Source organism: Stegostoma tigrinum, chromosome 7 (assembly GCF_030684315.1).
Source record: "Stegostoma tigrinum isolate sSteTig4 chromosome 7, sSteTig4.hap1, whole genome shotgun sequence".
NCBI classification, from domain to species: Eukaryota; Metazoa; Chordata; class Chondrichthyes; order Orectolobiformes; family Stegostomatidae; genus Stegostoma; species Stegostoma tigrinum.
In genome coordinates, this window is record NC_081360.1 from 97211620 (window position 1) to 97355798 (window position 144179).

The 144179-nt window shown below is 42.9% G+C and overlaps 2 protein-coding genes across 8 annotated transcripts in view; both read left to right on the forward strand.

Annotated features, from left to right (window-relative positions):
* Nucleotides 1-517: 517 nt before the first annotated feature.
* On the forward strand, nucleotides 518-78214 carry sec22a (SEC22 homolog A, vesicle trafficking protein). Of its 6 annotated transcripts, none has more exons than XM_059647533.1 (9): nucleotides 518-737; nucleotides 1936-2072; nucleotides 7685-7862; nucleotides 13945-14148; nucleotides 24579-24742; nucleotides 30968-31147; nucleotides 54832-54950; nucleotides 74845-74910; nucleotides 76719-78214. In XM_059647533.1, exons 4-9 carry the CDS (start codon nucleotides 13967-13969, stop codon nucleotides 76917-76919), a joined length of 912 nt encoding a protein of 303 aa, XP_059503516.1. In that variant the 5' UTR covers nucleotides 518-737; nucleotides 1936-2072; nucleotides 7685-7862; nucleotides 13945-13966; the 3' UTR covers nucleotides 76920-78214. The 6 variants fall into 6 exon arrangements, with proteins under 6 accessions (XP_059503516.1, XP_059503518.1, XP_059503517.1 ...); XM_059647535.1 differs by having other exon boundaries at nucleotides 7685-7858; XM_059647534.1 differs by having other exon boundaries at nucleotides 1939-2072.
* Nucleotides 78215-130736: 52522 nt separating this feature from the next.
* LOC125454053 (galectin-8-like) overlaps nucleotides 130737-144179 on the forward strand; it is a 46248-nt gene continuing 32805 nt past the window's right edge. For both annotated transcript variants that reach the window (XM_048534326.2, XM_048534325.2), the window contains exons 1-2: nucleotides 130737-131046; nucleotides 139436-139524. In XM_048534326.2, coding sequence (XP_048390283.1) covers nucleotides 131020-131046; nucleotides 139436-139524 — 116 coding nt within the window. In that variant the 5' untranslated portion in view covers nucleotides 130737-131019. The remainder of the gene's footprint in view (nucleotides 131047-139435; nucleotides 139525-144179) is intronic.

A 144179-nucleotide genomic window follows, 5' to 3' on the forward strand; every position in this document is an offset into this window, starting at 1 on the left:
ATCCCTCTAGCCACATGTTCAACTCCTCTCTCTCCCTATTCCTCGCCTCACTAGTACGTGGCACAGGCAACAAACCAGAGACAACAACTCTGTTCATCCAAGCTCTCAGCTTCCATCCTAGCTGCCTGAATTTTTGCCTTAAATCCCCATCTCTCTTCCTACCTATGTCGTTGGTGCCAAAGTGGACCACGACTTGGGGCTGCTCCCCCTCCCCCTTAAGGATCCCAAAAACACGATCAGAGACATTACGCACCCTGGCAGGCACTAAGTGTGTTTTCTCAGACTCTATAAGCTGCTCAGGCGCTAAATGCTCCATTGCCACGTAAACACGAGAGATGAGGATTTTGATTGACAGCTAGGTCCCCCACCCGATAGAGCGCATGTGTAAGCCTTGATCCGACGTCTAGAAGGACGGATGCGCATGCGATCCGACGGACAGGAGACGGGGGTCTTGCGCACGCGCAATGAAGGGGTCCGGCAGGAGCCGGGCAGACGCATGCGCCGTCTGAAACGTTCGCGCGGGGCGTGTCGGGTGCGCCTGCGTGCTGCTACCGCCTCTTGGTGTCTACTAGACGGGTCGACGACCTGGTCGGGTGAGACCGGCCACCACCCACGACAAACCGTGCAGCCGTCACCCTGGAGAGCGGACTTTGACCGGTCAGCACCGGCTCTGGTCCATAGCACGAGCGGCTGGAGGAAAGGCCTGTGGCCTGTCTTCTTGGCGACCGGTTACTGAGGTAACGTATGAGGCTCGCTGCTGGGGGGGAGACCGTGAGGCTGCAGGTAACCGAGGGCCCGGCAGTTCGTATGGGACATTGGGCAGCAGCATCATCCCCCGAGAGACACCTGGGTTCAGATGTCAGGCCAGAGAACCGAACACATGTACACAAAACAGCAAAGAAGGTTCGCCAGACCTGGATGAACACAGCCGGCTAAGCAGCATCAGAGGAGCAGGAAAGCTGATGCTGCTTGGCCTGCTGTGTTCATCCAGCTTCACACCTTATTATCTCAAATTCTCCAGCATCTGCAGTTCCCACTATCAAAGAAGGTTCACCACGTTCTCATGATGCGGAGGTGCTGGTCTTGGACTGGAGTGGACAAGGTCAGAAATCACACCACACCAGCTTATAGTCCAACAGGTTTATATTTGCAATCACAAACTTTTGGAGTGTAGCCCCTTTGTCAGGTGAAGTGTCAAATAAACCTGTTGGACTATAACCTGGTGTGGTGGATTTCTGACCTTGTCGCAGAGTCAGTGCTGCAGGAGCACGGCACTGTTGGAGTGTCAGTACGAGTGAGCACCACACTGTCAGAGGGTCAGCGCTGAGGGAGCGTGGCGCTGTTAAGGTTTTCAGGGTCAAGGGAGCTCCTTGTTCTCTGTACTCTCGGGGGCTGGGCAGACTGGAGGCTTGTCCTTGAGGGTTTGAGTGCTGACAGGGCTGCACATTCAGCGAATCAGCCAATTAGACACTGTTATATGTCTGCGCATCAGTACTGAGGGACTCCTAGGGATGTGGGGCTTGGGTCGTCATTGTTGAGGCCCTGGTGCTAGAATGTGACCCACCTTTACACCTTGAAATGTTGGCCCTGTTTCTCTGCCTGCAGGTGTAGTCAGTGTTATGAGATGGTTGTGTGACAATACTCCCATTGTCTGTTCAGGTGGCTGTAACATTTCACTAAGAAAGAGCCATGAATTCATCCCACTGCCCTGGCCGGTATTTATGCTTCAGTAAGCTTAATTTAAAGCAGATCACCTGCTTGTTATCACACGGCTCTCCTCGTGGTCATATTGTGTGCCGTTTGGGTACTTTATATCTTACATGACATTTGTGATTAGACTGCAATGTTACTTTAATATTTTTAATCATTTGTGGGGCATGGCCCACACTGGCTGGATCAGCACTTTTTAATTGCCTGTCTCTAATTGCCCTTCAGAAGGTGGTGGTGAGCTGCTTTCTTGAACTGCTGCAGTCCACATGCTGAGGGTTGACCCACAATGCCATTAGGAGGAAATTGCAGAATTTTGACCCAGTGACAGTGAAGGAGCAGCAGTATGTTTCCAGGTTAGGATGGTGAGTGGCTTGGAGGGTTACTTGCAGGTGGTGGTGTTCCCATGTATCTGCTGCACTTGTCCTTCTAGATGAAAGTGATTGTGTGTTTGGAAGGCGATGTGTAAGGATCTTTGCTGAATTTTTGCAGTGCATCTTGTAGATAGTACACACTGCTGCCACTGACTGTCGGTGGTGGAGGGAGTGGATGCTTGTGGATGTGGTGCCAATCAAGTAGGCTGCTTTGTCCTGAATGGTATCAAGCTTTTCGAGTGTTGTTGGCGCTGTACCCATCTAGGCAAGTGAGAACTGTTTCATCACGCTTCTAACTTAAGTCTTGTGGATGATGGACAGACTTTGGGGAGTTAGGAGGCGAGTTACTCACTACAGTGTTCTTAGCCTCCGACCTGCTCTTGTAGCTACTGTGTTTATGTGGCAAGTCCTGCTGAGTTTCTGATTAATGGCGGCCCCCAGGATATTGATACTGGAAGCACCATTGAATGTCTAGGAGCTGTGGTTCGATATTCTCTAATAAGAGACAATCATTGCCTGGCATTTGTGTGGCATGAATGTTATTTGCCATTTGTCAGCTGAATCCTGGATGTTGTCCAGATCTTGTTGCATTAGAACATCGATTGCTTCAGTATCTGAGGGGTTGCAATTAGTGATGAACATTATGCAATCGTCGTCGAACATCCCCATTTCTTAGGGTCGAGAGAAGGTCTTATAGTACTTTTAAATATTGGGAGATCAAGAAGGACACTACCAATGGAAGTTTTTCTTCATTTCTACACAGTCATGTTTATTGACAACTACCTGGTTGATTGTGGTTCCACCCTGACACTGGCTAGCCTTTGAACCCCTCATTTGAAACTAGGGGCAGGAATAGGCTTTTCAGTCTCTTGAGTGTCCATCACCATTTGATAAGATCACAGTTGATCTGATTGTAACCTCAGATCTACAATCCCTTGTCCCCCTCATTATCTTTTACCCCTTTGATCAACAAGAATTTAAAAATATTCGAGTATTCTGCTTCCACTGTCTTTCTGCGAAGAGTTCCAAAGAATTACCTCAACATTGAAATGAGCAACTCTTGATTTTTAAGCAGTGGTCCAGATTCTCCCACTGGTGAAATATTCTGTCAACATCTACCATGTAAAGTCATCATAGAATCTTGTATGTTTCAATCAATCCACCTCTTGCTTTTTTAAACTGCAGCAGATAAAATTTGAGCTTATATAAGCTCTCCTCATAAGAAAACCCATGCATTCCATGTATTGGTCTGGTAAACTGTCTCTAAACTGCTTCGAGTGCATTTACATCCATCCTTAAATAGGATGACCAATGCTGTGTACACAGTACTACAGATGTGGTCTCACCATGCCCTGTATAACTGAAGCATACCTTCCTACTTTTGTATTTGATTCCCCTCTTAATAAATTATAACATTATGCTGGTTTTCTAATTACTTGCTGTAAATGCCTACCAAACTTTTGTGATTTGGACCCAGATCCCTCTGTGTCTCAGAGATAAGATGCTATTTTTAAAAATTCCCCCTGTTATACCTTATTAATGACTGAGTTTCTAATCTGGCACCACCATCCCACAAATCCTCCCCCCACCCCCTGAAAACAAAGAAAGCAGCTTTTATCTCTTACTTAAGACCTTGTCAACGTATTCCTGGAAGTTCCATCACATGATTACCCCCCCAGTCAGAGAGCCTTTTTTAAACATTTCCGCTGTTTCTATAAGTAATACGTGAGGAAAATGGGACTGAAATAATCTTTATGAATATCCCTTTTGAAATGCCAAAGGAAAACATGTGGCACATCTGGCATATGTAGGAGGGTTAGTAGACCTGGTCACTCCACTCTGATTTTGCCCAAATTGCTTCTGTTCAACTTTTGCCAACATTTCCGGTCTTTGCAAAGTGATTCACTTTGAGTTATGGACTTCAGAAAAATATTTGCTGCAAGATTTCCTTCAAAGAGTCGAATAGTTGCCATTGCAGGATTTGTGTTCCCTGAATAATGAATGGCCTGGACAGAGTGGATGTTGGGAAGATGCTTCCATTGATAGGAGAGACTATGACCCAAGGTCACAGTCTTAGAGTAAAGGGAAGACCTTTTAGAACGGGGATAAAGAGAAACTTCTTCAGCCAGAGAGTGGTGAACCTATGGAATTCATTGCCACAGAAGGCTGCGGAGGCCAGGTCATTGAGTACATTTAAGACTGAGGTAGATAGGTTCTTGATGATCAAGGGTTACGGGGAGAAAGCGAGAGAATGGGGTTGAGGAACTTATTAGCCATAATTGAATGGTGGAGCAGGCCTGATGGGCTGAGTGGCCTAATTTCTGCTCCTATGTCTTATGGTCTTCAACTGGACATATATTTTACTGTTGTGTAATGAAATAGTGGTTATTTTAGTCAGATCCTTGAATGGGATTCTAGCACCTTCAATGTTTAAAAACATTGTCTAATGTTTAATGCAGCCCCACTGACTAGGAAGATTCGGGATTAATTGCAGAACTAAGTTTGCTGATCTCAGTTATGAGGTGTTCTATTAACGCTACATCTGAGATCAGACAGCTCGACTTTTATCAGCAATCAAACCAACTCTGCTGGGCTTGGTTTCAAAGTAGAGAATGAATCTCAGCCAGAGATTCAATTGCTTAAAGATTAGCACTGACCTGATTAAGATCTATGAAGTACTGAAAAGACTTGATAGCATATTGATAGGTTATTCATGTTTGACAGATTGGGGAGAATCATAATATACAAGTTTAAACTCTGAGAATTTTGAAAGTTAGGCATTCCTTCCAGAGGGTAGTGAGCTGCTGCAATACTTTGCAGTTAGGCGTGCTTACTTCTGACTCTCTGCAATGCCTTCAGGACGGAACTGCGCAGAGAGCATATCATAAAGAAGGTAACTTTATAGATTACACAGAATCCTTTTGCTCTCCTGTACTAGCTTTGACTATCCGTGGCAGAGGATTTTCTAGCTATCCTGATGTGGGCCAGGCTTAATTGGCTAGTTGTTTGTTTGTTGTCTTGTTTCATTTGTGTCGTGTCATAATACTGGCTTCATTGCTGCTGTGTCATGGCAGAGAACATACTGTTTCCATCTTTAAAATTTGTTTAGTGAATATTGCTGAAAAATATAAATGTTGAACAAGATGTGTACTCACTGACTGAGATATTTCCTTGTAGTGAGATTCTGCCAACATTTCACGCGAGGATCAAGCATGAATAAGGGCCACTTCTGCAAAAGTACTGAAGGTGCCAGTAAAACTGTACCTAAGTGTAGTTAGTGTTGGATAAAACTCAGAAATAAAACAAGCTGTCAAATTAAACATAGGGCACGATGATGAACAAATTCATTTTGAGAAAGTAATTAAATTTTTTCAAAGGTTATGCAGTCATCAGTTTTTAGTATTATAAAATTATGAATTCTTAATAGGTTAGATACAGTGAAGCTAGATACTCTGTTCCAGATTCGCCTAATGAGTCGGCACAATCTTAAAGTTAGGCTCAAAAATAGAAGTTGCTGGAAAAGCTCAGCAGATCTGGCAGCAACAACAAAGAAAAAATCAGTTAACGTTTCGGGTCCAGTGACCCTTCCTCTGAACCTCTGCAACTTCTATTTTTGTTCCTGATTTACAGCATCCACAGTTCTTTCGGCTTTCTTAGTTAAGCTCTTCTGAAATAAAATCAGGGAACATATTTTCACGTTGCTGAAAGAAGCTCGAGGTCAGAGGTTTTCACTTTGCACTTATCATGAACGAAACATAAGCAAACCAACTTTAGAAAGGAAAGAACAATGCGTACAGCAAATCATAGACCAGTCGTTCTCTGTCTGGGCATGAAAAAACGCTGGAGGATGAAATAAGGGAAAATCCAAAGCTATTTTATAAGTATATTAGGGGCAAGTGGATAATCAGGAAAAGTGTAGGGCCCATTAGAAATAAAAGTGGCATTCTGTCTGTCAAGTCAGAAGACACATGCGAGGTTTTGAATGGGTACTTTGCATCCTCATTCACTATAGTGAAGCACAGCGTGAATCTAGAAATCGGGGAGGAGATCTGTGATAAACTTGAAAACAAAGCACAGAGAGTGAAGAAGTACCAGTGTTTTTAGCAGACTTAAAGTTGGATAAATCCCAAGACTATGAAAAGATGTATTTTGGTCTGTAGGCAGAGGCAAGGAAGGAGATCCTGGAGGCCATAACATTAGTTTTTAAAATCTCTAATGGCAATGGGAGAATTATCAGGACGATTCAAGAAGGAAGGGGATAAAACAGGAAACCATAGACCAGTGCGACTAACATCAGTGATAAGGAAGTTTCTCGGGATGATAAATGAGAGAGATGTATTAATCAAGGGTAGTCAGCATGGTTTGGTTAAGGAGGAGTTAAATTCAATCACGTTTGTTAGACATTTTCGAGGAATTGACTAGGTGTGAAGATAAGGGCGATGCAGTCTATGCAGACTTCAGTAAAACTTCTAACAAGGTGTCATGTGGAAGACTGATCAAGAAGGTAAGGGCTCATGGGATCCAGGACAATTTGACAAATTGGATATAAATTTGGCATGGTGACAGGACGCAGAGGGTACAAGTGAAAGGTTGTTTTGTGACAGTGTTTATCATGTTTATCAGATAAAGTTTAAAATCCTGAGAAGTGTGAATTGATGCATTTCAGGACTAACAAAACAAAGAAGTACATGATGAATGAATGTATCTGGGAAATAGTGTGGATCAGCAGCACTTTAGCGTGCATGTCCGAGTATAGTGTGCAGTCACCGAGCAGAGTTTCATAGCCAAGTTCAGCACCCGAAGAAAGCCTCAACTGGGAGCTTGGATTCATGTTGCTCTACAGGTGACCCCACCCCACAATTCACTCTCACGCACTCTAATGCGTGTACATCAACACACACTTACACACACATTTTCTCTTTCACACTCTCTCTTCCCTTCACGTAAATACACACATGCTGTCTCTGCGAGCACACACAATGTCTCTCTCTCTCTCTCCCCCTTGCTCGCCCAGGTGCGGACTCTGTCTCTCTCCCCCTACCTTGCCTGGATGTGAACTCTCTCTTTCTCTCGCTGCCACCCACGTTTGTGTTTTCAAATAAACCTGTTGGACTGTAACCTGGTGTTGTGTAATTTGTGACATGTGTCCTTGATGTTGCCTGGTTTGGAATGTTTAAGCTTTGTAGAGAGGTTAGGCAGGCTGGAGTTGTTCTCTTTAGAGCTGAGAAGGCTGAAGGGGCCACTTAATTGAGGTCTACAAAATTGAGGGACATCATTAGCTTAGGTGGGAGACTTTTCCCCTTAGTGGAAAGGTCAATAACTAGAATGCATAGAGGTTTAGAGGGGATTAAAGAAAAATCCTTTCACCTAGAAGGTGGTGGGTATCTGGAGCTCAATACTTGGAAGGGTGGTAGAGGCAGAAGCCATCACATGACTAAACACAGTAGCATACAAGGCTACAGGTCAAGTATTAGGAAATGGACTGAGAGAAGAAAGCTGCTTGATGACTGACATGGGAACAGTAGACCAACAGGCCTCATTCTGTGCTGTAATATTTGGCTCTAACGTGTTCCCTTTCTGAAGTTGGTTTTCTTGTGTTTCAGCCCTAATGAGTGCAAGATGACATGCTGTTTATCAACCTTTAAGTTGTACTACCATCAAATGTTTGGGAACACTTTTTCTGCTGTGGATATCTCATTTCATTGGATGGTGGATGAACTGAAATTTTCAAGACTGAAATGGATTTGTTTTAATTAAGAAAGAGATGTGAATCAAAGGCAAGTAAGTAGAATTGAGGTACAGATCAGCTTTTAATAGTGGAACAGGCTCATGTGGCTAAATGACCTACTCCTACTTCAGTGTTTGCTACTGTTCAACTGTATGTACTTGGAGTTAATGATTTCTGAAGATTTCAAGTAAAGGGTTCAAACTGTTTTTTTAGCGATCTTCCAGCCTCTTGGTCTTAATGAGACCGGGCATTTCAACATCTTGGCTTGCAGCTGACTGCACAAGAGCATTAGTACTTGTAATGCAATATAAATGCCTTTAATTGCTTACGTGACGTTCCATGAGTGACAAAAACAAAATCATTGCCAACTGCTTGACTCAAAAGTGAATTATCGAATAAATTGAATTGAGCAGTTAAACCAAGTGGGAATTTAATGCTAAGAAAAGATTGCTCAAATGGTTTCAATGAAGACACTAGGGATGCAAATCATTGCAACTTGGAGCGTAGGTGTCCCTATGGCCCGTCAAACTGATACTGCTGTTTGAAAATGCTGCTGGTGCTTAGTCCCATGTTCTTTGTGTCAGTGACCATGATCTTACCTGATCCTCACTTGTCCTTGTTATGTTCTTTATTGTTGGTGGTGGAAGTCAATTCTGTAAATAAATTTAAAGATGCGTGAGATTGACCAGTGAGGATCAGGCACATACGTAATTATGCACAAAGAATAGGGACTTAGGTCCAAGGGCCAATGCCATTAACAGCCCGTAGGCATGATGGTCTACATGGATGACTCCTGTGCTGCGGGCTGCAATGAGATACATCCAGTGTCTTAACTCTACTACTTGATCTTTTTTTCTTAGCATTAAATTTCAACTCTCTTACTGCTTAATTCAAATGATTGGGTAATTCACTTTTGGTTCTCTGTCACTGGCCTTGACAATGATTTTGGTTCTTTTGTTTTAGAGAAGGAAATCTGCTGTTCTTATCCAGTGTAGCCTACAAGTGACTCCATACCCATAGCAAAGTTGTTGACTCTTAACTGCCCTCTGAAATGGCCTAGGGCGTCGATCAGCAGATGGGCAATAAGTGTAGCTTTGCCAGTAACACTCAAGTCCCCTGTGAGAATATTTTTTAAGACGTCGTTGATCTAGTAATCCTTTGGTCCAGGCTAAAAACATGGGTTCAGATTCCACCATGATAGCTGATGAAATTTAAATTCAATTGAAAAGTCTGGAATTGAAAGCTGACTTTAATATCAGTGATTGTAGAGCAGTCATCACTTGTCATTGTGAGCCCACCGTGTTCACTAATCCTTTTTGGAAAGAAACTCTGCCAACCTTACCTGGTTGCTAACTTGCTAACCCATAACTACCCTCTGAAATGCATGAGTAATCCACTCAGTCCAAGATCAGTTGGGGATGGGCAACACATGCTGGGTTTTCTTTACTCATATCCCATGAAAGAATTTTTATAAAATCAAAATCCAATCTTTCTTCACTAATGTTTCTACTACAAACCAATCTTTATACATGTATTGCCTCTCAATTTTTAAATAGCTAGTTTTGATTTATTTTTTACAAAGGGGTCCACATTAGCTGTTGACACTAAATTAGGCAGCATTGTAGACTATGTAAATGATAGTCTATTGATATCTCTTTGTAATTTTATGTTAACTGAATGAGCAAATAGAGTTCAGAGTGAGCAAGTGTGAATTTGCCCATTTTGGACGAAAAATGATATATCATGGTACTTTCTAGAAGGTATGAAGTTAAATAGATCAGGTGCAGGTGCGTAGATCTTTAAAATGCCATGAAGAAGTCCAGAAAACAATCAAGAAAGCTAATGTAATTCTGGCCTTCAGATATTAAAAGACTGGACTACAAGGATACAGAAGTTATGCTATAATTATGCAAAACACCGAGCACTGAGCAGATCTGGGCACTGCACCTTAGGAAGGACTTATATTGTTCTTCCTCCAAGGCCAATAAGCTTACAAGAATGATACTACACTTAAGGGGTTAAGTTATGTGCAGATATTACACAAATTCAATCTGTTTTCTCTAGAACTTAAAAGGTAAAGGGGTGACCATATCAAGTTCTTTTGAGGTATTAACAGGAAAAGGCAGGTTAGCTAAAGACAAACTATTTCCACTGTTTGGATATTCTAGATCTAGGGAGCATAGTTTGAGAATTCGAGCCAGGTTATTCAAGAGAAATGTTAGGAAGCAATTATACACATAAAGGGTTGAAGGTATTTGAAAGTCTCTTTCACAAACAAAGTAAATGCTGAATCAGTTGTTAATTTTAAGTCTGAGTTGGATCATTTTTTGTGAAGCAGAGGTATAAAGAGATATAGCCAAAGGTAGCTACATGGAGTTAGACCACACATCAGCCATGAGCTCAACAAATGGTGGAACAGGCTCAAGGGGCTAAATGGCCTTCTGTTCCTGTGTGTGTGCACGCCTTTTCTTTTAATAGATCAATGTAAGTTATTTTAAGAACAGTTATTGACTCATTTTTAGAGTTTGAACAATGATTTCACAAGCAGTTTAGTGCTAGTCGTCTTTTACCAGCCAGATTGGTGAAGATAAGTCTTTCCTCAGGCTCGCCGATGACTCTTGGTGTGGGGCCAGCATAATTAATAAAATGGTCCATCAGATCGGGAGTCTTGGTTTTAATTATTTTCTCCAAGTGCTTGAATGCATGGTTCAATGAGAAGTGTGAAGGTTTACTTTACACCTAAATGTATGCTTTGAGGAAATAGTAAATAAGCTTTCATTTTAAATCTTTGCCTTTCATGACATTGTGACTTTGTAAAACTTTAACAATCGAAGATGTTTGAAAATGTTTTCACTATTGCAGCATGTAACAATTTGGCCCATCAGCTATGAGAAACTGATGTGATACTTTTGTCACATCTATACTGTTCTATTCCAACATGTGTCTGGCCAGCTTCCCGTCTTGGGCACAGTCCTGTGAACCATGTTAGGTGTTTTTATTACATTAAAGGTATTGTACAATGGCAGTTATTGTTATTGCACCATACGTACTTGATGAAATACTTGCTGAGATAGCATTGATTAATTCAGTTGCCTGGCGAAATCGTATTTGCGGCAACATGGAACTTGAAAGTACCATCACAACTTGAATGTAAGTGTTTAAATGATGTAATCTTGATCTCATTGACATTCATGAGCAACATTGATAACATACTGTAGAAAGCAAGAATTTATTGGCAAAATTGCTTGTTGCTTTAGATAACCACTGCAGCTTCCCAGACTACATTTATACTGATAGAGCACCTGGCTAACCAAGCAAACTGCATGATGCAAATGACTGGATTTTACCTGGCCTGTTTCATATAATATTTGTTCTTGCAGAATGTTAAAAGTCTCTGCATTAATAAGTCCTGTATTTTACAAGTTAATGTTGAAACCGGTTAAAACCTGACATATAGGTTTGCTTCTTGTAACAGTGTTTCAGGTACTGTAGGTACTGGGCTTGAAAATGCGTGTGTATGAACTATGGTTCAGTGACATTTGCCCATTGGAGTCGGATATTGTGGGTCACACCTCACCTTAGAACCTAGAACACAGAAATCTGGGCTGTCGTGTACTGTTGGAGGATCTTGCTGACCAACCTCTTATGTGAATAGAAAAGATCCCATGGTGCTATTCCTAAGGAAGAGCAGGGGATTATCCCTAGTGGTAATATTTATTCCTTAATCAAAATCACTTAAAAGAATATAGTTGCTCGTTATTGCATTGGCATTCGTGGAAACAAATTGTATCCATAATTAACTGTTGCATTTCCTACACCACAACAGTGACCGCATTTCAAATTATATTTCACAGACCCTGAAGTGTTTTGGGGTGTCCCAAGGTTGTGAAGGCACTATATATACGCAGCTTTTATTGGATTCTTCTCGTCTCCTTGTTCTCAGCATGCAAAGTTCAGTGTGATAACTAATGGGCTAGATAGCCAAGTCGTGCACTTGCCCCGTGTTTTACAAAAATTGTATGAGATCAAAAGAGGCGCTTAGATTTCCACATGCCAAACATTGAAATGCAAATTCAAACTAGAGTTTATTGTAACTTTTTGATCTGATTTTAATGAACAATTTAAACACAATACCAAAGTCTACAATAAAAGATATTGCAATTAAATTTCTAATTGTTTTATAGATGAAGCACTTGTTTTACATTTTTCTGCAGTGCTGTTAGGATAGTGAGAAGGACTTTTTTTGCCCTAATTTTATTTCTGTCACCCTTTACTTTATTTGTTCATGTGATGTGGACATTACCGGTTAGGCCACCATTTATTGCCCATCCCTAATTGCCCAGCAGGCAGTTGAGAGTCAAACACATTGCTGAGAGCTTGGAGTCACACATAGGCCAGATGAGGCAAGGATCGCAGATTTCCTTACCTGATGGAGTTTAGCAGAGGCACATCAAGTCTGCACTGACTTATCTAAGCTAACCCATTTTCCTGCATGAGACCCACGGTCTTGAATGTTACGATATTTCAAGTAGCCTTCCATGTACTTTTTAAAGGTAGTGAAGTTTCCTGCCTCTACTACCTGCCTAGGCGGTGCATACCACTCACTGGGTGAGAGGTTTTCCTCAAAATCCTTCTAAACTCTTGCCCTTTTACTTTAAAATTATGCTCCCTCATTATTGACCTTTCAGCTAAGAGGAACAGCTGCTTCCTGTTCACCTTATCCATGCCTCTCACAGTCTGTGTACCTCAGATAACAAAGCGTGGGGCTGAATAAACTCAGCAGGCCAAGCCGCATCCTAGGAGCACAAAAGCTGACGTTTTGGGCCTAGACTCTTCTTCAGAAAAGGGGGATGGGGAGAAGATTCTGAAATAAATAGGGAGAGAGAGAGAGGCGGACCAAAGATGGAAAGAGGAGAAGATAGGTGGAGAGTGGTTTTATGTACCTCAATCAGGTCTCCTCTCAGCCCTCTCTGTGCTGAAGGAAACAACCCAAGCTGATCCAGCATCTCATCATAGCTGAAGTGTTCTAACCCATGCAACGTTCTGGTGAATATACTCTGCACCCCCTCCAGTGCAATCACATTCCTTCTGTAAAGTTGACAACCCGAATTGCATGCATTGCTCCAGCTATGGCCTAATCAATGTTTCATATATACCATGACCAATAAGAAATCCAGTACTCATCCTTGTGGCATGCAGTGGACAACAGCCTCCAGTCACAGACAACCTTCTATCTCAATCCTCTGTTTCTGATTACTAAACCAGTATTGGATCTATTTTGCCAAGTCACCATGGATCCCATGTGCTTTTATCTTCTTATCAGAGACATTAGTGAACCAGATGGGTTTTTACAACGATTGACAATGGTCACCACTAGACTGAAATAAATAGGCAGTCTTTTATTAATTGCATTCAAATCTCACCAACTGTTATGGTAGGATTCTAACCCCTGTCCTCAGAACATTAACCTGGGGTTCTAAATGACCAGTCTACCACTAGGCCACCACCTCCCGAAGTGTTTTCATGTGTTGAGAGCAGCAAGATATGATGCACTGAAGTAATAAACAAATATATTTTCCTTAACTAGCTATGCTATGTCAAAGCCATAGTGGGCAATGTCTGATAGTTATAATGGATCCTATATTTGAATTGCCTAGGTTTGAGCTTCCATTTGCTCACTATGTCTGCCAAAAAGCTTCTGGTCACTGGATTGTGATTAGGTGCTGAAACTCCTATTTTTTTTTCTCTTCTGAACAATGGGATGCTAATGCCAAAGTAGAGTGAGGCAGAATAAAGGCAAATGAAAACATTTAACAATTTAAGCTTTCATCTTTCAATAAGCAGCATATTCAAATGCCTGCATGTTAAGTGTTGATGGAAACTTTTCAAGGCATAGCTTTGTGCAATTGCAGATTATTTCCCATATTCAACAATGATTGAATAGTATTTCTCCTAAGTGTGCATCTAAATACAGTGCTTCACCTAGATCGTTGATGACTAGTGTGTTATCTTCTATTACAGTGCATGTGCTAACTGTGCTTTTAAATATTAATTCTTTGCAAGTAGCTTTTACAACAGTGAAAAATATTTAACATACATCAACTGGTTCAAACATTTTCCTGAAATGTTTTCCAGCCCTTCTGGGAAGTTGTCGGAAATGTCCATGGTTCTATTTGCTTCTGTCGTGCGTATCAGAGATGGCCTCCCACTTTCTGCTTCCACAGACTTTGAACACAACAAAGGAGTACAGGAAGTCAAGAAACATCTTAAAGTGCTTTCAAAAAAGCTAAGCCATCTGCCTGACCGATGCACCCTAAAAGGTGTACAGTACAATATACAGTAAGTCTTTTGTAACTCTTTCCCATTTGCCTTTGAAGGAAAGAAAGCAGTTATTTTTATCATGTGATTTGTGTTCTTAAGCACCTTTACAATTAAGGCACTGTCTCTGCAATAAAGTTAGAGTTGGTAAGCAGTCTTATGTTAATCTGACATAAAAATATGTCTGCATCTGCAGAGAAAGAAAACGTTAAATGTTATGATGAAAGATGTCTGATTTTTTTATATGTATAAATACAGTTTTGAAGTTGGATTTCAAATTATCAGCATATGAGGTTACTAACATTTGAGGGGTTTTAAAAAAAATTGGGCAGGTGATTTTCATTTTCCCAGAACGTTGCTAATGTGTCATTATCTAAGAAAGGCTGTAAGGAAAAGCCAGGGAATTCAAGATCGGTAAGCGTTATGTCAGTGGTAGTTAAGTAGTTGGAGGGAATGCTGAGGGACAGGATTTGGAATGGCAAGGACTGATTAGGGCTGGTCAACATGGATTTAGGCATGGAAAACTACCTCACTAACTTAGTTGAGGTATTTGAAGAAGTGGCAAACAAGTTTGGTGAAGGCACAGCAGTAGATATTGTCTGTATGGACTTCAGCAAAGCGTTCAACAAGGCTCTGCATGGTAATCTTTTTAGTAAGGTTAGATCACGGGATCCAGAGGGAGTTAGCCAGTTGGGATATGAATTTAGCTTGAGGGAGGGAGACAGGGGGTGGTGTCAGAGGGTTGCATTTCAGACTGGAGGCTTGTGACCAGCAGTATGCCACCAGGATAGGTACACGGTCCACCACTTTTTGTCATTTATACAAATGATTTGAATATGAATATAGGACGTATGGTTAATAAGTTTGCAGATGATGCCAAAGTATGTGGTGTAGTGAGTGGTGATGAAGATTGTCTCAGACTATGAGGGACCTTGATCAGATGAGCCATAATAAAGATTTATAAAATCATGAGCATTGGTAGGGTGAATTGCCAAAGTCTTTTTCCTCGGGTGGGAGAGCCCAAATTTGAGGGCATAGGTTTAAGGTGAGAAGGGAAAGATTTTAAAAAGGAACCGGAGGGTTAACTTTTTTTTGCAGAGTGTGGTGCATGTATGGTACGAGTTACCAGAGGAATTGGTGGGGGCTTGTACAATTACACTATTAAAAAGGCATCTGGAGGGTATGTGCACATGAAAGGTTTACAAGGACGTGGCCCAAATGCTGGCAAATGGTACCATGTCAGATTGGAATGTCTGGTCAGTGCAGACATGTTGGACCTAAGGCTGTGTTTCCATGGTGTATGGCCATATAATACAGCAGGTTTCTGAGCAGGAAACCCCTGGAGTGTTATGGAAAGTTATTTTTACTGTGGCTTATGATAGAGGTGGGGTAAACATTGAAGACCATTAACTTGGTTTTGGTTCTGGATAATCTGGATAATTGATTTCAGATTCAAAAGCCTGGTGATTGAAAACTTGTAAGGCAACTCAGAGGCGACCTAAATGGAGTCAGGAGAAAATATAGTTGAACTTCTAGAGAGGAGTGTAGGACAATTCACCTCCAGAAAAAAGTTTAATTTGTGAAGTTTACAAATAAGGAGTGCTTAGTTAGAAATTTGTGGGTCATTAATAACTGAGAAAGACTAAGCTGTTGGTTTTGCTGGTATTTATGTAACAACGTTTTCCCTGGAAAGGATCTGAGAAGAATCAGTTAAATTGCATTTAAGTTTTCTTTAATTCATCCATGGAATGTGGAATCATGAGCTGGGCCAGCACTTATTGCCTGTTCCTAGGTATCTAGAGGGCAGTTAGAGCCAATCACTTGTGGGTCTGGAGTTACATGGATGCCATACCAGAGCAGGACGATAGGTTTCGTTCCCTAAAGGACATGAGTGAACCAGGTGGGATTTTTTTCTCAAAAACTGATAGTGGTTTTATTCCAGATTTTTATTGGATTCAAATTTCACCATCTGCCCTGGTAAGGTATGAGCCCAAGAACATCACTTTGGGATTCTGAATTACTAGTCCAGTGACATTAACAATATAACAGTACTGCCTTCAATTAAGGGATAATTTCTCTAGATTTGAATCTCTTGGATGGTGTTGAGAAACAGGATGTGACTTTGCTATGTGTTCAAACTGTATTCTGTATTTAGATGATTGGGTTTCTTTTTTCTTTTTGTGTAATAAACCTGTATCGTGAAATAAAATCTGCAGCCTTATGTGACTGTGTTTCAATAACTGACCAACACATTAACTAAAATTTGAAAACAAAACAGCTTCATGTCAGATTTCATTCTGGGACCTGACATGTCTAGTTGTGTCAACATCCGGGGCCATAGCATTTCAAGCTCAATATTACTCCTTTTCGAAGCTCAAAATTCGAAATCTGATTTTGGCAGTATTAGCTGAGTGAAGAATGTTGACCAGGATGCTGGCAAAACTTTGTGACATGTTACTCACAATGTCCCATGGATCCTTTACATTTAGCTCAGTGACAAGACTGGTTTAATATTTTGTCCTAAAGCAGCACCTGTGAACCTTGCACCCGTGTAGCTGCACTGAGCTTATCTGCACGTTTCCTGCTGTGGACAATTTTCTGATGTGATACAACCTAATGGTTTAGAGTGATATTGTTGTCAGAGGGAGTTTGAGTGCATTTACTGAAAATGGAAAACAAGTGATTCAGTCTGATAGACATGAAACGTTTGAAGAATATAATTGAGTTTACGTTTGAGTGACGCAAGCTTGGAAATGGTATTCATTATAAAAGTTGAAGTCGAGACCCTAAATGAGATCGCAAGCTGAAATTTTAGGCTCACGAGCACTGAGTAAGCAATGATCAAGCCTTTCTTGCTCCCTGTTCTCAGAAATCTTCTGTTTCTCATTCCTCCCTCTAGCTTACTGTGAGCACGTGACAGTTTTCAAGCCTCAAAATAGGATCATAATGAGAAAATGCTTGGGAAGCACAATATTATGCGTTCCATCAATCAAATGATTCTTATTTCTTTCCTCCTTACTGTTGGTTGCATTGTTCACAATGTTTGGCTCTATGCAAATAAAGTAATTGAGTTTTGCAGAGTGAGGCAAGTATATAAAAAATAAAGCTGTGGAAACCCAAATGCAGATAAATGTCTTCCTCAAAGCACTTTTGTTCAAACCTGTAAACAGGTCAATATCAGAGTAAAGGTCAACTGTGTTTTTGTAACACACAGATTAGTCACTGGTGTACATTGAATGAATTAGAGTAGTTGGTGAAGGATTGGCTTTATGCATGTGATTGACTTGGGACTTGTGCAAGATGAAGATGTCAACCTGCTTTTGTTTATTGTACTAGTTGAAACTTTTCTTAAAATGAAGGAAGTGCAACAAAGCCAGCTTTACCTGATATTCAAGCGACCTTTGACTCCTAGACCATGTTTTCCTGTTTCATTAATTATCTTAAATGTCACCATATTTCTGCAGTTCCCAACACGATCGGAGGCAGTTGTGGTTGGTTGGCTTGCCGAGCTGGTTCGTTGTTCCACAGACGTTTCGTTACTTTGCTGGGTAACATCATCAGCGCAGCCTCCAATGAAGTGCTGTTGTGTTTTCCCACCTGTTATTTAAACTCTGGTGTCCATTGAGCTGGATTACCTCCCTTCCGGTTTTCCCTTGCAATGGGGTGTGTGTGGGACCGAACTCTGTTTATGGATGGCTTTCTTAGTGGAGAGCCAAGCTTCTAGGAATTCCTGTGCTTGCCTCTGCTTTATCTGTCCCAGCATTCTGGTGTTGTCCCAATCAAATTGGTGGTTTTCCTCATCCATGTGGATGGAGATGAGTGAGTATTGGTCATGTCTTTTTGTTGCCAATTGATGTTCATGTACTCTTGTGGTTAATTTCCTTCCTATTTGTCCATTGTAATGTTTGTCACAGTCTCTGCGGGGAATCTTGTATATGCCATCGGTGCTGTCCATAGTGGGTAGTGGATCTTTGGTTCAGTTGAGCGGTTGGGGTAGGGTTGATGTTGGTTTGCGTGCTTTTCTGATGCCCAGTGGTCGTGGGAATCTTGTTGTCAGTTCAGATGTGTTCCTGATGTGATGAGTGTGTCTGGGCAGGCGATATCTTCCTAGTGTTGTTCATGTAAAAGGCATCTTCTGACCCAGTTTTTCAGGTATCCATTGTCTTTGAATACTCTTTTTGGTGTAGTTCTGTGCTGCTGCCGTGTGTTGTTGCCCATTTTAAATAATGTTCTCATGCAAATTCGTTTGTGTGTTAGGGTGGTTGCTGTTGAAATCCAGTACTTTGTCAGTGTGTGTGGATTTCCTTAATACCTTCGTTAGGAATTCCCCATTGGTCCTATGTTCCACGATCACATCCAGGAATGGGAGCTGTTTGTTCTTCTCCACTTTGGTGAATCTGATCCCTGTGAGGGTATTATTTATTACTTTGTGTCTCCTCTAGTTTGATCCATTTAATAATGACGAAGGTGTCATCCACGTATCTTATCCATAGTTTTGGTTGGATTAGCGGAAGGACCATACCTTCAAGTCTCTGCATCACCCCTTCAGCTATTAGTCCGGAGATAGATGATCCCAGGGTGTCCTATTGATCTGTTCATATATTTAGCCACAAAAGGTGAATTAGATGGTGAGGCAGTAGGCCCACTAGTTTCAGCATTTTCTGTGGAGATGGTGTTACTGGGATCTTGTTCTTGCTTCTGCTACAGATCTACTCTAAAACCTAGACAATCTGAGGCAGCCCCACTAATGCGGTGTAACCTAGCAAAAGAGGTCATTCAGCGTGGTGATGGTTGACACTCTTTAATCCAAAATTAATGAACTTGTTGAAAGCATAAAACTGCAGAGACATAAATTTCTCTTCTTTTAAAAAGAAGGCATGGATATATTACGTTTTGTTTCTGTAGCTGATGGTTTTATTGTAAATTTGTTTCTCTCCTCCTTCAGTGAAGGTTTTCTAGGTGTAGTTGAATTGATTACACAACAGTGACATTGAAGCCCCACCTGTGGTTTTGTATGTTACACCTTTCCAAAAACGGTCAGAGAAATAAATAAATTGAGCATTTAGAGGCTAATTTGCTTAATGTTTCCAAAGGCTTTCCACTGCAGACAATCTGGGGGAAAAAAAAGCAATCGCCATTTGGAAAAGTATGGCTAATAAATGAGCATCAGCAAAGATTTGTTAAAACCATACTACATTTGACTAACTCGGTTAAATTCTTTAAAATAACCGAGACACTTGATTGCTTTATCAGACTGGAGGGAAGTATAAAGCGACATTCCCCAGGAATTAGTTAATAATTTTAAAGTTCACATCTGACTCAAATCTCAACTTTGGTAAACATCACGGAGAACAATAACAGATTTTAGTAGAACATGGATCAGTGAAATTGGATGTGATGTGGCAGCAGGATAAAACATTACATACTAGCATGAAACCTGAGGGAGGCAATACAAAGGCAGTTTCAAAGTGGATGCAGAAGCAGACAGACATGAAGGTGTATGTGCACAATCGTTTTCAAGGTGTTAGAAGTTATGATCGATTCCATGACTTTAAAAGATATAGAGTGCAAAGAGCAAAATCTTCATAAGGCTGTCCTTGTGCCTCAGTTGAAGCATTGTGTTCAATTTAGGGCACCATATTTTAAAAAACATACGTATTTCAGCAAATTACTTGCTCCTACTGAGCCGTTGGAATGGCATCTCTAAATGAGATGACCAAATTGTGTCTCATTTTAACCCATTTCTTTGCTCAGAACCTGTGCTAACTTAGAAATGGTTGTCGCTCCCTTTCATGTGAGCAAATAAGGCTTTTGTTCCACGTTTGGCCAAATTTGAGGCCAAACTGTAGCGGAGAAAAGACAGTCTGATAATACACTGTGCTATCCAGACCCTATTTTACCCCTATTATGTCACTGGCCTAGGAATCCAGAACCCCAGGATACTTAACTAGAGACATGATTTCAAATCTGCCATACCAGATGATGAAATTTAAACTCAATTTTTAAAAAATCTGGAATTAAAAGCTAGCCTAATGGTGACTGTGCAATCATCGTTGATTCTCGTTATCCATCCGTCAGATTACTTGCTGTCTTTTGGGAAAGGACATCTGCCATTCGTTATCTGGCCTGACTTACAGATGACTCCAAATCCGCAGCAATGTTGTTGACACTTAACTGTTCTCTGAAATTCTGAGGAAGCCACTCAGTTCAAGGGATTATGAATGGGCAATAAATGCTGACCTAAACAGTTACTCTTGCTTGCAATGAATAAAGTATTTTTCAACATCCTAAGATAACATCAGAATGAAAGTAAGGATTGTGTTTTTAAAGTTTTTGAAATTGTCATTATTATTTTAAGAAATAATATACGTATGTTTCCATGGCTAGTTTGATGAGTCAAATAGACTCAACATCAAGATAACAAAGTGTGAAGCTGGATGAACACAGCCGGCCAATCAGCATCTCAGGAGCACAAAAGCTGACGTTTCGGGCCTAGGCCCTTCCCGAAACGTCAGCTTTTGTGCTCCTGAGATGCTGCTTGGCCTGCTGTGTTCATCCCGCTTCACACTTTGTTATCTTGGATTCTCCAGCATCTGCAGTTCCCATTATCTCTAGACTCAACATCAGCTGGCTTTCTCTCTGTGGATGCTGCTTGACCTGTCTCTCCACTTTTTGTTTTCAGTATAGATTCCAGCATCTGCAGTAATTTGCTCCTACTTAGTTTGATAAAACCATGTCGAGTTTATCAAACAGGAATTCAGTTTTTCTTATTTGTTTATGGGATGTGGACTTCACTGGTTAGGCCCCTTTCCCTAATTACGTTGGAGAAGTTGGTGATTTGGGGAACACAGGGTGTGGTTAGGAAGAGAATTGCAAGATATTGCCCCAGCAACAGTGGAGGACTGACGATACGGTTCCAAGTCAGGATTGTGTGGCTTGCACAGGATCTTGCAGCTAGTGCTGTTCCCATGAATCTGCTGCCCTTGTCCTAGATGTGTTAGGTTGTAGGTTTGGAAAGAGCTATCAAAAAAGCTTTACTATAGTACACCTTGGAGATGGGGCACACTGTTTCCATCATACATTGATGGTGTAGGGAGTGAATGTTGCTGGATGCGATGCCAGTGAGGAGGTGATGGCCTAGTGGTATTATTGCTAGACTATTAATCCAGAAACTGGACTAATGTCATGTGGATCTGGAATCGAATCCCACCACCACGGCAAAAGGTAGAATTTGGATTCAATAAAAAAAAAATCTGGAATGAAGACTATGAAACCATTGCAGATTGTCAAGACAATCCCACTGGCTCACTAATGTCCTTCAGGGAAGGAAATCCACCATCCTCACCTGGTCTGACCTACATGTGACTCCACACCGCAAGCCCTCTGAAGTGGCCTAGCAGGCCAGTCATTTAAAGGGCAGCTAGGAGACGGGCAGTAAATGCCTGTCAGCCGACAATGTCCCACAAGTGAATTAAAAAAAATCAAGCAGTCTTGCTTTCTCCTACCCGTGTCTGTATCTTTAGTGTACTTGAGCTTTGCTTATCCAGGTAACTAGAGAGTATTTCAGCACACCTCTGACTTGTGCCTTGTGGTTGGTGCAGAGGCAGTGAGGAGATAGGAAGTGAGTTACTCACTGCAAAATTCTAGTCTTTGATATGCCTCAGTAGCCACAGTATTTGTGTTGCTGGTCCAGTTTAATTTCTGCTCAGTATTAGCGATTCAGTGATGATATTAGGAACAGAGTACGCCATTCAACCCATTGTGTCTGCTTTGCCATTTGACATAATCATGGTTGATCAAGCACTTAAGTGCTTTTCAGTCACATTATTCCCATAACCCTTTATTTTTCCATTAATCAATGGCATAATCAGTCTACATCATGCTCAAAGACTGAGCTTCCACAGCCCTCTAGGGTACAGAATTTGAAAGATTCACCACCCTCAGTATATTAAAAAAACTAATCTTGGTCCCTTATTTTGAAACTGTCCCCTGGTTCGAGACTCCTGTACCAGGGGAAACATTTTACCTGCATAAACCCTGTCTATCCCTTTTAAATATTTTACAGGTTTCAATGACATCACTTCTTTCTTCAAAACTTTCAAGCATACAAGCCCAGTTTGCCCAGTCGTCACAGGTCAGTTTCCCCATTCTGGGAACAAATCTGGTGAACTGTTGCACTTACCTGCTTCTAAGACAGTATTATATTTTCTGAGATAAGGAGACCAAAATTCCTCTCACTGCTCCAGGTGTGGTTTATCCAAGCTGCTGTACGATTAAAGCAAGACTTTATTTCTCTGCATATGTTCTTTCTACCAAAGTGGGAGCTAGCTTGCATTACTAGAACTGTCTTGCATTGTTTGCCCTTCAATATTGAGAAACAATGGCTAGATTCTTTTAATGTGGCGATAGGCATTGCCTGACACTTGAGTGGCATGAATGTTATTTGCCACTTTTCACCCCAAGCCTGGATAAGGTCCAGGTCTTGCTATAAATGGGCACAGACTGTCCCAGAATACCCCAGAAAATCTGGAGAGTCACAAATGGTTCCAAACAATGTTCATTTATTAGTGCATGTCGCTATTTCTGAATTTATGATGGAGAAAAGTCATTAATGAAGCAGCTTGGACTTAAGACGTCATCCTGACGAACACGTGCAGAGATGCCCAAAGGCTGAGATTGACCTACAGATATCCACAACTTTTTTTTGTGCTAGGTGTGACCCCAACCAGCAGAGTTTTTTTTTTCCCCCGATTTCACATTGACTCCAGTTTAGCCAAGGAATGTTGATGCATTCCCAGTTAAATGCAGCCTTGATATCAATCCTCTCAATTCTGAAGTTTAGCTCATTTGTTGCTGTTTTGACTACTGGGCAGCAGTATTGCTCAGGACATTTTAATATCATTACATGACAGAGTAGTAGGCGCATGCCCAGTAGCCTGCCCCAGTCATGTCACTAACAGGGAAGTGATGACCTTTGTTTTTTGCAAATTGGAAGAGAACTTCGATTGGTAACATTTATTTTCTTGTTGACTGTTTTGTATCTCCCACTAGCTGGCTCAGAGTAAATGAAAGTGTGTAAGCACGTTGTCTGCTCTCTAAGTGACTAAGATGCAGTGACATCAGGATAAAGAAGAGGCTGTATTTCTTAACAAGCCAGGAGTATTTTTTGTCCTCACTTTCCTTCCTCTCCAAAAGTAACTTTGTCTATTTTAATATGCTTTTGGATGCCTGTGGTCATTAATTTGCTTCAATTGCTGTAGCAGTCTTTAATCACCAGTCCCTATTGGTACAATGTGTTCTACTATAAATAAGTCAGTCAATTTTAGTTTTAATATTACAACCCAACAGCACAATAAGACTAACCTTTCGTTCTCATGTTGATGCCTGAAGCTGCTTTGCAATCCACCATGTAGCTCAGAACTTGGAAAAACACCTTAAAAATGAGTTTTGCAGTTTACATGATACTTTAATCTTGTGGTTTGCTTCCACACAGCTTTCTTGGCACAATATAAGGTAGTAGAATCTGGTTAAATCATAGTTTGTGAATGATGTAAAAGCATTGGAAATGGTTTAGCATAGATTCACTAGGATATTACAGTTATAAAGAGAGAAATTTAAAGTTAGGGGTTTTCAATGCTGGGAAAGTTGAAGGAAGACCTGTCAGGGCTTTCAAGGTATGAAACAATACAATGAAGTCAGTGGCCAAACGATTGTTTCCATTGGTGAGATCGTGCCAGGAAAGCACAAATTTTATGACCATCTCAAAGAAGCCTGACTTGGAATTGTACTGCTATTCCTTCACTGTTGCTGGCTCAAAGTCCTGGAATTTACTTCCAACAGTGCCGTGGCCCTACCTACAGCGTGTGGTCTGCAGGAGGGCGTCTTCTAGAGCATTTGGGGATGGGCAATTAAAATCTGGCCCATCCAGTTGGTTAGTTCAGTTGAGTGGACAGCTGGTTCAGTTCCCGCACCTGCTGAGGTTACAATGAAGGACTCTGTTTCTCAACCTCTCCCCTTACCTGAGGAATGGTGACTTTACCTTTATTCAATTGACACCCTCATCCCATGAATGAATACTTTTTACAAAGGGGGCCAGAAAAGTGAAGAAGCTGAATACAGCATAGAATTCTTTTGAAAACTCTGGAAGTAGAGTCTTCAAACACTAATTTGAACAGGAGACCTGGTTGTTAATGTAATACTGCTATTGTTGTGCTGCCACATTTTGTAAACCTGAGTGGTGGCTAAATTCATATACTCTGTCAAATTTGGAATATGATTTAAAATGTTTTTAATATTTCTCCTGGTTAATAAATGCAAGTGCATTTAATTTATTCTCAATTGTAGAATAGAGTAATTTTAATATTGTACCTTTTATTCGTGAACCTTTTTGTTACAGTAATTGTTTCATTATTTTCTGTACGATACATTTAAAACTTTGTTCTTCTCCTTAGTTTTATAAGCTCATTGGGACTGGGGTATTTGATGATCTGTTCTGAGAATTACCCAAATGTCCTTGCTTTCTGTTTCTTGGATGAATTGCAACGAGAATTCATAACGTTGTACGACACAATGAGGATAAACATTGCTGTCAGGCCATACTCCTTCATAGAATTTGGTGAGCTTGCATGTTTCTTTTCTGTAAATGCATTATATGATAATGAAAGCAATGATGGTTTGTCTTCTAAAATGCAAATTTATGGAGAGGAAGATATGCCAAGTGTTAATTACGTGCCACTGAGGGAAAAGCAGATATATTTTAAAGTTTGTTAATTTATTACGTAGAATATAATGTTTCATTTTGGCCCAGTGAATTCAGATGTATATGTCATATCTTTCTCTTATAAAGCAACTTGGGCATAAATGGAACTATAACAAGGAGATAACAAGGTGTAGTGCTGGATGAACACTGCAAGCCGAGCAGGAAAGCTGATATTTCGGGCCCAGACCCTCGTTCAGAAATCAGGAGGGGGAGGAGGTTTTGAAATAAATAGGGAGAGAGGGGGAAGCGGATAGAAGTTGGATAGAGGAGAAGATAGGTGGAGAGGAGACAGACAAGTTAAAGAGCCCGGGATGGAGCCAGTAGAGGTGAGTGTAGGTGGGGAGGTAGAGAGGAGATAGGTCAGTCGAGGGAGGACAGACAGATCAAGGGGGCGGGATGAGGTTAGTAGGTAAGAGATGGGACTGTGGCTTGAGGTGGCAGGAAGGGATAGGTAGAAGGACAGGTTAGGGAGGCGGGATAGGCTGGGCAGGTTTTGGGATGCAGTGGCGGAGGGGAGATCTTGAAACTTGTGAAGTCCACATTGATACCTATCTCTAAAACTCTTATAACAAGGAGGGCAGTTGTATAATTATCCACAATTTAGTAGTTTAGTTAAACTGTGGAATAATGAACAGGAAAATTTGTGTTATCCAGCTTGTGCCAGGTTTGAATGTTGCCAGTAAATCAAAAATGCTGCTCTGAGTTTTTGAAGTAGTTTGTGGGATGTGGGTTGCACTGGCTAGGCTGTCAATTATTTACTGTTCTGTATTTAACATTGTGAAAGTAGACATGATTTGCCTTCTTGAACTACTGCAGTCTATGCACCCAATATTTAGTCAGAAAGCTCCAGGACTTCTAACAACTTACTTGGAATGTTGACACATTTCCAAGTCAGATGATGTGTGGCTTGAAGGAGAACTTGCAAATGGTGGTGTTCCTGTTCATCTGCCGTCCTTGTCCTAGGTCATAGAGGTGGATTTGGAAGGTGATGTTGAAGAATTTTAATCGTTTCGTTATTAGGAGAACAGTTCTTTTATATCACTTCAGATTGACAGCATCAGTATTTTGCTTAGTAACATTTCTTTAATAATTGCCAATGGTCAACCTACTGTTATGGTCTATGTCGGAAATATTTTAGGTAAACATTTTGTTAGTTATTGTCATAATGAAAATGCAAAGCCAAAAGGACTCCATTTTAATTTGAGTTGAACCTGGATTTTCAGCATTAGGGCCCTTGAGAGTTTGAGCACCGCTTTTGAACTCTAAATGCTACAAGTGTAGCTTTTACTGGTGATATAAATGTGAGTGCAACTAACTGAGCATTGGTGTCAGAAGGAATGACATAATTTTTAACAAGGCAACAAACTAGAAGCCACTTCTATGAACCCAAAGCCATCAACAGCTGGACCAGTGCATATTGCCATCCTTAGTTACCCCTGAAACATGGTGGTGAGCTGCCTTTATATCCTGCTGCAATCCATTTGATCTAGGTACATGCATATTGCTTTTAGGGAAGGAGTTACATGGTTTTAGCCCAGCTAAAACGTGTTTCTACAAGTCGAGATGATGAATGGCTTGGAGGAAAACTTGCAGGTGGTTGTGTTTCCATGTAACTTCTACCCTTGTCCTTTTAGGGAGTGGTGGCTATAGATGTGGAAGTTGGTGTGTAAGGAGGTTGGGTGAATTTCTACAGTGTATCTTGTAAATAGTACATATTGCTGCTGTTGAGCTTTGGTGTTGAAGGGAGTAAGTGTTTTCTGATATGCTGCAAGTCAAGCGGGCTGCTTTTCCCAGAACAATGTCAATTGTACTGAGCATTGTTGGGAAAAAACACTCTTCATGCAAATGGGTAGTATTTCATCATGCTCTTGACTTGTGTTGTGTAGATGGTGGAGCGGCTTTGGGGAGTGAAGCTGAAAGTTACTTAATCTGCTCCTAACTGCTGACCTACTGTCATGGCCTTAGTATTTGTATTCCTAGTCCAGTTTACTTTCTGGTCAATGGTAACGTCGTCAATGTTGATCATGGGGATTGGTAATTATTCTTTAATTCACTGGCGGGAAAAGGGCATTGCTGGCAGACCAGCATTTATTGCCGTTCCCTACTTGCCTTTGAGAAGATGGAGGTGACTTGTCTCCTTGAAATATTGCAGCCCGCATGCTGTAAGTTGACACACAATGCAGTTAGGGAGGGAATTCCAGGATCTTGACCCTGCGATGTAAAGGAATGACATTATATTTTCAAGTCAGGATGGTGAATAGCTTGGTGGGGATCTTGCAGGTGATGCAGTTCGTATGTATCTGTTGTCCTGGTCCTTCTAGATGAATGTGATTGAGGGTTTAGAAGTTGCTGCCTTAAGATATTTGGTGAAATTCTGCAGTGCATCTCAGTGCATTGCTGCTGCGTCAGTGTTGGAGGTAATGGATGCTGCTGGCTACTTTGTCCTGGATGATGTCAAGTCCCTTGAAATATTCCAACACACCCCAACTTGTACCTTGTAAATGGTGGACAGGCTTTGCGGAGTCAGGAGGTGAGTTCTTTGGTACAGTATTCCCAACTCTGATGTACTGATGCAACCACTGTTTATTTGGCAAATCCAGTTGATTTCCTGGTCAGTGGTAACCCACAGGATGTGTATAGTGGGCAGTTCAGTGATGGTTGAATGTCTAGGAACGATGGATAAATTGTTTCTTACTAGAGATGGTCGTTGCTTGGAATTTGTGTGCCATGAATGTTATTTGCCACTTGCAGCCCAGCCTAGAATTTGCTCAGATCTTGCTGCATTTGCACACTGGCTACTTCAGTATTTAAGGAGTATCATGGGTGAGTTTAATCTGCATATAGATTGGGTAAATCAAATTAGCCACAATGCGGTAGAGGAGGAATTCCTGGAGTGTATAGAGGATGGTTTTCTCGACCAATATGTGGAGGAACCAACTAGAGAGCAGGCCATCTTAGACAGGATGCTGTGTAATGAGAAGGAAATCATTGCCAATCTAGCTGTGCGAGATCCCTTGGGAAAGAGCGACCATAACATGAATTTTTTTATCAGTGCAGAGTGAGGTTATTGATTCAGACATGAGGGTGCTGAACCTTAATAAAGAAAACCACGAGGTTATGAGGCGTGAGTTGGCCTTGATTGATTGGGGAGAGTTACTTAAAGGGATGACAGTGGATAGGCAATGGCAAACGTTCAAAGAACGCATGGGACAACTGCATCAACTGTTTATTCCTGTCTGTCGCAAAAGCAAAATGGATAAGAGGGCCAATCCATGGCTTACAAAGGAATTAAGAGAAAGTATCAGATCCAAGGAAGTAACATACAGACTGGCCAAGAAAAATAATAAATCTAAAGATTCGGAGAAGTTTGGAATTTGGCAAAGAAGGACCGAGGGATTGACTAAGAAGGGGAAAACAGAATATGGAAGTAAGTTTGCAGGGAGCATAAAGACTGATGCTAAGACTTTCTATAGGCATGTGAAGAGAAAGAGATTGGCAAAGACAAATGTAGGTCCCCTACATGCAGAAATGAGGGAATGTGTGACAGGGGGCAAAGAAATGGCTAAGGAAGTGAATATATACTTTTGTTCTGTCTTCCATAAAAGAGGACTCAAGTCAGATACTGGAATTGTTGGAGGATGCAAGATTTAATGAGAGCAAAGAACTGGGAGAAATCAAAAAGTAGTGACAAAAAAAACTGCAGATGCTGGAATACAAAGTAGAAAAACAGGAGGCTGAAAGAACACAGCAGGCCAGGCAGCATCTGGAGGAAAGGAGCAGTCAACGTTTTGGATATTACCCTTCTTCAGGACTGCCAGTTTGAAAACTCCTACTTTGTTTCCTGTCTGTCCTGAAGAAGGGTAATACTCGAAACTTTGACTGCTCCTTTCTTCCAGATGCTGCCTGGTCTGCTGTATTCATCCAGTAATAGTAGAGAGTTGATGCTGGGAAAATTGTTAGGATTGAAGGCCAATAAATCCCCAGGGCTTGATAATCTGCATCCCAGAGTACTTAAGGAAGTAGCTCCAGAAATAATGGATACATTGGTGGTCAGCTTCCAGGATTCTACAGGTTCTGAAACAGTCCCTGCAGATTGGAGGGTAGCTAATGTCATTCCAATATTCAAAAAGGAAGGTAGAGAGAAAATAGGGAATTGTATACCCGTGAGCCTAACATCAGCAGTGAGGAAAATTCTCGAATCCATTGTCAAGGATTTTATAGCCAAGCATTTAGAAAGCAGTGGCAGGATCAGACAAAGTCAGCACAGATTTATGAAGGAGAAATCATGCTTGACAAATCTGTTGGAATACTATGAAGATGTAACTAGTAGAGTTGATAATGGAGAGCCAGTCGCTGTATATTTGGATTTACAGAAAGTGTTTGACAAAAGTTCCACATAAGAGATTAACATGCAAGATTAAAGCGCATGGGATTGGGGAAAGTGAATTGAAATGGATAGGAAACTCATTACAAGAGGTTTTGAGTGCAGGAGCAGGGATGTGTTGTTGCAGTTATACAGAGCCATGGTGAAGCCACACCTGGAATATTGTATGCAATTTTGGTCTCCTTTTCTGAGGAAGGATGCTCTCGCTCTCGAGCGAGTGCGGCAAACTTTCATTAGACTGATTCCAGGGATGGTGGGTCTGACGTATGAGGAGAGATTGACTAGATTTGTTGTTGTTTTCGCTAGAGTTAAGACGAATGAGAAGGTGGAATTTCAGAGACTTATACAGGATCAGACAGGTAGATGCAGGGAGGATGGCCCCAATGGTAGGTATGTCCACACCTGGATCACGGTATGAGGATTTGGGGTAGATGATTTAGCGTGGAGATGAGATATTTCTTCATCCAAAATGAAATTCATTACCACAGGAAGTAGTTGGTGCCAAAACATTGAATGTATTCAAAAGGTGAATAGTTGTAGCACTTGGGGTGAACAAGATGAAAGGTTATGGGAAGAAAGCAGGATTAAGCTGTTGACTTGGACAATCAGCCATGGTAGTGAAGAATAGCACCGCAGGGATGAAAGACCACTTCCTGCTCCAATCTTCTATGATTCTATGAGTAGCAAATAGTGCTGAACATTGTGCAATCATCGGTGAACATCCCTACTTCTGACCTTATGATGGAAGGAAGGTCAAGATTCAACGGCATTGAATATGAAGATGTGCTGATTAAATTCTTCTTGTTGGAGACAGTTTTTGCCTAGCAATTTTGTGGTGTGAATGTTACTTGCATCTTGTCAGCCCAAATCTGGATATTGTCAAGGTCTTCCTGCCAAAAACATAGACTGCTACATTGAGCTATGTGTAATCACCAGCAAACTTGCCCCTTCTGATCTTTTGATGGAAGGAAGATTATTAATGAAGGAGTTGATGAAGTCTGGTCTTAGGCCACTCCCTTGAGGAACTCCTGTAGAGATGTTCTGAAATTGAGATAGCTGAAATCCACCATCTTTCTTTGTGTCAGGAATGACTCTAACCAGTGGAGAGTTTTGCCCCTGATTCCCATTGACTAGTTTTGCTCGAGTTTCTTGATGCCACACCCAGTTCAATGCAACCTTGGTGTCAAGGGCAATAACTCCTAACCTCCCCTCTGGATTGAGCAGCAGTTTCCTTCCTTAAGGGAAATTAGGACAACCTGGGTTTTTATTTTATCAACAATGGTTTCACAATTTAGATGGTTTCATTAAACTTCTGTTTCAGATTTTGATTCAGTTTGAGTACCCCATCTGCTGTGGTACGATTTGAACCCAGGTGACCCGAACGTACTTTGGTCTCTGGTTTACTAATCTTATAACAAAGCACTAAATATTGTCTTATAAGCACGGTTTTGAATTCACTGCACAGATCACGGAAGTGTGCACGATGATTGGTTAAGGAAGTTGGATAGACTCTTGACATTAATGAACTGAGTGAATTGCTGTGTGTATGGGCCCAGTGTAGATTTAATGGCTGAACGGCACCCTCTGTACTCCTTTACCCTAAGAATTTATTTCTTTGAAATAATGAAAAGGACTTCTGTTTTGCTTGTTAAAAGAACAAGTTTCATATTTTAATTGTGTCTACTTTAAATCTCTAGATAATTTTATCCAGAAGACCAAGCAGCGGTACAATAACCCTCGGTCTCTATCAACAAAAATAAACCTGGCTGACATGCAGACAGAGATCAAGTTGAGGCCGTCCCATCAGCTAACTATGCTAGATGTTGGAACAGTGAATGGAAACGTGCATGCACATTCTGCCCCTTACAAGGGGATAGGTGAGGAACTTCTATTTTTGCCAAGTTTCATTAACCATTGGCATGCAGCATGTTAGCAGTAATAAATCTCCTTGCCTAAGTCCTACTACTATTTCTTTATTTCCCCTCTTCTCAATGGCTAATTACTCAACAATAACGATTTATCTTCATATAGCATCTATAATGGAACATCCCAAGATACAAAATAGAAAAATGATAAGACAAAAGTCTCCCCAGATCCCTGGCCACTGACGACATTGGCTACCTTTAAGATGCTCCTTAAAATCAATCTTTCTGCCCAAATTTTCGATCACCTTCCTCAAGTCCCCATTGTACAGAATACAGGGTGGGAGGTTATGTACACCTGTGGACTCTTGGTCTATACTCAGTGGAGTTTAGGTGGATGAAGTCCTTCTGATTGAACCTTCTGATTGAAACTTACAGGCACTGTATAGTTTGAACAGAGTGGACATTGGGAAGATGTTTCCGTTGGTAGGAGAGACTAGGACCGAAGGGTACAGCCATAGCATAAAGGGAAGACCTTTTAGAACAGAGACAAGGAAGAACTTCAGCCAGAGAATATAGAATTCATTCCCATAGAAGGCTATGGAGGCCTGGTCATTTGAGTTTTATTTGAGACTGAGATGGATAGGTTCTTAGTTGTCAAGGGGATCAAGGCTCAGAGAGCGAAAGAGAGAATGGGGTTGAGATTGTAGACTTGCTCACTGAACCAGTGTGTTTGGTTGCAGACATTTCGTCACCCTGCTAGGTAACATCATCAGTGCAACCCCGTTGAAGCGTTGGCGTTCTGTCCCACTTGTTGTTTATATGCCTTGGTTTGTTGGGTGGTTGGCATTACCTCTGGTTCTGCTTTTCTGTGGTTTTCATCAGGACATTATTCAAAAGGACCACAACACACTGCAGCAATCCAGAATTGCACAAAGCAGAACAAGAGCACTTGTACACAGTTTGTAAAAAGAATGGATACCCAGAAAGTACAATTAGCCGTTACCTCCATGACAGATCGTAACAAGAAGACAACTCGGCTAGACACACTAATCACCATACATCAGAGACATATCCAACATGACCACAAGCCTACTCAGACCCCTAGGCATCAGCATAACCCGCAAACGATCAACTGCCCTGCAACAGCTGCTGACAAACATAAAGGGTCCCATACCCACAACCAATGAAAGTAATGTAAAAGTACCATGCAAGGACTGTCAAAAACATTACATGGGCCATGCTGGAAGAAAACTGACAATAAAGATACCCAAACACCAACTAGACACCAAGAGACACTACCAATTCTCACTGGTCTCAATACACATGGACAAAAAGCACAAATTCGACTGGGTCACCACATCGATAATGGCACGAGCCAAACACAGATATGCCAGGAAATTGCTGGAGGTCTTGCATTCCAACCAGAACTCTAACAAACACATTGACCTGGACCCAATATACACGCCACTGAAAAGTAAAACTGGAAGTAATGCCAAACACCCCACCAAACTGAGGCATATAAATAACAAGCGGGACCGAACACCAGTGCTTCAACGAAGGCGCACTGACGATATTACCTAGCCGGGTGATGAAACGTCTGTAGCCAAACACACCGGCTCAGTGAGAAAATCTACAACCTCGTCCACAACCCGAGTTATAAATTTTATCAAAAACCTTTTTAAAAATGGGCATTCCTCAGTGTGGTGTCCTGCAACCATCTGCAGCTGCTTCATCAATGACCTTCCCTCCATCATAAGGTCAAAAATGAGGATCTTTGCCAATGATTGAACAATGGTTTCAGCACCATTCACGAGTCCTCAGGTACTGAAGCAGTCCATGTTCAAATGCAACAAGATCAGGACAATATCCGGGTTTAGTGGCAAATGACATTCGCGTTACACAAATGCCACTTGACTGACACTGCATCCACAAGCATCCACTCCACTTCCAATGCTAAGTAGTAGCAGTGTGTATTATCTACAAGGTGGACTGCAGAAATTCACCAGACATCCTCAGACAGCACCTTACAAACTTACAACCACTTCCATCTAGAAGGACAAGGGCAATAGATAGATGGGAGCCCCACCACCTTCAAGTTGCCTTCCAAGCCATTTCCCAACCTGACTTGGAAATGTATTGTTGTTCCTTTGTTGTCCCTGGGTTAAAGTCCTGGAATTCCCTCCCTAAAAACATTGTGAATCAACCTGGGGGTGTGTGGACTCCAGCAGTTAAAGTAGCTCACCACCACCTTCTGAAGGGCAACAAGGACGGGCAATAAATGCCGGCCGGCCGGCCAGCCAGAGACTCCCACATCCCACCAATCAATTTTTAAAAAATCAAACTAGACAAAAAAATCCATTCATCATTTTGTAAATTTCAGTCATATGCCCTCTAAGCAAATGTTTTACTTTTCAAAGCAAGGCTAATTTTTGAAGCCTATCTTACAGGTCTGTATTCATGACAAAGAGCTCCAAAGATTTGTTCTGGTTGTCTTGCTTTGCACCCCTCACAGTGCCGTCACTGATGACTGGATATAATAAGCATCATATGTACTGATGTTTTACCAATATTATATCAAATAATTGAAACAATACAAGCTAAAACTCATTTGCATCACTTGCAGAAACTGTTGCAGTAATAAGTTTTATTATATCATGTTTTGCAATTATATTATTACAGTGAAATGAAGTGGGAAATGTGACCTCTCCTGAAGGCTGCCTGACAACAAAACTGGGTAGTTGGTTGAGAGAGATTGAAGGAGGCCCATATAGTTTTACTGAGAAGATGCACGGTGTTTCCACTTAGAGGCAATGACAGCAGTCTGAGTGCAAAGGTGAATAGACTGATAGTCTCCAAAGTCCCAGAAAATGGATGAGAATGCTAAATTGTAAATAGTTATGCATTAAACTGTTCATTTAATTCCAAGGTTAAAATAAGAGAGCAAGCATCTCAATTGGCATTTCTGCTTTCATACATGGGCTATCTCGTTCAAATTGTCATGAAAAAGGGTTTTGAGAGAGCAGCATTTCTGAGTTAGCTTTGAAATCATCAGGCAGATTCATCTGCCAGGTCCAGATGAAGCAGAGAAGTTATATTTACTAAGTTGTCTTTCATCGCTTGGATTGAAAAGGTCGATGCCAGGAGGTTAGAAGATTTGCCAAGCCTGTGGTAGAAATAGACTTTCCAGGGAAAAACTTCAATGAAAGACAGTCCTAAGATTGAAAGTTCCCAGTTTAAGAAGGATAAAGCACAGAAGTAAATCACTTCATGTAATTCCAAGAGAACTGAATGTCCTTTTAAGTAGGCAATGTTCAATATTTCTGCAAAGTATGTTTTAAGTTACAATTACAGAGACAAGGAGCATTTTGTTTTGTAATTTAAAATCTAAGTTGTCTACAAAGTGTTTATGTAAATTGTGTTTTCAGTCTTCTGCTACACTGAAAATTTTAGAAGGTGAAATTAGCCAGCTTTAAGTGGAAGTTCAAATTTTTTTTCAGAAGTTATTGGTCTCTAAGATCATAACAAAACTGCAAATGGTCATTCCTAATATTGTTTTTGTTGGTCTTTTTTTCTCTTTAATGAGCACCTTGTGGTTAATCTTTGGTTTGCTAAACTTCAATTCAGAACAGTACTCGTAATTCTGTCTAATGGCCCCAGTACAGATCTGCAAGGAGTTCCCTTCGCTTTTGCAATTTAAGCCAACTATCCATTGAATGATGAAATGGCCTTGATTTCTAAATATTTTATCATGCCATTTGCATTTTAGGAGTCAGGGTATATGGTAATAACTAGCCTATCCTCATCAATAACACTTCAAGGCAGGATTCACAATTCCTCATTCTCAGTGAGCTCCCTGCTACCTTCACTGTGGACATACATTTTAACGTTCTGGACTGTGCAACTAACTTCTTAATTTATTACACTCAAAATACTAGTTATTTAAATACAGTTGTTTAATTTAGCATATATAGAATCAAAAACACACATTTCAAATGTAAGTAGTTGTTTCTGGATTTCTAATGTAAACCTCTGCTGTCAAGGATAAGCAACTACATATGATGGGTACTTCCACCAATTTCTAAGTTTAAGGTAATAACTGTTTGTATACATGTCAACTTAGAGCAGCTAATGTCTGTTGAGCAGCGAGATTTCCGCCCAAACTGGTCTATGCTGACCATGGTCCCTACGCAGCTAGTTCCAATTGCCCACATTTGGCCCAAATCCCTCAACCCTTCCCTTTCATATACCTATCCAAATGTTTTTTAAATGTTAGCATTGTACATGCTTTTGTGGCAGCCCACTCCATATATGCACTACTGTCTGTGTGAAGAAGTTGCCCCTCAAGTCTCTCCCCTAATACCTTAAACCTATGCCCTCTAGTTTCAATTCTCCATCCCAGGGGAAGAAGACTATATGCCTTCATCCTATTTATGCCCCTCACTATTTATACACCAAAAATAAGGTCACCCCTCATTCTCCTATGTTCCAAGGAATAAATGCTTTCCTGGCCCACCTCTTTCTGTAACTCAGGCTTACTAGCTCTGGCAACATCCTCGTAAATCTTTGCACGCTTGCCAGTTTCTGTGCCTTTTCTATAATAGGGTGATCAAACCTGTACCCAATACACCAGGCGTAGCCTCACCAATGACTTATACAGCTGTAACATCCCAACTCCTGTACTTGACCAGTGTGCCAAATGCCACCTTCACTACCCTGTCGACTTGTGATGCTATTTTCGGTAAACTATGTACTTGTACTTCTAGGTCCCTCTGTTCCATATAACTCCTCAGAACCTTAGCACTTACTGTACAAGTCCTACATTGGTTTGACTTTCCAAACTGCAACACCTCACATCTTCCTGTATTGAATTGCATTTGCCAGTCCTCTCCTCATTTCTCCATCCAATCAAGATCTCTCTGCATTTTTTGATAATCTTATTCGCTGTCAACGATACCTCCTAATTTTGTATCACCTGCAAACTTGCTAATGATGCCTTGCACGTTCATATCCAGGTCATTTACATAAATAACAAATGACAAAGCTCCCAGCACCGCTCGTCACCGGCCTCCAGTCCAAGAAACAAACTTCAACCATCACCCTCTGCTACCTACCATCAAGGCAATTTGGAATCCAATTTGGCTGTCTGGATTCAGAATTGGTTGACTGACAGGAGGCAGAGAGTGGTTGTAGATGGTACGTATTCTGCCTGGAGGTCAGTGCTGAGTGGTGTCCCGCAGGCTCTGTTCTTGGGCCTCTGCTCTTTGTAGTTTTTATAAATGACTTGGATGAGGAGGTTGAGGGGTGGGTTAGTATGTTTCCTGATGACACAAAGGTTGGAGGTGGTGTTGATAGTATCGAGGGCTATTGCAGGCTTCAGCGAGACATTGACAGAATGCAGAGCTGGGCTGAGAAATGGCAGATGGAGTTCAAACTGGATAAATGCGAAGTGATGCATTTTGGAAGGTCGAAATTAAATGCTGACTATAGGATTAAAGGCAGGATTCTCGGCAGTGTGGAGGAACAGCGAGATCTTGGTGTTCAAGTGCATAGCTCCCTCAAAGTTGCCACCTAAGTGGATAAGCTTGTTAAGAAAGCATATGGTGTTTTGGCTTTCATTAACAGGGGGATTGAGTTTAAGAGCTGCAAGGTTTTGCTGCAGCTGTACAAAACCCTGGTGAGACCACACTTGGAATATTGTGTCCAGTTCTGGTTGCCCTATTATAGGAAAGATGTGGAGGCTTTGGAGAGGGTGCAAAGGAGGTTTACCAGGATGCTGCCTGGACTGGAGGGCTTGTCTTACGAAGAGAGGTTGACTGAGCTCAGACTTTTCTCTCTGGAGAGGAGGAGGAAGAGAGGTGGCCTGATCAAGGTGTACAAGGTAATGAGAGGCATGGATAGAGTCGATAGCCAGAGACTTTTCCCCAGGGCAGGATTGACTGCCACAAGGGGTCATAGTTTTAAGGTGTTAGGAGGAAGGTATAGAGGAGACATCAGAGGGAGGTTCTTCACCCAGAGAGTTGTGAGCGCATGGAATAGTTTACCAGTGGTAGTCGTGGAAGTGGAGTCATTAGTGACATTTAAGCGACTGCTGGACATGCACATGGACAGCAGTGAATTGAGGGGAATGTAGGTTAGGTTATTTTATTTTTGGATTAGGATTAATCCACAGCACAACATCATGGGCCGAAGGGCCTGTACTGTGCTGTACTTTTCTATGTTCTATTAGCTAGCTCTCCCTGGAACCCAAGCGACCTAACTTTCATGACTAGAGATAATGTGTACTGCGGATGCTGGAGAATCCAAGGTAACACGGTGTGGGGCTGGATGAACTCAGCAGGCCAAGCAACTTCTCAGAAGCACAAAAGCTGACGTTTCGGGCCTAGACCCTTCATCAGAAAAGGGGAATGGGGAGAGGATTCTGTAATAAATAGGGAGAGAGGGGGAGGCAGACTGAAGAAAGATAGAGGCACCGACACCCTCATCCACCTCACCGAACTCGTCCTCACTCTCAACAATTTCTGTTTCGTTCCTCCCACTTCCTACAGACTAAGGGAGTGGCCATGGATACCTGCATGGGCCCAAGCTATGCCTGTCTCTTTGTAGGTTATGTGGAACAGTCCCTCTTTCGCACCTACATTGGCCCAAAACCCCACCTCTTCCTCCGTTAAATTGACTGTATCGGCGCCGCCTCATGCTCCCACGAGGAGCTCGAGCAGTTCATCCATTTCACCAACACCTTCCACCCCAACCTCAAGTTCACCTGGACCATCTCCAACCTATCCCTTACCTTCCTGGAACTTTCTGTCTCCATCTTAGGCAACCACCTACAAATTGATGTCCATTTCAAGCCCACCGACTCCCACAACTACCTGGAATACACCTCCTCCCACCCACCTTCCTGAAAAATTCCATCCCCTATTCCCAATTCCTTTGCCTCTGCCACGTCTGCCCCCAGGATGAAGCATTTCACTCCTGCTCATTCCAGATGTCCTCGTTCTTCAAGGGCCGCAACCCCCCCCCACCCCCAACAGAGGTCGAGAACGCCCTCAACCGTGTCTCCCGCATTTCCGGCACCTCATCCCTCACACCCCACCCTCGCAATAACCGCCCAAATAGAATCCCCCTCGTCCTCATATACCACCCCACCAACCTTCGGACACAATGCATCATCCTCTGACATTTCCGCCATCTACAATCTGATCCCACCACCAAAGACATTTTTCCCAGCCCACCCTTGTCTGCCTTCCGGAGAGACCACTCCCTCTCCGCGACTCCCTTGTCCGCTCCACACTTTCCTCCAACCCCACCACACCCGGCACTTTCTCCTTCAACCGCAGGAAGTGCTACACCTGCCCCCACACCAACTCACTCACCCCCATCCCAGGCCCCAAAATGACTTTCCACATCAAACAGATGTTCACCTGCACATCCACCAAGGTGGTATACTGCATCCGCTGCACACAGTGTGGCTCCCTCTACATTGGGGAAACCAAGCGGAGGCTTGGGGTCTGCTTTGCAGAACACCTACGCTTGGTTCGCAGTAAAAAAACTGCACCTTCCAGTTGCGAACCATTTTTACTCCCCCTCCCATTCCTTAGACGAAATGTCTATTCTGTGCCTCCTGCAGTGTCATAATGATGCCACCCATAAGTTGCAGGAACAGCAGCTCATATTCCACTTGGGAACCCTGCAGCCCAATGGTACCCATGTGGATTTCACCAGCTTCAAAATCTCCTCTCCCCCCGACTGTATCCCAAAACCATCCCAGCTTGTCCCCACCTGTCTAACCTGTTCTTCCTCTCACCTATCCCCTCCTCCCACCTCAAGCTGCACCTCCATTTCCTACCTACTAAACTCATCCCACCCCCTTGACCTGTTCATCCTCCCTGGACTGACCTATCGCCTCCCTACCTCCCCACCCATACTATCCTCTCCACCTATCTTCTCCTCTATCTATCTTCGGTCCGCCTCCCCCTCTCTCCCTATTTATTTCAGAATCCTCTCTCCCTCCCCCTTTTCTGATGAAGGGTCTCGGCCCAAAACATCAGCTTTTGTGCTCCTAAGATGCTGCTTGGCCTGCCAGCCCCACGCTTTGTTAACTTTCATGACTGGCCTGTTGTGCAGGACCTTGTCAAAGGCCTTACTGAAGTCCATATAGACAACATCTATTGCCATACCTTCATCCACCCTTTTGGTTACCTCTTCAAAAAACTGTAAAAGATTTGTCAGACATGACTTCCTGTGTGCAAATCCACACTGACTATCCTTAATCAGACTCTGCCTGTGCAAATGTTGGTCGATCCTGTCTCTCAGCTCGATTCTGGTCATCAGAAGGTCTTTTAAAATATGTCACGTTCCACTTCCCTTCTTTTTCCATTGATTAACACATTGTTAAAATTTATTTTTATTTATTTTAACATGGTTACTAACCTATTCGATGTAAGCTAGTTAATGGTTGCATTAAAATAGTGTACACAAATGTTTAATACTAATATAATGATCAGTGAATGCAAAAACAGTTCAGAAAGAAAATGAAAATCATTTGACTTGAGATTTATGAATTTGAAGGCCTTGACTTTGTATGATTTATCCTGACATCAAGTTCTGGGCTATCCAGATGTCAGATACTGTGGTGTTATTTTCGGAAGAATTTTAACAGGACTCACAGGGCATTTTGTACTCCAGTTTAAAAAGTTGAGCTTTTGAATTGTGGCCAGTAAATATCTAAGAATGACCTCAGCTGGGAAGGACTGCGACCCCATATGTTTTGTTTTGCCTGAAAAAAACTTTAGCTAACCCTCAGCATGTGCACATCATTAGATGTAGGTTGAGAGTTAATCACTTACATTGTGTATTAAACGTATACTTGCGTTACTGGAAAGTAACATTCAATTGATGGCTCACAGTCTCAAAATGAAGAATGTTCACAGCTAACACGGGAATTTGCTTGCTTTGCTCGGATACAAGATGTATCAAAATAGTTATTTCAATCTATACTATTTGGTCAGGAATGCAAGTTGATGCAGCAGAATTTCAAATACAGTCACTGACAAAACAACTCCAACTTGGCTGTTTAAGTGGAAGAAAAACAGTTGCTAGAAATGTTCTGTGAATTATGAATTGTGCTCTGCCTGGTTAATGCTGTGAGGAAGAGCTTCAGCCTGTCAGTTATCAAGCACTAGGCGTTTGTAATTTTGAGCTGTTTTTGATTTCTTGCCACCCTCTAACAGTCGGTATCCTAATCTTGAATGGAGTTTGATGAGTGCACTTTCCTAGCTGTGCTGGGCCTTGGTGTGAGAGCCTACACTAGAGCAGACCATTTTGACTGGGATTGAAGAAAAACTACAGTAGAATCACTGCCATTGTCGAAATCTGCATTTGATTGGCCACTGCTGACACAGTGCTGGTGCCTGCACAGGTCCAAGACACCAAATCAAAGCAGCATTAGTGCTCAAGTTATGAGATATGAATGGAAGATTAGAAAACTTGAGTGGACAATGATAATGATGGCAGCACAGGAGGGGAGATTTCGATTTATTGTCATGTGTGTAAAAATACAGCAAAAAGTGTTTTCTTGCATGTGAAATGCAAAATGTCATCATGCTGCAGTGCCATATTGAAGCACTATGCAAAAGAAGATTTTACTGCAATAGATTTCATGTTTCCCTCTTCTTGTTACCCTCTGCTACTTCCCCACTCGCTGCTTGACATTGGCTGCAGTCTGCGACAGGCTCCAGGGTGTCGGTTATGGTCTTCAGAGCCTCGGTTACAGGCCCAAATCTGCCGTCACTGCCACTCCAACAATCATCACATCCAAGCTGGAACCGTGACCCTGGTCTCATACCTCCTGTTCCCCGTCTGATGCTCTTTCGGAAGCTGTCACTGGGGTCCTGCTCTGGACTACTCCACTGATGATGCTGAAGCTTCTGTGACCTCAACACCAGACCCAGCCAGGGATCTGGGCCTGGGCACGGCCCAGTCCCAACCAACTCCTCCGCAGAAAATCAATGAAGCTGCCACGGCACCAAGCGATGAAGATGTGCGAGATGACATGGATGCGGCCTACTCCACTGTGTGGTACCTATGAATGGTTGGAGCTAATTGCTGCCAATCCTACTGCTGCAGAGAATGGGGCAGAGTAAAATCTGCTTTGTCATGTTTTGTTATTTTGTTGTCCCCCACTATGGTCCAGTACATGTACCTCATGCTAAAGTTAACATTTACATTACAGTTCACTCTTTTAATATATCTACAAGTCCAGAGGTTTCAGAAATAATAAAGCTGAAATGTCACTTGCAGGCATTTGTAAATGAGTTAAGTAGATCTGTATCCTACATGAAAGTTTGTTTGCACTGACTTTAGATTTCATGAAGCCATGTCTAAAAGTGACACCAGATAGGAGTGGAGACAATTACATTATCACTGATCCCTTTGCATGAACCATTTTAGTGATTTTTTGTTTAAAAATAAAAGCTCCAGTAACTTTAGATATACTCAGTCACTGTTCAGTGATTCAAGATTGACATTCACATTCTGCTGAATCCATTGTCTGCTTTACTGTTTTGGACTTTGAAGCCATCAAATCCCTCTTTCACACATAGTCTTGTTAGGTCATGCAAAAAAAGGTGCAATTTGACTTGATTCACCGAGCATATCCGCACTTCATTTGAACAATGAACATTTTTAGGTTAGTTGAATCGGAATTATCTTGGTCAAACAAGTTGATGCTGATTTGGGACTCCGAATGGTATCCAGGTACAAACGTTTCCAGTCACTGATACGTATATAGATCTTTTTGTCTCGACTTTGGATTTTTGAATTTTGAGCGAGCAGTATAGGTTTCCTATGTCTCTCTGAAGGGGTTTAGTGTAAGTATTTCTATAGCCATAGTGACTTACTTTAAAACCATTTGAGAGAGATCACCTACAAGAACTAATGGGTTTTTATTCACCTTGGGAGGGTTTATAAAGTACACCGCACTGTGCAATAGGTTTTCCGATAGAGGATTCTGGGCATTTTTTTTTAAGTTTCAGAAGGAACACCGTAACTGGCAGTGAAACATTCCAGTTTCAGTTTGGGGCAGGTCTCCTAAGTTCTTGGCTGAAGATGGGCATGTAAAGCAGTTGTTCCTGAGAAAAGGAGAAGATATTGAGATTTGTTTTTAAAAAAAACTTGCTAATAGTTCCAGACTAGAAGTGTTGTGGAAAAACCCGAAGGGGTTAATTCAAGCTGATAAAGTTTAAGATGAAGTGAATGAAGGCTTAAGGCTATTTGGAACTGCAGATGGTGGAGAATCTGAGATAACAAGTTGTGGAGCTGGATGAACACAGCACACCAAGCAGCATCTCAAGAGCGCACAAGCTGATGTTTCAGATCTAGACCCTTCATCAGAGAAGGGGGAGGGGGAGAGGGTTCTGAAATAAGTAGGGAGACAGAAGAGGTGGATCGAGGAGAAGATAGGTGGAGAGGAGACAGACAAGTTGAAGAGGCGGGGATGGAGCCAGTAGATGCAGTGGTGGTGGCGGGGTGTGTGGAGATTTTGAAGCTTGTGCAATCCACATGGATACCATTGGGCTGCAGGGTTCCCAAGCAGAAAATGAGTTGCTGTTCCTGCAACCTTCAGGTGGCATCATTGTGGCACTGCAGGAGGCCCAGGATGGACATGTCGTCTAAGGAATGGGGAGGGGAGTTGAAATGGTTTGCGACTGGGAGGTGCAGTTGTTTATTACGAACCGAGCGGAGGTGTTCTGCAAAGTGGTCCCCAAGCCTCTGCTTGGTTTCCCCAATGTAAAGGGGGCCACGATGGGTACAGCAGATGCAGTATACCACATTGGCAGAGGTCCCATGCTCGCCCCCAAAAGTAAGCAGGGGTCATTTGTTGCTGCCACAAGATCCCTGTGGACACAGCATTCAATAGGTAACTGGAGAGCTAAGAATTGTGAATTTTGGCATTTGGGAGGGGTGATTTGGAATGGTTTAGTCTTGGCAGTGGGTAGAGGACCCGAAACTGGGTGAATGAAGAGATTAGCATAGAGGAGTGGGCCTCATTAGGTAACTGAGGAAAGTGAACTGGAGCAGAAAAGGGTAAGCTGAGTAACTGAAGTTCACATTATGAACACACAGCATCACTGAAAGAGGAACGGCAAACAAAGTGGAATAAATGACAGGCGTAGATAGAATGGATAGCCAGAGACATTTTCCCAGGGCGGAAATTGCTATTACAAGGGGGCATAGTTTTAAGATGATTGGAGAAAGGTATATTGCTGATGTCAGAGGTCGATTCTTTACACAGAGTGGTAGATGCATGGAATGCGCTGCCAGCGGTGATAGTGGAGTCAGATTCAATCGGGACATATAAGCAATGCCTGGATAGGTACATGGACGATAGTAAAATGTAAGGTATGCAGGGTAATTTGATCTTCGAGCAGGATAAAAGGTCGGCACAAGATTGTGGGCCAAAGAACTTGTATTGTGCTGTACTGTTCTCTGTTCGTAACCAAAGCGGAAGGAAGGATTAAGCTTCTTAATACTGAAGACTATAGATCAAGGAATTATTCACCAGATGTGTGCCTTCATGTAGGGTTTTTTAATCTGTTCATTTGTGGGATATGGATGTTGGTGGCTGGCTAGTATTTCTTACTCATCCCTAGTTGCCTTTGAGAAGGTGGCAATGAGCTGCCTTCTTGAACCGCTGCAATCCTCCTGCTGTGTGTTAACCCACAATGCTATTACGGAGGGAATTCCAGGATTTTGACCCAGCGACAGTGAAGGAACGACAATATATTTCCAAGTCGGGATGTTGAGTGACTTGGAAGAGAACTTGGAGTTGGTGGTGCTCCCTTATGTCTGATGCCCTTGTCCTTCTTGTTGGAAGTGGTCGTGGGTTTGGAAGGTGCTGTCTGAGAATCTTTGGTGAATTTCTGCAGTGCACCTTGTACATAGCACACACTGCTGCTACTGAGCGTCGGTGGTGGAGGGAGTGAATACTTGTGGATGTAGTGCCACTCAAGCGGCCTGGGTGGTGTCAAGCAATTTGAGTATTGTTGGGGCTGCACTCATCCAGGAAAATGGGGAGAATTCCATCACACTCCTGACGTGTGCCTTGTAAATAGCAGACAAGCTTTGAGGAGCCAGGAGGTGAGTTACTCACTGCAGTATTCCTAGCTTCTGGCCTTCTCTGGTAGCCACTGTCTTAATGTGGTGAGTCCAATTGAGTTTCTGGTCAATGGTAATGCCACAGGATGTCGATAGTGAGAGAGTCAGTGATTGGTAGCACCATTGAATGTCAAGGGACAGTGGTTAGATGGTCTCTTATTGGTGATGGTCATAGCATGGCATTTGTGTGGCACGAATGTCACTTGCCGCTTGTCAGCCCAAGCCTGGATATTGTTCAGAAGTTGAACTGGTTCAGTATCTGAGGATTCACGGATGGTGCCAATCATTGAAGAACGTCTGCACTTCTGACCTTTTGGATGGAAGGTCATTTGAGGAAACAGCTGAAGATGATTGGGCCTAGGACACTACCCTGAGGAGCTCCTGCAGAGATGTCCTGAAGCTGAGATGATTGACCTCCAGCAACCATGGCCGTCTTCCTATGGCTCAGGTATGACTCCAATCACAGGCGAGTTTGTCCCCTGAAGCCCATTGATTTCAAGTTTTGCTAGGGCTCCTTGATACTACACCCCTTCAAATGCAACCTTGATATCAAGGGCTGCCACTGTCAACTCACCTGTGGAATTCAGCTCTTTTGTCCATGTTTGAACCAAGGCTGTATGACATCAGGAGCTGGGAGGCCCTGGCATAACCCAAACTGAGTGCCACCGAGCAGGTTTTTTCTGAGCAGGTGCTGCTTGGTACCACTGTAGCTGACACCTTCTGTCACTGCTGAAGATTGAGAGTAGACTGATGGGGTGGTAATTGGCCAGGTTGGATTTGTCCTTTTTATGTAAAGGACATACTTGGGCAATTTTCCACATTGTTGGGTAGATACCAGTGTGGTAACTGTACTGGAACAGCTTGGCTAGGGGAGTGGCAAGTTCTGGAATACAAGTCTTCAGTACTGTTGCCATGTTGTCAGGGCCCATTGCATTAGCAGTATCTAGTGTCTCCGACCATTTCTTGATTGTTGCGTGAAGTGAATCGAATTGGCTGAAAACTGGTATCTGTAATGCTGGGGACCACTGGAGGAGGCCGAGATGGATCATCCATTCTGTACTTTTGGCTGAACATAGCTGCGAATGCTTCAGCCTTATCTTTTTCACTGATGTGCTGGGCTCTTTCCATCATTGAGGATGGGGATATTTGTGGAGCTGCGTCCTCTAGTGAGTTGTTTAATCGTACACGACCATTCACGACTGGATGTGACAGCACTGCAGAGCTTAAATCTGATCTGTTGGTTGTGGGATTGCGTAACTCAGTCTATTACTTGCTGCTTTTGCTATTTGGTGTGCAAGTAGTCCTGTTTTGTGGCTTCACCAGGTTGATACCTCATCTTCAGGTATGCCTGCTGCTGCTCCTGGCATGCCCTCCTGAACTCCCCATTGAACCAGGGTTGATCCCCTGGCTTGATAGTAATGGTTGAGTGAGGGATAAGCTGGGCCATGAGGTTACAGTTTGTGCAGGAGTACAATTCGCTGCTGTTGATAGGTGCCCAATGTTGAATTGCTAGATCTGTGCATTTAGTACGGTGATAGTGCCACACAACACGATAGAGGTCCTTCTCAATGCGAGGGTGGGGCATTGTCTCCACAAGGACTGTGCGATGGTCACTCGTACCAATACTGTCATGGACAGATGCAACTGCAGCTGGCAGATTAGTAAAGATGTGGTCAAGTGTGTTTTTTCCTCTTGTTGATTCCGTCACCAGTCTAGCAGCAATGTCTTTTAGAACCCAACCAGCTCAATAAGTAGTATTTGTACTGGACCGCTTTTGGTGATGGACATTGAAATCCCCCACCCAGAGTACATTTTGTGCTCTTGCCATCCTCGGTGCTTCCTCTAAGTGTTGTTCAACATGGAGGAGTACTGATTCATCAGCTGAGGAAGAATGGCACGTGATCATCAGCAGGAGGTCTCCTTGCCCATGTTTAACCTGAAGCCATAAGACTTCTTGAAGTCCAGAGTCAATGTTGAGGACTCTTACAGCAACACCCTCCCCACTGTATACCACTGTGCCACCATCTCCGCTAGGTCTGTACTACCGGTGGGGCAGGACATATCCAGGGACGGTGATGGTGGTGTGTGGGACGTTATCTGTGAGGTATGATTCTGTGTCTGATTATGTCAGGCTGTTGCTTGGCTCGTCTGTGAGACAGCTCTACCAATTTGACACTAAACCCCAGATGTTAGTGAGGAGGACTTTGCAGGGTCAACAGATCTGATTCTGCTGTTGTCTTTTCTGGTGCCTAGATCGATGCCAAGTGATCTGTAAAGCTGCATTTCTTTGTGATTTTGTAGCGATCGGTACAACTGAGGCTTGGTATGCCATTTTAGACAGTAGTTCAGAGTCAACCACATGGCTGTGGCTCTGGAGTCACATATAGGCGAGACTAGGTGAGGGCAGCTGATTTCCTCCCCTGAAGGACATTAGTGAACCAGAATGGTATATTATTTTACATTAAAGGAAAGCTGATAATTATTGAGTAAAGGAGGAATTTAGAAGGATCTGGAGGTTGCAGAGGGCAGTGTCATCAAGAGCTGGGAGTTGGACGCTGTCAGAAATGCAGCTAATCCTGGGAGATTTGTTTTATCTAATTTACAGTATCTAGAATGATCAGGACTTGGTGGTTTACTGCTGAGAAAATGTGAATCTGATTATAATTTTCCCAGAATCTTCATGAAATAGGAAAGGAGTATTTCATCTTAAGGAGTTTAGAAACCTTCAATAAAGGATAGAGTAAGGAAGTGTAGCTCAGTCAGCTGCACTTTTGCTGATAGAGGCGATAATGGGATGAACATGTGATGAATTTGAATAAGCATGAGTTTGTTACCTCTGGGTACAGGTGTCTGTCACAGGTTTTCCTTGCCAATCTTAGAGAATTGTTTAAAGTGTTAACTGAGGGCACAGATAAAAGAGATGCAATGGATATAGTTCAAATGGATTTTGAAAAAAGTAAAAAACCAAAAAAACTGTGGATGCTGGAATCAAGAAAAATAAATCAGAAATTGGAGGAAATATTCAGCAGATCAGGCACCATCTGTGGAGAGATAAAAGTTAACATTTTGGGTCTAGTGAACTTCCTTCAGCACTAGTTTGAAAAAAGTACTTAATGTGGCATGACATTGAGGTGGCGATGACACATGGAGTTCAACAAAATGCTGCCAATTAGGTGGGAAAGGGTGGAGAGAAGAAAACAATGGGGCTGAAGAAATGTTTCTGATTTGTAAGTATGTGATAAATGGTGTTTCACAAGTAAATGCTTTGGTAAATTATGTTTGATTTGCAGGAATTGAGCAAACATTATTAGAATTTGCTGCTTGACCCCAAATTTGTGATGGAAGGGAATGTGTTGGCAAATTGCAATGAGGATTGAAAAATTGAAGGAAATGACAGATTAGCAGAGTGGGCATTTAAGTGGCAAATACAGATGAAGCTTAATCTAGCTAAATGTAAGGTGCGACATTTTGGTAGGCCAAATCAGGGTCGGACTTATAGGTAAGGACTTGGAGAATGTTGCTAAACAAAGAGACCTTTGGAGTGCAGGTTCACAGTTCCATGAAAGTGGAGTCACAGGTAGGCAAGGTAGTAAAGGAAGCATACGGTACGCTTGCCTTTATTGGTCAGTGCATTGAGTGTAGGAGTTGGGAGGTCATGTTGTAGCTGTACAGGACATCGGGGAGGCCACTTTTGGGATATTGTGCTCAAGTCTGTCTGCCTGCTGTAGTAACAATGTAGTGAAACTTGGAAGATTTCACAAAAGATTTACAAGAATGTTTCCAGTGTTGGAGGGGTTTGAGCCATAGGGAGAGGGTGAACGGACTGGGGCTCTTTTCCCTTGAGTGTCAGGGGCTGGGGGTGACATTCTAGAAGCTTGTAAAATTATGAGGGGCATAGATAGGGTGAATGTTCAAGAGTTTCCTGCAGGGTCAGAGTCCAAGAATACAAGGCATAGGTTTAAGGTGAGAGGGGAAAGATTTAAAAGGGACCTAAAGGACAACTTTTTCATGCAAAGGGAGGTGCATGTATGGAATGACCTGCCAGAGGAAGCAGTGGAGGATGGTACAATTACAACATTTTAAAAGGTATCTGGATGGGTATAATAATAGGAAAGGTTTAGAGGGATACGGGCCAATTGCTGGCAAATGGGACAATGTTAATTTAGGATGTCTGGTCAACATGGATGAATTGGACCAAAGCTGTACATCTCTCTGACTGTAATGGGAGAGAAAAGTTGTGGAACAGTACACTTTTAGGAGTAACACTGGAGAAGGCAAATATACCATGAACTGTAAAGTTAACTGAGTAGTCTCCTGGCGATTAAAAAGCGATCAGAATCTTTAATATTCTGTCTTGAAATGCACGGACTTGATTTTTTTTACAACAGTTACTTTGAACATTATTGAAACATTGTGTAAGGTATTGAGTAACCCATTAAGGAAATGAAAGATGTAACAATGCTGTTATCTTAAGATAATAAAATGTGAGGCTGGATGAACACAGCAGGCCCAGCAGCATCTCAGGAGCACAAAAGCTGACGTTTCGGGCCTAGACCCTTCATCAGAAAGGGGGATGGGGAGAGGGAACTGGAATAAATAGGGAGAGAGGGGGAGGTGGACCGAAGATAGAGAGAAAAGAAGATAGGTGGAGAGAGTATAGGTGGGGAGGTAGGGAGGGGATAGGTCAGTCCAGGGAAGACGGACAGGTCAAGGAGGTGGGATGAGGTTAGTAGGTAAATGGGGGTGTGTCTTGAGGTGGGAGGAAGGGATGGGTGAGAGGAAGAACAGGTTAGGGAGGCAGAGACAGGTTGGACTGGTTTTGGGATGCAGTGGGTGGAGGGGAAGAGCTGGGCTGGTTGTGTGGTGCAGTGGGGGGAGGGGACGAACTGGGCTGGTTTTGGGATGCGGTGGGGGAACGGGAGATTTTGAAGCTCGAAGTCCACATTGATACCATTAGGCTGCAGGGTTCCCAAGCGGAATATGAGTTGCTGTTCCTGCAACCTTCGGGTGGCATCATTATGGCACTGCAGGAGGCCTATGATGGACATGTCATCTAAAGAATGGGAGGGGGAGTGGAAATTGTTTGCGACTGGGAGGTGCAGTTGTTTGTTGCGAACTGAGCGGAGGTGTTCTGCAAAGCGGTCCCCAAGCCTCCGCTTGGTTTCCCCAATGTAGAGGAAGCCACACTGGGTACAGTGGATGCAGTATACCACATTGGCAGATGTGCAGGTGAACCTCTGCTTAATGTGGAATGTCATCTTGGGGCCTGGGATAGGGGTGAGGGAGGAGGTGTGGGGGCAAGTGTAGCATTTCCTGCGGTTGCAGGGGAAGGTGCCGGGTGTGGTGGGGTTGGAGGGCAGTGTGGAGCGAACAAGGGAGTCACAGAGAGAGTGGTCTCTCCGGAAAGCAGACAGGGGTGGGGATGGAAAAATGTCTTGGATGGTGGGGTCGGATTGTAGATGGCGGAAGTATCGCAGGTTGATGCGTTGTATCTGGAGGCTGGCAGGGTGGTGTGTGAGAACGAGGGGGGTCCTCTTGGGGCGGTTGTGGCGGGGGCAGGGTGTGCGGGATGTGTTGCAGGAAATGCGGGAGACGCGGTCAAGGGCATGCTCGATCACTGTGGGAGAAAAGTTGCGGTCCTTGAAGAATTTGGACTTCTGGGATGTGCGGGAGTGGAATGTCTTATCGTGGGAGCAGATGCGGCGGAGGTGGAGGAATTGGGAATAGGGGATGGAATTTTTGCAGGAGGGTGGGTGGGAGGGCGTGTATTCTAGGTAGCTGTGGGAGTCCCCCCAGGTGAACCTGGGCCATCTCCAGCACATCCCTCACCTTCCTGGATCTCACAGTCTCTATCTCAGGCAACCAGCTTGTAACTGATGTCCATTTCAAGCCCACCGACTCCCACAGCTACCTAGAATACACCTCCTCCCACCCACCCTCCTGCAAAAATTCCATCCCCTATTCCCAATTCCTCCGCCTCCGCCGCATCTGCTCCCACGATAAGACATTCCACTCCCGCACATCCCAGATGTCCAAGTTCTTCAAGGACCGCAACTTCCCCCCACAGTGATCGAGAACGCCCTTGACCGCGTCTCCCGCATTTCCTGCAACACATCCCGCACACCCTGCCCCCGCCACAACCGCCCCAAGAGGACCCCCCTCGTTCTCACACACCACCCTACCAACCTCCGGATACAACGCATCATCCTCCGACACTTCCGCCATCTACAATCCGACCCCACCACCCAAGACATTTTTCCATCCCCACCCCTGTCTGCTTTCCGGAGAGACCACTCTCTCCGTGACTTCCTTGTTCACTCCACACTGCCCTCCAACCCCACCACACCCGGCACCTTCCCCTGCAACCGCAGGAAATGCTACACTTGCTCCCACACCTCCTCCCTCACCCCTATCCCAGGCCCCAAGATGACATTCCACATTTAGCAGAGGTTCACCTGCACATCTGCCAACGTGGTATACTGCATCCACTGTACCCGGTGTGGCTTCCTCTACACTGGGGAAACCAAGCGGAGGCTTGGGGACCACTTTGCAGAACACCTCCGCTCAGTTCGCAACAAACAACTGCACCTCCCAGTCGCAAACCATTTCCACTCCCCCTCCCATTCTCTAGATGACATGTCCATCATGGGCCTCCTGCAGTGCCACAACGATGCCACCCGAAGGTTGCAGGAACAGCAACTCATATTCCGCTTGGGAACCCTGCAGCCTAATGGTATCAATGTGGACTTCTCGAGCTTCAAAATCTCCCCTTCCCCTACTGCATCCCTAAACCAGCCTAGTTCGTCCCCTCCCCCCACTGCACCACACAACCAGCCCAGCTCTTCCCCTCCACCCACTGCATCCCAAAACCAGTCCAACCTGTCTCTGCCTCCCTAACCTGTTCTTCCTCCCACCCATCCTTTCCTCCCACCCCAAGCCGCACCCCCCATCTCCTACCTACTAACCTCATCCCACCTCCTTGACCTGTCCGTCTTCCCTGGACTGACCTATCCCCTCCCTACCTCCCCACCTATACTCTCTCCACCTATCTTATTTTCTCTCCATCTTCGGTCCGCCTCCCCCTCTCTCCCTATTTATTCCAGAACCCTCACCCCATCCCCGTCTCTGATGAAGGGTCTAGGCCCGAAACGTCAGCTTTTGTGCTCCTGAGATGCTGCTTGGCCTGCTGTGTTCATCCAGCCTCACATTTTATTATCTTGGATTCTCCAGCATCTGCAGTTCCCATTATCTCTGTTATCTTAAGAGGTTATTTTGTTCCTGTTTTTATTTGTGAAGAGAGGTTGTAAGGCAGAGTTGCAGAGCTATCTCTAAGAAAGTAAACAAATTGTGAGGCCTTGGGTTATTTAAAATGTTGGAGCAATGCAGGCAGCCTGTGTGTGGCCAGCTCTCTCAGACCAGGCTTTGTAGTTTATTTTAGTTCTTAGATTTAGTTTTAATCAGAGACTATTGGCGTCTCAAAAGAGTTGGAAGCTTCAGTGAATGTGTCCTGGCTGCTGTTCTCTCAATCTTCTCGTGATGTTTCTTTTCCATCCTCAAATCAAGAACTGTATGTGAGAATCTGTGCCTGAGTTTGCCTTTTTGCCAAGGGGTGTGTTTACGCATTGTTAGTATATTGGAACAATGAATTCATAATAGGTACGGTATCTGTTATTCAGTTCAATTTTCTGATAGTTAAGTTATTCTGAATTCCTCTTTGTTTTGTTTATATTTTAACTGTAGTATTTAAATAAATCATGTTTTGCTTAGCATCAAGTATTTTGATCAGTCACATTGCATCTGGAACACAGCACTTCACCTTTAAAACAAGAAAAAGTGAGGGTCTAGGCTATTTTCTGAAATTATTTTGAGGGGATCTAGTGTGATCCACAACAAACAGGTGACCAATGAAAGACGTATCAAGGATGGAGCTGTAGCAATTACAGCTATAATGAGACTGCAAAAATTGAAGCTTTTTTAAATTATAGCCTAGCAAGTGAAGCAATATCCTGAAAGAAAGCTTTAAGATTATGGATTGTTTCCACTTGTGACGAGAGCACACCTTTGAGATAACCAGAAGAATCAGAGATGTTTGTTGTATGAAATTCTGCCACAGTTATTGAAGCAGAGTTCACTTTTTTTGAAAGAGGATAAGTTGCATGAATGATTGGCATATTGAAAAGTCTATGCGAGAGAGCATGAATGTGGAAAAAGACACTGTATTTTCTGTGCTGAAAAATTTAATGACCAATTTATTTTATAGTTTGTTGATGCAAATCTATCTGCAGTACATATTGGCCTAAATGCTTCTGGGTACGTTGTATATGTCACAGAACCATGTTGTCTGTTCGCCACATTCAAACTGCTTTTCAGTTTTGTCCAGACTTTATAGTTTGGTGTTCTTAATCAGGTCACTGTTGTTTGACACTTAGTCTGGATGTGATAGCTGCAGCAAATGGCAAATTACTGGTGATTTTGGAGCCTCAGTGTATGAAGCAATAAATGCCTCCATTGTCACATCAGTGCTGCTTTTTTTCCTCTTCATTCATGAGATATGGGCATCAAGGCGAGGCCAGTTTTTGTTGCCAATCCTTAATTGTCCTGGAGAAGTGCTTGTGAGGACCACCTCCTTGAACTGCTGCAGACCTGAATGTGTCAGTACACTCACAGTATTGATAAGAATGGAGTTCCAGGATTTTGTCCAGAGACGGTGAAGGATCATGGATATAGTTCCAAATCAGGATGATTCATGGCTTGAAGGGCAACTTGCTGTAGATGGTGTTTCCAAGTACTTGCTTTCCTTCTCCTTCCAGGAGGTACAGGCAGTGGGCTTAGGTGTTGTCAGAGACACCTTGACAAGTTATAACAGTGCATGTCTTGTAGCCTGTGTTATCCTGCTTTGTAGCTACCATATTTATATCGTGAGTCACTTTCTGGTCAATGGTAGCCCCCAAGATGTTGATGGTGGGTGAGTCAGCAATGGTAATGCCATTACATGGCTAGGGCTTTTGGTTAGATTCTCTTCTGGTGGAGAGGTCATTCCCTAGCACTTGCATGGCCAGATATCCTAAATAAATCTAGTCTCATTTGCCAGCATTTGGCCCATATCCCTCTAAACCCTTGTATTCATATACCCACCCAGATGCCTTTTAAATATTGTAATCGTACCAGCCTACACCACTACTTCTGGCAGCTCTCTGCTTGAAAGAATTGAGTCTTAGGTCCACTTTAAACTTTTCCCCTTTCATCTTAAAGCTATGTCCTGTACTTTTGGACTACCCTACCCTGGGGAAAACACCTTGACCGTTTACACCATCCATGTTCCCCACCCGCCATGACTGTATAAACCTCTGTAAGGTACACCTCCAATTTTGGTGTCATCTGCAAAGTTACTAACCAAACCACCTATGTTCATATCCAAATCATTTATATAAAAATGACAAAAAGCAATAGAGTTGTGTACAGGCATAGACTGTTTCAATATTCTGAGGTAGTATCACAAATGATAATGACTGTTATGCTATCATCAGGGAATGTTTCCGTTTCTTACTGTATAGTGGAAATGAGGTCATTGATGAAGCACCTGGAAATGATTAGACAGTGTAATAGCAAAATCCTGGACATTTAGCTTCTTGATTCTGGTCAATCAAGATTCTTTACAGGTGTAAGCATTTGTCTGTTTGCCACTGCAGGTATTTCCCAAGTATTGTGTGTTTGTGGTTTCATTTGCATGCAGCAGCTCTTGAATGAGGGCATGGTTTGTCTTCAAAAGTGTGATCCAATTCAACATGCTCGCTTGCTTTGTTTCTCCATTGTCTTTTACTTATTTCCAAGCTAATATGCACCCAATTCCTTTTTCAAATGTAACAAAACTGCTTACACCATCGCTTTCAGTGCTTTCCAGGTCATCATTAAAAAAGATTCTCATCTGTTCTCCTCCACCCTCCAAACCTCTTTGTCAATTGTTTCGTATCTGTGTTTTCTGATTACCAGCCTTTCTGGAGGTGGAAACAGCTTTTCAATGTATCTTCACCAATCTTTAGTTTTTCTGTACCCAGCCACTGACACTAAACAGACTACAGATGGTAAATCACTTGTTTTTTTTAAATTAAAACAGTTTTATTTTAATCTGATGTTGCTGTTAATCTAGCTAGATTACAGTTCCTAGCTTTTGAATGCCTTGCCCAAATAAACACCCTTCTTAGAAGGTAAGTGCTGACCTGCTTATGGCTCACAGAAGCCTCACAGGCCAAGTGTAAACATGTCTAACATCTTATGTCGGTAGACCGTAGGAGCAGGAGTCCTGGACGCATTCTCAAGATTGGGATTATTGAGGCCAGTTTTTTGTAGTGTAATTTGCCTTGATTGACATGAGCAAACTTGGCACCAGTTGAGAATCATAGCTAGTCTCTTGCGCTCAGTTTTACATCTGATTATCTGGCAAGCCATCAGTATGGTTTGTTCTGTTGGGAGCATGTGAGCTGTGTTAGCAATTGAAATATGCAGCTGGCTTCATGCCACCTTTTTCATTTGTATTCCCACAGCTCCAAATCAGAGGCTGGAACCAGTAACTCTACCAGGAATCATATCTTGTTTTCTATGTTTACTGTGTGCAGCTTTAAATCTAATCCGCGGGTTTCATGCAATGGAAAATGTGTTTCAGGTGAGTAGTGCAATTTGTGAATATTTCTGCAAATACAGTTCCTCAAAATTGAAATGTTTCTTTTCTTCATGGGATTTAAGCTTGATTGCATAAGATCTTTTGGAATTTTGCATTCAAGATGAATAGAGAAGGACTGGTGTAAGCAGCATACCACATCACCAGCTTATTGCAATTTTCTCCTCCACCTTTCCTCACTGTACAAGAGTTTGCAGTCCCAGTTGAGAGGTGATAAGCAATGGTCAACTGAGATGAAGTGAGGGAACATCTGAGATCCAGTTGAATTGCTGTCAAGTTAATAGGCATTTATTGTGACTTTTGCAACGTTTTGTGTCCACCTTCCAGGTTCATGTCTGTGAACACAGAAGGGAATAATAATGAAGACTGTAAAGTGATATCATGAGAAAAGTTCTCTTAAATTTCATGACGATAACCTTGTGAAGCACAGGCAGACAATTGATAGTACTGTAATAACTGCACGTGTGTGCACTTTAGAAAGGTTAAATTTTAATGAATTTACTTCAATGTTTATTCAGTAGTCATCACAGCTTGGTTTGAAAGAAGGGCCTGTGCCAGAAATAGAGAAAGTTTGCAAGATTCCTAATACCGGATTATGGTTTTTAGCAACCTTTGTTTATTTGTATGAGACTCAAACGCAGACTGACAGACTTCCTTTAAGCAGTAGACATACAGAGAAATGAAGCTGACTACTGTGGTCTCCTTTTCTGGGTGGAGGTGTGAGCTTTCCGTTGTTCCTTTCCAATCCTGAATGTATTAAATTGTTAAAGGCGTGAGATCGCCATAGTCTGTTTCTCACGAAAACTGTCAAATGATCATGAATCATGCCATGACAGGTTGTATTGTTGCATGACAAGTGTTATTGTAAACAAGACCCAAGAAAAGATGTGCTTTCTTCATATCAAATTCCAAGTTTTAGGCTTTTCTTCCATTGTTCTGATCTCAAAATTGCCTCGGCTGTTTCCCAATGCAGTGCGAATCTTAATCATCCTGTCATTGCAGTTCTGAGGTTTGCTGAAATGTTATCTTTATTGTCCCCTGACAGATCAAACTCTAAAGCATAATGAGATTCAGCAACTTTTATTATTAAGCAAAGACAAGCCAATAACTTTAAGCAAATGAGAGTAAATCCGATACATACGTACATAAGCACATGCACACGCACACAGACACTCTCACACACGCACTCTTTGGGTACTTTGCAATAGCGCACTATAAAAAGTGCAAATGTTAATGTGGCTTGGAACAGGCAAGTTAAATTGCAACATGAACTAGTTTATCAAAAACACCTCAAGGCAAATTGCTGCTATTGGACTATGCTGTAGTATCGTACGTATAGACCTAACAATAAATATGGCCATTTGACAGCTTTCTGTTTTTTTGATTTTTGTATTGGTAAGCACTTTTGATCAAATCATGTTAACATCCCCAAGTGACAGTACTAGATGATCAGTTGTCGTGGTATATAGTTTACTGTGTTAAACTCTATTAAAGAGGGTCTATAGCTCAGTTGAACGGATGTCTTTGTCTTTTTCTAATGAGAGACGAGCCCTGTGGTCCTCTCGGACCAGGTGACTTTACATTAATTTTACCTTAAGCGAATTCCATAGTTTTAGTGCGTGGTATTCTACGCAGAGGGCACTTCCACATTGCTTCTAAGTCTCGAGCTTACTTTATAGCCGTTAGGCTGCGAGATGTCCACCCACATTTGTGAGCGAGTCTGGCATCTCAGAAATGCTGACCAATTAAATAGTCAGTGGGTTTCTTGTCCTAGCCATGTCACAGGGACAGAGTGCCGTTGCTGGAGCTAAGTACCCAGGTAAGTGAGGGGATTTTTCTATCATTATCGTGGCAGGCCCAGCCAAAGGGTGGATAAGAGTATCATTTGAGGGGGTGGGAAGTAGGAGGACAATAAAACAACAGCAACAGAAAGCCCTTAAGTGGTAATTATTTGACTACATTATATTTGCCTTTTAATTCATTTGTGACATGTGGTTATCATTGCCCATCCTTATTTGCGCTTTAGACGGTGATGGTGAGCTGTCTTCTTGAACCAATGTACCACTTGAACCATTTGCTGTAGGTTCTACCATGATGCTGTTAGGGAGGGATTTCCAGGATGTTAAACCAGCATCACAGAAGGAACAATGATGCATTTCCAATTTACAATTGAGTCTGGCTTGCGGTGGAGCTTTCACATGGTGTTTCCACGTATCTATTGCCCTTGTCCTTCTAGGTGGTAGTAGTTGGGGGTTTTGGAGGTGCCGTGTAAGGAGCTGTGGTGAATCTTATGCACACAGCTGCTACTAGTCTGCTACTCATCAGTGGTGGAGGCAGTGAACGTTTGTGGATGCAGTGCCAGTCAAGTGGGTTGCATTGTCCTGGATGTTGTCAACCTTCTTGAATGTAGTTGGACCTGTGCTCATCCAAGTGGTGACCTTGGTGGTGACTGCTCCACGAGTATCTATATACATCACACTATTGACTTGTGTTTTATAGATGGTGGACAAGACTTGGTGAGTCAGGAAATGAGTTGCACCCACAAGATTCTTAAACTGTGATCTGCTCGTGTAACCTTTGTATTTACAAAGCTATCAGTGATACTGGGAACTGCAGATCCTGGAGAATCCAAGATAATAAGTGTGAAGCTGGATGAACACTACACCTCCTCCCACCCACCCTCCTGCAAAAATTCCATCCCCTACTCCCAATTCCTCCGCCGCATCTGCTCCCACGATGAGGCATTCCACTCCAACACATCCCAGATGTCCAAGTTCTTCAAGGACCGCAACTTGCCCCCCACAGTGGTCGAGAACACCCTTGACCGCGTCTCCCGCATTTCCCGCAACACATCCCTCACGCCCCGTCCCCGCCACAACCGCCCAAAGAGGATCCCCCTCATTCTCTCACACCACCCCACCAACCTCCCGGATACAACGCGTCATCCTCCGACACTTCCGCCATCTACATTTCCGACCCCACCGCCCAAGACATTTTTCCATCCCCACCCTTGTCTGCTTTCTGGAGAGAGTGATTCCCTTGTTCGGTCCACACTGCCCTCTAACCCCACCACACCCGGCACCTTCCCCTGCAACCGCAGGAAATGCTACACTTGCCCCCACGCCACCTCCCTCACCCCTATCCCAGGCCCCAAGATGACTTTCCATATTAAGCAGAGATTCACCTGCACATCTGCCAATGTGGTATACTGTATCCATTGTACCCGGTGTGGCCACCTCTACATTGGGGAAACCAAGCGGAGGCTTGGGGACCGCTTTGCAGAACACCTCAGCTCGGTTCGCAACAACCAACTGCACCTCCCAGTCGCTAACCATTTCAACTCCCCCTCCCATTCTTTAGATGATATGTCTATCATGGGCATCCTGCAGTGTCACAATGATGCCACCCGAAGGTTGCAGGAACAGCAACTCATATACCGCTTGGGAACCCTGCAGCCCAATGGTATCAATGTGGACTTCACAAGCTTCAAAATCTCCCCTTCCCCCACCACATCCCAAAACCAACCCAGCTCTTCCCCTCCCCCCCACTGCATGCCAAAACCAGCCCAGCCTGTTTCTGCCTCCCTAACCTGTTCTTCCTCTCACCCATCCCTTCCTCCCACCCCAAGCTGCACCTCCATTTCCTACCTACTAACCTCATCCCACCTCCTTGACCTGTCCATCTTCCCCGGACTGACCTATCCCCTCCCTACCTCCCCACCTATACTCTCCACCTATCATCTTTTCTCTCCATCTTCGGTCCGCCTCCCCCTCTCTCCCTATTTATTCCAGAACCCTCACCCCATCCCCCTCTCTGAAGGGTCTAGGCCCGAACCGTCAGCTTTTGTGCTCCTGTGATGCTGCTTAGCCTACTGTGTTCACCCAGCTTCACGCTTTATTATCTATTTACAAAGCTAGCCTCATTCAGTTTCTGATCGATGGTAACTTCCAGGATTTCAATAGTAGGGAATTTAGCGATGCTAATGCTGTTGAATGGATGATGGTTGGATTTTCTTGTTGGAGGTGCTGTTTGCCTGGCAGTTATATACTGTGACTGTTGCTTGCTGTTTATCAGCCAAAATCTAGATATTGTCCGGGTCTTGCTGTATTTTGACATTATTGTCTGGTGGGGCATGAATTCTGCTGAATCTTTAGCAGTCATCAGCAAACATGCCCACTTCTGACTTCAGAATTGAAACATGGTCACTGATGAAGCAGCTGAAGATGGGTCTTGGATCCTACCCTGAAGAATTTCTGGAGCTGAGATGACTAAAATTCCAAAAACGATAGTCATACAGCATAGAAACAGTCCCTTCTGCCCACCATGTCCATGCTGACCAACAAGCACCAAACTATACTTCTCATTTACCTATATTTACCTGTTTCTGCCTCCCTAACCTGTTCTTCCTCTCACCCATCCCTTCCTCCTACCCCAAGCTGCACCTCCATTTCCTACCTACTAACCTCATCCCACCTCCTTGACCTGTTGTCCACTCCATATTTGTAGCACACTCTCTGGGTGGGAGAGAAGGGTGTTCCTCAGATCTCCTTTAAAACAATTAGCCCTCACCTTAAACTTGTGCCAACTGCTCTTACACACATCTCTCCAAAGGTAAAGAAGCCCAGACCATCCAGTGTCTCCTCATTTTTTATTCATTTCATGGAATCGCTGGTTGGACCAGCATTTATTGCCCATCCCTAATTGCCCAAAGGGCAGTTAAAAGTCACCCACATCAATGTGGGTCTAGAGTCACATGTGGACCAAACCTGGTAAAGATGGTAGATTTCCTTCCTAAAAGATATTAGTGAAGCAGTTGGGCTTTTCTGACAATCAACAATGGATTCACCGTCATCATTTGACTCTTAATTCCAAATTTTTTTAAAAATTCAAATCCAACTATCTACCATGATGAGATTTGAACCTAGATCCCCAGAAGATTACTGGGTCTCTGGAACAACAGTCCAGCGATATTACCACTTGGCCTTCCCTTGAGACATTTCATCCCAGGCAATATCATGGGAATCATCTTTGCACCCTTGCCTGTGTAGTCATTTCCTTCTGATAGAAAACTCTTTGCACTTCTGGTCACCACACTGTGGCCTAACCGATGTTTTATAAAATTGTAACAAGACTTCATCATTCTTATATTCTGTGCCCTGACTAACACAGCATCCCATATGCTGCCTTCACCATCCTGTGTGCTGTACTGACGCCTTTGGGGATCTGTGGACTTGCGCACCAAGGTTCTTTTTTTCCTCAGTCCCCTCATTCATTGTGTATACCCTTCCCTTATTAGACTGCCCAAAGTATATCACCTCGCACTTATCAGGATTAGATTCCTGTGCCATTGCTCTGCCCAGTTTACCAGCTAATCAATATCAGACTGTAAATCGAGACCATCTTCCTCTCTATCAACAACACCACCAATTTTCATGTCATATCTAAGCTCACCAGTTACACTTCAGCTATCTTCCTTTGTGTTAGGTATGCCTTCAACCAGTGAAGAATTTTTCTCCTGATTCCCATTTACTCTAGTTTTGGTAAGGTTCCTCGATGTCACATGCAGTCAAATGCAACCTTGAAGTCAAGAACAGTCATTTTAGAGTTCATTTCTTTTGGAACAAGTTTGAACCAAAGTTGTGAAGTCAGGAGTTTTTTGGCCCTTAAAGAACCCCAACTGAGCATCAATGAGCAGATTATTGTGAAGCAAGTGCTACGATTGATGACCCTCTCCGTCATTTTGTTGATGAGTGACAGTAGACTGATGGGATGCTAATTGGCCAGCTTTTTGTGAACATTATATACTCCTGGACATTTTTCCGTATTATCAGGTAGATGCTAGTGTTGCAGCTATACTGAAATAACGTTGCACAGCAAATTCTGGAGCACAAGTCTTTGATACTATTGTCTGAATATTTTCAGGGCTCTTGTAGTATCCAGTGCTTTTGACCATTTCATGAGATTATGTGAAGTGAATCACATTGGTTAGCCACCCTAGTACTTCCTGATGTTGGGGTCCTTTGGAAGAGCCCAAGATGGATCATCCATTTGGCACTTCTGAGGATTGTTGCAAGTGCTTCAGAATTGTTTTTTATGCTGATAAGCTGGTCTCCCCCATCATTTAAGGATACATGTATTTGTCGACCACTGTCCTCCTTTGAGTTGTTCTGTTGTCCACCACCACTCATGACTGGATGTGGCAGGACTGCAGAGCTTAAATCTGATCAGTTATTTGTGGAATCATTTAGCCATGACTTTTGCATGCTGCTTGTGATGTTTGGCATGCAATAAGCCCTATATTATGACTTCACCGGGCTGACACCACATTTTTAGGTATGCCTGGCACTGCTAGTTCTGTGCCCTTTGCACTCTTCTTTGAACCAAGATCAATTACCTGTTTTGGTAATAGAATGTGGAATTAGCTGTACCATGAGGTTGCAGTTAGAGGCAGACTATAATTCTGATGCTGCTGACAGCCTACGATATCTCATGGGCTCAGCCAGTGAGTTCCTAGTTTTATTCGAAGTCTGACCCATTTAGTGCCACACAATAAGATGGACGGTATACTCAATGTGAAAGACTGTGTCATCGTCACTCTTGCTAATACTGTCTTGGACAGATGCAGCTGCAGCAAGCAAATCAGTGACTATGAGGTGAAGTATGTTTTTCCATCTTGTTCCCTCTCCACCTGCTGCAGACCCAGTCAAGCTGCTATATTCTTTAGCACTTGACTGGCTTGGTCAGTAGTGTTGCTGCCAAGTTATTCTAGGTGGTAGACACTGAAATCCCACAACCAGCGTACATTGTGTGCACTTGCCACCCTAGTACTTCCTGAAAGTGGTGTTTAACATGGAGGGGGCAGGTGATGGCCTAGTGGTGTTATCACTGGACTGTTAATCCAGAGACCCAGATAATGTTCTGGGCACCTGAGTTTGAATCCCACCACAGATGGTGGAAATTGAACCCAATAAATATCTGGAATCTAATGATGACCACAGATCCATTGTAGATCCCTCTAAACCTTGCTATTCATGTACCTGTCCAAATGTCTTCTAAATGTAGTAAATGTACCTGCATCTACCATTTCCTCTGGCAGTTCCTTCCACACATGCTGTAAGATTTCATGGGAACCCAAGTCAATTTTGAGGACTCCCAGAGTGTATAGCCATGGCCAATTGTCATTTAAAATAAAACATACCTGTTTCACTAATGTCCTTTAGTGAATAAAATTTTCCACCCTTGCTTTGTGTGATCCCATGAACAGATGTACAAAAATGAAGCAGGATGGTGCCATTCAGCCCTTTTAAGCCTGTTCTGCCAGTCAGTGAGATCATGGCTGATCTTCTAGTTCAACACCATTGTCCTGCATTATCCCTTGAGATTCTTACCATGTAGAAATCTAAAAGTCTCTGTCTTGAGTATATTCAGTGGCTGAGCCACCATTGCTGTCTTGAGCAGAGAATTCCAATGATCCACCACCTTCTGAGTGTATTGATCCAAGGGCTGAGTGCAGGTTGCTGAGCAGTGATACACCACAGGCGACAGGTAGGCAGCGGGAATAGCACTCTGTGATGCCACCTGATTTTGCACTGCCAGCTAGCCTACTCATTGTGGAGGGGAGACTGTGTTTGTTTGAATGTGCTGGTCCAATTAAAGCTCCACCGAATGACCTTTTGCTGAGAACTTTCTTCCTTTTTTTGGATGTTCACCATGTTTTCCTTGCAATCATTCGTTCCCCATTAATGTGTTTGCTTTAATGCAAAGTAAAAGATTGAGCATGCAGCTGAAATGTTACTTAATGGCTGAATTAAATTCAATATAAACAAATGTATTGACATTTTAAATGCAACCTTTGCACAGTAGGCCTAAAGGGGATTAGTAGTTGTTGAATAGATTCACTTAGTAAGAACATGCAGTACTGAGTCTTGCAAATGTCATTTATTTAGAATGATTGTTCTATTAGAAAGCAACAAGGCTTTTAGTCTGGATTTGGAGGAGTGATTATAGCTGAGAAAATGGTTGTATTTCATCAAAGAATAAGGGGATGCAGTATCCAGTATATAAAACAGCAATTAATTGGAAGAAAAACAGAAATTGCTGAAAAAGCTGTGCAAGTCAGGCAGCATCAGTGGAGAGAAATCAGAGTTAAAGTTTTGCATTCAGTGACCCTCTGAACTCGATTGATGTTTAGATCAATTGGAAGAAGTTGTTGGTGGAAAAACCTATGCAACCAATTGATCTCACTATTTAACAGATTATCAATCGCCTTATTATCTCAAATTCCAGAAATAGAAGGGAGGCAACATTTTCAAAATTGTTAAAGTTGAGGCTGCTCTCACTCAATGTTGGATGGAAGACAATGATACTTAGTTCATTGAAAACCAGTGAAGAGACATGCTGACATTTACTGTCCATCTCCAGTTGTCCTGAGAAGGCAGAGACAACTGACTGGTTTGCTCAGGTGCTCCAGATTAGAAACTGCCAACCACAGTGATTTATTTTTCAATCTCACATACAATGGGAATAATACAGGAATGTTGCAGTACTTTTGTTTTAATTCACTCATAGGATGAGGGCATCACTGACTAGATCAGCATTTATCCCTCATTGCCCAGAGAGAAGTTAAGAGTCAACCACATTGCTGTGGGTCTGGAGTCACATGTATGCCAGACCAATTAAGGATGGCAGTTTCCCTCCCTAAAGGACATTAGTGAGTGAGATGGGCTTTTCCAACAGTGGATTTGTGATCATTTTAGATTCTTAAATTCCACATTTCTTTTTATTGAATTCAAGTCCCGCCATATGCCCTGGGGGTAGTATAACCCAGATCCCCAGATCATTACCTGAGTCTCTAGATTAATACTACTAGGCCGTTACTCCCCCCAAGGGGAGAACATAGTATAGTTCATACTGAAGAACACCATAAAGCCCCGTGTGTCCTTGACATTTCTCTAAGAGCAATTTAACTAATCCCTCTTCGCTGCCCTTCTGCTGTACTTCTGCAGTTTATTTTTCCCTTCCAGGTGCTTATCCAATCCTCTTTTGAAAATTCCAATTGTATCTGTGCCCATCAGACTCCAGGCAGACGATTACAGATCACAAGTCCTTGCTACATAAAAGCAATTTCCCTCATGCTGCTCATGATTCGTTTGCCAACTGCCTTAAATCAAAGCCTTTTGGCTCTTGACCCTTATGCCAATGAGAGCAATTTATCACTCTCTACTTTGTCTATACCCCACATGATTTTTGTCAAAACATCTCCACTTTCTTTTCTCCACAGACAACAACCCAGACTTCTCTATCTATGTAACTGAAGTCCTTCATCTCTGCTGGCATTCTTGTAAATCTTTTCTGCATTCTCTCTAAAACATCTCACGTCATTTCTAGTGTATTACCTGAAGATGATGTTTTAGCCTCAATAGGATTATCATGCCCAGTTCTGAGCACCACACTGTTAGGAAGGATTGGAAGTTATTGCAGGGGGAACTGGAAAGATATATGAAGATTGTTCCAAGTACAGGAGATTTCAGTTACACAGCTAGGTTGATTCTGGGCTTCTTTAGAATAGAGTATGAGAGACGATATTTGTTAGAGATGGCCAAAATCATGAGTGTAATTAGAGAAAAATCGTTCCATTTCCAGCAGGATCAAGGACTGCGGGACAGATGAAAGGCAGAAGCAGCAAAGGCAATGTAAGGATAACTTTATTACATAGCATGGAAATCCGGAATATACTGCTTGAGTCGGAGACAGATTCAACTGTGGCTTTCAAAAGGAAATTGAATAATTATATGAATGGAAAAATTGCAAGAGAAGGGCTAGGGAGTGTGGTCAGCTTAGTTGCAGAGAATCAGCATTGGTACAGTTGGCTGGAGAGAGAATAGGACTTGTGGTTCATTAGAAAGAAAGCTACTGAGTCTTGCTAGCTGCATAATTCATGTTTCTGGGATGTATTCTGCAGATTCAGGACTACAAAACAATTTTTATATATCGCACCTTGAAGAAGGGTCTAGGCCCGAAACGTCAGCTTCCCTGGTGCTCTGATGCTTTGGCCTGCAGTATTCATCCAGCTCTACACCTTGTTATCCTAGGTCTACAGTTGGCTGCTTGGCTTCCTCCTGTGCTGCAGCTATTCTGTGACCACAGAAGAAATAGCAAAGTTGTTTGCAGCAGAAAAACTGGAGAAAAGTGCAAAGTAATGAGTAGAAACTTACCTAGAGTAAACAAGGTAATAATTGGCAATTGCAATCAACTAGACATCTTGTTGATAAGAGTTGTTTGAGTAGGTAAGAGATGGTGCAAGAAGTTACACTGTGTTTTACAGGAGATTTTGATATCCAGAAGCCAATTGGACGAGCCTGACAACAGGAAGAAAGGTTGTGGTTGTTCATCAATTGACGGCTTTTGATTTAAAACAAGTTGTTCCAACCTGGTGCATACAATTGCTGAAGACGTGGCTGGATTTTGATGTAACAAGGTGTAGAGCTCGGTGAACACAGCAGGACAAGCAGCATCTTAGGAGCAGGAAAGCTGACGTTTCAGGCCTAGACCCTTCATCAGAAATGGGGAGGGGAAGGGGCTTCTGAAATAAATAAGGAGAGCGTGGGAAGGCTCGAAGATGGATAGAAGAGAAGATAGGTGAAGAGGATGCATACAAGTCAGAGGCAGGGATGGAGCCAGTAAAAGTGACTGTAGGTGGGGAGGTAGGGAGGAGATAGGTCAGTCCGGGGAGGACGGACAGGTCAAGGAGGCGGGATGAGGTTAGTGGGTAGGAAAAGGGGTGTGTGGCTTGAGGTGGAAGGAGGGGATAGGCGAGACGAAGAACAGGTTAGGGAGGCGGGGATGAGCTGGGCTGGTTTTGCAATGTGTTAGGGGGAGGGGAGATTTTGAAGCTTGTGAAGTCCACATTGATACCATTGGGCTGCAGGGTTCCCAAGCGGAATATGAGTTGCTGTTCCTGCAACCTCCGGGTGGCATCATTGTGGCACTGCAGGAGGCCCATGATGGACATGTCGTCTGAGGAATGGGAGGGGGAGTTGAAATGGTTCGCAACTGGGCGGTGCAGTTGTTTACTGAGAACCAAGTGTAGGTGTTCTGCAAAGCAGTACCCAAGCCTCCATTTGGTTACCCTGATGTAGAGGAAGCCACAACGTGTACAGCGGATGCAGTATACCACATTAGCAGATGCGCAGGTGAACATCTGCTTAATGTGGAAACTCTTCTTGGGGCCTGGGATGGGGGTGAGGGAGGAGGTGTGAAGGTAGGTGTAGCACTTCCTGTGGTTGCAGGGAAAAGTGCTGGGTGTGGGGGGCTGGAGGGGAGTGTGGAGCGAACAAGGGAGTCACGGAGAGAGTGGTCCCTCCAGAAAGCAGACAAGGGTGGGGAGGGAAGAATGTCTTTGGTGGGGTCAGATTGCAGATGGCGGAAGTGTCGGAGGAAGATGCTTTGGATCCAGAGGTTGGGGGGTGGTATGTGAGGACGAGGGGGATTCTTTTTTGGTTATTACTGCGGGGACGGGTTGTGAAGGTTGAGTTTCGGGAAATGCGGGGGACATGGTCGAGGACATTCTTGACCACTACAGGGGGAGGTTGCGGCCTTTGAAAAACAAGGACAGCTGAGATGTAGGGAGTGGAATGCCTCATCCTGGGACCAGATGTGCCAGAGGCAAAGGAATTGGGAATAGGGGATGGAATTTTTGCAGGAAGGTGGGTAGGAGGAGGTGTATTCTAGGTAGCTGTGGGGATTGGTGGGCTTGAAATGGATATCAGTTTCTAGATGGTTGCCTGAGATGGAGTCTGAGGCGCCCAGGAAGGTGAGGGACGTGTCAGAGATGGTCCAGGTTAACTTCAGGTTGGGGTGGAAGGTGTTTAAGATGATGAACTGTTCGAGCTCCTCATGGGAGCACGAGGTGGTGCCGGTACCATCATCAATATAACAGAGGAAGAGGTGGGGTTTAGGGCCAGTGTAGGGTGTATGGAAGAACAATCCCTCTTCTGTACCTACACTGGCCCTAAACCCCACCTCTTCCTCTGTTATATTGATGACGGTACCGGCGCCACCTCATGCTCCCGCAAGGAGCTCGAACAATTCATCCACTTCACCAACACCTTCCACCTCAACTTTAAGTTCACCTGGGCCATCTGTGACACATCCCTCACCTTCCTGGACCTCTCTAACCCCAATCTCGGGCTACCACCTAGAAACCAATATCCATTTCAAGCCCACAGCTACCAATAATACACCTCCTCCCTCCCCCTGTTCCCAATTCCTTCGCCTCTGCCGCATCTGCTCCCAGGGTGAGGCATTCGCACAGCTCAGATGTCCTCGTTTTTCAAGGACCACAACATTCCCCCCCCCCCGCAGTGGTCAAGAACAGCCCCGAACATGTCTCCCGCATTTCCCGCAACTCATTCCTCACGCCCTCTCCCCGCAATAATAACTAAAAGAGAATCCCCCTCGTTCTCACACACCACCCCTCCAAACTCCAGCTCCAATGCATCATCCTCCGACACTTCCGCCATCTGCAATCCGACCCCACCACCAAACACGTTTTTTTCCTCCCCACCCTTGTCTGCTTTCCGGAGAGACCACTCTCTCCGTGACTCCCTTGTCCGCTCCACACTCCCCTCCAGCCCCACCACACCCGGCACCTTCCCCTGCAACAGCAGGAATTGCTTCACACCTCCTCCCTCACCCCATCCCAGGCCCCAAGAAGACTTTCCACATTAAGCAGAGGTTCACCTGCACATCTTGCTAATGTGGTATACTGCAACCACTGTACACGTTGTGGCCTCCTCTACATCGGGGAAACCAAGCGGAGGCTTGAGTACTGCTTTGCAGAACACCTACGCTCAGTTCTCACTCAACAACTGCACCTCCCAGTCGCGAACCATTTCAACTCCCCCTCCCATTCCACAGACGACATTTCCATTCTGGACCTCCTGCAGTGCCACAATGATGCCCCCAAAGGTTGCAAGAACAGCAACTCATATTCCGCTTGGGAACCCTGCAGCCCAATGGTGGCAATGTGGATTCAGAATCTCCCCTCCCCCTACCGCATCCCAAAAACAGCCCAGCTTGTCCCTGCCTCCCTAACCTGTTCTTCGTCTCACCTATCCCCTCCTCCCACCTCAAGCCGCACCCCCATTTCCTACCTACTCACCTCATCCCGCCCCCTTGACCTGTCCGTTCTCCCTGCTCTGACCTATCTTCTCGCTACCTCCCCACCTACAGCCACCTTTACTGGCTCCATCTCCCCGTCTTTGACCTGTCTGTCTCCTCGCCACCTATATTCTCCTCTCAGTCTTCGATCTGCCTCCCCCTCTCTCCCTATTTATTTCAGAACCCCCTTCCCCTCCCCCATCTCTGAAGAATAGTTCGGGCCCAAAACGTCAGTTTTCCTGCTCCTAACATGCTGCTTGGCCTGCTGTGTTCATCCAGCTCTGCACTTTGTTATCTCGGATTCTCCAGCATCTGCAGTTCCTATTACCTCTGATAGATTTTGATGTGTTATTTTGGGTATCTTGCCGTCAAAAGTATATTAATGCATTAGAAAGGCATCAGAGAGACTGGCAAAGATGAATTTAGAGGCCAGTGCTCCAAATTATGAAGGAAGTTCTGTACAATTGATCTAGTTGAAAGTGCAGAAAAGAAGAGTCAATCTGTCCGAGGAGTTTTAAAACGTTGGAAGGGGTGCTTTGTAGCATTGGCAGGCAACTGAAACAGGAAAGGATGAGATTTACTAGTCTAAAGCAAGAGATGTTTTTGGAACAGCGTTTGTTTTTTAAATCCTCAGAGTCATAGATGTAATTAATAGACCCCAAGTTAAATCACGAGTGGCCATTAATCCTTGTGTTAATGTTAAAATCTGACTCGGACCAGCATTAGTGAGAGGTTAATGTTTGTGAATTTCATTATGTCAGGTGAGAACTGGAAAGAGGTTGATTCTGTCTTTGCAGAAGCTGACTGGCCTGAATATTTCCAGCATTTTCTGATTAAAATTGGGAAACAAGAGAAAGCTGCTTCTAGTTCTGGGCAAGAAGAATCATTTTAGCTTTACATTCAGTGGTATTCTGTGAAGAATTCAGTACTTAACATCAAGGTTACATTATGATGAATCTAAAAATATCTTGTTTTTATTTGCTATGATAGGTCTCAGTGTTTTAAATGATTTTTCTTTGCTTAGCTTATATCTATTAAAGGTCACTGGAAGAGTGAGCAAATTTCAAGAAAAAAGCATGGTTCTTGTATCTTTTCAACACATTTTCTCTTCCCTGTCTCTAAACGTCAGTATAGAATAGGACTTGCAGTTCATTAGAAAGAAAGCTGCTGCGTCTTGCTAGGTGCATAACTCATGTTTGTGGGATGTATTCTGCAGACTCAGGACTATAAAACAACGTATACAGCACCTTGATTGCATCAAAATGTCCAAAATATGTTGCTAAGCCACAATCAAGGATGTTAGACCAGATAATCGTCAAGTATGATTTCCTCCCTCAAATCAATGTAGAGAGGTGAAGAGCTACAGGGAGGGTATCCCAGAATTTAGGACTGAGGCAACTGAAGGCACTGCCACCGATGATGGAAGAATCAAAATCAGGGTAGTTCAAGAGATTAGAGTTAGAGGAGCATAGATATCTCATGGGGCTACAGGGCAGAACAAGGAGGTTTCAGTTAACAACGTGACGAGCTGGATGAACACAGCAGGCCAGGCAGCATCAGAGGAGCAGGAAAGCTGACGTTTCAGGTCTGGAGAATTTCTGAAGAAGGGCCCAGACCTGAAATGTCAGCTTTCCTGCTCCTCTGCTGCCTGGCCTGTTGTGTTCATCCAGCTATACACCTTGTTATCACAGACTCCAGCATTGGCAGTTCCTACTATCTCTATAGGAGATTACAGTGTTAGGAGAAGCAATAAGACTGTGGTAAGATTTGAAAACACAGATGAAAGTTTGAAGTCAAGATATTGCTTGCCCAGAAGCTTGTTTAGGTCAATAGTGTGTTCATTGAATAAAACTTAATTTGAGTTACGACATGAGCAGCAATGTGGGAGACTGGCCAGGTGTGTGCTGGAAAAGTCGTCAAGTCCAGAGATACCAAAGGCAGGTGTCTGTGTCAGTAGGTTGTGAGCCGAGACAGTGATGTAGTTGGAAATCTTTGTCTTGTGACACTGTGAATGAGAGACCAGGAGCTCACCTCTGGGTCAAATATCATTGTAAAGTTGCAGATAGACTGGCCTAATCTCAAATTGTTGCCAGGGAGAAAGATGGAGTCAGTTGCTACGGAAGTAGTTCAACTTGGAGCAGCAGGCTGTGGGTTTGTCTGATTTCAGAGACTTGAACACAACAGTAATCATAGCTGGTACACCAGTGCAGCGCACTGTTGCTGCCATTCAGTTGTGACTGCAATTTGAAACTCTCTTCACCTCCTCAATTAGTTGTCAACATCCCTTGGCACTGTTGAAAGAAGAGCAGGGATATTCTCCCTGTGTCCAAAACAATATTAATCCCTCAATCAGCAACACATTTAAAAAGAAACCAGATTATCTAACAACTACGAAATTGCTGGATGGAACATCATGCTCTGCAGAAGTGAACCTCTCTGTTTCCCAGAACAGTGACTGTTCCAAAAATACTACAGAAGAGCTTTGTGCATCTCAATATTGTAAAATGTGTGACTATAAATGCAACAACTTTCGCTGTAGTTGGGGATCATTAATGTTTGTTTTTTGTTGGTGAGATGCGAAGTTAAGTGACATTTCCAGTTTAATTTTTAATTGAGTATTATTCTAAAGGCTGTAAGGGTAACTAGACTGTTGATCAAATGATCTGGGGCATCATTATTCCTTTGCTAATGGTGATGCACAGATTGTCTGGAAATTTACTTAAATTATTTTTGAGAATCTTCATGCAGAGCCTTTCCTTTTGTGAGATTGAATGAATGGATGTGATAGATTTTTATTGTCTGAACAGATTCTACAATGCCTGTGTGGGATGAGGTGAACTGAATAACCTTTTCTTACCCCATGGAGAAAACATTTGCTACTTTTTATTCATTTAAGGGGTATGGGTGACGCTGCCAAATTCACAACTTATTGCTGATTCCTAATCACCCTTGAAAAGGCGATGGTGAATCACTAGTTATACCAGATTGCAGTGGAATTGCTTGCCTGAAGGACATTAGCAAACCAGATGGGTTTTTAACCACAATCTGGTAGTTTCACAGTCACCTTCCCCGACCAATAGCTTTTTATTGAAGATTTATTTAATTAACTAATTTTAGATTCCTCAGCTGCCGTGGTGAGATTGAAATCCATGTCTCCAGATCATTAGTCCATGTTCCTGGATAATGAGTTCTATAACAGTGCCACTATGCTTCCGCTCCTGGTCATAAATTGCATGTGCAATCCGGACTAATTGTTCATTTGTGACATAAATAGGGCCACATTGAAGCAATAGCAGATAATCGGAATGTTTTGGGAGAGGGTCTTGCCAGGAGAACAGTTTTTCTTCCACATGTCCCTGTGCTACTCTATAAGACCCTATTTAGGGTTTGTAGCCAAGTGCATAGACCTTGACATGTCTTTGTAACTAGCCACTGGGCAATCCTGCTGTAAATACTTGCTGCCAGTCTTTTCCTTTTTTCGCTAAGTGCTTGGCTGATTGCCAATCCTTAAGGGCTCCCTCACAGAAATTCAGACTTTACCACATGTACGGTTACAGCCACAAGCCTGTCGAGCTGAAGCATGTTGGTACTTAGTTTCCCTCTATACTCGACACTGCTTCCAGAAAAGTAGTCTCTTTACTCAAGATTAGAGAGTTTTTGGAAGATTATATAAAGCCAGCATACTTTTCTTTGGCTTCACTGCTCGCTCAGTCTTTGTAAATGCGACATTTTTAATGTTGCTTCTTAATCTTGTATTTTAATGCAAATTTATGATCTTGTATTTTAATGTTGCACATTTGCTGTCATTAGAGGATGAAAGTAATTTATTCTGCTATTGGAATTTTAAAAAATTATTTAGAAACCAGATCAGTTCTTAAAACTATTTGACTATAATGTGTCATGTTCTAGTCACTCAGTTACTGTACTTCAAGACTTTTTTGAGCAGCTAAATGGTGATTTGACTTGATGCAGTGTTACATGGCCCTCTGCTGGAATCACATGCCATGTGTTCAATATTTGCTTCAGATGGTTTGTTTTACTCACTTACTCCTGGCCAAGATACAGCTCCACTGACACCTTACTCGCATTTGTGCCTGCCCCCACATAGCTGCTTATCGAGTGCAAATCCAAACATTGAGTGTAGGCAGGCTGTGGAAGAGGTGGGGAGTCAAGCCTGATTCTATCTGCTCACGTGCAGCAGGAGTGATCGCCTAAAATCCCTCAAAAGCCGGAAGTCTAACTGAATTGTTTGCTTCCCTGGTCCAATGCCTTCAAAGCCAATTATAGTTAACCCACTCTCTCAAACTCAGGTTATGGGATAGATTACCAGTCTTGTGGCTTCATGTGCAATAGCTGATGACAGAAAAGCGGCTACTTAAAGATTATGGGAAAGACCAGATTGACCCATTTAGTGTGTTCCCTTTTTTGATTGCCTGTGGGTTTTGTTTTGCACACAGCAATCCCAGTGTCGGCCCCAAGCAATTGGACAGTCAGGTTATTACAAAGGCAGCTTCAGAGGGATGTCTCTGCTCCATTCCTGGCTTCAGAAACTTAATGCAAAAGTTCAACTTCTCTGCTTCTCATGCCAATGTACTTGCAGGCTTTCCAGTCTGTTTTGAAATTGGGAATTTTAATTGTATGTGGGCTCATGCCAAATGTGAAAGGCCGAGGTACTTCATTGGTCCTTGAAATCAATTGAGAGGCTTCATTCCATCGAACTGAATAGAAAAGATGTTGTTAAATTTGAAAAAGTGCAGAAAAGATTTACAAGGATGTTGCCAGGGTTGGAGTGTTTGAGCTACAGGGAGAAGCAGAATAGGGTGGGGCTGTACTCCCTGGAGCTTCGGAGACTGAGGGGTGACCTTAAAGAGGTTTATAAAATCATGAGGGGCATGGACAAGGTGAATAGTCAAGGTCCCCCACCCCCAAAAAAGAGTCCAAAACTAGAGGTCTTAGGTTTAAGGTAAGAGGGGAAAGATTTAAGAAGAATCTAGGGGACCACTTTTTCACACAGAAGGTAGTGCATGTATTGAACATAGAACATGACAGCACAGTACAGGCCCTTCGGCCCTCAGTGTTGTGCCGACCTGTCATACCAATCTGAAGCCCATCTAACCTACACTATTCCATATATGTCCATATGCTTATCCAATGGCGACTTAAATGTACCTAAAGTTGGCGAATCTACTACCATTGCAGGCAAAGCATTTCATTCTCTTACTACTCTCTGAGTAAAGAAACCACCTCTGACATCTGTCCTATATCTTTCACCCCTCAATTTAAAGCTAAGCCCCCTCGTGCTTGCCATCACCATGCTAGGAAAAAGGCTCTCCCTATCCACCCTATCTAACCCTCTGATTATTTTATATGTTTCAGTTAAGTCACCTCTCAACCTTCTTCTCTCTAATGAAAACAGCCTCAAGTCCCTCAGCCTTTCCTCATAAGACCTTCCCTCCATACCAGGCAACATCCTAGTAGATCTCCTCTGCGCCCTTTCCAAAGCTTCCACATCCTTCTTATAATGTGGTGACCAGAACTGTACGCAATACTCCCAAAGTGCAGCCGCACCAGAGTTTTGTACAGCTTCACCATAACCTCTTGGTTCTGGAACTCGATTTCTGTATTAATAAAAGCTAAAACACTGTATGCCTTCTTAACAGCCCTGTCAACCTGGGTGGCAACTTTCAAGGATCTGTGTACATGGACCTCTCTCTGCTCATCTACACTACCAAGAATCTTATCATTAGCCCAATACTTTGCCTTCCGGTTACTCCTACCAAAGTGCATCACCTCACACTTGTCTGCATTAAACTCCATTTGCCACCTCTCAGCCCAGCTCTGCAGCTTATCTATGTCTCTCTGCAACCTACAGCATCATTCGTCACTATCCACAAGTCCACCGACCTTAGTGTCATCTGCTAGTTTACTAACTCATCCTTCTACGCCCTCATCCAGGTCATTTATAAAAATGACAAACATCAGCGGACCCAACGCTGACCCTTGCGGTACAGCACTAGTAACTGGTCTCCAGGATGAACATTTCCCATCAACTACCACCCTCTGTCTTCATTCAGCAAGCCAATTTCCGATCCAAACTGCTATATCTCCCACAATTCCATTCCTCCGCATTTTGTACAATAGCCCATTGTGGGGAACCTTATCGAACGCCTTGCTGAAATTTGAATGCTTTGCTGAAATGAACTTCCTAAGGAAGTGGTGGGCAACATTTAAAAGCCATCTGGATGGAAATCTGAATGGGAAGGGTGTGTAGGGATATGGGTCAAATGCTGGCAAATGAGACTGGATTAATTTCAGATATCTGATTGGCATGAACGAGTTGGAATGAAGGGTCTGTTTCTGTGCTGTATGTTTCTATGAGCAGATTCAAACTGAAGTTCTGGGCTAAATGACACCTCCAGTTCCCCTCATTTATTTTCTGCTTTAATTTAAGCAATTTCTCTGTGATGGATAACTAATTTTGTCAGCTGGTATCTATGTCCCTCAAGTCATTCTTTATTTTAGTTCGATCTGTAAAGAAATATAAAAATGTTAACAAAAAAAAACTTGTTACTTGGAGCAATGACATTGACAGTGTTGGTTTAACAGCTAGAAGAACTTGTGATGTGGACGCTGCAGTTTTTAGAATAAAATATTATCTTCTGTGCCTTTTATGTTTGTTCCTCCATCCTTTGAATAACACCGAATTATTTTTAAACAGGATGATGAGGAGGAATTCAACAACATTGCTGTCTTCTTCATTGGTACTGCTGCATGTTTGTATCAGGTAAGTTCCTAGTTACCGAACAATTTCAGGTGAACCTTCTCTTTCTTTCTGGGGGGGTTGCAGCCAGGTGTCTGATGCATGTGAAAACACGTCCTTTTGTTCAAGACTTTGAACCAAGCTCTTGAGAAATCCCCTTGGCTAGAATGTCTGTTTTATTGAATACCATTAAGTTCTTGTTATCATTCTTGCCTGTAGCTTCGAAAAATATGTCTCGCATGGACCTGACGGAGTTAAATGAAAGTTGATGTCTTAGTGAAAGTAAATATCAATTCCAGCTGCATCAGGATAGATTCAGTATAATGAAGGGCATGTGCAGTTCCAAAATATTTCTTTACGCAAAGGGCAATCAACAGCTTGGGCATGTTGCCAAGAAGAATAGATAATTTAGGACCTTTCTGACAAGCTAGATGTTATAACAAAGAAAGGAATAAGGATTTTTGTTTTGGAATGATAAGATTAAAATGTCCACAGGATTGCTGTAATTGTAAGTGCAGGTTACAATGTTATTGGATCACTTATTCTAATCTGTAATATATATTTCAAGTCAGCAATACCGTTGGTCGCTTCTTCCAAGATTTTGCTATTGTCACCTATATTGAACTTTGTTTTGCTGCACAGGAGTGGTACAAATAGGAAGCAGTGTGGAATATGTGTTAACATAGTGCAATGCCTTTCACATCCTTAGCGTCCCATCCAGAGTGTGTACCAGCTAATGAGCAACTTCTGTGGTGCACTGATTCTGGCTCGGTGAACACAGCAGCCACCTTCCAAGCAGATTTTCTTTTTCTCGTGGTATTCTCTGGATCCTGCGGTAAATTTATACCAGGCAGGTTCTGGTCAAACTCTGGCATATTTGATTGTCTTCAGCATAGAGTAGGTTATTGATTTGTAAGAGGATTGAAGGTAATCCGGAGAACGGAGGAGAATGGGACTGAGAAACATACCAGCCATTGCCGAATGGCTTAATTCTACTCCAGTATCTTTAGTTTTGTTTTGGTCTTATTGTTTCCTTGTTTGGTTGTCCATGTTCTATAACTTGAATTGATGTGATGGTGAGGCAGAGGTGGTGACTCGTTTAAACCAAGACCCAAATGCATTCTAGGAAGAGTTTTAGGAAAGTTTTTTGATTTCTTTTTAGTTGTGCTTTATGAATTGTAACTCTCTGCTATCCAACACAGCAGTAAATAATACAGCGGAAATGGTGCTTAATGTTGAGATTCAGCTGTAGTTTGGAGCAAAAATTCATCAGGCATACTTATGCTCAACTGTGCAATGCAGAAAAAAAGTTAATGTTTCATGTTCTGTCCTACTTGACCCATGAGTAAAATTCATACAGCTGACCTTGCAAATGATTGATCCTCTGTGAGATTATGCTATGTGAAGCCTGTTTACCCCCCCGCCCCGTCTTCTGAACCTGACTCACCGCTCCTGCTTAGAACTTGCAGTTACGTGTTACATTTTTTCAATTGTTTATTTTTACCTATTAAAGTTTTGAAAGGCTTAAATTAGTTAAATAAATTAATTTAATAAAGCTTAAATAAATTTCTCTAGTGTAAGCACATTCAGCTACTTCAGTCTCTCCCTGCAATTGAAGTAACCTAATTTTTGGAATAGTTTCGCCTCTTTTTAGAGTTGTGTTTTAATTAAGTTGATAATTTTTCTCGCTAGAGAAATGAAAGTGCAGTTTCTTACTGGTGAAAGCCCAGTTAATGTCGTGGATTGGAGGTCTGCTATTACACCAGGTTTATTGTATCTGAATTAAATCTTCAAAAAATGTTTCTCTTTAATCTCTGTTTTCTTGTTTTCAGTGTTACCTTCTAGCATGTTACAGCGGACGGAGGAATTTGAAATCTTTTCTGATGTTTGGTTTAGTCTGCCTGTGCAATCTGTACCTGCATGAACTTCGCAACACCTGGCAAATTCTGTTTCACGTCACAGTGGCTGCATTTGCTACTCTGCAGACATGGATGAGGCAGCCACAGGGAAAGGCACCAGACTATAACGTGTGACAGTCTGTGACTGCGGGAAGCAGCTGTTTCAAGAGATTTATGATTCCACAGGAAGCACATGATAATGTGGAACAAATAATTAGCTTCTTTATACAAAAAAAGGGACAAGAAATGGGCCAAATGGGGGAAAATATATTTGAATTCTTCAGAATTGTTGTGACAAACTGAGTGCTGCAAATCGAAATTGTGAGGACGAATTTCCGCTGTCAGCCCATTCATGTTCTCATTGTTGCAATCTATGTATAAATAGTGACCTGTTTCAGCATGAAGCTAGAAAATTGTGGATATTATGTTAATTCAGTCCAGACAAAGAGCTACTGTGAAACTTCACCTTTCCTTATACTGAAATTTATTTCCATTCTATTTTTCCTTTCAGAAGACATTTATCAGGGTGTGGCTCTGTTGCCCCTGGCACCTTTGTCGCCTTAACCTTAATTAAGCAGCCATTCTTTGTGTGTGTGTGCGTGAGAGAGACGGTCCTGTAAGTGTTACTTTAGAAAGTTGTTCTTTATGTCCTCCGCTACAGATGCTAACGCATAACGAGAGACTGCAGCATCCTCTGCGGATGCTGACTCTCTGTTGAGGTGTCTTTGTCCATTGAAGCTCATGATAGGTCCCCATGCTAACATTGGCATGCCCCAGCTGCTATTATCCCTCACCCACCCACCATTTTCCAGCCAACTACCAAGTCCATTCCTCTTTTTTTTTAAACTTGCTTTCTTTAGTTCTGACCCTTCCTGAATGTTCCCTAAATCCACAGTCAGGTAGACCTACTGTCAGGCCTCCTTATCAGTGCCAGTTTGGAAGGCTGAGAACATGTGCTTATTGCACCTCTCAGTTTTTGTTTTGCATTGACATGCACTTAAGATTCTAGCCTTTGTTTCAGGACTTGCCTTTCTGAGTTCAAGATTTTAAACTTGTGAGCAATCGCAGAAACAAACCTGCTGTCTCCAGCCCATGGCACAATCCCTTCCTACACCTGCACACAGCGCCTCTGTTACTTGTCAGGTTCAAGGTTCGTTCAATCAGATTTTGATAGTTTTGGGAGAGAATTGGGCTCTTTTGGGAAACATATCATATATGCAAATGTCTGTATACAGTGTGTGAACATGTTCCAAACTTTTGTAGAAAATTGTTAAGAAATAAAATATCTAAGATATATATTTAGAGAAACTAGTAATCACCAGATGTTTTCTCCAGTAAAAATACATTGAAGCTATCTTATATACTTGATGAAGGCTGCAGTATGGTAATTCTGATTAAATAGCAGTTCTTTTAAAAAAAAATGAACAATGCATGCCTACATCTGTATTCTAAATAAAATTAGAATGTTGCTGGAAATACCAAGCAGATTTTCAGCAGCTGTGGGGTCAGAAACAGACTAAACATATTCAGGTCTGTACCCTTTCACAACGACTGCCAAAGCTTGGCAACGAAAGATTGAAACAAGTAGTTATTTCCTAACCCTTTTGGATGCAAATTTATGTTCCATGGATATTTGCTGTTTCTGGAATTTTTTTGCCCCCACTTGCTGTTGGAAGGTATGGATATATCTGTGGCTCATTTTCCCACAGCCCAAATTATAGAAAGCAGTGGGTTGAGGCAACAGCCACTATGGTGACAGAGAAATAACTTGAAAATGAGGTTGGAAAAAAATTGGCTAATAAAGGAAGCAGCGATTAGTCAAGACATCCCCTGACAAGGAGTGATTTTTGCATGTTTTAGTGATAATGTCACTAGACTAGTGATCCAGAGGTCCAGGCTAACGCTCCAGGGACATGCATTCAAATCCCACCCTGGCAGCTGTGTTTTTTTAAGTTCATTTAAGGATGTGGGCATCACTGGCTAGACCAGCATTCATTGCCCAACCCTTATTAAGAGTCAATCACATTGCTGTGGATCTGGAGTTACTTGTAGGCCAGACCAGGTAAGAATGACTGTATTCCTTCCCTAAAGGACGTTAGTGAATCACTGGGTTTTTGACAATTGACAATGGTTTCGTGGTCATCATTAGACTCTTTATTCCAGATTACCTTTTGAATTAAAGTTATAAAATGTCCATATTACAGAGGAGGTGGTGCTGGATGTCTTAAAACACACAAAGCTGGATAAACCCCTGGGACCTGATCAGGTGTACCCTAGAACTATGTGGGAAGCTAGGGAAGTGATTGCTGTGCCCCTTACTGAGATATTTGTATCATCGATAGGCACAGTTGAGGTGCAAGAAGACTGGAGGTTGGCTAACATGGTGCCACTATTTAGGAAAGGTGGCAAGGAAATAGAGACCAGTGAGCCTGATCTCAGTGGTGGGCAAGTTCTCGGAGGGAATCCTGACGGACAGGATTTACATGTATTTAGAAAGGTAAGGATAGTCAACATGGCTTTATATTTGAGAAATCATGTCTCACTAACTTGATTTGAGTTTTTTGAAGAAGTGACAAAGTGGATGATGAGGGCAGAGCAGTGGACGTGATCTACATGGACTACTGTAAGGCATTTGACGTGGTCCTCATGGCAGACTGGTTAGCAAGGTTAGATCATTTGGATACAGGACTGGCTCAAAGGCAGAAGACAGAAGATTGCTTTTCAGACAGGAGACCTGTGACTAGTAGTATACCACAAGGATCGGTGCTGGGTCCACTGCTTTTTGTTGTTTAAATAAGTGATTTGGATGTGAGCATAGGAGGTATGGTAAGTAAGTTTGCAGATGACACTGAAATTGGAGGTGTAGACAGCGAAGGAGGTTACCTCAGAGTACAAAGAAATCTTGATCAGGTGGGCTAATGGACCGAGGAGTGGCAGATGCAGTTTAATTTAGATAAATTTGAGGTGCTGCATTTTGGAAAGGCAAATCAGGGCAGGACTTATTCACTTAATAGTAAGGTCCAAGAGTGTTGTGGAACAGAAATCTTGGAGTGGATTCATAGTTCCTTGAAAGTGAAGTCCCAGGTAGACAGGACAGTGATGGAGGTGTTTGGTATGCTTGCCTTTATTGGTCAGTGCATTGAGTATAGCAATTGAGAGGTCATGTTGCAGGTATACAGGACATTGGTTGGGCTGTTTTTGGAATACTGCATGAAATTCTGGTCTTCCTGCAGTGGGAAGGATGTTGTGAAACTTGAAAGAGTTCAGAAAAGATTTACAAGGATGTTGCCAGGGTTGGACATTTTGAACTATAGGAAGAGGTTGAAAAGGCTGGGCCTGTTGTCCCGGGCATGTTGGAGACTGAGGGATGACCTTATGAAGATTTATAAAATCATGAGGGGCATGGATACAGTGAATCATCAAGGTCTTTTCTCCTGATGTAGGGGAGTCCAGGATTAGAGGGCATAGGTTTAAGTTGAGAGGGGAACAACTTAAAATGGACCTGAGGGGCAACATTTTTTTTTCGTGCAGAGAGAAGAGCCTGTATGCAATGAGGTCAGAGAAAGCGGTGGAGGCTGGCACAATTACAACATTTAAAAGGCATATGAATGGATTTGTGACTATATGCATAGGAAGTGTTTAGCAGGAAATGGGACTAGATTTATTTAGGATATCTGGTCAGCATGGATGAGTTGGAATGAAGGATCTGTTTCCATTTTCTACAGCTCTGACTCTGAATTCAAATTCCACCATCTGCAATGATATGATTTGAACCTGGGTCCTCAGAGCATTAGCTGAGTTTCTGGATTAACAATGCAACAGTAACACCACTGGGCCATTACTTCCCCAGTGGTGGAATTTACATTTAGTTGATGAATCTGATATTGAAAGCCAGGCTCAGTAATGATAGCCATGGCAGCTATTACTTATTGTTGTAAAAATCCACCTGATTCACAAGAGTTCACATCATAGCAAAGGAGCAGTGATAATGTCTCAATAATGTGTTATGATACAGACATAGACAGCGGATTGAGTCAGATTGGCATTCCTATGGCAGCAAGGTGGCATAGTGGTTAGCACTGCTGCCTCACAGCATTAGGGACCCTTGACTCCAGCCTCAGGTGACCACCTGTGTGGAGTTTGCACGTTCTCTCCATAGTATCATGGAATCCTTACAGCATGGGAACAAACCATTCAGTCCATCAAGTCTACACCATTTTCCAAAGAGCATCCCAGCAGACCAATACCCACCCTTTCCCTGTAACTCTGCATTTCCTCACTAGAAGAGGGAACCAGAACACCTGGAGGAAACCCGCAGAGACACTGGGTAATTACAAACAGCACACAGTCACCCAAGACTGGAATCAAACCTGGGTCCCTGGCCGTGAGGTAGCATTGCTAAGCACTGAGCCACTCTGCTATGCCACGTCTGTGTGCTTCAACCAGGTACCCTGTTTTCTCCCACCATCCAAAGATGTGCAGCCTAGGTGGATTAACCATGTTCACTATTAACCAAATAAACAAATACAGGGTTACAGGAATCATTGACTTCCTACAGTGTGGAAACAGGCCATTCAGCCCAACAAGTCCATATCACCCCTCTAATGAGGACCTTCCCACCCAGACCCATTTCCTTACTTTCCCCTAACCTACTTAACCTAAACATCCCTGACAATTTAGCATGACCAATCCACCTAGCCTGAACATCTTTGGATTATGGGAGAAAACTGGAGGAAACCCACGCAGACATGGGGAGAATGTGTAAACTCTACACAGACAGTCACCTAAGGGTGGAATCGATCCCAGATCCTTGGTGCTGTGATGCAGTAATGCTAACCACTAAATCACCATGCCACCCTAAGGATAGGGTAGACCTTTTGAATAACCAATCCTAGGTTCTGAATAATAATTCTAGGCACCAGGTCTATAACTTAAACAGAAGAGTTAGCAATACAGTAAATTTAGCAGAGAAAATTAAACACATTTTAAAAGGAATAACATTTCCTCAGCCCCACTCTCACAAAAGATAAACAGACAAACAAACCCGGCCAAGGTATAAATAAAAGAAAAATAACAGAAATGGCCATGTTACATAGGCAGTTTTCACAATGTATTGTTCCACAGGCCTAGATGATTGTTTCTTGGTTGATCTTCTGATGATGTCAATCTGGGCCACCTTTTCAGTTCACTTACAGGAACTTTGAACAATATTTGTAACTTAGTTTCTATTCTCTGAATTTCCAATGGCTGTTCCTGGGAGGTAAGGCAGGAAGCTTTCAAACCTCTATGTTGTAGCATCAACAGCCAAACTCTCTCCCTCAGAAACACAGCTCAGAAATCCAGTTCAGATTCTCCAGCCCCTCCCCCTGTTCTCTCCCAGTCTGTTGGCACCAGTTCCCGGATACTGACCTCATTCATGGCTAATCATCTGGCCAAATATGCTGCTTTCAACCACTGTCAAAGTATTTATGGAGCACTTAGATCAAGCATCAACCTGCAAATAGCTTTCTTACCTGGTCACCCAATCTCTCAACAGTTAGATCGACTTTTTAAACACGAGCTGCTACCCGCATTCCAAAAGTTGCCATTAACTCACAATTCACAGCTCCAAGCCAAAGTTTATTCAAGGAAACAATGAAAAATCAATGAGAACTCTTAACAAATATCAATGGAATAGTAATCCAGAACCTCAGGTGCATGCTCTTAGACTGGATTTGAATGCTGCCATGAAAGATGGTGATATCTGAATTCAAGGAAATCTGGAATTAAAAAACTAATAGTAACATGTAACCATTGCAGTCTGTCTTAAAGACTGGAAAGTCTTAGTATAATAGGTTTTGATGCTTTCCTAGGGTGAGAGGTGCACAACTCATCTCCAACTCTTCTATCTCACTTCAGCCAGAATATCTGCACAATGCAGGAACATCAGAATCTTCATGAATATGATCACGTGGCCATTTTGTGTACAGCAAGGGTACCCACGTTTACAAGAAACAATTTAAACACAGGAGCATACAAGAGAATATTATTTTTTGTTGTTCCTTAACAGCATCACCATTGCTGAGTCCCCCAAAAAACCAACATGCTGGGGTTACCATTGACAGAAACTGAACTGGACCAGCCATATAAGTACTGGGGCTACAAAAGGAGGCCAGAGGCTGGAAATCCACAGCAAATAACTCAGTAACTGAGTCTACAAAGCCTGTCTACAATTTACAAGACACAAATGGCCTAGTGGTGATATCAGTGGACTGTTAATCCAGAGACCCAGATAACATTCTGGGGAGAGAGATAATGGGGACAGCAGATGCTGGAGAATCCAAGATAACAAAGTGTGAAGCTGGATGAAAACAGCAGGCCAAGCAGCATCTCAGGAGCACAAAAGCTGACATTTCAGGCCTAGACCCTTCATCACAGAAGGGGGTGGGGAGAGGGTTCTGAAATAAATAGATCTGCCTCTCCCTATCCCCCTCTCTGATGAAGGGTCTAGGCCCAAAATGTCAGCTTTTGTGCTCCTGAGATGCTGCTGGGCCTGCTGTGTTCATCCAGCTTCACACTTTGTTATCTAACATTCTGGGGATGCAGGTTTGAACCCCACCAGGGCAATTTGTGAAATTTGAATTCAATCAAGTATCTGGAATTAAGAATCTAATGATGACTATGAACCCATTGTCCATTGTTGTAAAAGCCCATCTGGTTCACTAATGCCCCTTAGAGAAGGAAACAGCCATTCTTACCTGGTCTGGCCTACATGTGACTCTGGATCCACAGCAACATGATTGACTCAAAACTGCCCTCTGGGCAATTAGGGATGGGCAATAAATGCTGTCTTGTCAGTGATGCTCTCATTCTGTGAATGAATAACAAAAATCAGGAATGTGATGGAATACTCCCCACTTGCCAAAGACTGGCATATGGAGTCAGCATAGGAAAGTGCAGCAGTAACAATTCAAGAATCTTGATTTCAGCAGCCACTGCCTGCTTTATTATCATCCCAACCACCAAGTTAGATATTCACTCCCTTCACCAAAGGTGCACAATGGTAGTGTATCATCTATGAGATGCATTGCAGTCACTCGCTAAGCATCCTCTGTTAGTACCTTTCAAACCTGTGACCTCTACCAACTAGAAAGATGCATGGGAGGACCAACACCTATTTCTCCTCCAAGCCACACACCATCCTGACATATCATCTGTGTTCACTGTTGCTGACTCAAAGTCTTGGAACTCCCTAACAGCACTGTGGGTGTATCTACACATGAAGGGCTGCAGCAGTTCATAAAGGCATCACACCACTGCTTCCTCTAAGGTAATTAAGGGTTGGGGATTAAAAAGCTGGCTTAGCAAGTAATGCCCATATCCTATGAATGAATGAATAAAAAACACACAGCTCCTATCCTCCCTCCAAAAGAGCCAAATAAGCCACTCAGATCATGACAATTAGAGATGAGTAAAAGAGGCCAATGGTGCCTCTTCACATGAAAGTTCTTTCAAAATAAACTAAATCCTCGTGGAATTTATTCAACAGGAAGGACCCATTTAACCTCTTGAACCTCTCCTGTCTCTCAGTGAGGGCATGGCGGGTCTAGAAGCTGACTCCATATGCCAGTCTTTGCCCAGTATTCTTTGAGAAGAGGAAAGGAGATCCCACTATGGCTTTGTTGAGCTAACACCTCAGCTTGGCTAAGATGTCACATTTGTGGATTGAATTTAAATGATGCAGATAGCATATTTTCTCGCAAGGTTTCCTCTCTCATCTATTTTGAATCATTTTTGAAATGTCATATATGTGAACAGAAGCACAGCAAAGTTTGGATCAAATAATTCAGCATAAATTGTCCCAAACGCCAGTACCAAATCATTCAATGACCCCCAAAGTACTGAAATGCAATAAAATAAATGCAAAACACTGTGGATCATGGAAACCTGAAACAAAATGGATGTTCTAGAAATACTTAGGTCCAATGCCATCTATGGAGAGAGAGAGATGTTGCTCACTTGTGATTCATACCTGACTGCTGTAAATTAAAACATCAATGTACATTATCAGAAATGAGTCTGGATTTTGCATTGCCCAGTTCAATGGAATTTTCCTCGCTTGTTCCCAATAGCTATTTGATTGTATCCAGAATATCTTAGAACATAGAACAGTACAGCGCAAGAACAGGTCCTTGGGCTTACCATGATGCCGTCCTTAACTAATCTGATCTGCTTGTCCATGGTCCATATCCCTCTTTTCGCTGCCTATTCACGTGTCTGTCTAAATGCCTCTTAAACATTAATCTAACATCTGCTTCTAATCTTAAACAACCTCTTCACACCCCTGCATCGATATCTGCTGATTTTCTTGAGTATTTATCTTTGGCCTTCCTCATTTCTCATGTTGGAGTGCATCACTCTCGGTCAAGAGCTCAGCAGCCCTAGATTATCATCCCTCAGTCTTTGAACTGCATCTATATTTAGGACGTGCAGTCTTTAATGAGCTTGAGTTTCCTCCAGCCATAAATTGGAAAGACGGATGACACTGGCTCTGGCTTGCACCTTACATTACACATCCTTGCTTCCGATTCGAGACCTCTGTTCAGTGATTGGCTCAAATTGAACAGTACAGTTCACAACCCTAGCATTCAATTGACTTTTTTTTAACCTAAGATGGCGCCACCTGTGGTGACATTGTACACTTTTCACTGTACTTTTGTAGCCCATGCTTGAGTACACGTGACAATAAAACCTAAACCTAAATCTAAATCAATTCATCCTCAACTTGAGCTATCAAGCCTATCCCTTCCATCACAGATTTCTATCTGACTGGCTTCTCATCCTCCAGTCTCATCCTTCTCATCCTGTGTGTAAAGTCATCCAAAACTATGCTGGCCATTGTTAATTCGGTTTCGAGGTTGGTTGGCTCACTGAGCTGGTTTGTTGTTCCGCAGATGTTCGGTTACCATGTTGGGTAACATCACCAATGCAACCTCCAATGAAGTGTCTGTGTGTTTTCCCGCCTGGTTTTTAAACTCTGGGGTCTGTTGAGCTGGATTACCTCACTTTTGGTTTTCCTTCATAGTGGAGTGTATATGGGGTTGAGCCCTATGTGAGTATTGACGGCTTTCTTCATGGAGTAACAGGCTTCCAGGAATTCCCATGCCTGTCTCTGCTTAGCTTGTCCCAGGAATTTAGTGTTCGCCCAGTCGAACTGGTGGTTCTCTTTATCCATGTGGATTGAGATGGGTGAGAATTGGTCCTGTCCTTTTGTAGGCAGTAGATATCGGTGTACTCTTGTTGTTAGTTTCCTTCCTGTTTGTCCAATGTAGTGTTTCTCACAGTCTCTACAGGGGATCTTATAGATGACATTGGTCCTGTCTATGGCGGGGAGCGGGTCTTTAGTTTGGGTGAGCAGTTGTCACAGGGTTGATGTGGGCTTGTATGCCACTTTGATGCCCAATGGTCGTAGGAGTCTTGTGGTTAGTTCCGATGTGTTCCTGATGTAGGGTAGTGTGGTGAGTGTGTCGGGGTGTGTAGTACCTTCCTGATGTTGTTCATAAAAAACACACCGATGCTTCATCGGAGACTGCACTGAGGATGTTATCCAGCATGGTAATGAAACGTCTGCGGAACAACAAACTAGCTCGGCAAGACAACCAACCTCAACACCCACAACCCGAGCTACAAATCTACTCCAAAATCTTAATTAGGTTTCATTCACCAATACCCAAGTCTTTGTCACCCCAGATTTGCTCCCAATCTTCCAATGCATCCAATTTTAAATGTTTACCCTTATTGTTCAAATCTGTTGCCAAACCCATCTCTCTCAGAAACCTCCTCCATCCCTATCATCTTTCTAAGTTCCCCATTGCTCTGTATTACCCTTTTCTCCATTGGTCATTCTTTTTGATCATTGCTGACCAGGCTTATGTCCAGTCTCCACTCTCAAGTATTGTCTCTGAACTGATTCCATCTCCTTTTAAAGCCAGGACACATTTTTGTTCAAGGTTTTCACTTTACTCTTTCCCATTTTATCTGCCTCTTACACTTCAATGTCACTTTTATCTTTTCTAATCACTTCTTTACATTTTCCGATTTCTGATGTGGTTTTCAGTGAATTATCAGCTGAAGATTTTACGTTTACCTCATTTAAAAAAATTTTAATTTTAATTCCTCTACTCAAGAAATTCCAACATCTGCCATATTACCTATGTCAATATTGTTAATTTCACTATTTCCTGGTAGAATGTTTCCCAGTGTTTGTGTACTGTTTTACCTATCTTCAGTTCATACAGGTCTCATTAAAATTGATGCTAGATTTACTGAGTGTTTTTGACATATGTTCCAATTTGTTGCTAAAACCCATTGGTTTTGCTTTCTGGCAGCAATTTCAAGAAACATAACCATCATCTGTTCTCTCCTAAAACTTAAGTTTTGCTTTATTTTGTCAGGGGTTGTAAGTCTCTCTGGCTGGGTCAGCATTTGTACCCCTATGTTAGTTATCCTTGAGAAGGTGGTCGTGAGCTGCCTTCTGGAACCACTATTTGCTGTGTTAGACACAAAATGCTGTTAGAGAGAGAGCTGCAGAGTGTTGCAGGATTTGGACCTGGAACACTGGAGGAACAGCAATATATTTCAAAGTCAGGATGGTGAGAGACTTGGAGAGGAAATTGCAGGTGGTGATGTTCAAATATATTTGCTGGCCTTGCCTTCTAGATGGTAGCGATCGTGGGTTTGTAAAGTGCTGGCTAAAAACACTTGGTGAATTTCCATATTCAAAAAATGTGACAAAAAGAGCTTTCTAGTTTTAGACAATTTGTAGGATTAAGTAATGGGCACCGAAAATCACAATTCAAGCATGTAAGGGTTTATTGTAAGTGGCTTGTTTCAATCTATGGTGTGAAGATTTAAATAAGCATTTAAAATGGAAAGGGAACATTTTGAGTGGTGAAAATAATCACTGTAAAATGTCAGAAGGGCACAAAACTCCAAAAGGGAATTGTGAGGTTTACTTTCTTGAGAAATGTGGGTGGGGCTGGAGGAAGGCACTGAAAAAGTGATTAGTACAATTTTAAGAGTTTGGGACTGTTCTCCATGGAGAGAAGGAAGCTAAGAGCAGATGTAGTACAGGTTTTAAAAATCATGAGGGATTTGGATGGAGCAATTGGGGAGATTTTGGTAAAAGGATTAAGAATGAGAATGCATGGTTTTTAAGTAATTTGTAAATGAAACTGCAATCTGTGTGATAACGTCTTCACATGATTGGCTGGGGGATGGCAGATTCAACAGAGGCAAATAACAGGAAATTGACTGGTGGTTTAAATAGGAATAATGTGCAAGGGAAAAGCAGGGGAATGACACCTAGTAGACAAGCTAATGTGGAAAGTAGTTGCAGGCACAATGGGCTGAATGGCCTCTTTTTTCTATCCATTTGTGCAATGTGGGTGTCGCTGGCTAGGTAGCATTTCTTACCCATCCCTAGTTCCCCTTGAGAAGGTGGTGGTGAGCTGCCTTCTTGAACCACTGCAGTCCTCCTGCTGTGGGTTGACCCACAATGCTATTAGGGAGGGAATTCCAGGATTTTGACCCAGTGACAGGGAAGGAACGACAATATATTTGTAAGTCAGGATGGTGAATGACTTGGAACGGAACTTGGGGGTGGTGGTATTCCCTTATGTCTGATGCCCTTGTCCTTCTAGATGGAAATGGTCGTAAGTTTGGAAGGTGCTGTCTGAGAATCTTTGGTGAATTTCTGCAGTGCATCTTGTAGATAGTACACACTGCTGCTGCTGAGCGTCAGTGGTGCAGGGAATGAATGCTTGTGGATGTCGTGCCAATCAAATGGGCTGCTTTGCCCTGGATGGTGTCAAGTTTCTTGAGTGTTGTTGGGGCTGCACTCATCCAGGCAAGTGGGGACTATTCCATCACACTCCTGGCTTGTGCCTTGTAGAAGGCAGCCAGGCTTTGGGGAGTCAGGAGGTGACTTGCTCACCTATGCGATAGTGTAGGGGGAGGGGCTTAGATTAGTTCACAGGTTGGCGCAACATCGAGGGCCGAAGGGCCTGTTCTGCGCTGTATTGTTCTACGTTCTACTCACCACAGTATTTCTAGCTTCTGGCCTGCTCTTGTAGCCACTGTGTTAATGTGGTGTGCCCAGTGAGTTTCTGGTCAATGGTAACCCCCAGGATGTTCATAGTGAGTGATTCAGTGATGGTAACACCATTGAATGTCAAGGGAAGGTGGTTAGATGGCCTCTTATTGGTGATGGTCGTAGCATGTCATTTGTGTGTCACGAATGTCACTTGTCACTTGCCAGCATGAGCCTGAATATTGTCCAGAACTTGTTGCATGTGAACATGGGCTGCTTCAGTATCTGAGGAGTCACGAATGGTGCTGAACATTGTGCAATCATCAGCAAACATCCCCACTTCTGACCTTATGATGGAGGGAAGGTCATTGATGAAGCAGCTGAAGATGGTTGGGCCTAGGACGCTACCCTGAGGAACTCCTGCAGAGATGTCCTGGAGCTGAGACGATTGACATCCCACAACTATCTTCCTATGTATCAGGTACAACTGTAAGCACTGGAGCATTTGTCCCCTGATACCCATTGACTCCAGTTTTACTAGGGCTCCTTGAAGCCACACTCAGTCAAATGCAGCCTTGATATCAAGGGCTGTCACTCTCACCTCGCCTCTGGAATTCAGCTTTTTTGTCCATGTTTGAACCAAGGCTGTAATGAGGTCAGGAGCTGAGTGGCCAGGCTGAACCCAAACTGGGCGTCACTGAGCAGGTTATTTCTGAGCAGGTGCTGCTTGATAGCGCTGTTACTGACACCTTCCATCACTTTACTGATGATCGAGAGTAAACTAATAGGGCGGTAATTGGCCGGGTTGGATTTATCCTGGTTTTTTTGTACACAGGACATACTTGGGCAATTTTCCACATTGTCAGGTAGATACCATTGTTGTAGCTGTACTAGAACAGCTTGGCTAGGGGAGCAGTAAGTTTTGGAACATAAGTCTTCAGTACTATTGCCAGAATGTTATCAGGGCCCATAGCCTTTGCAGTATCCAGTGTCTCCAATGGTTTCTTGATATCACATAGAGTGAATCAAAGAAGACTGGTATCTGTAATGCTGGGGACCACTGGAGGAAGCAGAGATGGATCATCCACTCGGCACTTCTGGCTGAAGATAGCTGCGAATACTTCAGCCTTATCTTTTGCACTGATGTGGTGGGCTCTACCGTCAATGAGGATGGGGATATTTATGGACCCTTCTTCTCCAGTGAATTGTTTAATTGACCACCGCCATTCATGACTGGATGCAGCAGAACTGCAGAGCTTAGATCTGATCCGTTGGTTGTGGGGTCATTTAGCTCTATCACTTGCTGCTTTCACTGTTTGGTGTGCAAAGAGACCTGTTTGGTGACTCCACCAGGTTGATACGTCATCTTCAGGCATGCTTGGTGCAGCTCCTGGCATGCCCTCCTGAACTCCCCATTGAATCATGGTTGATTCCCTATCTTGATGGTAACGGTTGAGTAGGGGATATGCTGGGCCATGAGGTTACATTGCGCTGGAGTACAATTCTGCTGCTGTTCATGGTCCACAGTGCCTCATGGATGATCAGTCTTGAGTTGCTAGATCTGTGTGAAGTCTGCCTCATTTAGCAGGGTGATAGTCCCACACAACACAATAGAGGTTGTTCTCAATGAAAAAGCAGGAGTTCATCTCCACAAGGACTGTGCAATGGTCACTCTTATGATACTGCAGCTGGCAGATTAGCAAGGATGAGGTCGAGTATGTTTTTCCCTCTTGTTGGATCCCTCACCACCTGCCACAGACCCAGCCTAGCAGCTATGTCCTGTAGGATCTGACCGGCTCAATCACTGCCGAGCCACTCTTGGTGATGGACATTGAAATCCCCCACCCAGAGTACATTTTGTGCCCTTGCCATCCATAGAACATAGAACAATACAGCGCAGAACAGGCCCTTCAGCCCTTGATGTTGCGCCGACCTGTGAACTCATCTAAGCCCCTTCCCCTACACTATCCCATCATTATCCATACCCTCAGTGCTTCCTCTAAGTGTTGTTCAACATTGACGAGTGCTGATTCATCGGCTGACGGAGGATAATCAGCAGGAGGTCTCCTTGCCCATGTTTAACCTGAAGCCATGAGATTTCATGGGGTCCAGAGTCAATGTTGAGGACTCCTACAGCAACACCCTCCCCACTGTATACCACGGTGCTGCCCCCTTTGCTAGGTCTCTCTCTTCTCCACCGTGCTTGCAAGGTCTTCATAGAATTCTAGCAAATTAGTCAAGCTTGGCCTGCCCTTCATGAACCCATGCTCCCTCTGCCCATCAGGGAAATTCCTACCTAGATGTTTTGCTATTTCTTCCTCGATGAAAGATTCTGGCGTTTTTCATACTATAGAAGCTAAGCTAATCAGCCTATAAATCTGCATCTTCTGTCTTCCTCCTTTTTTGAACAGTAGTGTCACACTGGCTGTTTTCCAATCTGCTGAAACTGCCTCCGAGTATAGCATATTTTGGAAAATTACTGCGAGTGTTTTTGCTATTACTCCCACCAACTCTTTTAGTACCCTGGGATGCATTCCATCAGGGCCAGGAGACTTGTCTACCTTTAGCCACATTAGCTTGGCCAACACCACCTCTTTCATGATAATGATCATGTCTATGCCCTCACCTACCTTAGTCTCTTTGTCATCAATTAATGGGTGGGGTAAGGAGGTAAGGAGTGAATGCTAGGTGGAGGCAGAGCCAAAGAGACAGAAGTGGACAGACAGAGGAGAGTAAAATGGTCAGGCTGGGAGAGTAAGTAACTAAAAATGGGGAGTATTAATGGCTAACAATGGGTTGTGTGTAACAGACCATATGATAACAAGGCCTGGTTTGTGAGTTGGAGAGAACCTGATAGAAGTGCCCCAAACCCCAAAATTGTTGAACTCGATATTGAGTCCTGAAGGCTGTAGAGTTCCCAAGAGGATATATGAGGTGCTGTTCTTCCAGGTTGCACTGAACTTCACTGAAGCACTTCAGCAAGCCCAAGACAGAGATATTGACCAGGGTGAAAGGTGATATGCTGAAGCTTAGGGTCATTCTTGCAGACAGAACATAGGTGTTTTGTGAAGCAATCACTCAGTGTACATTTAGTTTTCCCAGTATAGAGGAGACCACATTGTGAGCAGTGAATGCAGTAGACTAGATTGACTGAAGTGCCGATAAGCACCGCACCACCTGGACGGTGTGTTTGGGCTCTTGGATACTGAGGAGGGAGGAAATAAACACGCAGATATTACACATTTGCCTGATCCAATATGCTTGGCTTTCCTCAAACCAGTATTCAGGGTTTACGTACCATTTAACTATTATATTCTGCGATGTGCCAAGGTGCTGTGGGATCATGTTGGGAGTGAAGAAGGACTGGACCAGGGTGCACCAGAAAGAATGGTCCTTGTGGAAGACAAGAGGGGGATGGGAATAAATGCATGATGGTGGTATCCCACTGGAAATGACAGAAATGGTGGCTAATGATCCACCAGATATGGATGCTGACGGGATGGCAGTTGAGGATGTGGGAACCCTATCACTGTTTTCGAGGGGGAGAGAGGAGGTGAGACCTGAAGTATGGGTTGGGTTTGACCCTGCTGAGAGCCCTGTGAACTACAGTGGTGGGAAATCCTTGACTGAGGAGGAAGGTGGATGTTTTGAAGGACCCCCTTGTCAAAGTTGGCATCATCAGAATAACTGGTTAAATAGTTAAATGGTACGTAAACCCTGAATACTGGTTTGAGGAAAGCCAAGCATATTGGATCAGGCAAATGTGAATGTAAGTGCTGGAAACAAAAATTGGAAAAATGCTAGGAAAATCAGTTGTTGACTGGATGACAAGCTTCTGAAATAATCTGATAATACTCCTTTTTAATTAGTGCTTACCCCATTGTTAAACAGTGTTGGATTTAAGTCTGAACTCCACTGGTTTTTCTACTGGCATTGTTAGCAGTTCTGTCCTTAATAACATAGCTGCACAGACGTAATTCTGGCATAGCATCCACCCTAGGCACAGAAGTAGATTACTTGCTCTCTGAAGCCTGTTTTACCATTCTGCTTATAAGTTGAAATGAAAACAAATAATAAAATTATGTGGCCTCCTGCACTGCCACAATGTTGCCACCCGAAGGTTGCAGGAACAGCAACTCATATTCCGCCTGGAAACCCTGCAGCCATATGGTATCAATGTGGACTTCACCAGTTTCAAAATCTCCCCTTCCCCTACTGCATGCCTAAACCAGCCCAGTTCGTCTCCTCCCCCCACTGCACCACACAACCAGCCCAGCTCTTCCCCCCCACCCACTGCATCCCAAAACCAGTCCAACCTGTCTCTGCCTCCCTAACCGGTTCTTCCTCTCACCCATCCCTTCCTCCCACCCCAAGCCGCACCCCCAGCTACCTACTAACCTCATCCCACCTCCTTGACCTGTCCGCCTTCCCTGGACTGACCTATCCCCTCCCTACCTCCCCACCTATACTGTCTCCACCCATCTTCTTTACTCTCCATCTTCGGTCCGCCTCCCCCTCTCTCCCTATTTATTCCAGTTCCCTCTCCCCATCCCCCTCTCTGATGAAGGGTCTAGGCCCGAAACGTCAGGTTTTGTGCTCCTGAGATGCTGCTTGGCCTGCTGTGTTCATCCAGCCTCACATTTTGTTATCTTGGAACTCTCCAGCATCTGCAGTTCCCATTATCTCTAATAAAATTATGTGCCCGGTTTGTTAAAATGTTGTGTTCCTTTGTTAATCAGTCTCCAACAAAAGAATCACCAATGAATGCTGACTTTATTTTTATCACTCTGTCTAAGTTAACGCATGCAATTCAATGCAGGGAATAAGCTAAAGCAATTACAATAGCGACAAAGCTAATCGTTGCATTTGTTGCAATCGATACGGAGCTAAGACATGAACATCCAATTTCCTGTTGATTTTTATAAGGCATCAGCCTCGTCTTCATCAGTTTTACTATGACAACGTTTGTGCTTGAGAGTAAATTAGAACCACATCAAACTGAAGTATGGAGTTATGCCTTCAGGAAATTGAAATGCAATCTACAACATTTCTTCCAAATCATAGAATGGTGTGCAACTTTGATATTTGCTCCCCAGGTGTTGCCATGACTTTAGATCCAAAAATGTAATTGTCTTCTCTTTGTCGATGGTAAGTTAGACCTAAGAATCCTTTTACACGTCAAAATAAAACGGACAAAATTCACTATAAATGACCAGTAGTTATTTTGATCAACCTGCTCAGATATGATACAACACCAGGAGGCCCTTCTAGCCCACAGTTATGTACATAATCACTGCACCACAATAGTATCTCAATTTTTAAGAGAGGTTAGGAGCAACACATCTTGCCTTCCTGAGAGGCTACCAAAGCTTTAGAGATGTTTAGGCACGGTTACAAATTGGGGTTGTTTGCACCTTAGAGGCACATGATAAACTCTAAACTACAAAAATGCACCATTTTGAAAGGACTCACCCAACATGAGGCTGGAAGCTAGGACCTTGAGGTAAAAAGTCTCACGTTGTCTTGACTGGACTAATTAAATTCATTTTGGAAGGACAAATTTGAAAGCAGAGTACAGGGTTAACGGAAAGACTCTTGTTAGTGCGGAGGAGCAGAGGGATCTCGAGGTTCATGTCCACAGTTCCCTGAAAGCTGCCACTCAGGTGGATAGAGTTGTTAAGAAGGCGCATAGTGTGTTAGCTTTCATTCATAGAGGGATTGAGTTCGAGAGCTGTGAAGTTATGCTCCAGCGATACAAAAGCCTGGTTCAGCCACATCTGGAATATTATGTCCAGTTCTGGTCACCCCATTACAGAAAAGATGTGGAAGCGTTGGAAAAAGTGCATGGGAGATATACCAGGATGTTGCCTGGAATGGAGGGAAGGTCTTACAAGGGAAGGTTCAGAGAGCTAGGGCTTTTCTCTTTAGAATGATGAAGGATGAGAGATGAGTTGATAGAGGTGTACAAAATGATCAGAGGTGCAGATAGTGGATAGGAAGAGACTCTTTCCTACGGTGAAGGTAGCTATTATGAGGGAGCATAGTTTTAAAGTGAGTGGAGGTAGATATAGGGGAGATGTCAGAGGTAGGCTTTATACTCAAGAGACTGGTAGGGGCATGGAATGCATTGCCGGAGAGGGTAGTGGAGTCGGCCTGATTCGGGGCATTTAAGCAGCAATTAAGTAGGTAAATGGATGATAGTATAACGTAGGAGTGGGGGTTAGATAGCCCACAGTTTTAGGGTAAAAGTTCGGTGCAACATCGTGGGCCAAAGGGCCTGTAATGAGCTGTACAGTTCTATGTTCTAAATTCCAACCACTGCCATTACAGGGGTAATGGGAACTGCAGATGCTGGAGAAGCCAAGATAATAAAGTGTGAGGCTGGATGAACACAGCAGGCCAAGCAGCATCTCAGGAGCACAAAAGCTGATGTTTCGGGCCTAGACCCTTCATCAGAGAGGGGGATGGGGAGAGGGTTCTGGATCAAATAGGGAGAGAGGGGGAGGCGGACCGAAGATGGAGATAAAAGAAGATAGGTGGAGAGGAGAGTATAGGTGGGGAGGTAAGGAGGGAATAGGTCAGTCCAGGGAAGACGGACAGGTCAAGGAGGTGGGATGAGGTTAGTAGGTAGGAAATGGAGGTGCGGCTTGAGGTGGGAGGAAGGGATGGGTGAGAGGAAGAACAGGTTAGGGCGGCAGAGACAGGCTGGGCTGGTTTTGGGATGCAGTGGGGGAAGGGGATGAACTGGGCTGGTTTTGGGATGCAGTGGGGGAGGGGAGATTTTGAAGCTGGTGAAGTCCACATTGATACCATTGGGCTGCAGGGTTCCCAAGCAGAATATGAGTTGCTGTTCCTGCAACCTTCGGGTGGCATCCTTGTGGCACTGCAGGAGGCCCATGACGGACATGTCGTTGAAAGAATGGGAGGGGGAGTTAAAATGGTTCACGACTGTGAGGTGCAGTTGTTTATTATGAACCGAGCGGAGGTGTTCTGCAAAATGAATCCAGAGAACTAACTCATCATGGAATCCCTACAGTGTGGAAGCAGGCCATTTGGCCTATCAAGGCCACACTGACCCTCTGAAGAACATTCTACCCAGCCCCACCCCACTGCCCTATTTCTGTAACCCTGTATTTCCCACAACTAAACCATTTAGCCTGCATATTTCTGGATACTATGGGGGAATTTTAGCATGGCTGATCCAACTAAGTTACACATCTTTGGAAAGTGGGAGGAAACCAGAGCATCTGGAGGAATCCCACGCAGACATGGGGAGAATGTGCAAACTCCACACAGGCAGTGACCCAAGTTTGGAATCGAACCCTGGTCTTTGGCACTGTGAGGCAGCAGTGCCAGCCACTGAGCAACAGTGTTGCTGTATCTGGGATTGATAGTCCAGTGAGATTATCACTAAACCACAACTTCCTTCAATATGAGTTCTGTCAACCTGTTTAGACACTTAATCACAAACCTTTAGGTCCAGAGCGGGGTTGCTTGATCCAGAGGGAGGAACACTATCACTGCACCACAAGAGCCCATCAACCTTAATGGTCAAAGGCCAATACCCCCAGACAATTTCAAATACAAATCATTGTATTCTCTCTCCTAATCTTAGAACCATGTTTTCTGTAGCTAATCTGTGATTAAGGAAGCTTTTCAATTTTTCATTACTTATGCTGCTCCAAGTTTGCAGAGCGAGAGAGACTGATAAGGTTAAGCAATGGGATAAAAGTAAGAAAATAGAGTTTAATGTGAAAAAACATGAAGTTGTTCACTTTGGAAGGGAGCATAAAGGACAGTATTATTTAAACGGAGAAAAATCAATTTTTTTTGTAACTGAAAAGCTTAATGTTAGCCTAGACATCAAAGTGACTGTAACATATGTAAGGGGTTAAGATTTAAAACAGATATGGAAGAATTACTTCTTTCAAAGGGTTGTGATTCTGTGGAATTTACTACCCCATAATGTGGTGGATGCTGGGACACTGAGTAAATTTGAGGATGAAGTAGACAGATTTTTAACTGGTAATGGGTTAAAGAGTTATGGAAAGTGAGCAGGGACGTGGAGTTGAGGCCAAGATGAGATCGATGATAGTTGTATTGAATGGCAGACCAGGCTCAAGAGGCTGAATTTCTTACAAAAATAAAAATTGCTTGAAAAGCTCAGCAGGTCTGGTAGCATTTGTGGAGAAAATCAAAGTTAACATTTCAGGTCAAATGAGGAGGAAGGGAGTGAGTGAGGAAGAGCCACTCAGCCCGCAGTGTTAACTCTGATTTCTCTCCACTGTTGCTACCGGATCTGCTGAGCTTTACCAGCAATTTTGACTTTTATTTCTGATTTACAGCATCTGCAGTTTTTTGGTTTGAATTGCTTAAACCTGCTTTCAATTCTTACGTTCTTACGCATATATCAAGAGCTATAAAATGAAACATTTTGTTGAATGTTCCAATACCACATTATCCATATCTGGTTCTTATATTATGGGAGCTTACTTAAGCATTCCTGCATCAGGTAAAAGTCCGTAGCTGGAGGCTCGGCTCCCACCTTTGTGACAAATCTGACCACTAATCATCAGAGCTGAGAATGGCATTTTCATCGAGATGCTCATCCCCCATGGATTAATTTCAATTTATTCACAGCTAGATTTGGATCATTGGCTGCTGGTTAATCTGAGGTAGCTAGAATATATCCTTTTAGATGGTGGATAGGCAAAACAGTCTGTAACTCATTCTTGAGTTTTCTTTTGATTTTCTTCTCTCTTTGAGATTTTACCTTGCATTGTGGCTCACTCAGGGATTCTACGAGTTGCAATGCAGAATACCTGGAACAATTTGTGCTTCTTGCAGTAATTAAAAAGTGTTGCTTCTGAGCATTGTTGCCTGTTAGATAATCTGTCCCAAAGGTTTGCTCAAAGAAACAAGAAAACCGCATCTCCAACGTTGTGAGTTAGCAGTGAATTTCCAACTATAATAACCAGCAAAATGGCCTGACTAACAAATTTTCCTCCAAGTTGAAATTTAGAAGGCAAAATTTTAAATGGGGTAGGTAAAGTAGGATTGAGCAGATAAAACGACCATTGAAAGTTGCTAATTTGCTTTTGAATTATATCTAAGACCAGGAATTATTTGCATTAATTGTGATAGGGATCACACTAAGCTCACACAGCTGAGGATATGCTGAATCTATCCCTGTTCAGTCTTTTTCAGTATTTAGTGCATAAAAGAAAATTGAAACCTTTCTCTCATAATTGTTTTGGCTTCATACAATGCCCATTAGCCAGCTGTTGGGGCACTGAACTTGGCTGCTGTGTAATTATATCATGTTATTGGTGCTTTATAAAGCAGCAATCGACTGCAGTTGGCAAGTCTTAGTTGGTTTCGTTACATTAAAAACAAAATTGTATTGAAATGGTAAATTGTGCGACATAGGCAAGATGGATTTGTGAGCTGGCTGCACAGCTGGGCTTTTTAAAACTCCTTGTGAATCTGAACTCATCCAAAACTTGCTTGTACCAAGTCTGATGCCCTTTTTGGGAGGTGGTGGTGGTGTAGTCACTAGGCTAGTAATCCAGTAGCCCAGGCTATGCTCTGGGGGCAAGGATTTAAATCCCACCATGACTTATGATATAATTTAAATGTAGTTAATGCAATCTGAAACTGGAAGCGAGTCTCAGTGGTAACTGTGGAAACTATTGCTGAGTGTTGTACAAACTGATTTTTTTTTATTTGTTCATTGGAGGAAGGTGTTGCTGCCTAGGCCAGCATTTATTGCCCATCCTTAATTGCCCAGATAGCATTTAAGAGTCAACCGTGTTGCTGTGGATCTGGAGTCACATGTAGGCCAGAGCAGTAAGTCTGGCAGTTTCCTTCCCTAAAAGACATTAGTGAGCCAGATAAGTTTTTTTTACAACAATTGACAATGGATTCATGGTCATCATTAGACTCCATTCCAGATTTTTGTTGAATTCAAATTCCACCATAGTGGGATTTGAATTTGAGTCACCAGAACATTACCTGGGTCTCTGGGTTACCAGTCCAGTGATAATGCCACAAGGCTATCACCTCCCCAGTCTAGTTCACAATTGTCTTTTAGGGAAGGAAATGTTCTATCCTTCCTTGGTCAAGCTTAATTCCAGCCAGTAATAATGAGGTTGACTCTTAAATCACCCTCTGAAGTTTTCTATCAAGCCACTCAGTTAGGATGGGTAATAAATGTTGGACCGGCCAATGGCAACTGCTGGCCTACACTGGCACCTGTTTTGCTTCTTGTGCATTCATGGAATACGTGTATCACTGGCTAGATCAGCATTTATTCCACATCCCTCACCATTGTGGAGAAGTGATCATGAATTACCTCATTAGAATACTGCAGATCTTGAGGTATAATGGCACCCACCATGTTGTTACGAAGGGAGTTCCAGAATTTTGTTCCAATAACACTGAAGGAGCAGTGAAATATTTTTAAGTCAGGGTCATATGTGACTTGGAGGAGAACTTGCAGATGATGGTATTTCTGCCACTGTGGTGAATAGACAATAGACAATAGGTGCAGGAGTAAGCCATTCGGCCCTTCCAGCCAGCACCACCATTCATTATGATCATGGCTGATCATCCACCATCAGTATCCTGTTCCTGCCTTATCCCCATAACCCTTGATTCCACTATCTTTCACAGCTCTATCTATCTCTTTCTTGAAACTATCCAGAGACTTGGCCTCCACTGCCTTCTGGGGCAGAGCATTCCATATATCCACCACTCTCTGGTGAAGAAGTTTTTCCTCAACTCCGTTCTAAATGGCCTACCCCTTATTTTTAAACTGTGTCCTCTGGTTCTGGACTCCCCCATCAAAGGAAACATACTTCCTGCCTCCAGATTGTCCAATCCCTTAATAATCTTATATGTCTCAATCAGATCACCTCTCATCCTCCTAAACTGAAGTGTATACAAGAAATAAAGTGAAGGAAATGAATGTTGAAGGTGGTGGATGTGGTACCAGTCAAGTGAGCTGCTTTGTCCTGGATGTTGTTGAGCGTCTTGAGTGCTGTTAGACCTGCACCCATTTAGACAAGTGGGGACTATTCCATCATACTCCTTACTAGTACCTTGTAAATGGTGGATGGGCTCTGGGGAATCAGGAGGTGAATTCTTGTTACAGAATTTCCATCCTTTGACAAACTCTTGTTTTCAAAAATTAATTGATCCACAAAATAATTTTAAAAGTTTCATCATTCTCTTTGCGTGTTCCTGCATGACCCATCCCTATCTCTGTAATCTGCTCCAGATCTCAATCATTGGTTTCATTGTTCCACAATCTCTGACCCTGAATTCTAGATTTAACTCATTAAAACTCTTCACTTCGCTTCCTTCCTTCAAGTGGAGATTAGATAAAAGAGAACACGACTACAAGAGCCTTAGATTAGGTAGGCAAGGAAATAAAGTCTTTCTATTTGCTATCTTATGGCCAGACACAATGCAAAGCTCGTCAATTCATTATGATACCAAAGGGGATACCCCAAACTGAAGTTCCTAATTGAGGAAGGATGAACTGGCTCCCCCTCTTCATTCATCCAACCCCGCTGTTGGCTGCAACAAAACTATTTAGAAAAGGATTCCTTCCCTTGTGGATGCCTTTCTCCCAGACCCAAATAAATTTATGTTTTAAAAGGAGCCAGTTTAACTAGGATTTCTTAAGCTATCAAAGCGGGAGTTTATTAGTTCTGAAACGCAAAAAGAAATAGACATAAGAACATAAGAAAAAGAAGAGTAGGAGTAAGCAGAGATAATGGGAACTGCAGATGCTAGAGAATCCAAGATAACAAAGTGTGGAGCTGGATGAACACAGCAGGCCAAGCAGCATCTTAGGGGCACAAAAGCTGACATTTTGGGCCTAGACCCTTCATCAGAAAAGGGAGATGGGGAGAGGGTTCTAAAATAAATAGGGAGAGAGGGGGAGGCGGATCGAAGGTGGATAGAGGAGAAGGTAGGTGGAGAGGAGACAGACAAGTTAAAGGGGTGGGGATGGAACCTGTAGAGGCCAGTATAGGTGGGAAAGTAGGGAGGGGATAGGTCAGTCCGGGGAGGATGGACAGCTCAAGGGGGCGGGATGAGGTTAGGAGGTAGGAAATGGAGGTACGGCTTGAGATGGGAGGAGGGGATAGGTGAGAGGAAGAACAGGTTACCACTCCTGTACATCCCAGATGACCTCGTTCTTCAAGGACAACAACTTCACCCCGCAGTGGTCGAGAACACTCTCGACCATGTCTCCTGCATTTCCCTTAACTCACCCCCCAGAGCCCATCCCTGCAATAACCGCCAAAAGAGAATCTCCCTCATCCTCACGTACCACCCCATCAACCTTTGGATACAACACATCATCCTCTGACACTTCTGCCATCTACAATCCAACCCCACCACCAAAGACATTTTTTCATCCCCACCCTTATCTGCTTTCCGGAAAGACCACTCTCTGGGACTCCCTTGTCTGCTCCACACTCCCCTCCAACCCCACCACACCCAGCACTTTCTCCTGCAACCGCAGGAAGTGCTAGATTTGCCCCCACACCTCCTCCCTCACCCACATCTCAGGCCCAAGATGACTTTCCATATCAAGCAGATGTTCACCTGCACATCCGCCAATGTGGTATACTGCATCCACTGTACCCATTGTGGCTTCCTCTACATTGGGGAAGCCTAGCAGAGACTTGGGGACCGCTTTGCAGAACATCTACACTTGGTTCGCAATAAACAACTGCACCTCCCAGTCGCAAACCATTTTAACTCCCCCTCCCATTCCTTAGATGACATGTCCATCCTGGGCCTCCTGCAGTGCCACAACGATGACACCTGAAAGTTGCAGGAACAGCAACTCATATTCCGCTTGGGAAACTTGAAGCCCAATGCTATCAATGTGGATTGCACAAGTTTCAAAATCTCCCCTCCCCCCAATGCATCCCACAACCAGCCCAGCTCGTCCCTGCCTCCCTGACCTGTTCTTCCTCCCACCTATCCCCTTCTTCCACCTCAAGCCACACCTCTATTTCCTACCTCCTAACCTCATCCCACCCCCTTGACCTGTCCGTCCTCCCCGGACTGACCTATCCCCTCTTTGCTAGTCAGAGCAAGCATTCTACCCCTCAAGCCTGCCCTGTCATTCAACAGGATCACGGGTGATTTGCCCCAAGCTTCAACTCCTCTTTTATCCAGCTAAGTATAGTTATCAACTCCCTGATATTGTTTTGGGTCCAGTGACCATTCCCTTCAGAATCAAGTATATTTCAATAAGAATGCCCGCATGCTTCTAAACTTCAATGAATAAAGGTGTAACTAGTCGAGCTTTCCATCCCAGGAATCAGCCTAGTGAATCTCTTTTGAACAGCTTCCAATACCAGTTTATTTTTAAACACAGGAACTAAAACTGTACACAATACTCTGCATTCAGCTTCATCAATACTCTTCCTTCTCACCAAAGTTGAGGTCAAGATTGTACCTCTCTCCCGGTCTCTGAGTTTGTGACACCCTCCTGGCCCAGATCCCCTCTTCCATAGGATGCCTGATCTCTTGAAAAAGCTCAGAATTCACTCATCACAGTACCTGTGATGGGTGACTTGTTCATATCTATCCTGTCAAGCACCTGATCCAATCCTATCAATACTGGGTGGGGAGGTTGGTGGGTTGAAGGCTGGAGAAGGTGCAGGATAAGAGGTTCCTCACAGTCCCAGCAGGCCACATTACTCTTATTTGGTGCTACTGAGCCTGCAAAACTGCTCTCAGTGATGAGCCTCCTTTCACTGAGGGGTAGAAATCAGTTTCTAAACTTGTTAAGGCTACTGAGAGTGCAGTATGGCTGTTGGACAGCCAATATGGAGAGAAGAGGTTGGTGGAAGTGGGGAGGGGTGGGCACTCACCACTGTTACCTGCCAGCCAATACCCCTAGAAAAAAATCAGACCTATTACTCTAAAACCTGGCTCGTTAACCATTATAATAGTTTGCTCATTTCTCTTAATATGTGTATTCTCAAGGTTTGTGTTATTAACTGTCCTGTGAGGTGCCTCAGGTTGTTTCACTCTGCTAAAATGCACTATTAAAAACATAATCTTTGTGTTTCAATTAACTGAATCCCCATCATACATCTCCCACATATTGACCAGAAATCTAATGAGTTCCTTGAGGTTCTCTGAAGTTTAATAATCAACATAATTAGTTACGAATGACCCAGAGCTGTTGAGATGTTCTTCAAAATATGCTTTTGACCTAAAACAAATGCTATGAGAAAATGATGTTCTCCAGTGAAAATCAAGGAATTTCTACTCTTTGTTCGCACTTCTTCATCTTGAATGAATCCAATGCACTAGATTTTGATTTTCTCTCTCAACAGGATTTGGTTGATCTTTACAAAAACACAAGTTGCTAGAAAAGCTCAGCAGGTCTGGCAGTATCTGTGAAGAAAAAAATCAAAGTTAATGTTTCAGGTGCAATGATCCTTCCTCAGAACTCAGCTCTGAAGAAGGGTTACCAGACCCGAAACATAGAACATAGAACAGTGCAGCACAGTACAGGGCCTTCGGCCCTAGATGTTGTGCCGACCTATTATCCTACTAAGATCAATCTACACTGCATACCCTACATTTTACTATCCTCCATGTGCATTTAAGAATGAATTCTTCATTCGTGAATTGAGGGTCATTCATGCCCATGACAATATCAGGAATGCTGTAATGGCTGAAGTATACTTCTAGGCATTTGACCATGTTGGAGGGGATTAAACAAATCGAATCTTCAGTTTGAGTAGGTCGTAATAAGACGATGTTTATTCAAGTTGTGCCAGTGTGGGAGAAACCTCAGAGTCAAGCTCCAAGACATTGACCATTTAAAATTTAAAACATATTTATACATTTTCACATGGTAACATGCAATATTGGCAAAAATAAGCTATACGTCCATCATTGACCGCAAAATTAGGATGCAGTTTAGTTTCTTATAAAGTGCTGCATCCTCTAATTTCAACAGGGCTTCCACTTCTGTGCTATCTTCAGGCTTATCTGTCCCTACCAGTTGCTCCATCATGGGTGGCACAGTGGCTCAGTGCTTAGCACTGCTGCTTCACAGCACCAGGGATCCAGATTTGATTCCACCCTTGGGTGACTGTGTGGAGTCTGCACATTCTCCCCGCATCAATGTGAGTTTCTGCTGGGTCCTCCAGTTTCCTCCCACTGTCCAAAGATGTGCAGGTTAGGTGGATTGGCCATGTGAAATTGCCCCACGTGTCCAGGGGATGTGCAGGTTAGGTGTGTTAACCATGGGAAATGCAGGATTACGGGGATAGAGTAAGGGGATGGGTCTGGTTGGATGCTCTCCAGAGAGTCTGTGTAGACTTGATGGGCTGAATGGCCTGTTTCCACACTGTAGGAATTCTACTCTATATTCCTAACATTCAAACCTTCCCTTATGTTTAATGCTTGTATGACTGTCTTAGCCATAACGATAGTCTCTGAACCCTAAGTAAACGATAACTGTATTGTGCGATGCTAACGACCTGTGATCTAGGGGTCATATAGCATGACCCCCTTCTCCAACAACAAATAACAGCTGCTGCTTCCATTAATTGGTAAATGTTCCTCTTGTGCATATACAGTTAAACTATCTGAACTACACTAAATATTTCTTTATATGAATATATTTCAGCAAACTGCCTCCCTAAACTGAATGAAACCTTTGAAGAGCAGGTGTGCATGCTGGAATGGATAGAGATAGACGAAGCTGATGTGCTGAAAATTTTGTCAAACATTAAGATTGACAAGTCGCCAGGCCCGGATCAGATTTGTCCTCGGCTGCTTTGGGAAGCGAGAAATGCAATTGCTTCGCCACTTGCGAAGATCTTTGCATCCTCGCTCTCCACTGGAGTCGTACCTGAGGACTGGAGAGAGGCAAATGTAATTCCTCTCTTCAAGAAAGGAAATAGGGAAATCCCCGGCAATTATAGACCGGTAAGTCTCACGTCTGTCGTCTGCAAGGTGTTAGAAAGGATTCTGAGGGATAAGATTTATGACCATCTGGAAGAGCATGGCTTGATCAAATACAGTCAACACGGCTTTGTGAGGGGTAGGTCATGCCTTACAAACCTTATCGAGTTTTTTGAGGATGTGACTAGAAAGGTTGATGAGGGTCGAGCTGTGGATGTGGTGTATATGGACTTCAGTAAGGCATTTGATAAGGTTCCCCATGGTAGGCTCATTCAGAAGGTCAGGAGGAATGGGATACAGGGGAACTTAGCTGCTTGGATACAGAATTGGCTGGCCAACAGAAGACAGCGAGTGGTAGTAGAAGGAAAATATTCTGCCTGGAAGTCAGTGGTGAGTGGAGTTCCACAGGGCTCTGTCCTTGGGCCTCTACTGTTTGTAATTTTTATTAATGACTTGGACGAGGGAATTGAAGGATGGGTCAGCAAGTTTGCAGACGACACAAAGGTCGGAGGTGTCGTTGACAGTGTAGAGGGCTGTTGTAGGCTGCAGCGGGACATTGACAGGATGCAGAGATGGGCTGAGAGGTGGCAGATGGAGTTCAACCTGGATAAATGCGAGGTGATGCATTTTGGAAGGTCGAATTTGAAAGCTGAGTACAGGATTAAGGATAGGATTCTTGGCAGCGTGGAGGAACAGAGGGATCTTGGTGTGCAGATACATAGATCCCTTAAAATGGCCACCCAAGTGGACAGGGTTGTTAAGAAAGCATATGGTGTTTTGGCTTTCATTAACAGGGGGATTGAGTTTAAGAGTCGTGAGATCTTGTTGCAGCTCTATAAAACTTTGGTTAGACCGCACTTGGAATACTGCGTCCAGTTCTGGGCGCCCTATTATAGGAAAGATGTGGATGCTTTGGAGAGGGTTCAGAGGAGGTTTACCAGGATGCTGCCTGGACTGGAGGGCTTATCTTATGAAGAGAGGTTGACTGAGCTCGGTCTCTTTTCATTGGAGAAAAGGAGGAGGAGAGGAGACCTAATTGAGGTATACAAGATAATGAGAGGCATAGATAGAGTTGATAGCCAGAGACTATTTCCCAGGGCAGAAATGGCTAGCATGAGGGGTCATAGTTTTAAGCTGGTTGGTGGAAAGTATAGAGGGGATGTCAGAGGCAGGTTCTTTACGCAGAGAGTTGTGAGAGCATGGAATGCGTTGCCAGCAGCAGTTGTGGAAGCAAGGTCATTGGGGTCATTTAAGAGACTGCTGGACATGTATATGGTCACAGAAATTTGAGGGTGCATACATGAGGATCAATGGTCGGCACAACATTGTGGGCTGAAGGGCCTGTTCTGTGCTGTACTGTTCTATGTTCTATGTTCTATGTTCTAACTGCTTAGATAATGTGAGGCTGGATGAACACAGCAGGCCCAGCAGCATCTCAGGAGCACAAAAGCTGACATTTCGGGCCTAGACCCTTCATCAGAGAGGGGCATGGGGTGAGGGTTCTGGAATAAATAGGGAGAGAGAGGGAGGCAGACCGAAGATGGAGAAAAGAAGATAGGTGGAGAGGAGAGTATAGGTGGGGAGGTAGGGAGGGGATAGGTCAGTCCAGGGAAGACGGACAGGTCAAGGAGGTGGGATGAGGTTAGTAGGTAGGAAATGGAGGTGCGGCTTGGGTTGGGAGGAGGGGATGGGTGAGAGGAAGAACAGGTTAGGGAGGCGGAGACAGGCTGGACTGGTTTTGGGATGCAGTGGGTGGAGGGGAAGAGCTGGGCTGGTTGTGTCTTGGATGGTGGGGTCGGATTGTCGCCATACTACCACTGCGCCACCTCTCCACCTATACTCTCCTCTCCACCTGTCTTCTTTTCTCTCCATCTTCGGTCCGCCTCCCCCCTCTCCCTATTTATCCCAGAACCCTCTCCCCATCCCCCTCTCTGATGAAGGGTCTAGGCCCGAAACGTCAGCTTTTGTGCTCCTGAGATGCTGCTGGGCCTGCTGTGTTCATCCAGCCTCACATTTCATTATCTTGGATTCTCCAGCATCTGCAGTTTCCATTATCACATCCCTAAACTGCTTGCTGTCCCCCATACACCATGCTCATTATTTTAACCTTATACCCATCCTCCCTTCTTCAATCCATCTCAGCGGAAGGCACTGAAGTCAGCTGGCCTACCTCCCAGTAGTCAGAATAGCAGCCCACAATGACAATATAATCAGATTCTGCAAGTGAGAAGCTTTATCCAAATGCCATCAGTGGCACTTTAGCTGGCTTAGCTTGGTATTCATTATAAATGCTACGCTGGCTGATGTGTTCTACTGTCCAACAATGAGCAATGAAATCAATGACCACATACCACTTCCCTTTCTCTGACTCAACTCGATTCCTTAATGGCTTGTATGGATGCACTTCAATGTCTCTCTTCTCACTCCTTAGGGATAATGACTCAATTTTCTTTGTACAATATGCCAATCCTGGGCTGTCAGTTTTTTTCTGTATGCCCAAAATGCACTTGTTGACACAGTAGTGTCTTGACGCTTTTAGGTCATTCTGTCATCACTACATCCTGCAATACTTGGAGTGTTGCATCTTTTTGAGTAGTTTATTTGATTTGAGAAAGGTATATTTCTGTTATATTCAGTGTTTCTGCTGGGGTGATGACATACAGAGTAAGAATAATGCTTCATATTGGATCTGGAAGATTTCACACACTGTCATAACACCTCTACGTTTTTCATAGTTAGTGCAGCTCTCAGCAATTTGTCAGTGAAATACATCTGCTTCCCAATCTAGTATGTCACATCCAGATGCTACCTCTTTAATAGAAATAACATTATTTATGGATGTTTTGGAGATGATAGCAGCAACTTAAGAAAAAAGATTTGAAGTATCCTCTCAGGGTCTCTTCCAAGTGGGTATTGATGAAAAGTTTTCATAAGCAAAGCCCTCTTTCTCTCAACACAGCATTGTTGTCCTTCCCAAGATGCAAATGTAACTAGTGCTGCGTTAAGATCGCTCCAAGTCCTGCTTTACTGGCATCATACTACAAGGTGAATCATTTTTAAGTCATATTATTTCAACACTGGTATTGCCATCTCTAGTTACTTGATTTTCATGAATGCTGCTTCTTGTTATGTGCTCAATACCACTGCACTTCTTTGGCAGTGAGATAGCATAATTGCTGAGACTCCAATGACAAATTAGTCAATTCTTTTTCTAAGTAGTTTATGAATCTAATAAATCAATGCATTGCTTTCAAAACTTGTTGGTCGTTGCTTTGCTGCTACAACTCTCAATATTTTGTGATCAGGGTGAATAAGTTTTGCTGTCATGATCTATGTATTTGACTTTAGGCATTGTAATTTGCATTTTCTTCTTGTTCAGCTTCAGGTTCATCTGATGAACTCTACTGAGCAGTCACAACAGATTTTACTTGGGGTCAGCAGTGCCTCCTTCCATTGTCTCTCTACATCCAATAAACTTGCATATCATCCACTACAATCTCATCCTAGGAATGGCATTAACTAGCTTATGTTGTGTGCGTTGATATTCTTCTTGAAATGCCAAATAGCATGCACAACCGTCTGTATCTCTCAAATGATCTTGTTGTAACTCTCTAAGATGTGTTCCATGATCAATGGTTTAGCAGCTGTGACAAATTGCAAATCTCTTTTGGTATTGAGAGTTACCGGTCCAAGTCTTAGACTTAGTCCAGCTCAGTGGCTTTTGCTTGCTGCCCATGATCTGGAGCTCTATATCATTGTTATTTATGCATTGATTCACAAATTAATTTGTCCTTTCAGCATGAATATAGTGCCATCAGGTAGCATCAACCTTACTTTCAAAGAATTCATTTTCTAACTCCCATTTTATGCTACTTTGCTCAGGTCTGTGAAGGTCATGATGATGCATGGTACATCAGTGTCTATCTGGCATTTATGTTGATTTGATGTTCTGGTCCTGCAGTCATTATTCCAAGTTATAAATGATTTATCATCAATTGATGTGACTGAACCAACCTGTCATTTGGCATACAGTGATTCATCAGAATCTTTGGCCGATGGCTCTCCCAAGCATGCTTTCTTTTCATTTTTACTCTATAGTAGATGCCAAAACATTGAATGTATTCATGAGGCGACTAGATATAGGGGAGGCGATAAATGATATTATCGCTGAACTATTAATCAAGAGACCAAGATAACATTCTGGGGACCCAGGCTTGAATCCCACCACAGCAGAAGGTGGAATTTGAATTCAATAAATATCTGGAATTAAGAATTTAATGATGACCGTGAATCCATTGTTGACTGTCAGGAAAACCCATCTGGTTCACTAATATCCGTTAGGAAAGGGAGCTACCATCGTTACCTGGTCTGGACTACATGTCACTCCTGACCTGCAGCAATGTAGTTGACTCATAAAGCCCTCCAGACAATTAGGGATGGGCAATAAATGCTGCCCTGCCAGCAATTGCCTCATCCTGTGAATGAATAAATAAAACTTAGGGTGAATGGGATGAAAGGTTATGGGAGAAAGCAAGATTAGGCTCTTGAGTTGGACAATCAGCAATGAACATGAAGAATGACGGAGCAGGATTGAAGGGCCAAATAGCCGCTTCCTGCTCTTATCTTCTATGTTTCTGTGTTAACCCTTTAACCTCCTATGCTCCAGTGAAAAAGGCCCCAGCCTATCCAGCCTATTTTTATAATCATACCCTCCATTCCCAGCAACATCCTGGTAAATCTTTTCTGAACCCGCTCTAAATCTGTCCTAATTTTGTATTCTGCCATATGAATAGAAAAACTGCCAGTTTAACTTCATTTCTGTTGTTCTGCTTCACCTAATGCCAGGTGAGGAAAGTATACAGCCATTGTATCTTATCCAGTGCTTTCAGCTATGGTCTGCTCCTTCTGTTTCTGTGACTCTATGTGACTTTCAGCAATTTTCTGCATCTCTGAGCATTCTAGTGTTCCTCTTTTAGTGTTCCTTTGCTTTGAAAAGGGTCACTGGACCTGAAACTTTAACTCTGATTTGTCTCCACAGGTGCTGCCAGTCCTGCTGAGATTTTCCAGCAATTTCTGTTTTTGTTCCTCTTTTAGTAGTTATGTTTCTGTACAGCTTTTCAAAATTAAGTCTCAGCTCCGCTCGAACACCATGCCACAAACTCAGAGGACAACAGTCTTGCTTGTATTGTGCCACCATGGACCACTTGGCACTGACCCAGACAGCAAAAGTAACCATAGCAAACTCTGACCTAAAATTGTCTTTATGAAACGTCTGGGGGCTATTGGCAAAATTGGGACAGCTGCCTACACAGGCCAGCCAAGCAACATGATCATATTCATGAAATCATAATTTGCAATGTTCCTGAAAAAAAAAATCACCCTTGGGCATGTGCAGTTCCATCGGCAGGCGAACCCCGCACAGGTGCAGTGGCATACAGTGGGGATGAAGTTGCCCTGGGAGTCCTAAAATTTGATGCCGGACCCCATAAAATCTCATAGTATCAGATCAAACATGAGTAGGGAAACCTCCTACTGATTACCACAAACTGCCTCACTCATCTGTTAATCAGTACCCTTCCATGATGAGTGTCACTCGGAGAATGCACTGGGAGTGCAATGCCCTCTAGCTTCAATGATCAACACCAAGAGTAGCTTGGCAGAATCACTATTGTGGGACATGGTCAATTTCTAAAGAAAATAGCTTCTAGACTGGGTCTGCTGCAGGTGGTGAGACAACCAATAAACAGTGAAAACATACCTGACCTCATCCTCACCAATATGCTTGCCACACTCCTATATGTCGATGACAGTATTGGTCATAGTTAGCGGACACACAATGACCTGGTGGTATTTTTGCTGGCCTGTTAATTCAGAGACCCAGGTAATGTTCTGGGGACTAGGTTTGAATCCTGCCATTGCAGATGGCGAATTTGAAAATAAAAATTGAATAAAAGAAGTATGGAATTAAGAGTCAAATGACAACCATGAATTCATTGCTGTTTGTCAGAAAAAAACCATCTGGGTCACTAAAGTCCTTTAGGGAAGGAAATTGCCACCCTTACCAGGTCTGATCTAGATGTGACTCCAGACCCATAGCAATGTGGTTGACTCTTAACTGACCTCTTGGTAATTAGAAATGGGCAACAAATGCTGACTAGCCAGCAATGCCCTCATCCCATGAATGAATCAATTAAAGAAAAGAAATAAAGAAAGCAACACCCTGGACAAAACAGAGGCTTGACTGGCACCTAATCCACAATGTTCACTCTTTCTATCACTGAAGATCAATAGCAGTAAAGTGTACTATCTACAACAAAAATTGAAATTGCTGGAAAATCTCAGCAGGTCTGGCTGTGTCTGTGGAGAGAAAGCAGAGTTAACCTGTTGGGTCGAGTAACCCTTCTTCAGAACAGGTCTGAGGAAGGGTCACTCGACCTGACACGTTAACTCTGACTTCTTGCCACAGATGCTGCCACATCTGCTGAACTTTGCCAGCAATTTTTATTTTTGTTCGATTTACAGCATGTGCAAATTTTTTTTTGATTTATGTACCATCTACAAGTTGCACTGCAGAAATTGTGCTGTACCAAGACTCCTTAGGCAGCACCTCCCAAACACAGGTCACTCCTATCTAGAAAGACAAGAGCAGAAGATCCATGGGAACACCATCACCTGCAAGTTCTAACACCCACCACCAAAGCCAGTCACTATTGTGGCTTGAAAAAGATCTGCCATTCTTTCAGTGGGTCAAAATTCTGGAATCCCCTCCCTAATAGCACACCAACACTAAATAGATTACAGAGGTTCAAGAAAGAAGCTCAGCATCTTCTTTCAGCCACTGATGCCCATATCCCATGAATGAACTTTAAAAACACCATGTAAAACTGGCCTAATTTTCCTAAAGTATATTGCTTTTATGGTGAGTATGTGATTATCATACTGTTTCATCCTTGTTCCATTACATCATAAAATTGCACCACTATTCCAGAATTTATTCACAAATGGGAGTCTTTGAAGAGAAATCAATCTTATGTCTTTTTGCCGAGAACATGCCTTTTCTTATTGAACTAACTAATAATGGATATTCCACCAAACATTTTTTAGCCTTGAACTGAATGGTTTGTTCAGCTGTGTGACACGGTTTTAAGAATCAACCCACAAGTCACATTGTAGGCCAAATTGGCTGAGGATAGCAGATCTTTCCCTAAGGAGCACAAGTAAATCAGTGGTTTACCATTACTAAGGCTAGCTACAACCTCTCAGCTCCAATTTTATTATTAATTGTAATTAAACTTCCAGTCGTTCCTGTGGTGGGGTTTCAATTTGTGACCCCAAAGGATTAGCCTCTGGATTATTTGTTCAACAACTACTACTGCATCACCATCACCTCTAAACTCTCACAGATCCTTTTAATGCTATTGCTATGAGATTGATCTATGTTGATACTAGTCTCATTTGTATAAATTTATTTAATGCATTACGGTTCACTTTGCAAGAATTTTACAGTAATCTGAAACATGGCTTCAGGAGCTAATAACACTGTTTCATTCGAGTGCCTTTGAATAAAAGACACATTCTTGAATGTCAGCACAGAAATGATGATTGAAAGCCTATTTTCCATACAACATGCATTCAGGCTCAAACTAGAAACCTTGTTTTCGAGTTATAACAGGTTAGAAGGGTAACTTCAATCAGCCTAATCTTTGGAATATAGCAAATAACAGTGCTCTAAGTGAACAGGCAAATGTACATAAACTTGGATTTTGACATTTCAAATTAAATTTCTTTCTGCAAAACTTTGCAGCTTTTTAAGGAGGTTGACGCTAAACAACTCTATATTTTCCATTTTTGGGAAATGCAGGTCAAGCATAGCAAAGATGCTTTGCAAATAACCAGAGCAAGGCACCTTCAACATTCACTGTAAGGTCTTATCTTTTAAAAAATTGGTTTTTACCTGTACCACCATGCGGGACTTTAAGTTTGTTTTATGATACCACAACATATTGGACCTTCCCTCCATCATAAAGTCAGAAGTAGGGTTGTTCACCAATGATTGTGCAATGTTCAGCACATCCAAGACTCCACGGATACTAAAAGCAATCCATGTTCAAACACAACAACACCTGGACAATATCCAGGCTTGGACTGACAAGTGGCAAATAGAATACGTACCACAGAAATGCCGGCAATGAACAACTCCAGTAAGACATAATCTAATCATTGCCCCTTGATATTCAACACTTTACCATCAGTGAATCTTCCACGATCAATATCTCAAGAGTTAACATTGACCATTAACTGAACTAGGCCTGCTATACAAACAGAATGGCTACAAAACCACATCAAAGGCAAGGAATATTGCAGCAAGTGACTCATGTCCTGACTCCCCGAAGCCTGTCCACCTGCCCTGCAAGACACAATTCAGGAGTGTGATGGAATACTCCCCACTTGCCTAGATGGGTGAAGCTCTAACAACACTCAAGAAGCTTAATGCCATCCAGTTCAAAGCAACCCACTTGATTGGCACCACATCAACAAGCAGCCACTCCCTCCACCACCAACACAACTACAAAATGCACTGCAGAAATTCACTGAAGATTCTTAGTCGGCACCTTCCAAACCCATGACCATTTCCATCTTGAAGTACAAAAGCAGCACCTGCAAATTCACCTCCAAGTTGTGGTTGGTTGTCTTGACGAACTGGTTCATTGTTCCACAGGTGTTTCATTATCTTGCCGGGTAACACCATCAGTGCAGCCTCCAATGAAGCGCTGTTGTGTTTTCCCATTCTAGTTCTTGTGTTTATTGATGCCTTCCTTAGTGGAGAACTAGGCCTCTAGGAATTCCTGTGCTTGTCGCTGTTTCATCTGTCCCAGGATCCTGGTGTTGGCCCAATCAAATTGGTGGTTTTCACAAACTAATAAACAACACCTCACTGGGATCAGACTCACCAGAGATGAGATGAAGAACAGATCCTTGTGGTACACCACTCGTAACTGAACACCATGTTGAATATTTTCCATGCACTACCACCCTTTGTGCTCTAAGGGTCAGCCTATTCTGAATCCAATCTGCCACATTTTCCCCGTTCCAATGTCTGCTTACTTTCTGCATGAGCCTACCATGGGGAGCCTTATCAATCGCCTTACTTAAATCCATATATACCACATCCACTGCTCTACCTTCATCCACGTGTTTGGTTACCTCTTCAAAGAATTCAATAAGGTTTGTCATGCATGATCTACCCCTCACAAATCCATGCTGACAATCATGAATCAAACTGTGCCTATCTAAGTGATCACAATCCTATCTCTCAGGGCCCTTTCCAATAATTTGCCCACCACTGAAGTAAGACTAACTGGCCACTTCAATGCACCACCTTGCTCCCTGGCCAACATCTCTGTCTCTGGCTTGCTACAGTGTTCCAGTGAAGCCCAGCCCAAGCTGGAGGAACAACACCTTATTTCCTGCTTGGGGACCCTACAGCCCTCTGGACTCGAAATTGAGTTCAATAATTTTAGGGCATAAGCTCTCCCATGTCCCAGCCCCCTACCCCACACACCAGGCCTTGTTACCACATAGCCTGCCACGACATACTCCTTGATGTTAGTCACTAACAGTCGCCATTAACAATTATTCACCCTCCCAGCCTGATCGCTAGCAACTCCTCTGTCTGTCCAACTGTCTTTCTCTCTCTTTGGGCTCTTTCCTATTGTTTACTCCCTACCCCACCCACCTCCCTATTTTCTGCATATAAACTGACGTTTTCCCAGCCACCATCAGTTCTGTGGCAGGGTCACTGCACCTGAAATGTTAACTCAGTTTTCTCCTCCAGAGATACTGCCAGGCCTGCTGAGCTTTTCCAGCAACTTTGTTTTTGTTCCTGTAATTTCCGGGGTTATCCCTATTCCCTTTTTTGTACAAGGGAATGATGTTTGCCACTCTCCAATCTTCTGGCAGTATACCCGTTGACAGTGAAGATGAAAAGAACATTGCCAAAGGCCCTGCAATCTCTTCTGTCACTTCCCATAGAATCCTTGGATAAATCACATCAGGTCCAGACAGACTTTTCTATCTTTAACTTCTTCAAAATTCCTAGTACATCTTCCTTACTAACATTCACCTCCTGTAGCCTACCAGCCTGTTTCACACTGTCCTCCCCAACAACCAGGTCCCTCTCAGTGGTGAATACCGAAGAAAAGTATTCATTAAGGACCTCTCCTATCCCTTTAGGCTTCGTGCACAAATTCCCTTTACAATCCTTCATCGGCCCTACCCTTCCTCTGGTCATTCTCTTATTCCTCACATACGTGGAAAAAGCCTTGGGGTTTTCTTTGATCTTATCTGCCAAGGTTTTCTCATGCTCCCTTATAGATCTCCTAAGCCCCTTCTTCAGCTCCCTACTGGCTAACTTGTATCCCTCTAGAGCCTTTTCCAATCCTTGTTTCCTAAACCTTATATAAGCATCCTTCTTCCTCTTAACTAGTCATTCCATCTCTCTTGAGAACCAAGTCTTCCTCACTCAACTGCATCTTCCCTGCCTTTTAGGGACAAAAATATCAAGCACATGCGGTATGCATTCCTTGAACAATCCCCACATTTCTATAGTGCTCTTCCCTGACAGCATCTGTTCCCATTTCATGTTACCAAGTTCTTACATAACAGAATTATAATTACCCTTCCCCCAGTTATAAACCTTACCCTGCTGTATATACCTATCCTTTCCCATGATGATTGTAAAAGTAACAGAGTTATGATCGCTACTGCCAAAATGCTCTCCTCCCAATAGGTCTAACACTTGGCCCGGATCATTGCCAAGCACCAAATCCAAAGTGGCCTCTCCTTGTGTTGGTCTACCTACATACTGTGCCAGGAATCCTTCCTGTATGCACTGGACAAAGTCTGCTCCATCTAAACTATTACAACTAAAATGTTTCCGATCAATATTTGGAAAGTTGAAGTCACCCAGGACTACAACTCTGTGGCTTCTGCACCTTTCCAGCATCTGCCTCTCAATCCACTCCTCCATTTCTCTGCAACTATTAGGGGATCTGTAAAAATCCCCAACAAAGTGACTGCTTCTTTCTTGTTCCTGACCTCAACCCAAACTGACTCTGTAGATGTATCATTCTCAAACTGCTTTTCAGTTGTTGCTATACTAGCCCTGACTAGCAATGCCATTCCCCCACCTCTTTTACCACCCTCCCTATTTCTTTTAAAGCATCTAAATCATGGAACTTCCAACAACCTCTCCTGTCCCTGAGTTACCCAAGTTTCTGTAATGGCCACAACATCATAGTTCCAAGTACTGACCCATGCTCTAAATTCATCCGCCTTATTTCTGATACTTCTAGCATTGAAGTATACATGCTTCAAACCATCCCTGTGTCCATAATTACACTCCATCGACTGCATTTTTTTTACTAACAACCTCACTCCCTGTTGTGTCTGTTAGAAGGCTAAATACCTCATCCTCTGAATTACAAATCTTGTTCCCCAACCCCCGCCAATCTAGATTAAACCATCCCGTATAGCTTGAGCATATCTCCCTCCCAGGATATTTGTACCCTTCTGCTTCAGGCAGCCTGTCCTGACTGTACAGGTTCCACCTTTCACAGAATGTGCTCCAATTATCCACATAATGGAAGTTCTGGCTCCTACACCAGCCCTGTAGCCGCATATTTAGCTGCACTCTCTCCCTAATTCTTACTTCTTTATCACGTGGCACTGATAGTAATCCAGAGATAACTACCCTGTTTGTCCAGGACTTCAGCTTCCAACCTAACTCCCTGAACTCGTTTCTCACATTCTCAGTCCTTTTTCTACCTATGTCATTGGTACCGATGTGTACCATGACTGCTGGTTGCTCACTCACCCCCTTAAGGTTCTTGAAGACACAATCCAAGACATCATGGACCCTGGCACCGGGGAGGCAACATACCATACGTTCATCTCGTTCGCATTCACAGAACTGCCTGTCTGTGCCTCTAACTATTGAATCCCCCACTACAATTGCTCTCCTATTCTGCCCCCTTCTCTTCTGAGCTACAGAGCCAGAGTCCCTGTACCAGAGACCCGGTCCCTATGGCTTAGCCCTGGTAGGTTCCCCCCTCAACAGTATCCAAAATAGTATACTTATTGTTGAGGGGAACGATCACAGGGGAACCCTGCATTGTTTCCTTCCCTTCCCTTTCCTTACTGTCACCCAACTGCCTTCGTTCTTAGGGGTAACTATGTTGCTGTGGCTCGTTTCTATCACTACCTCAGCCTCCCGAATGATCCTGTGTTCATCCAGCTCCAGATCCAGTTTCCTAACACGGTCTTTGAGGAGCTGGAGCTGGGTGCACTTCCCACAGGTGAAGTCAGCAGAGTCACTGCTGTTGACTCTTACCTCCCACATCCTGCAGGAGGAACATTGCACTGCCCTGACCGTCATCCCCTCTAAATTTAAACTTCCCCAAAAGATTTGTAAAATGTAGAGAATAATTTGCTTACCCTTTTATTCTTAGGCTAGAGGAGGTAGAAGGATGAGAGATGCCACTCTTGTACTCTCGCTCCTGGTCTCCGCCTCCTCCACCGCCAAAAATGAAGGTCCTGAAACACTAACTGTAAATTATTATACTCACTGCTTACCTTTCCAGCAGTCCCCTCGTGCTCTCTCCCAACTCAGAGGAAGTTGTTCTGCTTGTGGACCCTCCACACAGAGTCTTTCTTTTTTAGTTAGAGGAGGAGAGTAGGTGGGAGACACGACACGTAGTGTTTCGGGTTTAGCCACCGCCAGAATGTATGATTTTACCTTCCCAGCAATCCCCTTGTGCTCTCTCCCAACTCCCGCTCCTGAACAAATGGAGGCCGCAGACTCGCGAGTTATGTCTTTTAAAATGAAAAACTCACCTTCCCAGAAATCCCCTCGCGCTCTCTCCTGACTCACGCCACTGAACAAATGTTACTGTAGCTTTGAAGCACTGAGAAGATTCCATGGGCCAATTAACTAAAATGATCATAAAAGAGGGATAAAGAGAACCCACAGAGCTATACCTATTCCACTGGTATATGCTACAAATGATCAGGTGTCCTTGAGATGATTTGGTCCAATTCTGACCTCTTTGCTTGGTGAGCAATGTTTGTCTTTGCAAATCATAAGAATGTGGGAACACTAGATCAATTCCCTGTTTGAAGTATTTAAGTTACCAGGCAGGCTTAAAGAATTAGAACTCTTTAGAGAGGTATAGACTTAGGGTGATAATGGGAACTGCAGATGCTGGAGAATCCAAGATAATAAAATGTGAGGCTGGATGAAGACAGCAGGCCCAGCAGCATCTCAGGAGCACAGAAGCTGACGTTTCGGGCCTAGACCGTTCATCAGAGAAGGGCATGGGTGAGGGTTCTGGAATAAATAGGGAGAGAGGGGGAGGCGGACCGAAGATGGAGAGAAAAGAAGATAGGTGGAGAGGAGGGTATAGGTGGGGAGGTGGCGCAGTGGTAGTATGGCGACAATCCGACCCCACCACCCAAGACACAACCAGCCCAGCTCTTCCCCTCCACCCACTGCATCCCAAAACCAGTCCAGCCTGTCTCCGCCTCCCTAACCTGTTCTTCCTCTCACCCATCCCTTCCTCCCACCCCAAGCCGCACCTCCGTCTCCTACCTACTAACCTCATCCCACCTCGACCTGTCCGTCTTCCCTGGACTGACCTATCCCCTCCCTACCTCCCCACCTATACTCCCCTCTCCACCTATCTTCTTTTCTCTCCATCTTTGGTCCGCCTCCCCCTCTCTCCCTATTTATTCCAGAACCCTCACCCCATGCCCCTCTCTGATGAAGGGTCTAGGCCCGAAACGTCAACTTCTGTGCTCCTGAGATGCTACTGGGCCTGCTGTGTTCATCTAGCCTCACATTTTATTATCTTATTATAGACTTAGGGTGATTAGTTCAAGACTTTTATGCTAATAAAAGCAATAGATTGTGTTCGTGTTGATGCTTTGTTCCAATTAAGTAGGTTAGGGAGAACCAGGGAGTAATAATTTCAAGTTGCAGAACATCAGAGTAAATAAGATGTTAGGAGGTATTTCTTCTCAAAATTAGTGAACCAATGGGACATGTTGCCACTTTGAATGGTGAACACTAGTTTACGAAATTCCTTCAAATGAGAATTGCCCCAATTTCTAGTTGGAGCAGAGAGGATGTTGTGCAAAATACAGGTACAATATGAAATTATCAGGGTTAGGGTGATCACCTTGGACTAGTTTTGACCACTCAATTTAGGCCAAAGAAGAACTACCCAGATTTCTCCTACAAATTGGCTTGGATGACTAATATATTTTAATAGTTGCTAGAGCATTGCAAAATATTAGCTGTAGAGAAGACTTCATGGATCATGGTGCATGAGACACCAAGTTTGTTTGGGCAGGCTTGAGAGAACAAAAATCTTCTCCAGTTTGTCATTGTTCTTATTTAACAAAGATGCAAGATTCCTGAAATTATTTGGACCCCTGCTTGGTAGGTCTGTGTCCTTCTCTGCTTTACCTTGACATTGACCCTGTCATAAAGTTGCAATTCATTTGCACCTTTAGCTCAGGCAGAGTGTGACACTATCACAACAGTAGATGGTCACTAGAGCATTGCAGCACAATATAATTCCAAGGTGAAAGCCCAAGAACCAATTGGGTGGGTTGGAGCCCCATCATGTTAGAACTAGCAGTGTGCATGAGTCACCTGAGTCTTAAGCCACACCTCCAGCTACCTTAGATTTGTTATCAGTATTCCTGTAGAAGATCAAATTCAAGGGCGAACTATACAGTAAATGGAAAAGTCCTAGGCAAAATTGATGAACAGAGAGATCTGAGTGTTCAGGTCCGTTGTTCCCTGAAGGTGAAAACGCAGGTCAATAGGGTGGTGGCATGCTTTCCTTCATTGGGCGGGGTATTGAGTACAAGAGTTGGCAGGTCATGTTGCAGTTGTATAGGACTTTGGTTCGGCCACATTTGGAGTACTGTGTGCAATTCTGGTCGCCACATTACAAAAAGGACGTGGAGGCTTTGGAGAGGGTGCAGAGGACGTTAACCAGGATGTTGCCTGGTATGGAGGGTGCTAGCTATGAAGAAAGGTTGAGTAGATTAGGATTATTTTCATTAGAAAGACAAAGATTCAGGGGGGACCTGATCGAGGTATACAAAATCATGAGGGATATAGACAGGGTGGATAGCAAATAGCTTTTTCCCAGAGTGGGGGACTCAATTACTAGTGGTCACGAGTTCAAAGTGAGAGGAGGAAAGTTTAAGGGAGATATGCATGGAAAGTTCTTTACACAGAGGGTGGTGGGTGCCTGGAACGCATTGCCAGCGGAGGTGGTAGACGCAGACACGTTAGCGTCTTTTAAGATATATTTGGACAGGTACATGGATGGGCAGGGAGCAAATGGGCACAGACCGTTAGAAAATAGTTGACAGGTTGGACAGAGGATCTTGATCGGCGCAGGCTTGGAGGGCCAAAGGGCCTGTTCCTGTGCTGTAGGTTTCTTTGTTCTTTGTATTACACAGGCATTGCAAGAAAATTTAAGGATCAAAGTTAACAATTAAAATTCGCAACAGACCAATAATTTTGCTAATTTCTGGCATAGTTCAACAACACAATTTATGTTGTGGAAAGATACACCCTTTCTCAACTTGCTATGTTTTTAAATGTAAAATCAAGAGTTCCTATTTGAAAGTTTAGTTGACAATATTCAATTTAAAAGCAGCATGAAATACTTTATTTTCTCAAAGTCAAGCTTTCCATTGAAGAATGAAAGGAAGTGTATAATCAAAAATAAATAATAACTACTAAAGTGTGTGTAATCCCTACAATCTATCATGCTTGAAATGTAACTCTCCTATACACAGAAATATTTATTTATTTGGCATGTACATAGGCATAGACCAAGCAATAGCTTTGTCAGTAGATGAGTAGAGTTCTGAGAGCTCATTTTCAAGTTTAGTCAAAAGATACTGATGGGGAAGCAGTGGCATTGTCACTGGACCAGTAAACCCAAGTTAGTGTTCTGGAGACATGGGTTCATAATCCCAATGTATGCAAATAGTGAAATTTGAAACCATATAAAAGGCTCACCTAAAGTAGGTAATACACTGTTTCTTGTTGCAAAATCTATCTGATTCAGTAACGTCCTTTAATGAAGAAAACTGCTGTCCTAGCTTGGTCTGGCCGATATATGACTTCAGATCCAAAGCAATGTGGTTGACTCTTAATTGCCCTCTAGGCAATAAATGCTGGGCCAGTCAGTGATGCCCATATTCTCTGAATGAATTTTTAAAAAAGTCTACTCAACAATATAAGTCACTTGTTTGGGCCTGTTCACTGCTGCTGTGGGAGATTAAAGTCAGGTACAGAAGAGGTTAGGCGAACAATGAAAGAGTGTTATCTCCTGCAAAAATGGATATATTACAATTGTCTCTATTCCACCTTAGCATTTTTTTACTCTGAGTGAAATGAGGAAATCTATATCTTAAGCATTGTCCTGACTGACTCATTCATGCTTGGAATACAACCTCAGGGTGAGCATCTTCCTTTCAACACAAACCAAGTGCTGCAGATACTAGCGATCTAACTGAAAATTCTGAAAACACGCAGCAGGTCAGCCAGCATCTGTGGAGAAAAAAGAGTTAACATTTTAGCTCCAGTGATCCTTATTTGGGACTCTACTTCTAAAGTAGGATCATTTGTTTGAAATATTAACTCTGTTTTCTCTCCACAGATGCTGCCAGATCTCTGAATTGCTCCAGCAATTTCTTTCTTAGTTTCAGAATTCCAGCATCCGCAGATCTTTTTTCTGTTCTTCTTTTCATGGCTGACCTGATTGAGTCTCAACTACACTTTCCTGTCTACCTTCCTAATGAACTTAAAATGTGATGGAATTTTATCCTTTTCACGATTAAGTATTGCAGTGGGCATGTTAAATGGCGACAAACAGGTCACCCTTACTGTTGAGATAAATCACCCAATCGCGCATGGGCAGCTTTACTAGATTATCACAGAACTTGAAACTGGCATCCTGCATTGTCAGAAGTAGCTAGCCAATCATAAGCAGGAGGTTCCTAAAGACTGCCAGTTAAGGCCTACTCACTGATGAATCCAGAAGCTAGAAGCGATTTTTATCTTCTTATTACAGGATAAGAGTTATGTGTAGAGGGATGTCAGGGGTTAGAGGCAAGGACAGGCACTGGCTTTCAGATGCTCTGGAAGCCACCACTTTACATTCCATTGGTGTTTCTGATTGTCTCCAAAATTGGGGCAAATGGAGGCTCTCCCCCAAGTTGTCAGACCTATGACTTTGGTTTCTTACTTAGGAAACTAGCAATTTTTTTCATCAGGTAGGAAGGTAGATAATTAGAGAGGAGGTGAGAAGTTCTTATCATTAAGTGGCCTTTAATTGACTACTTAAGGACCATCTTATTAAGAATTTTAATTACTGAGGTGGTGAAAAGGCAGAGAATATCTTGCTAGGACTAACTTATCCCATTATTTCGCTTACTCCAAGAAGAGGTGTCTTCCAGAATTTTCATGGTCTCATTATTTAAGAAAGGATGTATATCAGAAATGAAGCAGTTTAGAAGGGGTTCGTTGGACTAATATTTGGGATAGGGATGTAGCTTATCATATGAGGAAAGGTTGGCCTCGCTGGGCCTATATCCATTGGAGTTTAGAAGAATGAGAGGCGATCTTATTAAAACATATATGATTCTGAGGGAACATTACAAGGTGAATGCTGATGTTTCCCCTTGGGGGAGAAACTAGAACAAGGCGTTACAGTGTAAAAATAAGGAGTCATCCATTCAAGATGGAGATGAGGATTTTTACTTCAAGAGGATCCTGAACCTTTGGAACTCCTTTCCAGTGTCAGTGGAGGCAGGATTGTTGAATAATTTTAAGGGAGAGGTTGATAGATTCTTGACAAATAAGGAAGTCAGTGGTTATCATGCGTGGGCAGAAGTGGGAATGTGGAGCTTGGCCCACAGTCACATCAGCCATGGACTTGTATAATGGCAGAGAAGGCTCAAGGGGCCAAATAGCTTGTTCAACCCTTGTAGTTTCTATGTTCATATTATGAAGCTCTGATCACCAGGGCAGGATATGATACAAGCCTTGGCTTGCACCCGGCCTCTGACTGTGGGTTGAATCCAGTCACTTCTTCAAATCATTTGACTTCAAGCCTGTATTACAGACATCACTGGAGCAGCAATGTCAGCTTAACTTAATGGTCAAAAAATACTCCTCTTATACTGTTACATTCTATAAAAGGCAAATCAACCACTTACCATTGCTCCCTTCACAATATTATAAAGTCTATTTGTCCAGGACTTACTGTTTAAGTACATAAAAGATGAAATGGTAATAATCTTGTAAATATTTTTAATGGCCCAAGAACTATTGGAATTGTACTTGAAGAACAAAAGAATAGAAATTCTTACCACATAATTTATTTTTAAAAAGTGTGAAAAACAATTCTGGAACTGATAGACCAGTTAGTCTTTAATTGGGAAGATACTCAAGAGACTTATATTAGATGATACAGATGCTTATCTAATGAGTACTGATACCATCTGCAGTTGAGATACATTCAGAAACAATTCAGCATGGCTCATTAATCTTCTAAAATTTGAGCAGCTGAATTAGTGGATGAGGGTGTAATTTCCTTTGGTTTCCAGAAAGCGTTTAATAATATCTCACATCTGAGACACCTGAAAATGCTTGAGGGTCATGGAATTAATCAGTTCAGAAAAAAGAGGACATGAAACAATGACTCTGGATTCTAAGCAATAAGAAGTGATTTGCAGATCTGAATTCTGCTGGTTAAACAGAGATAATGTCAAAGATCTGGCAGCATCTGTGAAGGAAAAAACAGAATTAACATTTCAGGTCTGGTGACCCTTCCTCAGAACCCGGCCCTGAAAAATTAACTCTGTTTTATCGTCTCACCTATCCCCTCCTCCCACCTCAAGCCGCACCTCCATTTCCTACCTACTAACCTCATCCTGCCCCCTTGACCTGTCTGTCCACCCCGGACTGACCTATCCCCTCCCCACCCATGATCTCCTCTCCACCTATCTTCTCCTCCATCCATCTTCGGTCCGCCTCCCCCTCTCTCCCTATTTATTTCAGAATCCTCTCCCCATCCCCCTTTTCTGATGAAGGGTCTAGGCCCGAAACATCAGCTTTTGTGCTCCTAAGATGCTGCTTGGCCTGCTGTGTTCATCCAGCATCTGCAGTTCCCATTATCTCTGTTTTATCCTTCACAGATGCTGCCAAACCTGCTGAGTTTTTCCCAGCAACTTTGGTTTTGTTCCTGATTTACAGCATCCGCAGTTCTTTCGGTTTTTATAATGTCAAAGATGTTTTAGTAGCCTTGTACTCATCAGGACTGATGGAAGAATGTTCAATTTCAAAAACAATTTGTACTGCATAAGAAAAGGGTACTAACTGATTAGTAGTTGAAACTGTTTGGTTAAAATGTAGCATGGAAAATGCACCAATTGTCCTTCATCTTTTTGTTTAATTATAAAAAAAGTTTTAAGCCTGGAATTATTTCTTATTTTTGCAGAAGACAGATATGAAAATATATTTCTAAATTCATTTATGCGATGTGGGCTTTTAAGTCTTGGCCAGCATCTATTGCCCGTCCCTAGTTGCCCATGAGAAGATGGTGATAAGCTACCTTCTTGAACTGCTACAGTCATTAGGAGTTAAGAATATTCACGGTGCTGAAAGGGGGCGAGTTTCAGAATTTTGACTCCAAACAAACAGTAATATTATTTCAGGTCAAGATGGTGAGCAGCTGGGAGTGGATCTTGTAGATGGCGATGTTCCCATGTATCTGCATATGTGTAGCTTCTAACATGCATAACAAAACCACATTATGAGGCTAGCTAATAAACTTGGTGATTTGTGTTATTCTCAGCACAATAAAGATTGTTCTGCAAATGCTGACATTTGGCTTTCTTGCATCAGTTCCGAAAGCAAGAGATATGCCTGTTATGTAAAAACATGTAATTGAGGTAATTACACTGAAAGTGCAGTGGGAAGCAGGCGTGTAGATTATCATGTCAGAATACACAACATTACTCCACTCAGCTTGAAGAAAGTAAGCTGGTTGCTGGTATTTTTCCCCAACCTCATCTACACTATTTCCGTTGCTGGTTTTACATTTTTACCAATTTTGTTTTCTTCATAATTATACATTAAGATTCCAGAAGTTGAGGAACATCATCGAAGACTGAAGCTGACAAGAATAAATCCAAGGACAAGAACCTTCAGTTATGAGGTTAGATTGAAGGAGTTGGGATTGTGCTCGTTGGGCAGAAGACTAAGAGCAGATCTGATAGAAATTTTCAAAATCATAAGCAGGTTGAATAGATGGGGAGAAATTGTTCACATTCATAAAAGAAACATGAATTTGAGGGCATAACTTTAAAGTGATCTGCAAAAGGAGAGTGAACAAAAACATCTTCAATCAGTGAAAGTATGGATTGCTTGCCTGGAAGTATGTTGGAGGCAGATTCAATTGAGACATGAAGACATTAGATGATTATATGGATAAAAATAATATGTAAGGACATGGGGGAAAGCAGCAGATTGGCACTAGATAATCAAGTAACGAGATAGTACAGGTACAATGAGCCAAATGGCTTCCCTCTTAGCCATAACATTTGTGATCCTTTGAAGACTGTGTAATAGATTTTCTGGACTACAATCTATAGGGATGAGTGGAATGGAATTCACAACTAACATGAACATAGAAAAAGTGTAGATCATCGTATTTGTGTAATCTGTCTCATGATATGACTAAGCCTCAACACTCCACAATGGCAAGTTTTTTTGGATGGAGTTAAGAAAAAGAAAAACTGTAGCCCATTCCAGGACAGATAAATAAAGGAAATCACTGCCAATCCCATAAGTCAATCAAAGCAAAGCAATCTGAGATCATTAAAAAAAAAACAATTCTCCACCTACCAGGGTCAACACCAGACAATCCCAATGAGCAAAGTCCAGAATTTCGGCTCGGGATACTGGCTTGATATTATGTGGGAGCACTTCTGTCCAATGGATGTGGGCTTCTCCAACCACAGAATGTCAGTGAGACTCATATGCCTTGGTTGCAGCTCTGCCCCCAAGGTACTTCAAAGCCAGAACCAAGTCACGGCCAGACATTACCTGATACAGATCCAAAGAATACAGTAAATGGTCGCCAGGCCAGGGAGCAAACACAGCGAATGCTGCAAAAACTCTGGCAGCATGATGTTTAGAGAGAAATGGAGTTAACATTTCAAATCAGATATGACTCTTCCTCAGATCATTTCTTTTTCAGAATGCCAAAAAGCATTTATGAAGAGAGAAAGTGAGTTAACATGACGAAAAGGTTGTTGACCTGACTGAAAGATTAACTCTGTTTCTCTTTCCATGCTTCCTGATCTAATTTAGGACTAATCGGAAAACTGTTTCATAGAGGCAGCACGGGTTTGTTGAGTTGAGTGACTTCCTACTTTGCAGCAGGTTTCTGTGAATCTAAATGAAGCAAATTAAAGCAAACTGCTACAGATGTTGTAAATGTGGTATAAATGCAGAAAATGCTGTGAAAGTTCAGATGGTCTGGTAGCGACTGTGGAAAGAAAAACAGATTTAAAGTTGAAGAGCAATGTTTTAATTCCATTTCAGCTCTGTTTTTCTCTGGGTTTCTCTAGCACTTTCAGGTTTTGCATCAAATGATCAAATATTTATGTAATGCAAAAAAGATTGTGATGGGAAAATTCTGCTTTCTTGCAACCAGTAGCAAAAAGAGTCTGAATTTTTATGGCAAGAAGCCTTTTGACCAATCATGTCCATCAAGCATCTATGTTTTTTAATCTATTTCTAATTCTTAGTCTGTAGCCTTGTATACTACAATGCTTCGGCTGTTCATCCAAATTGTTCTTAAATGTCTTGAGGGTTTCTGCCTCTACCATTCTGTCAGGCAGTGCGTTCCATATGATCACCACCCTCTAGGTTAAAAAAAATGCTTCCTCAAATCCCCTCTATCTCTCCTGCATCTTACCTTAAAATTGTGCCCCTGGTTATCAGTCCTTCTACAAGCAAGAAACGTTTCTCCCTATCTACGTCCCTTATAACTTTGTACGCCTCAGTCAGATTCCTCCCCCAGCCTTCTTTGCTCAAAACAAAACATCAGCCTATTTGTTCTCTCTTCGTGCTGAATTGTCCCATTCCAAATAGTTTCTTGGAGTGACTCAAAAGAATCTTCCAAGACTGTGGGCCCTGACAACATTACAGCAATAGTATTGAAGACTTAAACTCTAGAAGTTACTGCACTCCTAGCCGAGCTGTTTCAATACAGCTATAAGACTGGCATTTACCCGATAATGTGGAAAATTGCCTAGATACATCCTGATCACACAAAGCAAGACAAATCCAATATGGCCAATTTGGATTCCACCAGGGCCACTCAGCTCCTGACCTCATTGCAGGCTTGATTCAAAACAGACAAAAGAGTTGTATTCCAGAGGTGAGATGAGATTGACAGTCTCTGACAGTGAGACTGCATTCGAACAAACGTACCATCAAGGATTCCTAGCAAAACAGAAATCAATGAGAATCAAGGGACAAACTCTGCACTGATTGGAATCACAACTGCCATACAGAAAGATGGTAATGAGTATTGGAAGTCAATCATCTCAGCTTCAGGACATCTCTGTAGTAGGGGCAGCATGGTGGCTCAGTGGTTGGCACTGCTGCCTCACAGTACCAGGAACTGGCGTTTGATTCCACCCTTGAGGGACTATCTGGGTTGAGTATGTATATTCATCCTGTGTCTGCATGGGTTTCTTGTGGGTGCTCCAGTTTCTTCTCACTGTCCAAAGCGGTGCAGATGAGGTGGATTGGCCACGGGAAATGCAAGGATATGTTGGAGTTCTGGGTGGGATGCTGTTCATAGCATTGGTATGTACTTGGTGGGCCAAATGGCCTGATTCTGCACATAGGGATTCAATGAGTTCCTCACGGTAGTGTCCTTGGCCCAAACATCATCGTCAGCTGCTCATCAATGATCTTCTCTCCATCATAGGGTCATAAGGGGGGATGTTTGCCAATGATTGCACAAAGTTCAGCACCATTCATGGCTTTTCAGATATTGGAGGAGTCAATCTTCAAATGCAACAAGGTCTGGATCAGGCTGACAAGTGGCAAATAAAATCCAAACCACACAAGTGCCAGGCAATGACCATCTCCAATAAGAGACAACATAACCACTGTCTCTTAACATTCAATGGCATTACCATCACTAAATCCCCCACAATCAATAAACTTAGCAGGTCTGGCAACATCTGTGGAGAGAAAGCAGAGTTAACATTTCAATAGGGTTAGTGACCCTTCATCATTTCAGACCTGGGTGTCCAATATTTATTGCCTGTCCTTACATGTACTTGAGAAAGTGGTGGTAATCTTCCTTCTCGAACCTCTGGAGTCTGTAGTGATGCTAACGAAGTCAGCCAACTGGCCCTCATCAGAGTACGAGTCCCTGACTGGGGCTGTTAATCTGATCTCATTATGGAGCCCTGGCTGACAGATGAGAACAGAAATGTCAGACATCCGGTTCACTTTGAGATGTGACTCTGAGGAAGCAGGATCAGTGTCAAGGACTTGTCACATGTGAATAAAGGGTGAATTGGTGACAGGATACCAGCTTCTGTGGGGTTATTTCAGAGTCCACATGCTGTAGGTGGACTATGTGTCCTATAATACTCTTAGGGGAGGGAGTTCCACTAAGGTAGACAAGTCCCATGGCCAGATGGGATCTATCCCAGGTTTCTGCGAAGGGAAAAGGAGGAAATAGCTGGGGCATTAGCATCTTCACATCCTCTTTCATCACAGGTGAGTTTCCACAGGACTGGAGATTATCCAATGTTGTTCCCTTGTTTAAGAAAGGAAGCAGGGATAAGGCAGGAAATCATAGGCCAGTGAGCCTGACATCTGTGGTGGGGAAGCTCTTGGAGGTGACAGAGGGACAAAATATAAGCACATTTTGAATTAAATGGACAAGTTAATGACAAGCAGCATAGTTTTGAATGGGATATGTCCTGTCTCACTAACCTGATTATATTTTTTGAAGAGGTGACAAAGATAATTGATGAGGGCTGTGAATGTAATTCATATGGACTTTAGAAAGGCATTTGATAAAATCCCACATGGGAGATTGGTACAAAAACTAAAATCACATGGGATTCAGTGTGGGTTGGCTGAATGGATATATAATTGGCTTGGTTATAGAAGACAGAGGCTAGCAGTGGAAGGGTGATTTTCAGAATGGAGACCAGTAATTACAAGTGTTCCACAACAATCAGTCTTCTCTTGTGCACAGTTAATATAAATGATCTGGAGGAAAATGTGGGTGGTCTGATTGACAAGTTTGCAGATTACACAAAAATTGCTGGAGTTGCTGGTAGTGTCGATGGCTGTGAAAGGATACAACAGGATATAGGTAGATTGGCAACTTGGCTACAGCAATGGAAGGAGTAATTTCATCCAGACAAATGCAAGGTGATATATTTTGGAGGATCAAATTTATGTGTGAATTATACTGTAAATGGCAAAACCCTTACGAAATTAGCATACAGATGGATCTGGGCAATCATGTCCCCAGAAGTGGCGACACAGTTGGCCAAGGTGATTAAGAAGGCACTTGGCATGTTTGTCTTCGTTGGTTGGGGCATGATGTACAAGAGTTGGCATACCATGTTGCAGCTGTATAAAAACCTTGTTAGTTGGCATCTGGAATATTGTGTGCAGTTTTGCTCGCCACACTACTAGCAGAACATGAAAACTTTGCGGGGGGTGCAGGGAAGGTTCAGCAGGATGTTGCCTGGTCTTGAGGGCAATGGCTGTGAGGAAAGGTTAAAAAGATTAGTACTGTTTTCACTGGAAATGCAGCAGCTGAGAGAAGACCTGATAAAAGTCTACAAAATTATGAGATCTAGATAGAAAGGACAGTCAGAGGCTTTTTCTGAGGGCCTAAGTTTGAATTAAGCACAGGTTCAACGTGGGACAGGTAATCTTTATGGAAGATATGCGAGGAAAATTTTTCATGAAGTGTGGCAGGAGCCTGGAGGGTGGTGAAAGGCACCTTGGCAACATTTAAGAGGCATCTGGATGATTACATGAATAGGGAAGGAACAGAGGGATAAGGAATGAGTAGGGTCAGAAGCTTTGTTTCTTAGCTGTTAGCGCATGATGATCAGCACAGCCTAGGAGGGGCAAAGGGCCTGTTCCGTTGCTGTACTTCTCCTTTGTTCTTTTGATTGTGACCCGGTTGTATTTCACGGGGATCTTGTTTTTGCTCCCTAGAACATTGGCTGGTCTCTGGGTTAACAGTCTAGCAATATTACCTGCTGAGTTTCTCCAGATTTTTCGGTGTTGTTTGAAACGAAAACCCTTAAGGCGGGTACACGGAAAGTAAGAAGAAAACGGGTTTTTCCTGTTAAAAGGAGATAACAAGGTGTAGAGCTGGATGAACACAGCAGGCTAACCAGCATCAGAGGAGCAGGAAGGCTGACGTTTCGGGTCGAGACCCTTCTTGAGAAATTTTCCGATGAGAAGGAAATGTTTTGTTTTACGCGTGGGTCGATATATTCATTGATGAAGTACGAAAGATGGTAGGGACTAACGGAGCGGATGGCGAACGGTGAGAGCGCAATGGAATGGTCTCGGACTTCAACCAAGAGTCGCGAAATATAAAATGGCGCCCGGCAGCCACGCGCGGCTCACGGCCGTCCGTTGAATTCGGAAGGCGGGAAGGCGGGGGCCAGTTTGCGGCAAGTCGCCAATCACAAGGGCGCATTGGGAGAGGCCGCGCCCCCACGTACGTCAAGGACAGGGTCCGAGCGGAGCGATCTACCCATCCCGCAACTCCGCGGAGTCACGTGAGCGGCTAACGGTGGATTTTTTTTCCGTTTGCCAGTTGGCGTCAAACCGCCTCGTGCGATCCTTCCAGGACCGTTAGCTTATGGTGGACCATTGAAATTGGACAGGGAGGGTTAGCTGAGTGTCCACTGTAGGCAACAGCTGCGACAGCACATCCCCTCCCCTGTAGCTGACCGGACAAACCTGCCAAAACTCGATAGCGAGTTTCAAATCCTGTAGCAGTTGTACAAAATAGAAAAAAAAACACAATGAACATACTTAAACTTCACCGCCCGGTAAGTATCTTTCTCTCATTTTGGCAATCTGTTTTATAACAAACAGAAAAGATTTTCCTCACGTGTTTTTAAGATAGCCTTTGGAGTCAAATTGAAGTTAACAAGCTTTTTAAACCAAAACTAGTTTGTATTGTTTGAAGTTGAGGACTGTTGTGTGATTTTTCTCTGGTTTTTCACTCCATCTTTGGTTTCACTTGGGTTTGGTTCCTTATCAGCGCCCCTGTTCAACGCCATTGTCAAGGATGTAAGCTAACGGTTTCCCCTAATACTTCTCATCCTCCAATGGGTAAAGCCAGTAAAAAGGAAACAGTCATACTTGAAAATGAGCGTTCTGGTCAATGGGCCTCCGAGACAGTCAGACAAGGTGTTTCAGTGTGTAGCATATGCAAGAGCTTACTGAATTTTTATTGCAGGCTGGCATAGTCAGTTTGGAAGTGTTGGCAGTATCAGCTCACCTTGCTTATGACCAATTACATGCACAGCAAGATCCCACCCCTAAAACAACATCTGCACCAAGCTTGTTTTGATGCCATGAGATGGTTTCCACTAGCAGGAAAAGGCACAGATGTAAAGTAAATTGCAGAAGAACCTGAAGGAAATGAGTCCAATTTTATACTGCGGTTGTTATGATTTGGAATGTGTTGTCTAAATGGATGGTGGCCGATAACTGATAACAGGATTTAGACTGGATGAACGCAGAAGGCAAAGCATCAGAGGAGCTGGAAAACTAAAGTTTTGTGTCAAAACCCTTCTTCGGAAAATAAACAGTTCCAGGAGGGAATTTATTAATATTTGAAAAGAGAAACATTTGCTTTGGGAAATTTGATACTATGGAGAATGAGCAGGGAGAATTGGATTAATTGTATAGTTAGTTATTCAGTGAGCCAGGCAATGTACAATGAACTGAATGGTCTCCTTCATTTTGGTTCCTCAATTATTTAGTTGGTCTGTTTTTTTTTGGAAAATTCATTGGGGGGGGGGGAATATCTACCTGTAGCATGCTTGGAGTTGAAAGAGAGTGTATTTTCATTTTGTGCTTTGAAAAATTGTGCAAGCATCATAAATAACTTTTTTTGACAAACCAGTAATTGAAATGGCTACAGATAAATAGGAGCCAAAGGTTGTGTACGGATGCAACTGGGGGACGCCAAGATGTTGATTGATCTATGGATTAATGACGAGTTGACAATTCCAAAGGCTTTTTGCCTGCCAGTAGCTATATTATTCGTCGTGTGGTTCCTGAACGACGAGGGGCTGGGAACAGTAGTGTTTTGATTTCCATCTTCTCAGAAGCTGTCTCTCTATTCTCTGTATTCAAAACTGAAGAAACCTTGTAATCTGTGAATTTTAATTGATAAATCAGAGTCATTTGCAAGTGAACCAATCATCCTGTGCCTCTTGCCAACCAGTGGAAGCATTTGGAGAAGAGTAGCTAGGAAGACACATCTGGATCAACAAGAACAAACACAACAGAATTTGTGGACAAAGACTAATGAATTGTCTTTCCAGTTTTGCCCCTGCATCAATGTATACATTTTTGCCTGTGTTTGTGTAAAGAGAAATTCCTAAGGGGATTAGAGTTTTCATTAGTAGTGTTATACGCCGATAGTATGTGACTGTTTATCTACAGCTAGAATCTAACTATTTGTAATAAATACTTTTGAAGTTCAAAAATCTATCAACTTGGAAGAAATTGAGGAAATCTGTGAATTTGTTTTAAAATCTTTTTAACTTTTGTGATGAACCTGAATAAAGCAGAACTTGATTTCCAATACGATACCCCGGTGAATCATGACAGAATGTTTGGCAAGTGTTATTCAAGTGTGGAATTGATTTGGACACTATTTTCTGAGGTTTGCCATCAAGGACTAATTGAGTATGGTCAGTGCCCTGCTAGATGCAAACAACTGAAGAGACATGCCATTTGATGATGCATCTGTCATTGTTATTGGGTTATATGGCCTGCATACTTGGCATCATATCTGCACTTAAATTTGCAAATGCTAGATTGAATGACTTTGTGACTTGATGGCAACATCCATGTTGCTGCTGCATTGTGGCAGCATGAAATGGTTAACTTCAGCTGTTATAGGGCTGTACAGCTTAGAAATAGACCCTTTTGTCCAACTCGTCCTTGCTGTCCAGATATCCTAAATAAATCTAGTCCCATTTGCTTGCTAAAGATGTTAGCGAGCATTGGTCAATTCAAGAATCTCAAAGCTGTATCATTTATTTTGGCATACAAGTGTTATTAAAACAGAGGTCAACTGTACAAGTTTCAAAGTTCATAATTTTAATTAATATAGACTCAGATAATGGTATCATGAAAGGATCACTGTCATACAGTGTCATGGTGCAAATGTCTATGGCTTCCTTGAGTGGTACATTAATTGATAGGCTAGCATTGTTGAATGAACGTAAGAACATGGCGTCAATATCTATATGCAAGCCCATCATGGTCTTTGCTAAGGTTAAGGAATTCTTTTGTGTGTATGTGGAAAACATGCCCAGAACTGATATGAGCAACAATTTAACTAATTAATGTTGTGTAGATCCAGTCATAAATAAAATAGGGTGTCAACATTTTGTTATGAGTCATATGAAACTGGAGCAGACCAACTTTGAGGTAGAGTAAGTGGGTGTTGCTGAAAAGAATGGGTTTTGGACAGATGCATTTTGTTTCATAGTTGTAGTTTCTGTGTATAATGTAACTCAAAATAAGAATCTACTTTTTGAGAACACCGGGTGAGCTCTGAAAGTGGTTTAATTAGTATGTTAAATAATGCTGACCGTAAAGTATTTCAGTTCTGTTGGCATGATGAGCTGAGAACAAAAACATCAAAATTGAAAACCTCAGTGGTGAAAACTGGATCCTTTCCCTGGTCTTTGGGCAAGACTAGGCATACTTCAGCATATTTTAACAGATTGGTGAAAGGTGTCTGAGTGAGGTTGCTTCATGAATTAGAACCCTGTTCTTAATTTCTATGCATAGAACTTTTGAAGATAAGTGCAAGATTTGTTTATTTCCCACATCAGTCATTGTATAATCACTGACTGACTAAAAATTGCCTTTTAGTGCTGTATCATTACCATTTCTTTTATCTCTCTGTGACGGTGGTGTTGAGCTAAACTTGGATCTGAGAACAAGTGCCATTTTCTAATACAATATACATAGATATTTCCTCCTGAAGGTGATTTCCTAATGTTGTGTAGATCTAAAAGAAATCTCATAATTACTTAATTTTATTCCCTTGCTCATAATTTTGAGGTAGAAAATAATTTCATCACCTGGATCCCTCCAGGGACAATTTTTTTTTCCTTAGGCAAAAGCTAACCTTTCTTCCTGCCATGGATGATATTTAATTTGGCAGGTCTATCTTGGCAGTGGGAGTCTTTATTTCCTTGCCAGAGTCTGCTAGCTTCTTGGCTGAAGGTACTACTTTTATTCAGTCAAGAGGGAATTCTAGAGAATACAAATTTAGGATTGAGTAAGGGTGTCTAACTTGACATTGTAAATAGCATCAAATCCATTTAATTCACTATTGTCCTTCAGGGAAGGAAATCTGCCAAGCTTACCTGATCTCGCCTGCATGTGTCTCCAGGCCCGCAGCAACATGGTTGACTCTTAATGCCCTCTGGGAAATTACAGATTGGCAATAAATACTGGCCTAGCCAATGATAGCCATATCCTGCAAACATTTTTAAAAAAAGACACTGATATTCAAGTTAAATATTTCACGTTCCTCCTACTTAAAATAAAAGGAACACAATGAAAAGAATTACAAGACAATGGGCTGAATGCTGGAAAATTGGATTAGAATAGCTAGATGGTTGTTTTTGACCAGTGCCTGTGTGATGGGCTGACCAGGATTTTTCTGTACTGCAGGTCTGTATGACTCTGTGACTTGATGAAGGTGGATGAATTTTACCCTAGGCTGTTTAAAGGAAGTGTGGGGAAATGGATCATTTTCCTATCCTCATTAGATAGATTCGATCAGGGGCGGCATCGTGGCTCAGCGCTTAGCACAGCTGCCTCACAGTGCCAGGAACCCAGGTTCAATTCCACCCTTGGGCAACTGTCTGTTTGGAGTTTGTACCTTCTCCCTGTGTCTGTGTGGGTTTCCTCTGGGTGCTCTGGTTTCCTTCCACAGTCCAAAGATATGCAGTTTAGGTGGAGTGGCCATGCTAAATTTGCCGTAGTGTTCAGGGATGTGTAGATTAGATGGGTTGTAGGGGTTGGGTCTGGGTTTTGCCTACAGGAAGATATCAATGGTTTGGTTACATAAGTGGAAAAATGGCAAACGGGAATTCAATCTGAAGAAGTGCAAGGTTATGCATTTATGGAGAACAAACTTAAACAAGTCAGTAAATCATTGAGAGGCTGTTGAGTTGAGGAAATGACAGAACTTGAAACGCATGCCTACAGGCCCCTTAAAGTTGCAAGGCAGGTAGATAAGTTGTGAAGAAAGTAAACAAGATGCTTTCCTTCATTGGCCAAAGTATTGAATACGAGAACAGGTTTGTAGTGCTGGAACTATATAAGACACTGGGTAGCCACAGCTAGCGTTTTGTGCATGGTCCTACTCACTACCTTACAGGAAAGACATAACTGTTCTACACAGGTGTAATTTTCAAGCTCTGTCCAGAAAGATTGGATAGTGTGAGGTTGTTTTCCTTAGAACAGAGGAGACTGAGGGATGACTTTATTGAGATGTACAAAAACAACATATGAAAGCATAGGGTTTTTTAGCTCAGATGGCTGCCAAAAGTGCAGGTTTAATTCCAGCACTGGCTAAGGTTACGATGAAGATGTCTCCTTCTTCTCAACTCCTCCCCTTGCTCAAGGTATGGTGACCCTCAGGTTAAAGATACAAGGTACTAAATTGGGGGAGGTCAAATTACATCAGTATTAGGCAGGAGCTAGGTCGTGTTAGTTGTGAGGAGCTGCTATTTGTCAAGCCCACATTTGATATGTGGGAATTGTTTAAAGACCTTCTGAGAGTTCAGGACTAGATGTTCTAGTAAGGAGGAAGGGCAAGATGGCACAGTGAGAGTTCCGTGGATAACTAGGGAGATTATGAATTTAGTCAGAAGGGAAAAACAAAGCATGTATAAGGTTTAGGAAACTAAAATCGGACAGGGCCCATGAGGAATATAAAGAAAGCAGGAAATAACTCAAGTAGGGAATTAGGAGAGCAAGAAGAGGCTATGAAATGACTTTGGCAAGTAGGGTTAAAGAGAATCTCAGAACATTCTATACATATATTTTAAAAACAAGAAGATAATTAGGGAGAAGGTAGGACCACTGGAGGATAAAGGAAGGAACTTGAGCTTGGAGGCAGAGGATGTGGGTGAAACTCTAAATGAGTACCTTGCATTACTAAATACCCAGGAGATAGATATGGAGGATAGAGAGATTTGTGTGGAACATGCTAATATGCCAGGGCATTTTGACATTAAGGAAGAAGTGGTGGTGTTGTGTCACTTGAAGAACATTGAGGAGGATAAGTCCCCAGGGCCTAAAGGTATCTGCCCTGGGTTCTAGAGAGAGGCAAAAGAGGAAATTTCTGGGGACTTGACCAAGATCTTTGTATCCTGATTAGCCACTGTAGAGGTCCCGGAGAATTGATGAATAGCTAATGTTATTCCTCTTTTCAAGAAGGGAAATAGGGATAATGCAGGAAACTGTAGACCAGTGAGCCTTACATCGTTCGGGAAGCTATTGTAGAGAATTCTTAGGGATAGGATTTATGTACATTAGGAAAAGCATGGCCTAATTAGGGAAAGTCAACATGGCTTTGTTCAGGGAAGCATCACCAGACCTGAAATGTTAACTCTGTTTTCTAACAGATGCTGCCAGACCTGCTGAGCTTTTCCAGCAACTTTGTTTTTGCTCAGGGCAGGTCATGTCTTAGTAACTTGACTGAATTTTTTGAGGAGGTGACTAAGGTGATCGATGAGAGTAGAGCAGTGAATGTTGTCTACATGGACTTTAGTAAGATTTTCAACAAGGCCCATCATGGTAGGCTCATCCAGAGATTTAAGATTAATGAGATCCATGGTAACTTGGTTGCATGGATTGCAAATTGGCTTGCCCACAGAAGGCAGAGGATAGTGGTGGAAGGTTGTTTGCCAGGCTGGAAGTTGTGACGTGTAATGTTCTGCAGGGATCTGCACTGGGCCGTCTTCTATTTGATGAAAATCTAGTTGACCGGGGTAGTAAGTTTTCAGATGATCAAAAGATTGGTGGGGTTGTGGTTAGTGTAGAAGGTTGTCAACGGATACAACGGGATATAGGCCAGTTGCAGATATGGGTGGAGAAATGGCAGAGTTTAATCTGTGCAAGTTTGAGATGCTGCACTTTGGAAGATCAAATGTTACGGAAAAGTATAGAGTTAATGGCAATGAACAGCATTGATGTGCAGAGGGACCTTGGGGTTCAAAGCCATAGCTCCCTGAAATGGCCACACGAGTAGAGGTGATGAAGGTTTATTTGCCTTTATTGATTAGGGAATTGAGTACAGGAGCCAGGATATCATGTTGTAGCTTTCTAAGACTTCGGTTAGGCTACACTTTGGAGTATTGCGTTTAATTCTGGTCGCCACATTACAGGAAGGTTGTGGACGCTTTGAAGAGAAGAGGTTTACAAGTATGCTGCCTGGACTGGAGAGTATGAAGTATAATGACAGGCTAGAAAAACTAGGGTTGTTTTCTCTGGAGCGGCAGAGGCTGTGGGGAGACTTGATAGAAATCTATAAAATTTTGAGATGCAGAGATAGACGGTCAGAATATTTTTTCCTCAGAGTTGAAATGTTTAAAACTAGGGGCATGCATTTATTGTGAGGGGTGAAAGGTCAATGGAGATGTGAGGGGAATATTTTTACACAGAAAGTGGTAGGAGTGTAGAATGTGTTGCTGGGGTGGTAGTGAAGGCATTTAAATGCCCCACGATAGGGGCATTTAAAAGACCTTTAGATAAGCACATGAATATGTGAGGAATGCAGGGATATGGACCAAGGGCAAGTAGAAGGCATCAGTTTAATTTGCTCAGAGATAATGGGAACTACAGATGCTGGAGAATTCCAAGATAATAAAATGTGAGGCTGGATGAACACAGCAGGCCAAGCAGCATCTCAGGAGCACAATTTGCTGTCATGTTTGGGGCATCATCATGGGCCAAATGGTCCGTTCCTGTGCTGTACAGTTCTATGTTCAATGTTCTAGTTGTGCCTGTCTAATAGGAGAGCAGCCGTTATAGTACTCTGGGAATATGACTACATTACAAAATAACAAAGGACTTTGAGTGAACAGGGAAGACCTTTTTTTCCCAACAAAGGGATCAATTACAAGGATGTGCAGATTTAAAGTGATCGATTGGTAGAAGAATTAAAGGGAGTGTGAGGAAAGGCTGTTCTGACAAAGCTCACGGTGGGTGTCTGGAATTCGATGTTCAGTTTGTTGGTTGCAATGGAAACTCTCAACTCCCTTTTTTTAAAAAAAAATGTTCTGGATGTGCACCTTAAGCAAGATTACAGATCAAGTGTGGTACATGGGTTAGAATGTGTGGCTAACTTATTCAGCCATAATAGACTTGATGGGTCAAATGGCCTTTTACTGTGCTGCAATATTTCCATGGCTTCTGTGCTTTTTTTTTGCACAAGAAAAGTGAAGTAATTCTACGAAGGCTGGTGTCCCGTCACTATGTTACCCTTTATTTACACGTACATAGTACATGACACTGCTGTAGCTAGCTCCTGAGTGAATGTAATCCCCAACACTCCTGTTGAAAACTGTTAGCCAGGACTCCCTGATTGGAACAAGGTCAGCCGGGTCGACCTTGTCCAAATCAATACAAAAATATATATACTTTCCGTTCTTTTGCTTCCTTTTCAGGTCTTTGCCAGCAGTGTTCTTCTATTCACAGAGTATATTCAAGGCAGACATTGCTAGATTTTAAAGTGAGTTGGGGATAGTATAGGAAAATGGTGTTGTAGTAAATGAAGCACAATCTCGTTGAAATGGAGAACAGGCTTCAGGGACAGAATGGTTCAAAGGGATCTGGGCCAAATGCTGGCAAATGGGATGTATTCAGATTGCGATGTCTGGATGAGTTGGACTGATGGGGTCTCTTTCTGTGCTGTGTGACTGTATGTAGCCATCTAATTCTCATTTAACATAAGTAATGGGCTCTTCTAATGCCAGGACTGCATTTAAGTTTTATATTGACCCCGGATTTTATGATTCTCTGCTCCTGTTCAATGCTATTGTTGCCTATTAGGAATTACATGGTCTAAAGATTCCCAGAAAGACAAAATAAGGTAGGAGTTGGTCTTGGTATTCACTTGTATAAACAATTAATTGAAGTTATGCTGTACATCTGACATTTCAGAAGGTTCCTTGTACTGCAAAGTTTGATGAAGAATTACGTGAGGAGTCAATAGTAGTTATTAAAGGAAAATTGACTGATGATCCCCTCAGGTAACATTAATTTTTAGTATCCAATGATACAATTTACTTATTGTCTAAATGCTATATTCATACTATTTGCACATTTAATATCATGTTAATTTTCAAAGAAACATTTCATGCAAGTTTTCTTTAAGGTTAACTGCTGTTGTTGCTATAAATATTGTAAATAAATGAATCATTGTTTAGGTGCTAAATACCAAATTTGTCCCAGAAATCTTATTTCTTTGCATGTGAGTGAATCATATCGTTGTGTCTGGGATATATTCTAGATAAATGGGGAACATTCAGTTATACCAAGAGTGAGGTGGGAAATATTTAGTTTTAGGATAAATGCACAGCTTTTATTGCTATTTTGCAGATATATTTAATGAGCAATGTGGAAGTACAAAATACACATTTTTGCTTGCTGACCTCGAGGTAGCTTCTGGAGTACAATGGCCAGCATCTTTAAGAAATCCATTAATTTTGAGGCAGAAATAGGAGGAAGAATAATTCCTAAACTACAGCTTTATAACAATGTATTATTTTTAAATTTATATTTCACAATTGTAAAACATGGCACATATGTGTACTTATTATATTACAGCCTGTATTATTTTTTCTTTTTGACTAACCATTTCCTCAAACCCTTTCTGATTTTGTCATGATACTTGACTTTCAACTCCAATATCATGGGCAAAAATGCTATTTTTTTCATAAATACTGAAAGAACTGCGAATGCTGTAAATCTGGAACAAAAACAAATTTCTGGAAAAGCTCAGTAGGTCAGGCAGTATCTTGAAGAAAAGATCAGAGTTAACGTTTCGACTCTGGTGACCCTTCCTCCGATCTGATGGTAGCTTGGAAAATGTCAGTTTATATGCAGAAAATAGAGGGGGGTGGGGTTGAGAGTAAACAATATGATGGAGCCTAAAGAAAAAGAAGAACAGTTGGACAGATAAAGGAGTTGATAACGATCCAACTGGTAGAGTGAATAATTGTTAATGGGGACTGTCAGTGACTAACAATTGCTTTTTTCATGCCTAATGTAAAGCTTCCAACTGCCTCCGTTATTTCTTGTCCTTTATGATGGACCGTCCTTCCTACTCCTGCCTGCCAACTTCTTCCATGTCTGCCTCAGATTAATCTCATGAAAGAGTTTTCGCTTGTTCCTTTGACTCCATCCATTTCAAGAGAATTTACAGTGGGGAAACTAGGAAATTTTGGAAAAACTAAGCAGTTACTTTATACCTTTATGGAAAAACGAGCAAAGAAAATTACAGCACAGGAACAGGCCCTTCGGTCCTCCAAGTCTGCACGGATCCAGATCCTCCATCTAAACCTCTGCTCCCTGTCCATTCATGTATCTGTCTAGATACATCTTAAATGACGCTATCGTGCCCATCTCTACCACCTCCGTTGACAACGCGTTCCAGCACCCACCACCCTCTGCATAAAGAACTTCCCACGCACATCTCCCTTAAACTTTTCCCCTCTCAGCTTGAAATCGTGACCCCTAGTAATTGAGTCCCCCACCCTGGGGGGGGAAAAATCTTACTATCCACCCTGTCTATACCTCTCATGATTTTGTAGACCTCAATCAGGTCCCCTCAACCCCTGTCTTTCAAATGTAAATAATTCTAATCTACTCAACCTCTCTTCATAGCTAACACCCTTCATACCAGGCAACATTCTGATGAACCTCCTCTGCACTCTCTCCAAAGCATCAACATCATTTTGGAAATGTGGCAACCAGAACTGTACGCAGTATTCCAAATGTGGTCAAACCAAAGTCCTATACAACTGTAACATGACCTGACAACTCTTGTACTCAGTGCCCCGTCGGATGAATGAAAGTATGCCATATGCCTTCTTGACCACTCTATTGACCTGCGTTGCCACCTTCAGGGTACAATGGACCAGAATACCCAGATCTCTCTGTGCATTAATTTTCCCCAGGGCTTTTCCATTTACCATAGTGTTCACTCTAGAATTGGATCTTCCAAAATGCATCCCCTCACGTTTGCCTGGATTGAACTCCATCTGTCATTTCTCCGCCCAATTCTCCAATCTGTCTATATTCTGCTGCATTCTCCGACAGTCCCCTTTTCTATCTGCTACTCCACCAGCCTTACTGTCATCTGCAAACTTGGTAATGAGACCATCTCTACCTTCTTCCAGATCAGTTATGTATATCCAGGAAGACGATACAGAAAATCTCTCAAAAGCATTAAGCAATCAAGGGAAAGGTGCTTCTGAGGAGCTAAAAGAAACTGGTATTATTAAATTAGTAGTATTGGAACAAAATCAATAAAATGTGAGGCTGGATGAACACAGCATGCCCAGCAGCATCTCAGGAGCACAAAAGCTGCTGTTTCGGGCCTAGACCCTTCATCAGAGATGGGGATGGGGTGAGGGTTCTGGAATAAATAGGGAGAGAGGGGGAGGCAGACCGAAGATGGAGAAAAGATAATAAGTGGAGAGGAGAGTATAGGTGGGAACGTAGGGAGGGGATAGGTCAGTCCAGGGAAGACGGACAGGTCAAATTCCATCCCCTATTGCCAATTCCTCTGCCTCCGCCGCATCTGCTCCCACAACGAGGCATTCCACTCCCGCACATCCCAGATGTCCAAGTTCTACAAGGACCGCAACTTTCCCCCCACAGTGGTCGAGAACGCACCTCACATTTTATTATCTTGGATTATTCAGCATCTGCAGTTCCCATTATCATTGGAATAAAATTAGCTGGATTGAGAGGTGATAAATATCATGGATCAGATGAGCTTGATCCAAGAATGTTCAGGAAAGTATACCAAACCTTCATTATCTGTGGTGGCTAGGGGCACGCACTGAGCAATCAGACCAGACAGATCTAAGAGGAAAAAGAAGTGGCTCTGGAGCTGATCTGGTGAGTACATGGATCTATAGGTAGCAAACCCACAAATAATGAAGAATGTGTATAGTTTTTGGGATAATGGATGCATTGGTGATTATCTTTCATGATTCTACAGAATCTGGAAAGATTCTTGCTGACTGGAGGATCGTAAATCTAGCCCCCATATTTAAGAAGGGATAGAGGATTTAGAACTACAGGCTTGATAGCTCAATGTTAGTACTAGTTATAAAGGATGTAATAGTGAACACTTGGAAACGAACAGCAAAATTGGGCAGATAATTTTTTGGAACTTTTTGAAGCTGTTACTGTAGCAAGTAAGTAAGAACTAATGAATGTGGTAAATGCATGGCAGATGAAAGATAATGTGGAAAAATGTGAGGTTAACCACTTTGGGACTCAAACAGGAAGGCATATAATTATCTCAATAGCAATAGATTGGGAAAGGGAGGTGCCATGAAAGTTCAGTGTCCATCTACACCAGTCATTGAAAGTAAGCATGCAGGTGCACTGGATGATGAAGAAGGCAAATGGTATGTTGGCCTTCCTAGTGAGAAGGTTTGAGTGCAGGAACAAGAATGTCTTGCTCTAATTGTGCAGGACCTTGGTGAGATCACAGCTTGAGTATTGTATGGAGTTCCTATCTGAGGAAGTATGTTTGAGCTATGGAGGGAGTATAGCAAAGATTTACCAAATTTATTCCTGGGAAGGCAAGACTGACGTATGAGGAGAGACTGGATGATTTAGGGCTATATTTGCTGTTGCTTAGAAGAATGACAGTGCAATCTCATCGACACCTATAAAATACTGACAGACCACAGAGTTAACACAGGAAGGATGTCCTAGACGACTGGGGAGTCTAGAACAATGGGTCACAGTCTTAACGATATGGGGAGGCCATTTAGACTAAGAGGGTAAAGAAATTTCTACTCATAAGAGCCTGTGCAACTCTGCCACAGAAAATGGTTGAAGCCAAAACATTGAATGTTTTCAAAGAGGAGACAAATATAGTTCCTAAGGCAAAACGGATCAAAAGGTATGGGGTGGAAGGGCGCACAGGGTATTGAGTTGGATGATCCCCCATGATTGTATTGTTTTTAAACAGGTTCGAAGGGCCAAACTCATGTCCCTACTTTTTGATGTTTCTATGATATATTTGAATCTTCAGAAGATTTTGACAAAGATCCATTTAGGAGGCTAGTAATAAAATTAGAGCACATGGCTTGGGGAGAATATATGAGTAAGGATTGAGAATTAGCTAATATGGTGTATAAGGTAGGAATAAACGGATCATTTTCAGCATGGCAGACTATTACTTGAAGGGAACCAAAATGGTCAGTGCTAGATCCATAACTGTTAACAATCTATACAAATGATTTGGAACTAGGAACCATTTGTAATATTTCCAAATTTGCTGATGACCACCAGACTAGGTGGGAGTGAAATTTGAGGAGGATGCAAAGAACCTTCAAGAGGACTTGGACAGGCTAAGTGAATGGGCTAGAATATGGCAGATGGACTGTAATGTGAAACAGTGTTAAGATATTCACATTCTTAGAAAACGCAGAGAAGCAGAGTCATTCTTAAACGGTAAGAGGCTGGGTTGTGCAGTTGTCCTAAGGTATCTCAGTGTCCTTGTCCATGAGTCATTAAATCTAGCATATTGATGCAGTAAGCAATTAGGAAGATTGGACACCTATTTCAAGGGGATTTGAGTACAGAACCAAATATGTCTTGGATATAAGAGCTGATCAGGCAAGGATGTAAATATAGAACATAGAACATTACAGCA

Bases quoted from the DNA above. Each gene is read 5' to 3' on its own strand.
- sec22a (XM_059647533.1), top strand. From the start codon at position 13,967: ATGTCCATGGTTCTATTTGCTTCTGTCGTGCGTATCAGAGATGGCCTC. The intron at 24,743-30,967 runs GTGAGCTTGCAT...TTAAATCTCTAG, and splicing joins ATACTCCTTCATAGAATTTG to ATAATTTTATCCAGAAGACC. The intron at 54,951-74,844 runs GTGAGTAGTGCA...ATTTTTAAACAG, and splicing joins CAATGGAAAATGTGTTTCAG to GATGATGAGGAGGAATTCAA.